The 141073-nt window shown below is 51.2% G+C and overlaps 3 protein-coding genes and 1 pseudogene across 8 annotated transcripts; all 4 read left to right on the top strand.

Annotated features, from left to right (window-relative positions):
• The first annotated feature begins 48026 nt into the window (after positions 1–48026).
• Positions 48027–73769, top strand: LEMD1 (LEM domain containing 1). The gene is made up of 5 exons (XM_036342221.1): positions 48027–48108; positions 49159–49278; positions 51609–51679; positions 72617–72693; positions 73571–73769. The coding sequence occupies exons 1-5, from the start codon at positions 48027–48029 to the stop codon at positions 73767–73769; spliced, it is 549 nt and encodes a 182-aa protein (XP_036198114.1).
• LOC118673173 lies at positions 60376–65494 on the top strand (annotated as a pseudogene).
• Positions 73770–104269: 30500 nt separating the features above from the next.
• Positions 104270–111850, top strand: KLHDC8A (kelch domain containing 8A). Of its 2 annotated transcripts, XM_036344956.1 has the most exons (7): positions 104270–104386; positions 104498–104611; positions 105014–105634; positions 108708–108872; positions 109101–109316; positions 109875–109976; positions 110839–111850. In XM_036344956.1, the coding sequence occupies exons 3-7, from the start codon at positions 105259–105261 to the stop codon at positions 111030–111032; spliced, it is 1053 nt and encodes a 350-aa protein (XP_036200849.1). In that variant the 5' UTR covers positions 104270–104386; positions 104498–104611; positions 105014–105258; the 3' UTR covers positions 111033–111850. The 2 variants fall into 2 exon arrangements, with proteins under 2 accessions (XP_036200849.1, XP_036200850.1); XM_036344957.1 differs by lacking the exon at positions 104270–104386 and having other exon boundaries at positions 104402–104611.
• Positions 111851–122131: 10281 nt separating this feature from the next.
• NUAK2 (NUAK family kinase 2) lies at positions 122132–139770 on the top strand. Of its 5 annotated transcripts, none has more exons than XM_036343261.1 (8): positions 122342–122477; positions 129715–130205; positions 131168–131288; positions 133798–133949; positions 134296–134361; positions 136333–136452; positions 136910–137042; positions 137689–139770. In XM_036343261.1, exons 2-8 carry the CDS (start codon positions 130203–130205, stop codon positions 138738–138740), a joined length of 1647 nt encoding a protein of 548 aa, XP_036199154.1. In that variant the 5' UTR covers positions 122342–122477; positions 129715–130202; the 3' UTR covers positions 138741–139770. The 5 variants fall into 5 exon arrangements, with proteins under 5 accessions (XP_036199152.1, XP_036199154.1, XP_036199153.1 ...); XM_036343262.1 differs by lacking the exon at positions 122342–122477 and adding an exon at positions 130984–131076 and having other exon boundaries at positions 122521–130205; XM_036343259.1 differs by lacking the exon at positions 129715–130205 and having other exon boundaries at positions 122132–122477.
• Positions 139771–141073: the final 1303 nt, after the last annotated feature.

The following is a 141073-nucleotide window of genomic DNA, read 5'->3' as shown; positions in this document are numbered from 1 at the left end:
GCTCCTTAGTGAAACAGCAATTTTAGGGGAATTATAGGCAGGTTTAGGGAATTTTTCGAATTGGGGTCCATGGAAAAACACAGGGCTACAGACTGGGAGAAGGTATATCTCCATCACACAAGGAAGCCTGGTGCAGTTACATTTCCATAAGACAGGGAGCAGCAACAGTTGCATTTACATAAGACAGGGGAGCTGGAAGTAGCCAAAAAGGTCTATATTTACAAAATAAAGAAGGAAGAAAGCCAGAAAGAAAATAACAATGAGGAAGAGGGATGGGGAGGGGGGACCTCAATGTGGGGCTCAACCTTTGAGCCCAGGAGATACTATAGTAACCAGTCTAAGGGAATAGTGACCAATCAGAGGGGATATCAAGGCCCCAGGATCTGCAGCCTTAATAAGCCATAGGGGAAAGGAACTCAGTGGGACCCTTTCCCCCTCTCCACGTGGGAGTCCATTCTGTGGGACTCTTTCCCTCTCCCCATGTGGGAGTCTGTACTTGTTCTTCAATAAATCTCCACCTTTGCTATACCACTTTCTGTGCATGGATTCATTCTTCGATTCTGGCGGGCAAACAATCTGGGTTCCAGTCCAAAAATTCCGTTTCATTAGCATGACCAAAAAAGACGACTATGGTTTGGCTTCTGCTTGCCAAGGCAGTGCAGTGTGTAATCAGAAGCATAGATGCTGGAGCCAACTTCCTGGGTTCCAATCCTGCCGGCTACTTTCTTGCTGTGTGACCAAGGGCAAATTACTGAACTTCTCTGTGCCACTATTTCCTCATCTGTGAAATCAGAATTTTAAAAGTTCCTGCCTCATAGACTCGTGTGGATTAAGTGAGTTTTCTGTGCAAAGCACTTAGAACTGCGATCGTTACTACTTCCTTCTCCTGCTTCCTCTCCTGCCCCTCCTTGCCTCACACATTTGCTTCAGCAGCTTGAGGCCTTTCCTGTGATCCACCCCCACGTCCCGCTGCCCACAAACTGTGCTATTTCTCACCTCTGTGTCTCACCTCCAAGAAGTAACTTTATCTCCTCAACTAGACTGAGAGTCCTTCGAGGGCAGGCCTGGGTCGTTGGTGCCAAAAACTCTGCATGGTACACAGCATGCCCTCCATGAATGTGCAGAATGAATAAAGAATTGCTTTATCATAATTAGCTCATTAATATTAATCATAGGAAGAGAGCAAAGGGAAGGCCAGACGTTATCAGCATGGTCATCTGGGCAGCTTCACCAGGAAGCTGCAACTTCATGCTCCCCAGGGAACCACCAGTCCATTCCCTGCAGATCCTGGCCTGGACTTTTATATGGAGCGGAAACCCTGGACACTGGTTTTGATTCTGGCCCTGCTGAAGACAAGATTGGGCTTCTTCCATGGCCAGACAGACAGAGATGAGCCCTTGGAGGGGAACCCCCTTAATATTACATCATCAATAAAGCTTCCCATGAAACCCCATCCTCCCATGGGGGCCGCAGGAAATTCTACTCCTCAAGGTGCCCCAAGAACTCCACTTCCACTGATAACAGAATGAGTAACTGAGAGTGTTGGGTTTGGGTCTTCACTGCAGTGGGGGTACTTATGTGGGAGGATTTGGGGTTGTCACTATGGTCCCAAGGATACATGTTAATATTCCTGTTCCTCCCAAGCACATGTACAATCCCATACAAGAAGCATCTGGAACACAATGATGGCCATGCCAGGGGAAGGGGTGATGGACATGCTCTTAGAGGGGAGGAGGCAAAGAGGAAGGAAAATGGGACTTGGGTCTGCTGTACCCCAAAGTCTGCTACCCCCTAACTTTCTTTGGGTCTTCATGATTCTTGTGTCCCTGGGGCCCTGCTCCTAGTGTGACCAACAAGGTTCCGTGGGCTGGAGTCGAAGCTCCCACAGCTGTGCCGTGGCGCTGCCCTGAGCCCGTAAGTGGGCACAGTAACACCTCTTCTCTCTTCCCAGGCTGGTTGTTGGGCTCCGCTTCTTCAATCACCAACCAATCACCCATTCATCCATTCACTCAACAACTGTAGTGTCTTCCAGGTCAGGTATGGTGCTGGTTGCAGGGGGCACAACCTTGGTTAAGACACAGGGGACCTGGAAACACAGACAGACAGACAATGAAACCATGAAGTGTGGTGAGTTATGACCAAGAAAGTATAGAGTATAATGGGAGTGAATGACATAAGGGGAGATGGGCCTCTTTGGGGCCCCAGGACTGCCCTTTTATGCAGTGGTACCAGGTGCCAAAGAAATGGTGTCTAGTGGTCTCTCCTGGCCACAGATTCTTGGCACCATGACCCTCCTTCCTCCCTGGCCCCCCCCCACCCCCCGCCCCATGCCAAGGACCCACATTGTTGTCCTTCAGTGCACGAAAGGGCTTTGACACGAAAGACTTAATCTTGTGAGGCTCGAAGGCCCCTTCCAATCCCTTGCATTAGAGTGGAGTTGAAGGTAGTTCACAGTGTCTGGGAAGAGAAAGTGGATGGTCCAACAACCCCCACTATCCCTCCAGGCAGCTGAGTGCCCTGGCCCCTGCATTTCCCTCTCCTGTACTCCTCCGGAAGCAATCTAGAATTCTTCTTCACTCCCTTTACCAGCTGGGTGACCTTGCACACATTACCTAACCTCTCTGAGCCTCAGCTTCTATATCTGTAACATCCATGCTACGGGGTTACATGGCTTCACAGCGGTAAGGTGCTTAAGACAGTAATTCACACAACCAAGCAAACACACAGAGATTGACACGGTGAGCTCTCTGTGTTTTATAAGCACTGTCCTTGCTTTTATTACCATGTGTTATGTGCTACTTGTCTCAGGTCCTTGAGGGCATTCATCATGGTCTCCCCAGGGCACGGTGCCAGGCCCTCGCCCAGAGCAGACAGGCCAAAAGTATTTGTTCAGTGACAACTGACTAAATGGTCAGTGGGAGCACTGGGATGGGCTACGGCGAACGCTCAGAGACAGGGCTCTCTGCGGGGGAGGGGGCCGAGAGAGGATGCAGGGCCGCAGCAGGCACTGTCAGGGGTGCCCGGTTTGGGTGCCATGCTTCTTCTTTTCCTGCTTGTGGCTGTGATCGTCTGCTGGGGGTGGGAAGGGCCGGTGCCCCGGGAGGGAGGTGGAGTCCGGAGCCAGCCGAGAGGACTTCGTCTTCTGCCCCTGAGCTCCTGGCCTGGGAACAGCAAGAGCGAGAGTCCTCATGGTCCTGCAGAGTGGATGGGGCAGCTGGCCAGGTTTCCCTGAAACTGCCGGGTGTGAGGAAGGAGGGGCGGTCCTAGTGGCCCACAAGGTGGAGGGCTACAGGCTGTCTCATGTCAGAGTGGAATGTGACGACACTAAGAAAACAGGGGTGGGGGGTGGGGAGGACGTGTCTCCCAGGGGTCAGTGTAGGGCAGTGATGGCGAACCTTTTGAGCTCGGCGTGTCAGCATTTTGAAAAACCCTAACTTAACTCTGGTGCCGTGTCACATATAGAAATTTTTTTATATTTGCAACCATAGTAAAACAAAGACTTATATTTTTGATATTTATTTTATATATTTACTTGCCATTTAACAAAGAAAAATCAACCAAAAAAAATGAGTTTGCGTGTCACCTCTGACACGCGTGTCATAGGTTCGCCATCACTGGTGTAGGGCCAGGCCTCACATTGGTCACCAGCGTGTTTCCCACCTTTGCACAGCCTCACAGGAGGCGTGTGGCAGCTTGGATCCCAGTCATTGAAGCTCAGCAGAGGCAGGTAGGCGGGCAGGGCCCCTGCAGCCTCACTCAGTGAGTGGAATGATGAGTCAAGATCATTGAAGCACATTTTCACAAGAATTGTGTGAAAATCGATCAAGAACTGGTTTCATTGCTAGTGGGCAAGAAAAGCTCTGGAATGTTGGGTTATGATTGGGTTTAGGTCTCTCTGCTCTCTAAATCTGCTGGGAGCTCGCCTCCTTTTTCTCCTCTCAGCCGCCTAGGCCTGTAGAAGCAACCAGCCAAGCAATGAACAGCCGGGAGTGTTGGTCAAGGGGCCGCAGGTGGGAACATCTCGCGGAAGTGACAGTGATCTGTTGTCGGACCCCAACAGTCAGGGACTTCAATAGCAGGGGCTTCCTGGGCCAAAGGGCAACACAAAGGGGCTGGGTGGGTGCTGGGTGCTCTGTCTTGGGAGGTGGTCTGTAGCCAGGAGACCACCAACGATTCTGTTGCTAGATTCCTGTGGACTCTGTACCACCACACATGCATGCATGTGCACACACACACACACACACACACACACACACACACCCCACACCATGCAAACTCACACACATTCTCAGGCACAAATGCCCCACTCTCACACACAAATACATACATGCTCACATGCACGCATAAACACACGCACACACACTCACCATCTCCTTGCCACACATACACACGCCACTCTGCTCCCTTCACACACAAAGACAATTCCAAACAGATGTGCCTGTGAGATTTTCGTTTGTTTCCAGTGGAGAATGAGGCAATGGCTGAGGACGAGCGTGGGGGAGGGGTAGTTAGTTGTAGTTCTTTCTGAAGTTGTCTGTGTGACTACCATGAAGCCTGCGTTCGCAGTTACTTGCCATTCATTTAGCCATTCCACATGCACTTCCATTTATACCCAACACCTACCATGTGCTCGGCAGTTATAGGCTCTGAAGGTCTTAGTCTGTGTTCCCCAAGAAGCGGACCCTGCGATTAGGGCTTTAAAAAAATCAAAAGGCTTTATTGAGATATCATTCACAATTAACTGCTACTGGGCGTGGGTTTCTTCATGGGGTGATGAAAATGTTCCAAAATCGGTCGCAGTGATGCGAAAAATCACCAAATTATACTCTCTGAATGGGTGAATTGTGTGGTCTGTGAATGGTATCTCAATAAAGCCTTTTGTCGACCACACACGTAGCATATTAGGCTTTTATCATATAGGATATCCTGGTTACCTACCGCTCACTGGCTCTGTTGTAGGTGCTGGGGATGAAGCAGTGACACAGACAGATTAAACCCTCACCCTTATGATGTTTGTGGTCCAATAGAAGAATCGTAGTTGCAGAAATAAATACAGCAAATAAAACGATCTCAGGTAGCAATGAAGTTATGAATAGGAAAACACGGGAATGGGAGAGAATTCCCGTGGCGGTGGGGGGTTTTCTCAGGAGTTGATACATGAACATGAGAACAACGTTATTCACACCAAGATGGGGAAGGGTGTTCCAAGCAGAAGGAAGAGCAAATGCAAGGCCCAGAGGCAGGAGCAAGCTCAGAGCACTCCCGGAGGACAGAGAGAAGGCTTGTGCCACTGAAGATGAGGCGCATGTGGGAAATGAGAGAAGAGGGGTCGGATTGTATAAAGCCTCATAAGCCATGTTAAGAAGCTTGGGTTTTATTCTAATTCCAATAAGAAGTCTTTGGGAGGTTTTAAGCAGCGGGAGGGATGTGATCTGATTTATGCACTGAAACAATCACTCTGGCTTTTAGATGGAAAGTAGACTGTAGTCGTTAGGGTGAGTGGAAGCAGAGGCCAGTTAGGAGGCTGGTGCAGAGAGAGGGGAGATTACTAGACTCAAGTGGTAGCAGGGAAGATGGGAAGAGGGGTTGGATTTGGCAATGGGTCTTGCTGATAGATTCTATGTAGAGAGTGAGGAAAAGAGAGGAATCATGCATGCTCTCTAGGCTTTTGGATAGAGCCAATAGTGCTATTAACTAACAGGAAAAATAGGTTGGGGGTTAGTGGTATCAGATCAAGAATTCCATTATGGATGTGTTAAGTTTGAAATACCTAGTTGACATCGGTTATGGGTTGACTTGTGCTCCCCCCCCAAAAAGATACGTTGAAATCCTAATCCCCAATACCTATGAGTGTGACCTTATTTAGAATTAGGAGTTGTGCAAATATAATCAAGTTAAGATGAAGCCTTTAGGATGGCCCTAATCCAATATTACTAGTGTCCTTATGAGAAGCGGAAAACCTGGGACACACACACAGAGGAGAACACTGTGTAAAGACGCAGACACAGCCCAAACCAGTTTGGCTCAGTGGATAGAGCGTCGGCCAGTGGACTGAGGGGTCCCAGGTTCGGTTCCGGTCAAGGGCATGTACCTTGGTTGTGGGCATATCCCCGGTAGGAGATGTGCAGGAGGCGGCTGATCGATGTTTCTCTCTCATCGATGTTTCTATCTCTCTGTCTCTCTCCCTTCCTCTCTGTAAAAAATCAATAAAATAATAATTAAAAAAAGACACAGGCACAGAGGGAAGACGGCCATGTGAAGGTGGAGACAGAGATAGGTGTGGTGCTGCCACCACCAGCCAAGGAACATCTGGAAGTGCCAGACAGACGAGGAAGAGGCAAGGAAGGATCCTCCTCCCTGATGTTGTCACTGAGGACAGTGAGACTCAGAGGGAGTGTGGCTCTGCCAACACCACGATTTTGGACTTCCAGGCTCCGGAACTAGGAGACAATACATTCCTGTTGCTTCAAGCCACCCATGTTCCTGGTACTTTGTCACATCAGCCCTAGGAGACTGGTACAGCATCCAAGTGGAGAGGGCAAGTGGGCATTTGGATACACAGGCCCAGAGCTCAGGGGAGAGATGTTAGAGAGAGTTCAGAGGAGAAGAGAGCCCGTAGAGAGATGAGGGAAATGGCCAGTGAGGTGGGATGGGGAGGTGTTTCAAGGGAAGAGAGTGCTTCAGGGAGAAGAGGAGAGTAGTCATTGTGTCAAACACTGAGGAGAGTTCAAATCAGACTGGCTTTGTTTGGCTTTTGGATTTGGTAAGAGGGAGGCTGTTTAAAAAAAAAAAATGAAAAAAGAGGGAGGTTACTGAAGACCTGGACAAGAGAGATATCAGTAGGGGGTGGAGACAAATCAAACTAGAGTGAGCTGAGGAGAGACTGTAGGTAAGGAAGTGTAGAGTAATTACAGAGAATTGTGTTGAGTTTTGTTACAAACGGACAAAGAAATGGAGTCTTACCTAGAAAAAGATGTGGAGGTCAAGGCATAATTTTTATGTTGGTAGAGATGACATAAGGGAAGACCAATCATTCAGGAGTGAGTAGAGACTTGCAAGAAGCAAGGCCATGGGAGAAGCAAGAGTGGATGGAGTCCATGCACAGATGGAAGAACTGGCCCCCAGATAAGAACAGAGCCTCTTCATCTGTTATAAGTGCAGGGATGACAGAGCGTATGAGTAGAGAGCATGCAAATGGGTTGGTGGAAAGATCAAGTAGTTCTCATTTGTTTGCATTTCTTTGTATTTATGATATCAGTGAAGTGCGGGGCAGAGTCATATGGAGGGATGCTGCTAGAGCTTTGAATGAAGAGAGAGGAAGGTGAATACACCATGGAAATGTAGAAGGTTTGCTGGGTAGACGTGAGTACTCCTTTGAGATTTCAAGTCATAAGGTTAGAGTGAGACCAGTCAGTAAGGATGGTTGTGTGATTTCTTCAGCAATGTTTAGCTGCTTGGGTAGGTGACTAGCTGGTTTAAACAGGGTTGGGGTTTGGCCAGATAAGTACAACGGAAAAGAGAGACAAGAAGATGAGGGTGTTTGTAAGAGAAATATTACAGTAATAAAATCTGAAAATTAAGCTAGAAAAGGGGAGAAGTGGTCCTTTGTAGGACATGGTGGACAATAAAAATGTGTTCAGTCGATTAGGTCCCTCTGGAATCAAAGATTAGTTTGAATGGGGTCTGATAGAAAATTAATTGGAAGAGACAGAGGGCATTAGTGACTGAGATGTTTGAAAATGAAGTTATTGGGGATATAGATATTGGTAAGAACAAGATTTAGGGTGTGATCATGGGAATGGATGGAAAAGATAGCAAAAGGTAGCAAGCGGTGGGATCTAACCCCATTGATATGAAAGATGCTGCAGTTTTTGCAGAAGGAAGGAGAAGCAGTTTGGACGCCCTTTTATAGACCCCGAGATATGTGAGTCTTCATCCCTCATCCTTGCTTATCGTGAAGTCTGCTGGGGGCAGTCTTCAGGGGACAGCCAGGAGTCAATGAAGGGAACGCTGGGGGAGGGGTTTAAGGCTAGAAGGGCATTGGCTAGTCACAGACTGAGTTCCAAAGGATACAGTGCAAAGGTTCCGGATGGTAAGGAGAGGTGGGAGATAAAATTCAAGCAGTAGCTGGTTTGGGGATTGGGTCTGTGGGATTATAGATGATGTGGGCGACTAGATTTGTGATATGAGGCTTGATGGGGCATGTCCTGATTCTGTCATTGAGGAAGGTGGATGGTCAGTTAAAGCTACAATACAGTCCAGAGTACTTAGTTAGCAAGTGTGAGGTCTCTACTGAATAAAAGGATGAATGAAATGAACCCTGGCTGTATCCCTGAGATGTGTAGTGCTGTGCCGGCCACATGGCATAATCATTGGTTAAAACCACGTGTATCTGATGCTCTCTCTGATAACTGTGATAGGAGCAGGCCAACCCCCAGCGCACTGCGTACAACAGGGTCTCAGAATGTGTGAGTGGGTGATGATCATCTCTTAGTACCTTTGATTCCTTAATATGGAAATCGTTGGCACTTTGTCCCTTCTGATGAAGGTCATTTCCGTGTTCAAGACTAACTAGGGACTGGATTGTAGTTGCATTCTGCCTTAATGAGGAAGAGTGGACAGTAGGCAAAGTGGGGGGGGGGGGGGGGGGGACGGTCAGGAAGGTGATATGTCCAAGGCTGGAGTTACAGAACGTCCTGTGCCCCAGCCCCCAAGCCAGACTAAAACCCTCACCATGCCCTTCTCCAGAAATTCAGAGCAGGAAAAGGAGCAGCCACATCCTCCCCTTAGACTGAAAGGTGGCCATTCCAGCCCTGGCACTTGACGTTTCTTCCTTCCCTCCCTTAGCTGTTGCTCCTCTCCATCAATGATTCCCATTTCTTCTGATTCTTCCTTTTCTAGCCTTTCTGACCCTGCTTGCCCTACCTTTTGTTTCACTGAGGCTGGGGCCACTCTCTCTCTTTTCCTCCCCAGAATCTCCCAGAAAATGCTTCCTTCCTGTCTCACCCCCGCCCCCCCGCCCCTGCCCCACTCAATGCCACTAGATGTAAGAGTGCAAAGCTTTCTTTTAAGAGGCTCTAAAGTTCCCACTGAGGTTATGCCCCAGTATCTGCGGTGACCTGGCCTGGTCTCTGTGTGGCTGAGAGAGTGTCTCTTTGTGCTGGTGATGAATGGCTGCCCTGTCCTGGCCGGGACCTCAATACCTGGAGGGTAACAGGAGAAAGCCCACTCCCCTCCTTCGGCTCCACACCTGCTGCTCTCAGCTTTCCTGAGGGGCCACAGCGAGCCAGGGTGGATAGCTCGCTTGCTAAGCTCCAGAAGCGCTAACGAAGGAAGCAGGTCCAGGAATCCTTCCTGCCCTACCTTCTCTGGACAGAATGGGGCCCGTGGAAGGGCTGCCCAGACCCCTGGCCTTTCGTTGCTCTCGCCTCTGCTCCATCCCCATCCATCTCATGTTACTCCCAGGAATGTGGTCTCTCAGAAGGACAATGGGCCGACTGGGATGCTATTTCCCTCTGCGACAGAGGGTTTGAACTGGAGAACTTCTGGACTGGAAATATCTCACCTGGCTGACATCTTCACCTTTGCCTGTGGCGAGGGTGCAAGCCTTCAGGCCAGGTCACTTCTGACGGACACACTATGCTTTTCTTTAATAAGCCATCCTGCTATTTCAAACTGCAAGTCTCCACTCAGTTCAACAACTGTGTACGGAATGCCCACCTGGTGGTGGTTGTTCTGTTGCTTCACACATTATCTCATTAGAATATGTCACTATTCATTTTGGACAGGTAATACGTGCATCCGGTACATCACAGCCACGAGGGGAACCATGAAAACCGAGTTCCTCTTTTTGCTCCAGCGCCCCATTCACTCAGCAGTAATTGCTGTTACCAGCGTCTTTTGTATGTTTCCCCTAGATATTCCACACACCCATCATTTCACTTAATCTTGCCGCACCTTCTCAGGTGGGTACTGCGAATTCCACTTGAACGATGAGGGACCTCTGCCTCAGAAAGGCTGGTAAAGTGCACAGTGTGCGTCAGTAACAGGGTCAGTGCCGGTGGAGGTGTGTGCAAGTCCGAAGCCCATGCGGTTTCTGCTGTTTAATCATTTCCTTACCTCCCACACAGCCACTCTCAGCACGGTTGGCTTGAGAGCCTGGGTGTGCCGGGCCCTGTCCTAGGTGCTGAAGGAGATTCTAAGCCTGGGGATGGCTTAGTGGCTTAGCCCCCAGCCGTGGGCAAACTACGGCCCGCGGGCCGGCCCGTTTGAAATGAATAAAACTATTGAAAAAAAAGACCGTACCCTTTTATGTAAGGATGTTTACTTTGAATTTATATTAGTTCACACAAGCACTCCATCCATGCTTTTGTTCCGGCCCTCCGGTCCAGTTTAAGAACCCATTGTGGTCCTCGAGTCAAAAAGTTTGCCCACCCCTGCACCCTATGGGGCTCACCAGAGAGCTGGGAAGGGGCACATACCTGAGGTCTAGTGGGGAGAAGGTAGGGAGCCACAAACTGCTTGGTCAAGAAATTTGCATGTGACACTAGGTAGGCCAGACCCCCTTTCTGACTTTCATTTTCCCCATCTGTCCCACGGAGACAAACTTAATTCTCTGGGTTGTGTGAATCGGGGATGATAAACGTGGAAGTGCTTGGAAAGCATACGATCCCAGCGTGTGGACAGGAGTCTAGGCTGGTCCTAGGGACAGCTTCCCCGTGTGACCGCCAAGTGTCAGTGCCGAAGTAAACAGAGTGATACAAGAAGCCGGGAAGGGATAAGATGGAGCGGGAAAGTCATCACCTAGGTCATTTTTTTCAGGGTCCTCTTTAGCAGGCCCAGAGTTGGTCCAGTTGCCGCAGACAGTGACTAGAAGTAAAAAGGGGGTAGGGTGCGGGGTTAGCCTAGAATGAGAAATAACACACAAGTGAGCCTCTTCCAAAACCTTCAGCTGTCGGGCCTGGAAAAGTCTGCCCTGGGTTATACATGCAGCTATTACTCTGGGCAGTTCTGTTAGTTCCCCCGTAATAAGAGCACGGGCCTTCCCAGGCCCACCTCCCCCTCTGCAAGGTGGATGTTTGCTTGCCCTGGAAAGCCAGTTACCAGCAGCTCAGGGCCCTTTTACAAGTTTCTTCTGCTCAGAACGCTCCTCCCCTCCCCTACCCCTTCTCCAACCCATCTTCACCTAGCTATCTCTTATTTATCTTTAGGCCTTCACATAGATCTCATGTCCTCAGAGAAGCCCTTCTGGGCTTGCTACCTAGATTAAGAACTCCTGCTCGTCCCCATCACCCCTCCCCCTATGTCTACCGATTAGCTCATATCACACCAGTCAGTGCCCACCAGACTGTCCACTCCGGGGGGGAGGTGGACACCATGCCTACCAGTTCATCTATGTGTCTCCAATGCCCAGCACAGAGCCTGGCCCTTAAGACATGCTAAATCATTAGTTGAATGAATGGCTGAAAGGAGTCACCCCTATTTCTAAGTTCAAAACTTGCCTGTACCTTGGTGTAGCACCTCTCACACAGTTGTAATTTTATTTTATTTATTTATTTATTGCATGACTGCTGATCTGAATCTCTTCTCTCTGTACTTCCTGGTGCCTAGCCCACGTTCTGGCATAGGGGTGACCCTGCATATTACTTACTTGAGGAATGAATGAATGAATGAATTCTTGGCAGGGAGCTGCTTTGAACCAGAAGGTATTGCCTGTCTTCCAGGAGGGCATGGAAAGGCCCAGGAAATAGGGAACAAGATTGGGCTGGAGCTGATGGGGCTGAAGAAAGCCAGAGCCTTAGTGCCACCTCCTCTTTGTCACTGCTACTGTGTGGAGGGCAGGAGATGGCCCCAAGGGAGGGGCCTTGGTCACCACAGGGATCCTCTCCGCGGCCTCTCCAGGCCCCCTCTAACTGAGGCGGGCTTGGCTCAAGTGACCGACCCCAGCTGCCCCCCGTTTCTCCTTCTTGGAGGGGGTGGTGGGAGCAGAGGTTGGGGGAGGGAGTCTGAGATCTCCATCCTCTGGGCTTCTTTATCCCAGTCTTTTCGTCCCCAAGACACCAGCCAGAACTGAGAGGGGCGAAGGGTCAGGCGGAGCAGGGCGGCGGGGGAGGGGCGGCGAGCCAGCCGGCTGGTGTCCTCCGGTGTCTGGAGCCAAGGCCCCTGGCTCTTGGCCCCCGCGAAGGGAGGCGAGCCGGAGCTGTGCGGTGAATGCAAAGAGCCGGGCAGGCTCCCAGCCCGGCGCCGCCGACGGCGGCCTCAGCCGCAGCCCAATGAGAAGCGAGCAGATAATTTATTCTCTAATCCGCGATCGGGTGCCCGGCGCGGGCGAGTGGCTGGGCTGGGGGGTGGGTCTCCTCTCCCCTCTCCCGCTCCCGCCGCGCCCCTCCCCGCCCCTCCCCCCCCGCCCCCCCCCGGCTCCCGGCGCGCACACACATTTCCTGACAATTAGCGAGCACACCTTGGCCGCGGCCTCCGGCGGCGCCGCCGCTTTTGTCTCCCGCCCGCCGGGCTGCGAGGCGCGGGCGCCTGGGCGCGAAGTTGCCACTCGGACGCGCTGCTCCGGAATGCCGGCCGCCCGCCGACGTCGCGGGGCGCGGAGGGCGAGGGGTGGGGGTGGGGTGTAGGGCCGGGCAGGCCGGCGCGGGGCTCAGGGGCTGCCAAAGAGTGGAGAAGAGAAAGAAAAGTAAGGCAGCGCTGGCCCCTCTTCCTTTGTTACAACCCTGAGTGTGTGCGAGCGCGAGCGCGCGCGGGAGTGTCTGTGTGCAGATATGTACGCGCGCGTGTGCAAATGCGTTCACGTGTGTGTGTGCGCGCGCGTGCAAATGCGTGCATGTGTGTGTGCAGGTCGGGACCGGCGGGGGCGGCGGGACCCCCAGGCGCGGGGTGGCTTTGCCCGCAGGGGATCGTGTCCTGGGCCTTTCTCGCTCTGCCGGGAACTCCGGCGCGCGGGCAGGTCGCCGTCCCGCTCTCGCCACCTTCTCCCGGCGCCGAGCTCGGAGTTAGTTCCCTGACAGGCACCGTGCGGGGGCGCGGGGGCCCAGGCCCAGCCTGCGACGTGCGGGAAGTGGAAGCGCCCGCCCAGGGTCTGCCCCGACCGCAGGGGGCGCGCGAGGGAGGTCTTGGGGCACAGAGCAAGGTAAGGAGGCCCCCCCCGCGGCCCCCTGACACTCCGTAGGAGCTCGCGATGACCATGCGAGGCCGTGGAGGTGGCCTGTGGGGCTATGGGCGCGGGGGTGGGGGACAGAGACCGAAGTCTGTCCAAATGCCAAACCTGAAGTTCAGCGCATCGGTCGTCATTTCATACCTTAATGCATATTTATGCCGCGCCGAAATAGGCTTGGTAATTAACTCCCGGAGTCCTCCGCAGAGGTTAAAGGGACCCCGAAGATTTGTGCATTGATTGGGTACCCCGGCGGGGGTGTGTGCGCGCGCGCGCGTGTGTGCGTGCGCCCCGTGCGAACCCATTGAGAAGAATAATTATTTTTCTCCACTGGAAGCTACTGCGGAGTCTCAGACAAGGAGGGAAGAGAGAGAGAGGAAGAGAAAAAGAGACAAAGGAAGTGAGTGCGAGAGAGGAGCTGGCTCCGCAGCCGAACTGTGAGTACTGAGCGGAAACAAATAGGCAGAAAGTGCTGCGAGTGCGAGCCCTCGGCTGGGTGGAGAGCCGGGAACGGCCGGGGAGGGCTCGCCTCTTCGCGGGGCTTCGCCGGTCGGCGAGGGGTTCTTGAGGCTCGGGCGGACTCCCGATGCGGCTCCGGCACTCACCTGAAAGCCGGGCCCGCCGGCCGCGGCTGCGTGGACGCGCCCCAGGTCGGCCGCAGGGAGCCCCCACCCGGCCCCCGTTGCCTTTGTTCCCTTGAAAGGTTTTTGCAGTTGGTGGGATTCGGGGGGGGGGGGGGGAGTGTGAGAGGGAGCTAGGGCCCTGGCTCAGGAGGTCGCCCAGGCTCCCACTCCTGGCTGGAGAGACTAGCTTTGGGTGCCACCACCGTTTCCTTCACCCCAGGGTGCGGGTGGGATGGGGGAAGGGGATGTATGCGAGGCAGGAACCAGGACTTGGGGACACCTGTGCCTGTGGTTGGCACTAAGAAGGGAAAAGCAGGGGTGTCTGGTATCCCTGGGCAAAGGTCTCAGGAGCCCCCATCATGGGAGGGGAAGTGAAACCCTTAAGGCAGGACCCCCCACTCTGCGGCCTGGGCGCCCCCCCTCCCCCCAATTCCTCCTCAAACCCAGGGCCCTCACACACCTAAGAGGGGCCGGAGCTGGAGGCCAGCCTGGGAGCAGAGCCCAGCCAGGGTAGGCCGGGAAGCAGCCACAGACAGGAGACCTGCACCCTTTTCCTGAGACAGGGTCCTTGGCAGAGTGACCACAGAGAACCGGCTGGCCACCAGCCGCTGCCTCTTCCCAACTGGTCAGGAGAGGGCGCCGGGGGGCCCAAGGGAGAGCCCTCCCCTCCTGACTGACACCCCGCAGCCTTCCTTCCTTCGGAAGCACTAGAATCCTGCCTCCTCCCCGCAATTCTCATGAACAAATTCTTCCTCAGGTTTGATTTTACTTTCTTCTGGTGATTTTTTCTTTGTATCGTCATCAACCAGGGAACAACTTAGCCCAACTTGAGCCTGGAGGAGGGCTAACTTTGGAGGGCTATTGGGCTCACTTGAGGCTGGGATGGGAGCCCGGGGTCAGAGAGCTCTGAGTTAACTGTCCTCTAAGATGCCCGCTTGGTGGGGGCAGTTTTGGTGGCCTGAACACCCTGGTCACATCCTCTAAGCGGACACGGCCGAGGCTCAGGGCTGGGAACAGTGTCTCTCTCCGTCACTCAATTCCAGCTCCCCATTGCCCCATTGGGGCCTGTCACAGTCACACACACACACACACACACACAGTATCCACCTGAGGCCACTTGCCTAAAGGTGTGAAGAGGAAGGAGGGACCCTCAAATAGAGAGGGCCAAGCTCAGTGTAAGACACCCCTCCGCCTTTGGTGGTGTGAAGGCCCTGGGTGGTGGGGGAGACCTGGGCCAGGGTTGTAGGGCTGCTCTGAATGCAATCATTGCCTGTGGGCCTGTCTTCCTATCACTGCCTGTTGGTGGCTGAGCCTCACTGAGTGCTGTATCCCAGTGCCTAGCACTGCCCCTGTCTCGCTGTATGTGCTCAGTGCATGTTTGCTAAATGAGTGGCTGCCCCTGCAGACCCTCTCCCCACCCCCACCCCCACTTCCCTGCCTGCCGCGTTCTCTGAGACATACTCCAGGGGGGCTTGGGAGAGGGTGCATTCTGTAGGCTTGGCCTCCGTCGCCCACTGTGGGTTGAGGGAGGCCCAGGAGGAAAGGAGTGGGCTGGGAGGAGGAAACGGGGTCTGGGTAGGTCGTTGGAACATTTTGATATTCATGACTTGCTCAGGTTGAAATGCATGTAAGTTTGCCAATGACCCGTTATTGTATTTTTTCCTTTAACAGCTTGACTGCTCTGAGAGGCAACACTGTGGCCAGGTCCTGTGCTTGGGGAGGCTGGATTCTGGTGACCCAAGCACTTCCCTGTCTTCTCCCTCCCACAGCCCAGCCCTGGGAGCTTAGGGAAATCAGATGCAGGGGCCTAAAGTGTCAGGGCTGTAAAGACCCCCCTTTATCTCTCTGTCCCCTGGTCTCTCTCTGCCTTGAAGGTCTGAGGCTACCCCAGGGCACCCTTCCCTTCCTGTCCCTAAGCCCAGGGACCCTGCCAGGCTGGGAGCCCCCTCTGTTTGCCTGGGGAGGCAACGGAGGCTCGCAATGGAGGCTCGCAATGGAGGCTCAGAATGGAGGCTCCTGAGACAACTAGACAAAGCCCTCGGGGGGGAAAAAGAAAATTCATGCCTGACTTCTCTCTGCTTTCTTGCTCAATGGACAGCACCCTCCCCCTGGGGGGCTCTGAAGCCAGTGACTGAGAAGGAGCCTGAGCTGATCCTGCTTTGGAGTAGAAACAGCCAGGAAGCAGTGGCGGTTTGTGCCATGGAGAAGGCTGCCTAGGGGTCCGGACATCAGATGGGCACCCTGTTCTTGGGGGCGAGCACCCCTCTGGTCTGGTTCAGGGCTAGAGGACAGTGTGGAGGAGACTGCCAGATCCATCTGGAATTAGTCTTCTGAGTCAGTTATGGGCCAAGGGCTGCACCCACAGACCCATCCCAATGTCACCTCCAAATCTGGAGGCCTGTTTGGGCAGAAGCAGCAGAATCAAATCCCTGGCACTCCTCTGAAGTTTCTGCAGTCCCCCCCCACACCCCCCACCTACAAGGTGGGTGGAATCAGATGTCAGGAGGTGTGTTCCTACCCCTAACCCCGCCTGCTCCAGCACAGGGACTCTCCTCCCAGACAGTACAAACTTGAGGAGCTCCAGACACACACCAAACCTGAACTGTGGGAGAATCTAGATCTTTTGCTCTTGTTTCCAAGCTTCACCATTCATTTATTCATTCACTCATTCAACAGCTACATGCCTATATCGTTCAGCCAGCATCCTTAGAATAAGGTGGTATGCTTCCAGTTTAATCTCCATTGTAGGGTGTATGGGGTTGTGAGAGAGAGTGCCTCACCTTCTTAATTTAGTGTCTTCCTAATGTCCTGGTTTCCTGCCACCATGGGCAAAGAAAGAGGCAGGGCTGCTGGGCCCCAAGCCCCTCAAAAGGTACCTAAGTCTGTAGACTCATGAAATCTTGGAGGTGATGGGACCTCAGGTTTGCTATACCTTCCTTCCACGTGCAAGAATCCCTTCTACACTAGTATCCCACCTATTGAGCACCTGCTGTATGCCTGGCCATGGTTCTGAGAGGTGGTTGTGCACCCTGTGTTTGGCTCCTTTAGAAGCCACTCTCGTTCTTTAATCTTTTCCCAGGCTGAGCCTAGTCTGTGCCCCTGGCCCCTTCCATGGCTTTCTTTCCGGTGGAGGGTGAACAGCTCACGAGCCCCTCCCACTGTGCCTCCTGAGCTGCTTGCTTTCCATGGGGCCTCTTTCCTCATTGCCAGCATTCTTCCTTTGCAGGCTCTCCTTTCTCTCCAAGTTCCCCTGCCCCCTGTCCTAGGAGCGCCAGTGCCCACCCAGCTTCTGTAAGCCTCCGTTTTCTCATCTAGTTGAGAAGAAGAATACTAGTATTTGGTATGAAAGGCCTAGCGTACGCACGACATAGTTTTCACTTGATAAAATATTAGTTCCTTCCTCCCCTTCCCCTTTCTCCTCTATAATTTCTCTTACATTTCCATCTTCTTTCACAATTTCTCTGTGTCTCCCCCAGTTCCGTCTCCTCCCCTCTGTTTTGTCTCCCACCTCCTTTTACTTCCTCCCGATTGTCCCCTGCCTCCCTCCCCCAACTTCTGCCGCACACAGGCGAGGGCCCAGGCTGTGCTGACGGGAGCAGGGCGGGAAGGGCTGGTGGCGGTCTCGGCTTCTCATTAGAGGCCCAAGAATGTGTGGAGTCAGGAGGGACAAAGGGAGCCGGCCACAGGAAGAATGGGGCCTCTGTTGGGGCAGGAGAAGTTTCCCAAATCCTCCGCTCTGCTGAATAGCGTACCTGGGGGGCAGGGGAGGTGGAGGAGGCCACAGGTGGTGCATGGGGAGCTGGCAGGGCACTGGCAGACGACAATGGGAACTCTTAGCATCTGTTGGCATTTCTGGGGAGAGCTCAGCCCGCAGAGGTGACTGTCTCCCTCCCTGTAGTGGCCTGCCGTGGGAAACAGGGCTGGGAAGCCAGGAGTACTGCACTTCTCACCCCAGCAGGGCTGCAGGAGGCCTGGGGTGGCCACAGAGGAAGCAGGAATGGTGGCATGGGCCCCGCTTGAGGAGGGTGAATCCTTGGGGTTCTCACCCTGTGACAGCCTCTCACTAGAAGGCAGATTCTCAGGACTGCACGAAACAGGGTTTCCTCAGAAGAGGAGGTGAGACCTGGCTGATCTGCCTTTCCCTCCACCTTGCAAGGAGGTCTGGACAGGCCACTGCCTGAGACCTGAGAGCTGTTCCCCCCCTCACTCCCTAGTCCTTCTGGCCCCAGAAACACCCTGGAGAGAGGCTGCCCCTTGTGGAGCTCACTGGGGGCTTGTCAGGTGGGCTGGGCTGGCAGGCCGGCTAGGGCCAAGCCTGCCATGTGCCCAGGGCAGGGAATCCATGGTCCGAGGGAAGGACCAGGTGTGAGTGAGTGGAGGGGCCAGACCTGAGATAGTTTGAGGATCTTGGAGAGAGGAGGACAGACAGGTGCAGCAGCTGAGGGTGTGCAGGGACAGGGTCTGGGTGAGGAGAGGAGGTGGGGCTGAGAGGTGGGGAGGGCACTAAGGAGGAAGGGGCCTCTGGGCAGCTGCCTCAGGTCTCCTGCCAAAAATCAAAGCATAAAAAAGCTAGAGGGGAGCCGCAGGGGGAGGAAGGAGAGAGGAGATGGGGAGGGACCGAGGGGGGGCGGGGAACAGCCCCTCCACACCAATAGCCTGGCAGGGGGGTGTGAGTAATACATGGTGCACTCAGAGGGAGTGAGATCAAAAGCGAGCAGATACAAGAGGTTTGTGCTTCACCGACCAGACAGCCAGAGTCTCAATGAGACCTTTGTTACCCAGGCCCAAGTCAGGGTTGAAGGAATACCTGACCTCCCAGCTGCCCCGCCCCGCCCGCCCCCACACCCACCGGCCCCTGGGCTGGGGGAGGGGCGGGTCAGGTCTTCCCTAGTGAGTTGAGTTGTGCACAACTCAGACCAGGAGGCGGAGTGCTGACGGGGAAGGCCTGCCCCAGTTGCTGGGCGAGGAGCTCCTGGGGTAAGCAGAGGAGTGGGTGCCTGCAGGGAGGCAGGCAGTGGCTCTTGGGGAATTGTGAGCCCCGTGACCCCCAGCCCCTGGCCCAGTGTCCCTTGGGAGGGGACGGAGGGGATTCTTGGAGCCCACAGTGTTTGCAGGTCCTAAGTCTGGGATCTGGGGGCCCGTGGGAAAGGAAGGGGAGAACCAAAGGCTTTCGCTGTTGGGGCCGATGACCCAAAGTTCAGGTGGGAAGTTGGAGGGTGTCAGTTTGGCTCTTAAAATATGGCATGGTTGGCGTGCGCGCTCGCGCGCGCGTGTGTGTGTGTGTGTGTGTGTGTGTGTGTGTGTGTGTGTAACGTGGGAAGCAGCCAGGGTCCAGAGGCTGGGGATAGGGCTGAGGTGGGGGTTGCCCCTGCTACCTGGCAGAGACAGGGCCTGGCCTGTGCCCAAGGCCTCTCCCCATTCTGTTGGGGGTCCCTGAGGGAGGTCAAGGCCAGGCTTGGGGATTTGAATTCCCTGGAGCTCCCCTGAACTCCCATCCAAGGCTGATTCATGCCCACAACTGCCCCAGCACGGGAGAGGGAGGAGGAGACAGCCCTGTTTTTAGACACATCTTTTCCTGGGGCCCGAGACCTTGGTTTCCTTTGACTCAGCCCTTTGCCCTGGTGCTGGAGATGCCTGTGCCAGCCACCCTATCCTGACAATGCGGGAGGCAGGGCATCACGCACCATCCCTCAGCATCACCCGGGGGTAGCACCAAGGTTCACTCCTCAGCTGGTGGGGATGGTGGGGATTTCGAGCTCTGGCCCTTTTCCTGTCTAGGTCTGAAGACAGAGGCCCCCTCCCCTCTAAACTGCGCAGGAAGGGGAACAGTCTAGAAAGCTGGGCCACCCCCAACCTTGGGGGTGGGGTGCTCAGGAAATGCGTTCACCCCTCTAAAGCAAAGGCAGGCTCTTGTCTCTGCTCTCCTCCTCCCAGACCCTCTTGCCCTATCTGCTTCCTGTGGCCGGACGAGGAAGGGTTAAACTTAGGAGAGCGTCTGCTGGGGCTGGTCCTGGGCCCTGCAGCAGTGCATTGAAACGATCCGGCCTTATTCTCTAGGGGAGGGGCCTTATTCTCTAGGGGAGGGCGTAGTTAAGGCCCCTGGGCAGGGGGCTGGAGGCTAATTAAGGGGATTGGAGGAGGTCCTTTATGGCCTGGAAGCCACCCCTCATCCCCAGAGTGAGGCCCATTGTGTGGGGGCTTTTGTGGGACAAGGACTGGGAACTCATTACTGGGATGGCTTTAATGCTTCTGGGGCAGGCCTCAGGGGATTTTGAGAGAATGTAACCTGGGGGGCCCAGTACCTCAAGGGAGGCAGTCTGGGTGGGTGGGGTTGGTGGGAAGGGGCATGAGGGCACCCAAGTACTTTCAGCTCCCTGAGTCCTTTTTCGATTCCTGCTGTCGGACCCCCTCAGCTCTGCTGTGGCCTATGGCTTTTCATTCCTATGTGATTGCCGTTGGAACTCATGTAGGGCTAAAAGCCATGGGCTACAGTGAGGGGCCTGCTCCTTCTCCTGCAGCATCTGCGTCTCCCTCAGGACCAGGCTGGGAGACAGCCATGAAGGGCCACCAGATGGGGCTCGGCTTGGGGGCGGGGCATGCAGGGGGTCTGGGGCTATAGGCTGTGTGACCTTGGGCAAGTCACTTCCCCTCTCTGGTCCTGGTCCTTCACTCTGAAATGAAGAGGCTGGCCTGGTGATTCTAGAGAGAGAGTCCCTCAGAGGCTGGAAAGAGACGTGCAGGGGCGCGGAGGTCTCTGTCCGCTCCTGCCTCCTTGCCAAGTCACTGAGGCCTGGCCTGCGCTCTGGGATGTGGGGGCTGGAGTCAGGAATGTTGGGCCACTCGGCACTTGGACCTTGGCTCAGTACCTCCAGGACAGCCTCTGCTTCTCGGCCTCACTCACTCATCATGGTCAGCTTGAATCCTCAGCCTTTGTCGGGGGAAGAGAGACCCCAGGACCTCTCTGTGGCTGACATGGCCACAGGCTGCTAGTTGGAGCCCAGGACCCCAGCTCCTGGCCTGCTGCCCTGTCCAGGTACTTCCTCCTGGCTGGCTCCCATACCTAGTCCTCTCCACCACCTGCCTAACTCCACCCCAGCCGCCCTGGAGGACTCGGCAGAGGGAACTGAGACAGGTGGTCTGGCTGGAGTGGCAGAGGAAGCACCTTTGCCTCCCCTCTCCTTCTAGCCCCCAGTCTGTCTAAGACCAAATTTAGAGCCAGAGTACTATATTTGATATTGAGAATCAGAAGGCAAGTTACTGATAATGCCTCAGAGCCTTTCATTTCCCCAGCCAACATCCACCTCATGCCCGCTATGTATCAGCCCCAATTCTGTGTCCATCTTACCTGTACTAACTCATTTAATCCTGGAAACAACCCTTGAGGAAGGTACTATTATTATCCCACATCTGGAAAATCTGAGACGCAAAGGAGCTAGGAAACTGGCCCAAGTTCATATGGCTGGGAAGGGGGAGTGCTGGGATTTGAACCTGCGCTCTCGCCACATCATGCCGGAGGTTGGGAGCACCAACAAGCTAGTGTGTGTGCTGTTCCCACCTGAGGGGTTCTCCCCATGTCCCTCTTGGATGTCTGCCTATAAATTGGTCCTCAGGGCCCAACTCTAATCACTCTTTCAAGGTCCCTCACTGGTTTTCCTTTTCGGAGGGGTGGGGGCCAGGAATCAAACAAGAGGAGAAGCCAGAGAAAGCCCAAGCCAGCTGGGTTTTGCAGGGGCTGATCCAAGCCACTTAGACGGTGCAGAGAACAGAGAGGAGAATTTGCCAGGGTTTTCACTTGCCTCTGGTTCTCCCGCCCAGAGATCAGAGGTGGCTAGCAACTCACTCCCCCCTCCTTGTCCATCTGCCCTGGCTCAGAGTCAGCCTATCCTGTTCCCTGCCACGCTCTGGGGACTCCCAAGCACCGATCTGCCTCCCTTAGCTCGTGGTCTCCTAGGTGAGAAGTTGGGTTGGAGCAGCACCCCTCCTGCACCTGGACCCCTGTTACCCAGTTTGCAGGAAGCCCCAACACTGGGCTGGACCTGGGGCCACGGGGGCAGATGGCTACTCCAAAGACTGAAGCTCCAGCAAGGCTCAGTAGGGGCTTCTGGGTAAATGTTTGTCGAATGAATGGAATTGTGAACTGGAAGAAAAGGGACAGGGGGAGGGGGGGAGGTGAAAGTAGTCAGTTGTCACGAGCAGGGACAAAGAGCAAGCCCACAGCTCAGCAACCCACCTGGGCCAGTCCCACTTTGATGGGCCCTGGGCCGGGGAGCTTCTGGGATTAGAGTTGCAGCTCTTTCTATTCTGTCTCTTGGCCTCTTGCCCTCTCTCCTGGCACAACTTGCAGATCAGAGGACTGCATCTCCTGTTCCCTGCTTGCTGACAGCTGAAACCTAACATCCTTCGCAATCGAAGTCTCCAGTAGTCCTCAGAGACAGCCAGCAGACGGCTCCATGGGGAAAGTGCCTCTGTGTTTAACTATACGGAGGTCCAAGCGAATCTCTCTGGTTGTACTTGTCCTGTTTCTTAGTGGAAACGGAGTTTGACTGCAAATGCCACCCCTTTCTATTGAAAACAATCTGGTCCATCTTTAAAGGGGGTGGCACTCACCTGTGACCTCTGGGGGCCCTTCTGACAGGGACAGTTTGGACCACTGGGTCCTGAGCTGCTGTGGCAGGTCAGGCTGATGCCCCCAGTTATGCTCATGACCCCTCCAGCTCCCATGGCTGGGTCCCTCAGAACCAATGGTCAGTGTGTGGTTGCCCTTGTAGTCTTGACAGGTGGGGGGAGCTTCCGCTCTGCATAGGTGGGCACGCCATGAAGGGCAGAGAGGTCCTTGGCTGCAGATTCCAGAGTGCTCAGTCGGCCAGAGGCAGGGACTCGGCCTCAAGCAGGCCAAGAAGGAGTTAATCTCCAAGGAGAACTCCCAGGCTTCTTCCAGACTGGAGGCCTGTGCCCAGCTTTGCCGCTGCCAACTCCGGGAAGAAGTCCTGGGATGTGTAGTTTGTGCCACCACCCACCCCTGGCCTGCCTGTTTATCAACACAGTCCTGGAGACTACAGTTCCCAGAAACCTACAGAGGCCAGGCTTCGGGGGAAGGGGTGGGGTGTGAGGCTCAGAGGTGGCGGGAGAGGGAGGAGGTGGGGAGAGAAAACCCAATTCAGCCCCTTCCTTTCTAATTCTTCCTCCTGGTGTGTCTGCTCCAGCGCCCGAGTTAATCCCCCAAATCCGGTCTCCCAGGCCGCAGCTGCTTCCCTTCGCAGTGATGAATGGCTCGGGGAGGGAAGGTGAATTCATATTTTAATTACTGAGGCCCGGGGCTGAGGGGGTGGGGCGGGGCAGGGGGGTTCAGCATTGTTCTAGAGGCTGAGGGTGTCCCTCCTCCCTGGGTCACTTCTCTTTTTGTCCTTTACCTGGGGTAGGGGGTGGGGTGGGTGGAAGATGCGGGGAGCCTTGATGAAGCTACTCTGCTTCTGCTTTGGGAGGTGAGGCGGTGGGTGGTGGGAGTATCCCTTTCTTGTTTGTCAGAGAATTCCCAGCAGGTCCCAACACTTCTAATTCTCTTCCCACCCTCCCAGCCCCCACTGCCGCCCACTTTGAGAGGACATTGCCAAAACTGGAGACACCCAGGAGTTTGTGGTCTGCAAGCCTGGAGCCCTGGCTGTCTCCTCATCTTAGCGTCTAGCTATAGCCTGTTCAGAGTCCCTTCCTCCTCTTGCTTCCTCCCCCTGTTCAAGCGATCTCTGACCCACTGCCCCATTTTCCCTGGAGGTTCTAGGGTGGAGGACCCCGTGGGGGTGTTTGGCAAAGAGAGGAGATGTGGGAGTGAGGATCAAGGGAAAGGGTCAGCAGGGAGGCTGGGAACCTCCTGGTGGTTTGGGATGATGCTCTATAGGTTGGCAGCTCTTCCGCATGGCTCCCTCCCAGCTGGCCCGGCAGAGGGTCCTCCATGCCCCACACCGCAGGCCGTTTGGACCTGAGTGGGGAAAGGCCAGAGAGGAGGCTGGGGAAGAAGTTAGGAAATAACAGCTTGCAGTTCGATGCAACCTACTGTGGGATAGCAGGGGTTTGTCCAGCGGCCATCCCCCTTTCCTTTGCTGTTTTTCCATCTCTTAGCCTCTGAAAATCGAGGCTGGAGGGGAAAATTGGCGGGTAGGAGGGAAAGTTTTCATCGTGAGCACAGAGGAGCTGGGAGTGCACCCAGGCGCTGGTCCACTTGCTTCATCGAGACCCAGCACTCTGTCCATTTCAACATGCAGACTCCTTTCCCCTCCAGGAGACACAGCAAGAGAGGGTTGTTGGGACCTGACTTCCCCAGGGAGCCCTCCAGCTAATGCTGGAGCATTCTGCCAAGCGAAGGGACAAAGATGGGGGGCAAAGCAGACAGCAGCAGAGACCACAGCCCTGGCAAAGGGGCCCCCCCAGGCACCTGCTGGTGGGGCCGAGGGAGGAGGAGGGGGCCCATAGTGGGCGAACTAAAATGGAAAGGGGTTCTCTGCTCCATGTCTCCCCATTTCTGGGACTGGCCAGGGACCTGTGAGCCACAGACAGCCCAGGCTGCCTCCAGGACTTGGAGCACGCACCTTGCAGGGAAGACCCTGGCAGGCTGGTGGAGAGGTGAGAGGATGCCCAGAGCATTCTGAACCAAAGGCCTGAGCAGGGTAACCAGGCTCCTCTCTGTCCTTAGAAAGAAGGGCCCAGGAATCCCCATGAGGCAGTCAGCTCTGGACCACTCTGTGCGGCCGACTGCAGCCCCAGCACCTGAATGCACCTCCTTTCCTCCGGAGGCCCTGGCTCCTCCACTTCCCTCCAGTGAGCCGAATCCTCAGGGTTTTCTGACCTTCCCAAAGGAGCCAGTCGGACCCATCATGTCAGGGGACACAGTTTGCTGTTTTAAGAAAGCTGGCCTTGGAGGGGCGGGGGTGGGTGAAGAGAGGGGTTGGATCTTTGCACCCTGGGACCCTCTGGCCTGAGCTATTTGCCTGGCTTGTTTTCCTCATGAGTTCCTTCCCCACATCTGCTTTGTTGATTTTACCCCCGTAATTGTGGGAATGCTTTGTTGATAGTACCCTTGACACACATATCCCCAGCAAAGAAAATGTACAATTACTAATTACAAGGGGCCCCACTGTTCCCCCCCCCTCCCCCGGCCTGATGAAGCGAGGGTTCCCAGTGGTTTGGGGTCTAAGTGTTAAACCTTGATGAGCTTCCTGGTTCAATAAAACGAAATGAAAGCCCAGTGGAGTACAGCCGTTGCTCAGGGGGACACAGCATGCCAGTGTCAGAGCCAATAGAGCCCAGGCCACCTAAGCCCCAGTGTAGATACCTGTCTCTCTCTAGGTTTGTCACGGAGGGATCCAGAGACAGCTGCGGCAGAGAGATCTAGAAATCTAGTAGTTATGTCCCAGCTCTGGCTATATATACAGCGGGCAGATCGCGCCTGCTTTCTATATATACTCCAGGAGAGTGGGTGTCTGGACGGCTCTGGGAAGCGGGTGATTAAACCAGTCTACCTACCCGTGCTGACTCACGCTGGGCTTCCTGCCCACCCAGCTGGCCATGGCAAGTGCATTGCACCTATAAATTACAGTCAGTCACTGCATGAGCAGGACACTGAGGGGTGAGGGAGACGAGAATCTTGGCAGGACCTAGCTCCACTGTGGGCATTGTGCTTGGGGAGGGCTTGCCAGCTGGGCCCCCTGCTCTACCTGGAGAAACAGGAAGGAGCCCGTCCACCAGAGCAAGGTTGGCCAGACTTGCAGAGCTGTCCAGACGGCCACCACTTGGCACATGCCAAGCTCCTCAAACACGGTGGACACACTGCAGGGGTGCCCAGCATCTGGGGCCTGGGACATCCATGCAATCGCTTGCAAGAGGAGCTGGGACCCAGGGTGCTTGCTTTTCCACAGCCCCTGCCTCCTCCTTTCTCTGGGCAGTGGGCTGGGCTGCCTTCTGTGTTCTTAGAGGAGTGACTCAGACAGGCGTGGGGTGGATGCCGGCCTCAGGCCCACACAGGGGGCTTTCCTTTGGGCCCAGGTGCTCCGCAATTCCGAATGCGCTTCTGCCCCCTCAGGGTGGGGCAGGCAGGAAGGCAGAGAAGTGAGCTGGAGGAATGTGCCCTGCGGGTGGCGGCTGAGGCTGGGGTGGCCCATAGGAGTGTGGAGAAAGGGGTACGCTCACAGACTGAGTGGATCTCCTGAGGCCCCTCCCACCCCCAGCCAGACTGCCTCAGACACCATGGGGGGGCTCAAAGGTGGGGGACAACGTGCCCAGCTGGGGCAAGTCCAGCCTCAGCCTCAACCTCAGACTTATTGTGTGCCAGGGAAGAAACTATACTTTGACCCTGATGTCCTTACCTCCCAAGCCCTTTGCCCAGCATAGGGGCTCAATAAAATAGCCTTTTGGCTAAAAGAACACTGCTTGTTAAAAAAATATATAGATGGTTTGATTGATTTCAAAGAGGAAGGGAGAGAGAGATAGAAACGTCAATGAGAGAATCATCGATTGGCTGCCTCCTGCACGCTCCCTACTGGGGATTGGGCCCCAAACTCAGGCATGTGCCTTGACTGGGAATGGAACCGTGACCTGGTTCATGGGTGGACGCTCAGCCCCTGAGCCACACCGCCGGGCTGCTTTCTGTTCTCTGCATGAGGACAGATGTGTGTTCCCCTGAGCGGTCAAAGCAAGTGCATTGTGTCCCCTATAGACTTCCCTAAGGGCATCAGACACACGGGGGCTGCCAGGCAAGGGAGGAAGCCGGGACTCAGTGCCAGGTGTCAAGGTCAAGGCTGTGCTGGACGAGGGGCCTTCTTCCAGGTCCACACAGTCCTGCATTGGCATCATCAGACCCTGTGCCCTGAAGGAGTGAGTGGACTGCTCGCTCCCAACCTGTGTACAGGCCCGGGCAGAGCTTGCTTTGAGTCAGCCTGCTTCCTGTCTCCAACCACAGGTGTGGTGAGGAGGTTAGGCAGAGGGGCTGGGGGGGCGGGGGGAGCAGTGCGGCCAGCTGGCAATTTCTCTTCCCTGCCCGGGACTCAGCCGCTGCACTCAAGGAATGCCATCAGCTCCACACAGGCCAGGAAGCGGGTTTCCAAGCTGCTGTTGGGTGTCACGGCCCTTCCCCGTCCCCGGGCAGGTCTGAGAGGTCTAGCGGGGCCCGGGCAGCCCCAGGGAGTGGCAGTGACTGGCCAGACCTGGAGGGCTCTGGGGACATTAACCCCAGCTTGCTTCTCTCTCCTGTCTCTCTCCCGCCCCCCCTGCCCCCCTTTCTCTGCAGACCTCAGGTGAGCGCCTCGGCTGGCCTAGGGCATGCCCGAGTTCACCTTCGCCTGCTTCTGCGGCTTCCACGGCTTCTGCAAGATGAAGAGGAAGAAGGAGAACGTGCGCAGGGAGCGGGAAACAGCGGTGTGAGCTGGCGCCAGGCCTCGGGCACCTCTGGCTGAGGCTGGCAACAGAATCGGGCCCTTCTCAAGCTTGGCCGGACTGCATCTAACCCGAGGGCATCAGCCGCCTGTGCTTCCAGTCCCGGAAGACCTCCCAGGAGAGGCCCCAGTCACTCCCAGGGAAGCCCAGGACCTGACCAGAGCCCTGAGAGGCCCCTGGAGAGACTTCTTTCCTGCCCTGAGGCTCCAGGCTCTGCTCAGGGCACTGCCTCCCCCGAGAGACCGCAGCCTTACTGTTGCTAACGAGGAAACTGGCAACTGGCCGCTCGCCAGAGAAGCTCCCAGCAGCGCTGACTCCTCAGGGGGCCACAGCTCGGCTGGGCCCGTTGGACACAGGGACGAGGCCATCCAAGCCCAGGGTGGGCTCTCTCCTAGGACCACTGTGGCTGTGGGAGATGAGTCCTTTCCCATCCTTCCCAGCATCCCCTGGGCCAGGCGGAGCCAGGCCTGAGGGGCAGGCTGGTTGAGTAGGGTGGCCAGGTGTGGACAGTGAGAGGCCAGCTGTGTCTCCCTCTGCCCCACTGTCCCCACACTCCACGGAGCAACCTCCCCTTCAGCCCTGGCCTCTGTCCACTCCCTTCCTTCCGGCCCTGGCTGCAGCACAGGTGGGGGAGCTGCTCCCTAGGCCCTGACTCCCCTCGGGGACTGTCTTCCGGGGCCAGACTGAGGGGCCCTTTCCCGGACTGAGCCGTGGGCTCCCTTACTCCTGTCTCCTGGTCTCCCCCACCTGCTGCTTCTCCTCTCAGAAGCCACGGAGGGGAAATGCTTGCATGTGATGCCTTTAGGGGAAACTCTGGGGGGAGGGGGCCCTCTAGGACTTTCCTTGACTTTCCCCTTAATCCCCTCCCCCGTTCACCTCGGGGGTCCATCTCTGCCCCCATTCCCAGCCTATTTCCAGGAAGTAGGAAGCAAACAAAAAGCCATTTCCTTCCTCCCTCCCTCCCCCGGTTTTGATGTAACTTAGCCTGTCGTTGTGCCTGGACCTAGCGGTGCTGGAGGGCCACGCAGACAGTAGAGCCAGCGCTGACACTAGCAGCTTCTGTAGCCGGAGCCAGCCTGCCCTCTGCTTTATCACAGCAGCAGTCAGCTCAGCCGCCCTCTGCTCAGGGACAGAACAGCCTTTCCCACATAGCAGGTGCCTGGGCAGGGGAGATCGGGGCCCGGGGCAGAAAGAAGGGATGCGGGCCTCTCTGGGCCTATGCAAGGGCAGGAGACCTCTTCTGCTGGTTTCCCCAGAACCTGGGAGGAGCAAGGGCTCATTCCACCCGGGCAGCCTTTGCCCGGCCAGCTCATGCTCAGAGCAGTTCCCAGGCTTCTGGCAGCTCTGGTGGGACCCAGGGCATCTTCGTGAAGCCAGAGCACGATTTACGATTTGTCTCCCCCCATCCTTGGCCCTGGCCCCTCTCCCCCATCACAGCCTTCCAAGATCTGAATTCCCTTTTATATCCAAAGAATTCTGCGCAGAAGTCCTTCTCTCAAGGAAACAGCAATAAAGGCCCGTGGGGTCACAAGAGACAAGAAAACTCCTTGGTTGTTGGACAGCAGAGGCCTTGGAAGAGGCAACGAGATGGGCAGACAAGCTTTCAAGGGTAGAGGCAGGAGGGCCCGCCCCCAGGGCACCAGTGTCCTAGCAGCTCCTGCAGGCTAAAGCCCAGAGAAGGCACTGCTGTGGTGGAGGATGAAATTGTATCCGCGGACTCAGAGGTGTTGAGTGTTCTGTCCTGACCACACGGGCTCACCCCGAGGAAAGGTCAGGAGAGTGGAGAACATACGCGGGAGGGGTGGGGAGCAAGCACTTCCCCCAGCGGCCTCTCAGGCCTTGGCAGGGATGTGAGCTGCAGGGGGTTGGCCTTGAGCCTGTCCAGAGAGCTTCCCCCCGCACCCCCCCCCCCCCTCCAGCACTCCCTTGGCTCTGGAGGAACATGGATCTACCGAGCCCCTGCTATAGAGGGGAGGTCCCAAGGTCAAGGTATATCTGAGTGGAAGCCCAGCTGTGCCTGTAGACAGACAGCTGCCCTTGGTCTCCAAGCTAGTGGTCCTGTCTGTGTCCAAGGCTAAGGTTGAGGCCAGCCCTGCAGCTGGAAGATCTGAGTAGCAGGCAGTAGCAGCGTCTGGCTCAGCGGTTCTCAACCTGTGGGTCGCAACCCCTTTGGGGGTCGAACGACCCTTTCACAGGGGTTGCCTAAGACCATCGGAAAACACATACATAATTACATACTGTTTTTGTGATTCATCACTATGCTTTAATTAAGTTCAATTTGTAACAATGAAATCGGGGGTCACCGCAACATGAGGAACTGTATGAAAGGGTTGTGGCATTAGGAAGGTTGAGAACCACTGGTCTAGCCAGACACCCCACCTACTGTCCCCGTTCCTTCTCAGCCTCGAGGGGGGCCGTCTGGAGACCTGTTCCCACCTCTCACCTCTGGGCTCCCCAGGGGCGAGGTTTCATCGGGAAAGGCAGGTGCGGCCCAGAGCCTCTGACTGCCCCGGGCTTTTCTTCCCCTGGTTCTTTTGAGGAGAGGGCGGGCCTGGGCCCTGGTTCCTGCCCTGCCTCCAGCCTCACTCCTCCCCAGTGGTTTAATTGGATGGTCTTGCCCTGCTGTTTCTGAGCTCCCTCCCTTCCACGAATGCCTCCCAGACTCCACCAGGGAGGTGGGAACTCCTGAAGTGAGGAGATGATTCTGAGGATGGTCTGGCCTTTTGTTTGTGGGCCATGGCCCTGAGTCTTTGGGAAGAGGTGGAACCGTAGCCTCCTGGGCCTCCCCTCTCCCATCTCTAAAGGGAGAACGCCCCACGCCATTGCCCTTCTTGTGCTGCGGCTGTTGAGTGGGGGATAAAGATGTGAAGGGTACTTAAGGCTCTTGTGACTTGAATGGTCAGGGACCCCGGCCTGAGACCCCGAGGGGCTTCTTGTCTCAGGTTGAAGTCTTTTTTTCTTCTTTTTTTTTTAATACTTAGAATGTCATTTCCTTCTCCATTCCTGTGGGGGTGGGGGCTTTGAATGTAGCATATGGGTCATCAGAAATATATAGGGAGGTTATTTGGGGGAGAAGGAAAAGCAATAATTTAATTAATTGAAATATGCATGAGGTAGCACAGTGGGATGCAAAGAACCAAGGCTGGGTTCCAGCCCTGCGTGGACACTGATGACGGTGTGACCTTAGGCTAGTCGTGTCCTACTTCTGCAACTCAGGTTCCTCATCTATAAAGAGGGGGTTGCATTCATGTTCTCTAGGTTCCCCCTTCCCAGGGCTCTGGGTCTGGGAAGCTGAGTGTCCATGGGGTTCAGGGCTGTGAGGCCAGGGGAGTGCAGGGGTCCCGTGCCCCCGCTGGTGAGCTCTGTGCATGCAGCAAATGGGGGTGATATGGTAGATCCAAGAAATGGGGGGGGGGTAGTAAGAGGGAAAGCCAAAGCACCCAGAGCTTCTGCTGCAGTCCTCCCCCCACATTCCCTGCCCAGGGAGCCAGTACCTCTGCCTCTAGTTTTTCCTATACCCAGGCCCAAAGGGAGTAAGTGTCAGCCTGGACTCCAACTCCAGGCCCTGTCTAGACCATCACAAGTGCCACTTCTCTCTCTCTCTCTCTCTCACACACACACACACACACACACCACTCCTTGCAAATGAGGTCTCAAGGACCCACTCCCTGCCCCACTTAAGGAACCCATAGCTTCCCTTTGCATAGCTGCTGGTGAGCCCCTCTCCAAGCCCCTCTCCAAGCGGACCCACCCCACCTCGTCACCTGGCCATCTGCAAGGGGAAGTGCCTCAGGCTGCAATCTGACCCGTCTGCAGACTGAAGATGCATTCCGCCCAGTGGCTTGGGGTGTGCTGGTGGGTAAAGAGCTGCTGGGCCCCCCATTTCCCAGTGCTCCTCCATGGCCGACTCCTGGCCTTGCAAATTGCTTCCTCTCTCCCAGCCTCTGTAAAAAGGTGGTGACCAGACCCATCCCCTCCCCACCTCACTGGGAGGCGTGCATTGCAAGGGCACATTGTACCTGATGTGGCTTGAATTTTTGGAGACAGACACTTGGTCATAACCACGAAGATGGGCTCTCACCAGGGGAGGAAATCTCTGGCTCCTGCGTTTGGTGAGCTCTTTGCAGGCTGGTCCAGAAAACCTGGTTCACCCTGAAGGAGGTTGCTGTGCTCCAACAGGTGCTGGAGTGACAACACCGCCAGAACCAAGAACTAGAATCTGTTCCCAAAGAGTGAACACCCCTCCCTCTGACTCAGGAACAAGACAGCCCGCCCCAGCATCACCCTGTCTGCAATGCAAGCAGTTCCCTCAGGCTGTGTTGCTAAACAGCCTAGGAGCAGAGAGTATGGCTTTTCAGACTAAACCCACTGCCCAGGCCAGTGCCAACTGTGTGGGGCTTCTGGCCAGTCCTTCCCAGGCTCCCTTCTCAGAACCACGGACCATGAAGAAGAAACAGAACCTTGGCTGTTCGCAGGGGAACCCAGGGCGCCAGGACCACCCTCAAGGAGGGTGAGGCGTGGGCTCAGCGTCTCCTGGAGAAACTCATTATGCTGAGGAAGAAATTCCAAAAGCCAGGAGCCCCCACCTTCACCCCCTCCCCGGAACTGGGCAGCCTAGGGTCTGGAGTTCTGGGGTTTCCTTGGGCAGCCTTCCCTCCACTCAGCTCATTTCTGTTCTATCCGAGAAGCAAGAAGCAGAGGCAAGCTGGAGGGGGAGATGGCAGGACCCAGACCAGATCCTCAGGACTCTCCCAGCCTTCGTTGCCATGGCGATGCTGCTATTTTTATCTCGTTGTTCATGATGCTCAAAGCCCTCACTTTCTCTGTTCCAGAGAGGCCAGGCGGGCTCTGCCCTCACCCTTCAATGCAGCACCGTCTCCCCGAGGAAAAGGAGTGATGGAAGGAAGGGGCACCCCCTGGGTCACCCCTCCACCAGGGGACTGTTTAGGGTGGTTGGCCCTGCACCTGGGAACCTTTTGGTTTCCAGCTTCAGCGCCCAGCTTTATATTTTCAGGATCTAACTCCCCTCGTCTCCCTGAGACGCTGCTCCAGAGCGAAAAGGAGAGGCTGCTCCAGACGCGGTTTCCACGTGCGGAGACACCGGCGCTGCCCTGGGAAAACCAGACGTGGTTCTGAAGAGAGGCCTGTTAGCACAACCACTGTCCCCTTGACGGGGGATGGAGGGCCAGGTTTGCGTTAACAATCAATACACGAACATCACGGGGGATCTAAACCAGCACTTCCCTTTCCTCTGCCCTCCACCAAAGGACGGGGCAATGGGGCTTCCTGTCTATGTCCAGTCTTCATGCCCAAAGCAAGTTAGCATCATTTCTCAGGCCACAAAGTTAGCATCAGGCCGCAAAGCGGACTCCCGGGTCCCTCGCCTTCCCTCCCTCTCTCCCCTCCAGCCATGTTTCCCTTCAGGGCCTTGAGGGGAAGGCAGGATTTAGTGAAAGGATTTCTTAGAGCTGTTCCGTTTCTGTCCCAGCCTCTGGTCCTCTCCCTATACCCCCACTGCACCCCAATAACAAGGTGCCCCTGAGAGTCACTGGTACTAACATTCCCCACCTAGAAGCTCAGTGAACTATGAACCCAGCGGCTGCGGTGGTGGGGCTGGGAGTTGCATTTCATGTGCGATTTCCAGATCATGACCCTGGAGACAGGTCCAGGTCTAACCCAGTCCAGTAGCACTCATTGTGCTGGACTCCTGCATCGAAGTTCTACCTCAGCTGAACTGCTGGACGGCTGTTTTCTGGGGCGGCCGGGACCCATTTACTAAGCCTCCACTTGGGTTCATTTTGGCTCAAGTTGCACGGTTTCCCGGATCTGTGCACCTGGAGTAAGCACTTTTCTGGTTGCCTCTGGAAAGCATGCCGGCAGACGCCGCTCTGTTAATTGCGGTAATAAACAGACTTTATTATATCCGTTTGCAGTAAATGAATTATGTTGTCAGGGTGGCTGGGGCATCCGTGTTTATTTCGCACTGGGATACACTGCGGCAGCACAAGCTAAATAAACATTTCCATCAACTGCTAAGGAGAGGAGGGGGAAAGACTGGGAGGAAGTCAGAGCATGAACAAGGGAGGTGGTGGGGCCTAGGAGGAGGCTCCGGAGACACCCAGCCCTGGAGCCCTGAGCCTCACTTGTGCTCTCCGTAAGTTGAGGGAAGGCAGGCCTCCTGCCTCCTAGCATCACAGAGAAATCGTGGGGTAAAGCTGGCTGGAGGAGGTGGGGTGGTGAGTAGGGAAGGTGGTTTGGGACTACAATATGATCACATAGACTTAAAGGTGCCTTTATTTTTTTAAAATATGTTTTTATTGATTTTAGAGAGAGGAAAGATGGAGAGAAAGAGAAAGATAGAAACATCAATGATGAGAGAGAATCATTGATCAACTGCCCCCTGCACGCCCCACCCTGGGGATCAAGCCCGCAACCGGGGCATGTGCCCTGACCAGGAATAGAACCAAGACCACCTAGTTCATGGGTCGATGTTCAACCACTGAACCACACAGGGTGGGTAAGGTACCTTTATTTTTTACAGAAAGAAAAAAAGACCTTTGGTTGGGCTTCTCAACACTATTGACAGAACAAATGGGAATTTACAGACTTACAAGGAGAGAAAGATGCTATGAGATGGCATAATATTATGAACAAGATTTATTTTATCATGGTATGTGACTCATCAATAAAACTCTTCTCAAAAAGAATTCTTCTATAATTCCACTTTGATCGGAGGGACAGAGATTTCAGATTGTCACCGAAGGGCCAGAGGGCTGGGGCCATCAGGCCCAGCTCCAGAGCCAACTGCTCCTGAGAGGGGCGGCTGCCTCTTCTCCCAGGCGGCCACCGTGGTGCCCAGCACATAAGCACTCCAGGAGTGCCTTAGCCATCTGGGACAGATTGGCGCCCACACCTTTCCGTCTTGTTGTTGGTCAGATAGGCACATGACTCTGTCTTTCTGGACCTCAGTTTCCCTCCTCTTCAGGAGTGAGCTGGGATGCCTTCTCCTAGCCCTTCTGCTGTCAGCACCCCCAGTCCTCACCCCTGTGTGTGCTGTGTACTGTTGTCAACTCAATCCATTCGATCGATATTGAGTCCCGACTGTGCAAAGCCCTGTGGGAGAAGCAGGAAAACCAGACATTGATTTCCCCTTGAGGAACTCACAATTTAATAAAAAGCAGCATGCCAAGGCTCAAAGGACGCAAGATGCCTCTGGGGACAAGCAAAGTGCGTGGAGGCTGCAGTGGCCTGAGGGCACAGCTGTTTAGAGAGGGGAGGTATCATGGAAGGCTTCATAGAGGAGGTGACGTTTGATTTGAGCCCTGAAGAATGGAGAGGAGAGTGTTCAGAGCACAGACCCTGGGGACTTCTCCATGCCAATACCTACAGACAGATGCCAGACAGAACTGTGCCAGCAGGTGCTAGATGCAACCTCTCCTGTCACAGGTGGGCCCTCTGGCTCCCAAATGTTTCTCCTCTCCTGGAGTGTGGCCCCTGAAATTTCATTAGTGCTTCTTCTCTTTTACTTTAGGCTTCGATCCTCTGGGGCTTATACTGTGGGAGAGAGGCAAACACTGGGTGGTTATCAAGCATTTGTCCACAGCATCAGTGAGTGCATCAGCTTCCCTCCCTCGAGAAGTCTTCATTAGGATGGAGGGAAACATCATGAGCGCATCGGTGGGCATCTGGCTGGGGGAAGGGGCACCTCGGAGGGACAGAGGGCAAAGAGCGGTGTAGCTGGGAGCTCTGACAACGAACCTCCCCTCGCTCACAGCTCTGCCTGGCCAGCACTGTGCCTACTTATGCTCCTTCACTTTCCAGACCCCTCCTTCCTTTTCTCTTTCTCTTCTGTTCCCCAACTACCCTTCCCCTCCCCTCCCCTTCTTCCAAAGAGACCATCAGGAAACCTCAAAGACGTCATATGATGTCCCATCATGAAGATCAGGGACAGCGGCACGGGCTGGCCGTCCTAAAGCTGCTGTGTTTTGGTCCTGGCTCTGCCCCAGCTAAGGTACTTCTTGGTGGCCAGATAGGCACGTGACTTTGTCTGTCTGGGCCTCAGTTTCCCTCCTTGTAGGATGAGTGCCTCTCTGCGTCTGCCTCCCTTCCTCCCCATTAGCTATGGCGGTCGGGGGAGCACCAGATTTGGGTTCTGATCTCAGTTCTCTTCAGGAGCGGTGGCAGCCTAGAGAACCAACTCATCTCCCCAAACCCCTGTCTTCCAAATGCAAACTGCAGTCATACCCACCCTGCAAGTGTGTGTGAGGGTCAAATAATATATGCTGAAGGGTGTACTTCGCTCACGCCTGGCACAAAGCTGGAGTTCAATACAAGTTCCTTGAGAGGGTTGGTTGAAAGAATTACAAATGGCAAGAGCTTCTGCATGTCTCACATATTGCATTGCTTCTAGCACAGTGTTGGGTAGAGGACAGAGACTCAGAAAACAAGTCACACTGTATTGAAGACAGCTATGGAGACAGGGATTATTAAATGAGCTCACCTGTGTCCTGGGTAACTTCTCCTTTCCCAGGTAGGAGACAAGAAATAGTGAGGGTTGCCCCTGTGGTGGTGCGGTGACATTGAGCTGGGGTTCCTCTAACTTCTGATTCTCCTAGCCCTCTTCCCCACACCCTGCCCTCCACCTGGCTGAACACTAGACCAAGCATGTTAAACTCGCGGCCCACAGGCCACATGCAGCCCACAATGAATATTTTTGCGGCCCAGCCAATATAACGGTATGTAAGAAACGTTTTAATAAAAATTTCATAACTGAATTTTTACAATATCCCGTTGTACATAATTATTAATAATGAACTACAACGTTTGCTAATGACTGATTACTATAATCGTGTTGCCTTCATTTCCCTTACGTGCCTTACTTGCAGGCGCACCATTTCTCTCCACTAATATTAGCAGCGAATATTTTAGCAGCCGACTGCCATGTCCTTAGTCTTGGACTGACTTGTTTGGTGTGTGCAACAGGAAATATTTTGCTTTCGGAGAACAAGAAAAATAGGTTTATTTGCCTTACGCTTATTAATTTGTGCAGTTTTTCAGTGTCTGGTAAGTTAATGTTCAAAAAAAATATTAATTTTTGTTAAAATGTTCTATTATTTTATGTTAACGATGACTCACTTACTTCAGCCCTTTGTACTCAGCATGTCTCTATCGAAATAAACCTACGCTTCTATGAAAATGGAAGCGTTCGTGTTTTTGCGGCCACGTACACTTAAACCTTGTTTATTTGGCCCGCGTTCGCCTTTGAGTTTGACATGCTTGCTTTCTAGACGGGTCACTTTCCTCTGCTACAGTTTGGGGAGGCTCCTGCAGGCGGCGCTCTCCCATCGTCTCAGCCTCAGCAGAGGAGGGGCTGGAGTAGGGATGAGGGGAGGAGGGCGCGTGTGAAGGAAAACCAGGCCCACGCGTCGCTCACATATTTACATAGGAACTGTCAAAATAGTTATTTTTAAGTCAAGTTCTGTCTGCTGCGAGTTTACAATCGGCAGCGCGGGGGCGGGGCGCCCTGCTGCGGGGTGCAGGCTGCGTGGGGACTGTGGGTGCAGCGGCTGTACCCGGCTGTGTGCGCGCTCGGGGACCACTGCCTCTTCCTGTGGCCCCTTTGGTCCTGACTTTGGGAGCTGCGCAAACTTGGCGCCAGCCTGCCTGCGGTTCCTGGGGTTCCTGGCCGTCCTGGTCTCCAGGGCAACGGGCACCCCACCCTAGCTAAGGTGGGGATTCGCCCTGTGCGCACCGCCTGCCTGCCGGAAAGGAGATTCCACGCCTGGTCCGTCCCTGATGACCCTCCGTCTGGAAGTTCTCCGTAGCCTAACCCCACCCCTCCCAGCTGCGACCCGGGCCCATTCCATCTCTAACGCAAGATTTCCTGGGCTCCAGCTGCAGATGTGATTTTGAGGACCAGCTCCCCACCCCCCTCACAGCCATCCACACCATCAGCCTTTCCGGGAGGGCAGGAGCTGGCCAACGTTCAGTGGGCCGAAGCTGAGGACCCTTGGTCCACACGCCGTGGAGAGAATGACTTAGCTCTAAACATCAGGAATGTTGAGAATTAACATCCCCCCACCCCCACCCAATGAGGGGCCTGCGGGTCTGACAGTCATGACGCTTCTTTCTAGCTTCTTTCTAGCTCTCGCTGGCTCTCTCGGGGGCAGTGGGATTTGAGACAGACGCTGGCTGGCCCTGCTGTCATCAATATGTGTCCCAGCCCTGTCCAATGTCTGCTCTGTAATGAGTAGTGTTTCGGAATGTCACCTCTGCTAATGGGGAAGCGGCACCTGTGCACAGCCGGAACCACCTCTCTGTCTTCATTAGGCAGTCCGCAGCCGGCTGCCGCTGCCCTCGCTGCGTGACAGATGACAGGGCTGCGGAAGCAGAGCCAGCAGCCTCCTGCTGTCCAGGATTCAATCCCAGACAATGACCCCGAATGCCCGTCCCTGTCCCCTGCTCCCTCCCTCCCCACAAAGGCACCGCTGGGGGGAAATGCTCTTGTGGAGCAGGATGCTGCAAGGACAGATCACAGCTAAGAACCAGCAAAGGAGATGGAGGAGCCAGTCCCAGAAACAATGCCTGTCCTGGCCATGGTGGTCTCCTGTCCAGGTTGTATTTGGGAGCATCTTCCTTCTCCCCACAGGCCACCTTTTGTGTCCCTTCTAATAAATCTGCACCAGGCAGCAGTCACAGGCTGCGGGCCCAGGAGCGCTCTAATTCCAGACCCTCCCTCCCCCCCTGGCCTGCATATTGTCCTTCAGCAAAATCCTGCTCCTTTCAAATCTCAGTCCTCCTCGCAGCCACGTGAGATGGGGGCGTTGAGATGAGCCAAGCCCCCAAATGGCATGAGACACTGACATGGCTTCCGAGGACCCCTGCTATCATGATGAAAACATCACTGTGAATACCAAATTCCTCTGATTCAGCTCAATGATTGCACCCCGCCCCCCCCCCAGGCTGTTTTTGTTTGTTTTAAAAATATATTTTATTGATTTTTTACAGAGAGGAAGGGAGAGGGATAGAGAGAAAAATCGATGAGAGAGAAACATCAATTCAGCTGCCTCCTGCACACCCCCTATTGGGTATGTGCCCTCAACCAAGGTACATGCCCTTGACTGGAATTGAACCTGGGACCTTTCAGTCCGCAGGCTGATGCTCTATCCACTGAGCCAAACCGGTTAGGGCCCACGACTGTTTTAAATAGTGGGGCATCTCCTTTATCTCCTCCACTGCCCAGCTGGACCCACAGTGGCCCTCCGTACTAGCTCCATGGCTGGAGGTGGCTGTGGTGTCAGCTTTGGAGAGCCAGGGGCATGGTGATGATCACATGGCATTGCCCTCGGCAACTGTCTGATCTGGAAGCTGCATAGACAGTTGGTTTCTGGACTGGGGCTGGTAGGTGAATTGGCTTCACTTTGCCAGGCCTTCACTTTGAAAGGCTGTGAGGGGCCACCTGGGAGTTTGGGCTTTTCCCATGACCCCTCTTTCCTGTCTCAGTGAAGAGCTCTCTGTCCACCTAAGTAATCATCCTTTGATTCAGGCCAGAGAATCATCCTGGACACCCCCAACTCTCTACTCCTCATTTGATGGATCACTAAATCCTGTGGGTTCTCCCTCCCAAATCTCCCTCAAATCTACTGCTCTCCATCCCCACCGCCACCACCACCGTAGGCCAGGCCATCCTCCTTTCTCACCTGGCCTCTCCCTTCTCATCTCTACTATGCTCTCGCTCCTGCTGCTCCAGCCATCCTGACCTTCTGGATTCAGGAACACAAACAAGCATGACCACCCAATCTAAATTAGACCTCTGCCTCCCAACTTCTTCTCTGTCACATGATCACACTCTGAAACGTTCTCTCTCATTCACTTAATTTGCTTGTTTGCCTGCTTTTCTCTCCAAAGATGTAAGCTCTAGGAGGCCAGGAACCCCATTTACTTTTAAAAATATATATATTTTATTGTTTTTTCACAGAGAGGAAGGGAGAGGGATAGAGAGCTAGAAATATTGATGAGAGAGAAACATCTATCAGCTGCCTGCTGCACACCCCCTACTGGGGATGTGCCCGCAACCAAGGCACATGCCCTTGACCGGAATCGAACCTGGGACCCTTCAATCCACAGGCTGATGCTCTGAGCCAAACCAGCTAGGGCCCCATCTGCTTTGTTTATTCTTAATTCAGGACTAAGAACAGTGTCAGGAAATATTTGTTGAATGAATAAATGAATGAGTTAATGAATGAATGGTTTGCTACAACCTAGTGATATTCTTGTGCCCAGTCCTGTGCACTCCTATTATTCTTCCCATAGCATCTTTTTCAAATACAAATGTCATCATATCACCCCCCCATGCTCAAAGCCCTTTGGTCACAGGCAACTGCTGACAATTGTTGAGACAGAGTGAGGGTAGGTATGGGTTTCATTATACTTCCGTTTCACTTGATAATTCACTTCAGCCTGAAATTGTTTAAAATAAATTGAGTTTAAAGATTATGAAAACCAAAAACACCATAAACCTTCAATGGCTCCCACCGTCCTCAGGATAAAGCCGGAGGGCTCCTTCTCATGCTTCCGGCCCTTCACCAACTGGCCCCTGTCCCTTGCCAGTCACCCCATTGCTTTGCATACTCAGGGGATCTCCAAGAAACATCCATGCTTCAAGTATCAGGAATGGTTAGATTCTCTAGAGCAGCGGTTCTCAACCTTCTGGCCCTTTAAATACAGTTCCTCATGTTGTGACCCAACCATAAAATTATTTTCGTTGCTACTTCATTACTGTAATGTTGCTACTGTGATGAACCGTCATGTAAATATCTGATATGCAGGATGGTCTTAGGCGACCCCTGTTAGAGGGTCATTCGACCGCCAAAGGGGTCGCGACCCACAGGTTGAGAGCCGCTGCTCTGTAGCCTAACTTTGTTTTGCTTTCATTTTACGAGTATGGAATGGTAGATTTTTTTGTGTGGCTGCTAAAAAGCTGGGTCACATTGGAGATCCCCCTCCATGTACAATAAAGGTCTACTAGTATATAGTTCTTTAGGGATTCCAGCTCTTGTCACTTCATTCTTGGCTTCATTTAATGCCCCCACTTTTTTTCTTTTGCTTCCACTCTGGTCATGGTACAGCGTCTCCTTTAAGCCGTGGAATTCACCGATCCTGGGTTAAGGACAGGAATGGATGTCCCACGCGCTCTCCACCTTGTTTTATCCAGCCTCTCATTAAATTTAGTTGCTCCTTACACTGAACAATACTCCCACTCCCTCCAGTACCCTTTCTCTCTTCCACATGCTCCTTAGAGGAAAAGCAGATCCCTGACCAGTCTTTGTAGGAGGACAAGCTACTCTCAGTTCCCCCGAGTTCACAGGGAAAGGTGGGCCATGGTACTAAATGAGGTGAGGACACCTGTGTCCCCTCCCCACCAAGAACTCTGGGTTAGGACGCTACGGCCACGATTTTGAAATGAGGCTTATCACAGCTCACACCTGAAAGCAGTTACCATGGGCAGGCACTTACTGAAGACAGTGTTTTAAACACTTGAGATGCATGAACTCAGTTCTCAACAATTCCAGGAAGAATGCAGTATTATTATACTAGAGGCCCTGCACATGAAATTCATGCGTGGGTACCGTCCCTAGGCCTGGCCTGTGATCAGGGCCATCTTCCCCGACTGCTGGCAGCCAGCCCCTTCCCTCCCCCCTCCCCCCACCCCCAGTTCCCCCATTTGCCATTGGGTGATCGGAGCCTGCTGGCTAGGGGGAGGAACCAAGAGGTTAGCTACTCCACCCACTCACTGGCCCTGCCCCCACTGTGGGTTGCCCTCTGTGTGTGTGGGGACAGGCAGGACAGGGCCCTTGACCTGGCGCCATCCGCATCCCCCCCCCCGCCCCCCCAGTTCCCCGTTCACCACTGGGTAATGGAGCCTGCCAGCCGGGGAAAGGGACCGAGAGGTGGTCAGTGCGCTCCATAGTGACTGGTTGAGCAGTCGTTCTGGTCGTTCCACCATTAGGGCCAATTTGCATATTACCCTTTCGTTATATAGAATTCCCCTTCTACAGATGTGGAAGCCGGGCCCAAGGAACAGAGCTTACAGTCAGCGACAGGTCCGGGATGCAAATGGAGCAGTCTGGTCCTGGAGTCTGTGCTGCTAACCACTCTGGTCTGGCCTCTCAAGGTTCTTCTGGTTGAACCATCCTGCATTCTCTCTGCTGCATTCACTATCATCTCACAGGGAGACAAAGGAAGGACCCACCTATCTCCCTCACTGCCTCCCTGCTGGCACCCCCACCCCCGTAATGCATCTTGCCCTGCAGGTCAGATTAGTCCTTTTTTTTTTTTTTCAGATTAGTCTTCCTGCTATTATCCAGGAGCACCTTCTGTCAGAGGCCTGGTTGTTGTTGTTGTTGGGGGGGCAGGGTACGCACAAGCCATCATTGGCATCAGAGGGCCCCAGAATGGGAGGCTTCTGGAGGTAGAAGGGACCTAGGAAATCCTGGGTCTCCTGGCTCAACCATATCCATCCACTTATCTAAAGTAAACCCATTGCAGAAGCCTAGTCTGGTCCCAATTCCTCCCTCTCCAAGCCTTTGTTCACGATGCGTCTTTGCCTAGAAGGCCCATGCTCCTCCTTCCGGCTTCCTGCCTATCAGACCCTACCTGCTCTTTGGGTCTGCCCCCTACTTGCCCCCACCGGGAATTGAGTCTGAAAGTTGGGCATGTGCCCTGACCAGAAATTGAACTGGCAACCTTTCTTTGCACAGGTTAATACCCAACCAACTGAGCCACACCAGCCAGGTTCTCTCTCTCTCTCTCTCTCTCTCTCTCTCTCTCTCTTTCAAAAAATATTTTTTATTGATTTGAGAGAGATAAACATTGATCATTTGCCTCCACACGCACCCTGACCAGGGGCCATGCCCAGACTGGGAATTGAACAGCAACCTTTGGTGCGGGGACTACACTTAACAAACTGAGCCACCCTGGCCAGGGCCATGCCTTAGTCTCATAAGGAGAAGCTTCTGCCAGAACCCTCACTGCCTTTGATTAAATGATCTTCTCACTCATCCGTTGTCCACATTATATGGGTGGCTCCTTGAGAGCAGACACTCTGCTTTATTTATCTTCTGTTCAGTCTGAGCAGGGCGCTTGGTATGCGGCAGGTGCTCAGTCACGAAGCTCCCAAGGGATCTGAGTTTCTAGTTCTACAGCCACCTCTCCATGGGCCAGACCCAGCTCCATCGTGGCCTCCATGGACGATCCACACTGAACTGTAATGTGGAGTGGCTTTACCCTCCCCTCCCCTGCTTCCTCCTTCCCCTGCCCAGCTGTCATGGGCTCAGAGAATATTAGTTAATTTTAATATTAGCCTAAGAAAGATTAATTAAGAAGGCAAATTTGCTCTAAAAGGTGTAATTAATTCCAGAGCCAAATAGAAGAGTGCTGTGGATTAGCTGCGTCGCTGCTGCCTTCAAATGGTGTGCACAATCGAGGGCTGACTAGAGGAGGGCGGAATAATTTCTTAAGGGTCAGTGCTGTGTAGACCAAACTCCATATGGTTCCTGGTGTAAGCAGGCTCGTGGCTAAGACAAAAGATGTAGATTGAGGTGGGGCCTGTGCAAGTGAAGTGAAGAGGAACCATGTAATCAGGCATCCTGGCCTGGCGATTCCAGCTCCTAAATCGACTAGGAGCCCGCATATATTTAATCTCAGACATATATTTAATCATGTCAGGTCCCGCTTATAATGTGCCTGGAGGATCCTTAGCAGGATCCTTCCCAAATTGGCCCCAACCTACTCACCTGGCCTGTTTCCTCTCTTGCTCACCACACTCCTAGAATGGCTGTCCCAAGGCCCCTGTTATAGGGCAAATTATTGCCCATTCTGGAAGTCTCGGCTTAAATGAAACCTTCAAACCCTGGGGGCTTCCAAGTCTGGGGTCCCGTTAACAGCTTATTTTCTTGTAATTATTTGTTTTCTTTTCTCTTTAAGGAGACAATGAGCTCCTTGAAAGGACTATAGCTTTCTCCCTAATTTAGGCCAAGTATAATGTCTGCTCCACAGGAGATGGTCAATCGATATTTCCTGTTTAAAAAATATGTTTTTATTGATTTTATTTTTATTTTTAAAATATGTTTCTTATTGATTTCAGAGAGAGAAGGGCGAGAGAGAGAGAGAGAGAGAGAGAGATCAATGATGAGAGAGAATCACTGATTTAGTGCTTCCTGCACACCCTCTACTGGGATGGAGCCAGCAACCCAGGCATATGCCCTGACCGGGAATCGAACCTTGACCTCCTGGTTCCTGGATTGGTGCTCAACCACTGAGCCACACCAGCCAGGCAGTCAATATTTCTTGAAAGAAATTGGTCAGTTAATGATTTCAACAAGGATGCCAAGCAGATTAGCTCATTGAAACCCCAACTTTCTCTTTTCTCCCCCAGTCAACAGTCAATGCTCCTTGAACTATCTGGGAAGATGCCAGAGTTCCCCACTTCCTTCTGCTTGCCTGGCTGAGGCTGGGAGGCAGGTGGCTTCAGGAGGAAAGTCACAGGAGAATGGCAAGTGATGGGACTTCAGCCTGGCAGCTGCTGATCTTTGCTCTAGCTGATTTTCCCCCTTTGCAAATGGTTCTTTGGCAATTGAAACTGCAAATCTACTATCTGCTCCCCTATGTAAATTGCATTTACATTTAAATTGTGCATTCTTCCAGAGGATGGGGTGAGTAAATAACGCAGATTGAACTTGAGGAGAGGAAATTGTGCCCCACGTCAAACCTGAGACTGAAGTGACATCTGGCTTTGACTATTTCTGTTATTTCAGTTTAATAACAGCATGTGGCATTAAGGGAAAAGAAATTGGATCCACATTTTAATGAAAGGAGGAAGCTCTCAGGGTTTAGATACCTTATCATGTTGAATACCTAGTCGATTGGCAATTAAAACTTCCCTCAAGAACTGGAATAAAATGTCTTTGCAGCCCGGGAGGAAATAAAAAGCAAGCTAATGCCCAAGACTTCACAGGTAAAACCAAGGGAAATGGGGGCTGTAAACATCAAAACCGAATATTTCAGCATCCTGCAGAATACAGGAGTCCTTCTTTAAAAAAAAATATTTTTATTGATTTCAGAGAGGAAGGGAGAGGGAGTGAGAGAGAAACATCAATGAGAGAGAATCATTAATCGGCTGCCTCCTGCACGCGCCACACTGGGGATCGAGCCCGCATCAGGGCATGTGCCCAGACCAGAAACCGAACCTTGACTTCCTGGTTCATAAGTCAACACTCAACCACTGAGCCATGCCAGTCAGGCAGAGTACAGGAATTCTTAAACAGAATAGTGCTGAGAGTAGAGCCAGGGATACGCTGGTGGGGGATCTTTAAGAGAATTACCTCAGACAGAGTAGTTTGCACATAATAGAGGGCTCTGCCCAAAGAGAGCATCTGATTGAATCCTTTGTCAAACTCGCTTGTTAAAATCCCCAGAGGTCTGACCAAAAATTATTTTAGAAACGCCTGTTTCATTCCAATAGTTTAACTGCTTAAATGGAAGGGGTTCCACCTGCTGTCTGCTTTTTTTGTGTAAAGCAATTCTGGGAAATGTAAACAAAATGCTTGCGCATCCGAATAACCCAAGCCTATCATGTATTTGCTTTGATGGAAACAAATGTGTCAACTTTCAAAGTCTTTGCCTGGTGCATCCCATGTTTGGGTGTTGGCAAACGCGTGTATTACATGTTTGTTTGGAAACTGAGCCATGGCTCTTGGAACTGTTGGCAGCGAAATGGCGCCAGGTGTTAGACCGGTGGAGTCAGACCGGACCTCGGTTCAGCAACCTTAGTACTTGAGTTCTGGCTAAGAAAGAATTCTGAGGCAAGGCTCAAACTATAAGAGAAAGTTTATTTAGAAAGCCACAGAGCTAGAAGTGAGTGGTCGAAGACATGGGCTCAGGAAACAAGTTACAGAGGCAAAAGAAGGGACCCTTAGAGCTCAGGAGGGTGGGGAGGAAGAGGAGGAGGTCGAGAAAGGTGAGGGTATGCTCTTGAGAGAGAGAGAGAGAGCACTCTGGGTCCTTCGACTTGAGAGTGTTTATCTGGAGCTCTCAGAATATCCAGCAGCTTCCCAGGTGTGTCCTTTCAGGATGGGGGGTCTTGTTTTCCAAGTTTTGCCCATTGCTAGGCACCAGGGGCTTCCACCCTGGTGACCTTCTGCACCTGGCCCATCGTCCTTGCTCTGCTCATGTCTGTCTAACGGCCTACCACAGAGCCTCAGCTTGGATCACTCAAGGAGCCTCCCTGACCATGCACCCAAAAGTGCTCAGTCCTTTCCCAGCATCAGGAAAGTATAGAAACGATAGGGTCCCACGGGTAAGTGTAAATAGAGGCTGGATGTGGAATCTCTCTGAGGCTAGGGCACAGGAATAATCAGTGCTTGCTGCGTGGTAGAACTCATTACATGCATGTAGCAGCCCTGGGAGGTGGGTACCCTTGTCATCCCCATTGCAGATGAAGCCAAGGGGACAATGAGTTTAGTAACTTCCCCTGCTTGGCATCCGTCACCCAGCTGGAAAGAGACAGGCTGGGATTTGGCTCCTGTCAGGCTGGCTTCACTGTCTCCCTAACCCCTTTCAGGTGGCTCCTTTCGATCCCTGGTATTTAATTAAGGCATGTGTTTTCCCAAAGTTACATTTTGTCTTGCAATACTTGTTTTAGCCTAATTTGTCTTGCACGATTGCCTCAGCAAACTCAAGCTAATAGTCCAAGGGATCTTTCCTTAAAGAAACTAAAGCAACAACAAGAACTGGCCTCCTGCAATGTCGATGCTGTCTGTCCTGGGTTGTCACAGGAGTGTGCTGAGGATGAAACGAGATAGGAGTTTAGATGGCCAAGACCATCAAAATTCTGCAACGTATTATTTATCTGCATTCTATCCGGATCCTTATTTTTAAATGAGCAATTCCTTAACAAGTTAATGTAGGTTTCTTTCATTTTCTCATTTTCCCTAGAGGCTATGGCCAAACTCCCCATCTGCTACTGTGGGTCTTAGGATGGCCTATGGTTGACATTTGATTTCTCCTTTATCTTCCCAGCTTCTTGGCAGCATTTGGTGTGGTGGCAGCTCCTTCTCCTCACTTCCTGTGCATGCTGATCACTGCCCCTGCACCCCTGGACATTTTACCATGGCAGTCAGCCTATGAAGTCAACCAGCGCCACCTCTGTTTGAACCTGGGTTAAATGAATCCTCAGACTTTCACATCAGCCTGTTGCTAGGGAGGCTATTGATGTCACACTGTCAGTATTATGATTATCGTATATCCAACAGGCAAAAAGGGGTTGGTTGCTAGTGGGAACCCTTGGGTGAAACTCACCCACCTTCAGTAACCAACCCAACTGCACAGACTTTAGACAACCATGTAAAGGGGTAAGTGGATTCATCATCCAGTTGGATCCCATTTGAATATTTCTCTTCCATATGTGGGTTCCCTCTAGGCAATTGTCTAGTGTCACTTGAAATTGATGAGGGCTCTTTTGTAGGTTATTTTTGGGAAGGTGGCGAAACAACAGACAGCTGTTCTCTGGAGGAAATGTCACAGGATCTGCCTAAGCTAGCTTCCAGTAAAAAAATAAAAATAAATTAAAAATGGAAGCGCGTTGTCCTTTTCCTTCCTAACATTAGGATGTTTACTAGTGACCTAAACGTGTTAATTCAGCTTCTCAAACAGACAGAAAAGAGGGGAACACCTTTATGAAACACCTGTGTGACCCTGGTCCGAGTATAGCTTTAAAAGTGGAGACCTGTTAAGCTAAGAGTTCTCAAACAACCTTGGTATGCATGACAATTCACAGCTTTTTCTAGCTTGCGTACAATGTTCTTCCTAATTGGACATTGACTGATCACCAATAAAGGCAAAGTCATTACTTAAAATTGGTCCGGATCCTCCAATGCTGAGTAATTGTCTTGAAGTCCTTTTCACTGTGATATTAAAAAGCCTGGAAACATGATAGAAACGAGGTACAATAAATAAACCCCTAAATTAAAAATCTCTGTTAAAAGGTTTGACAAATGGGTCTGTCTGTTGGGATTTTGTTAAATGGGTGGAGGGGCCATTTTGGGGGGATAGAGGGATCAACTGGATAACACTGGTTGATCGTGAGGCTGTGCAGGTTAGGGGAGCCATATTGAGACTTGCGTAAATCTATATAAATCAATTCATGTGCCAGCAAATGAACAGCTGACTTTTTCAAATGCCAATTCAGCAATTACAGAGTCTGCTGGCGGTTAATTAAAAACGACCCTCTTGTTACATTCAGAGTTAAATTACAAGTGTGGAAACTACTACTGTTTGCAATATCTGAATGCTCTGTACTCTCATCAAAAGGCGAGCAGGGATAAATAACTTCTATTTAACTCACTAAAACATCGCTCTCAGCTCTTTCATATTTAATTAACTTCTTATCTTCTCAGAACTTGAGTCTTTCTCAGTTCCTACGCAGTAATAGGAAGATGTGTTCATTCGTTCAGTTTGGGCAGAAGATTTTCCTCACATTAGTTGAGTAGAAAAGTTAGAAAGAATTGAACCCCAACATGGAGGAAAGTGACACCCACCCAAAGCGTGGCATCGAGGCAAACAAATCTGGAATAGATTTGTGGCAGAAAATGGTGATATTTTTTTCTTTATTGCCTTTGCACCTCCAAGATTGGGGAGCTCAGTTTGGACACACTTGAGCGGACTAGTGACATTTTAGTTCTTCCTTGGAAGACTGTCTTAATGAACTTAATGTTTTACTCTTTCAGAGATCTCGCTATCAGAAAAGAGACCAAACTTCCATCACCATGGTGGATGTGAAATGTCTGAGTGACTATGAATTACAGAATGAACTTAATAAGCTTGGATTTTCACCTGGCCCAATTCTATGTATGTATGCAGCAAATATTAGAGACTAGTCATCTATGGCTCATAGACTACCTCCCAGATTTAAATTTATTTATAGTGGAAGAAACATATGCAATAAAAATCATTAAACTAGAAATAGGAAAATTAAAAACAAAACAAAACAGAAAAACCCTAAAGAAGGGAAGAGGTGATAAATACACTCAGATACTTCATACAGATTAGTAAGTGTGGTGTCAGACAGAAAAATAATCTCTTTCCCCCAGTTGTTCTTGATTATATCGCCCTGGGTTCTTTTTCATTCCTCGTATGTGCACTGTGCTAACTACGCATGTATGTATTGTCCATAGTCCCCATAGATAGAATTACAACTTTGTCAGTCTTCTCAGATGTAGCCAATGCCTGACTCTATGGCTAACGCATAGAGGCCTCACCTGAAGTGTCTGTGGAAGGGACAGAGTGAGTTGAGTAGCTGTAGGGTCCACCTCATGGTAAAAAACATAGTTAATAATGCAAGTATAAGACTAAGAAGCTGCCCTAACCGGTTTGGCTCAGTGGATAGAGCGTCAGCCTGCAGATTCAAGGGTCCCAGGTTCGATTCTGGTCAAGGGCATGTACCTTGGCTGTGGGCACATCCCCAGTAGGGGGCGTGCAGGAGGCAGCTGATCAATGTTTCTCTCTCATCGGTGTTTCTAACTCTCTATCCCTCTCCCTTCCTCTCTGTAAAAAATCAATAAAATATATTTTAAAAAAAGAGTAAGAAGCTGAGCCTGGCTGGCATGGCTCAGGGGTTGAGCCTCAACATAGGAACCAGGAGGTCATGGTTCTATTCACGGTCAGGGCACATGCCTGGGTTGCAGGCTCAATCCCCAGTGTGGGGCGTGCAGGAGGCAGCCGATCAATGATTCTCATCATTGATGTTTCTATTTCTCTCTCCCTCTTCCTTCCTCTCTGAAATCAATAAAAACATATTAAATAAAAAGAATAAGGATCTGAGTTGTGAAATACCTTGAACCCAGTAAGATCCCAAATACAAGCAGAACAACTTAATCTACTCTCCACATTCTTCCTCAGCTTCCACCAGAAAACTGTATGAAAACAAGTTAATGCAATTGTTGGTCTCATCTCCCTGTGCACTTATGATGAATGGACCGGGAAAGCAGCACAGAACTCAAGACTATGAAGACAGGAAAGGTACCTTTAGAGGCTATACTGCTCGATAGCAACTTTGCACTTATTATTTTTAATATATTTTTGTTGATTTCAGAGAGGAAGGGAGAGGGAGAGAAAGATAGAAACATCAATCATGAGGGAGAATCATTGGCTGCCTCCTGCACACTCCCCACTGAGGATCAAGCCCACAACCTGGGCATGTGCCCTTGGCTGGAATCGAGCCTGGGATCATTTGGTCCGCAGGCCAACACTCTATCCACTGAGCCAAGGCCAAACCGGCTAGGGCAACTTTGCACTTATTAACACCTTGTCCAGCATGACTCATGCAACTTTTAATGGCATGAATGAAATAGCCACATGGCCTGTTTGCACACAAAGCCTGGACATAGGCCCCTGGGCTGCAAAGGAAATGCTTAACTCCATGTACTAGTATATATTCACGCCAGTGACTCAGTTGAGTGGCAAACCAGAAGTTCCTACAGATAATTTCCAGGATATGTTTGTTGAATGAAAGTGATATAGAAGTGAGACTTGAACCCAGGTCTGGCTCTCATAAGTGTGCTCTTTCTACCACATACCCTCTACTTTTCTCACAATGTCTATTGTGAGAATAAACACATTACATTTTTTTACCATGTTTGATTGACACCCCCCAAAATGGCAATTTCATGTAGTTCAAATTCATAGTTCAACAAACAGTATAAGTGCCCGAGGCCCTCTACACATGCCCTGCAATATTAAAGGTAGCACGGGTGCTGAGCGGTCCCCAGGAGTCTGGAATGGCTGGCTTGGTGTAGAGAGGGCAGCAGGACAGTTGGCCTGGGGGTGCCTCAGGGCACGTGGCTGCCCCAGCCCCTTTCTGGATGTGGGATGTGTTCACAGTCCTGTCCCCGCCCTGGGGCTGCCTCTGTTTCCTGCCTGGGAAGGAGCTGAAGGGCCGAGACCAGCCCTCAGAGGACAAGCAGTGCCAGGCTCAAAGATTCCAGGGAGGAGAGCGTGTGCACTCACTGCTTGTGACGCTGAGGGCGGCAGGGCAACGCTGCCGTATCTCAGTCCAAGCTGCCTTGGGTCCCAGCACGCAGGCCTCCACACAGCCCCCACAAAGGGGGCATCTAGTTTAGGCTCTCAGTGACTCAGTTGAGTGGCAAACCAGAAGTTCCTACAGATAATTTCCAGGTCTCCTTTGAGGTCTCAGCCTCTGCTTTGCCTCAGTCAATAAATCTGATAGTTATTTTCTTCGGATTAAATGATTTCACATACATTAAGAAAGATGAACCAGACTCTATTCCTGGCCAGGGCACATGCCTGGGTTCTTCCAGGTATGCTAGAGTCCTTCGGTTTAAACTTTGCATTGCTTTACACTGTGTCCACCTGATGCTAGCCCTCCATGGGCAATCAAGCCAGAGGTGGGAGTTCTGCCTCAGTCCTAGCTTTGTCATGCAGCGCAGGATGCCACTGGCCAGTGGTGGGTACAAGTCAAAAACCTGCTTCTTAGAAACCGGCCTGGATCAGACATTTGAACTTGCTCATTGGAGCGGCCTCAAAGACCTGGTGCCATTAGAATGGAGGGGTTGGCATGGAACTAAGGGGGTCCCGTGGAGATTCAGCCTTGAGCACTTCACAGAAGTACCTAGTCCTGGGGTACGAGGGAGGGGCAGCAGTTTTAGGGCATCCAGACAATGGGTGGATTCCATTCTTCCCATTTTCATTCATTGTTTTGGCACCGGGTGGGCACAGCTTTCTGATCTGCCCTTCTTTCAACCTTCCCAATTATTCGAACTTGGGAGCTCATTTAAAACCCCCTCCATGAAAAGCTCGCTGATATTCAAGAGCAGTGATTGCTCCAAGCTTATCAAACAGCTTCCTCACGGCCCGAGGCGAGGGCTGATCTACAACCACCTTTCTGCCCTGGGGTTCCCCGCCCTGGAAGCTGAGCACAGGTCTGGCCTTCCCTTCTCTGGATATAGAAGAAGACATTCTCCTGCCCTATGTGGACATTCAGAGATACGCCAGGCTGACCGCTGGCTCCAAGGGGCAATGACTGGACAGCAAGCAACTGCCCAGTAGAGCACCCTGCTTGGGCTCAGCATGCATTGCTCTCGGAGGCTCCCCAACACCACAGCTTCCCTGACAGGGGCCCCCAGGTCCCCGGGGGAAGGTCTAGGTGAGTTCCACAAGGGCCACTGCACAAATGCTCGCTCCCTCAGAAGGACAGAGCGAATCCTCTTCCCCTCCCAGGTATGTTCTGCCCCGTGATGAACAGAATTCACCACTCTGCTGCGTGGTGCTGATTTTCGTGGCTAGCTCCTATGTCCTCATGGCCTATTTTCCTTGTGTTTCCCATGATCCAGAGCTGAGGGGCATTATCGTTTTGAAAGGAAATATCATACTCTCATCAGAAAAAAAGAAGGGACCCCAAAAAGTATGTACCATTCGAATGCATGGATACTTGTACGCGTAGTAAATATAAGCAATAGCATGTTTCACGTGTAAGGAAATAGCAAGTCACTACATTCCGTTGCGGCGGGGAAATCTAGTTTCAAGAAGCTCGTTTGAATGCAGGTTTCTGTTTTGTGAAACGATTACCAGGTTCTAGCACGAGACCCAGAGTAACAGCCCCTCTGAATAGCAGCCCCCCCCCCCCCCCCCCGCCGTTTTCCTCCCCGGCTGCTGCGCCCTCTCTGCATTCACCACCTGTGTCTACATTCATAGAGCATCCACCACAGTCCCAGACCCACAGGGAGCACAGAACACGTGCGCGTTCCTGTCCCCTTCTCTTGCCCAGATGCTGAGATCTGGCTCCTACCCTCGCTGCCCTATTGGAGCTCTTGGCCAAATGTGTGAGACGAACAGGTTTCGGGGTGCCCTTCCACCAGCCAGCTGTGTGGCTCTGGGGAGGTCGCTGAATGGACCTGAACCTCCTCTCACCGTTTAGTTACCACCAAGGGTCCCCAAGGGTGAGTGTGAGGGAAAGGCAGGTGAAGCTCTTAGCATAGAACACGGCACATCATGCTTTCACCCAATCCCTAAACTCCAAGATAGCCACGCTAGTGACTTGTGCTGGGCCCCTCTTTATTTAGAGACACCTGCCTCCTTCCATGTTGGCAGCTCTGCTCTCTCTAGGTTCTGGCCTCTGCCCCCTGCCTGTGGCCATCCTCACTCTGGCTTCTGGGCCCTGACTGGATGTTGCTCCTGAGGTCTCTGTCTTCAGCCCCTTCTCTTCCTGCTCCGCGTCGCTCCCCGGGGTCGTCTCATTCACTGAGCACCTCTGTGTCGTGACTCCACATATACCCCTCCACGCAGGCCCTCTCTCCTCCTGGAAAGCTCCTTCCCTCCTTCCTGCACTCACTCAGCAGATAGTTATTTATTTACTTACTTATTTTCACCCTCACCCAGGGCATGTTTTTATTGGTTTATAGAGAGAGGAAGGGAGAAGGGGGGTGGGAAGAGAGAGAGAGAGAGAAACATTGATGGGTTGCCTCTGGTACGTGCCCCAACTGGGGATTGAGCCCACAACCTGGGCATGTGCCCTGACCAGGAATCGAACCCGTGACCCTTTGGTGCACAGGACAACGCTCCAACCAACCGAGCCACACAAACGCTCACTTGTAATTAAGGACATTTCCTGGGGTTATAGATTGTTTATACTTCTCCTGTGGTTACCCCAGCACCTCACTCCAGCACCACCTGCATTTGCAGCCTCCGTTTATCTTGATGGTTCCACCACCTTCCCACCCTCCAGGCTCGAAATCACAACGCTCCCTTGGAAGGCCCACTCCCCCTAGCTCCTCACATACAAGCAGTTGCCACGTCCTATGGATTTGAATTATAATTTTCAAAAATCGACCCCTCCTTTCTCTCCCCCCTGCTGCTTTCCCAGCTTGCACCCGTATTATTTTGGGGTTTGTTTGTTTTTTAATCCGCACACTAGCAATACCCTCCTAATTGGCCTTTGCCTCCAACCTTTACCAATGCCATTTCAGATCTACAAGCAGCGACTGCATCATGTCTTTCATTTGCCTGGAAACTTTCAAAACAAGGTGCAAACTTACTGTCCAGCAGGAAGAGACACCAGGATCTCCTGAACACTTATCTCCCTCACCATCCAACCAATGCACACTTACCTGTTTCTCCACCTCTCACACCTCTCCCCACGCACCTTTGCCTCAACCATTGTTTATGCCTAGAATTCCTTTTATGCTTTCACCCACCCCATCTCTCTTCCTGTTAAAATCCTGTGATCACTTCAGCAATGTCTCAAAGTCCAGTCCCCTGAAAATTGCATGTTATCCCATTCAGTAGCTGTCACAGGGCTTTGCACATGCCAGGAGCCCAAAGACCACTTTGCCAAGTCTACCAAACAGCCCTAGTGGCACATAGGTTAGCTTGAAAATATGGTCTAGTGCAGCCGTGGGCAAACTACGGCCCGCGGGCCGAATCCGGCCCGTTTGAAATGAATAAAACTAAAAAAAAAAAAAGATCATACCCTTTTATGTAATGATGTTTACTGTGAATTTATATTAGTTCACACAAACACTCCATCCATGCTTTTGTTCCGGCCCTCCGGTCCAGTTTAAGGACCCATTGTGGCCCTCGAGTCAAAAAGTTTGCCCACCCCTGGTCTAGTGTTTAAAATACTTGTTGAGTTTAAATGAATGAAAGAAGCCCCAGGTAAACATTCCTGTAGTAAGCTGTTACTTTAGCTTTCCATCTGAACCTAATTCATGTTTGATGAAGTATTCTGATAGCAAACTTTCTAAAAGATATTTCTTAAATCTTTCACATGGACCTTGTTTCTGCAGAAAACCCTTTTGTCTAGTTCCTGCCAAGACATTTACAGGAGAAAAAAGCAACCTGAGTATTGAAAATGCAGCAGGTGGGGGCCAATGCCCTCCAGGCGTTGCTTTACGTAAACCTGAAATAAAACCACATCAATATTTTGAATTGGCAATAGAATTAAATGGAAAGTTTGTGATGGCATAAAGTGTTTTGATCTGAAGGATTATATAAGCCATTTTGATTCTCAGAAGAGCCGCGAGACATCTGTTCAATTTTAAATCCGAAAGTAAATGTAAATAAGCACTTAAATTTCCATGTTAAAAGGTAGTAGAACGTGTGTTTATTGAGACACTTGTCTGGCACCATAGACTTTAATTACTTAAGAGCATTGGTCCGTACCTAACAGTTCTCTAAGTACCCGGAAAGGTGTATTATACATTTCCTTGAAACATCAATGAACACATATTTTCCTCTCAGTTCAGTAGGTTTCTAGTGAAATACAAATCACCTTGAGATTTGGATTATGCCAATTTCTGGGTACTTTTTTTTTTTTTTAACACTGTACGTGTGTTTTATTTGTTTTTAAAAGATTTTTTATTGATTTTTCAAGAGAGAGAAAGGGAGAGGGAAAGGGAGAGAAACATCGATGTGAGAGAGAAACATTGAATGGCAGCCTCCTGCCCGCCCCCTACTGGGCATCAAGCCCGCAACTGGGGCATGTGCCTGACTGGGAATCCAACCGACAGCCTTTTGGTGTACAGGACGACGCCCAACCGAGTGACACTAGCTAGGTATACCTGTATATTTTATTAAATTACGTATGCAGCCTATTTGATTTGGTGATTAAGGCCACTTAGAAAGCTAAGTCATTGTATTTTTAATTGGGGATCTTCTCATCAGATAGATTCGAGACACAGCTTAAGCTTCCATTGATAGAGTAGGGAGTGAAGCCAATGTGTGTCAGTCAGGTTCCTAAGACCTCCAAAGAGGAGAGAGGGGATTCAGGAGTGGCAGGGAGGCAGAAGGATCTACTATGTCAGGCTGCACAAAGTGGGGTTTGCTCGGGTGACCATGCCATTTATCACTACAAACAGGATGCTTTTGAAAGTGAATGGGGACACTAACCAGAAGGGGTGCTGGGATAACAGGAATAAAGCAGAACTGTCCTGGCAAACCAGAGCATCTAGTCACCCGGGTTTGGGCTGGGCGTGGTCCCAAGAGCTGAAGTGTTTGCACGTGCATACCCGTCTGCTGGGGGCTGCTGCATGCAGAGGGCGGCTGGCCCTGGAGGGGTGCCCCTGAGCACCCCGGGCCCCTTCCGGGTGTTTCCTTACTCATCCCCAGACAAGACATGCTCTTTCCTGCTAGAATCAATGTTCATTCTGTTCTCCCAGCCTGGGATACTCTCTCCTCATCTGGCCACCTATCATACATATTCTCCTAGGATTTTCTCAAAATGTGTTCTGTGGGTCTGGCCCTAGGAACCTGCTTTTTCCATCAGCCCCTATTCCCACCCCCTGTCCAAGAGCTTTTGCTCTAGGTTGTAAATGTTGATGGTAAGCCTATGTTTTTGAACCCTCTCCATTTAATTCAAAGCCAGGCGTGTGTGTGTGTGTGTGTGTGTGTGTGTGTGTGTGTGTGTGTGTGTGAGAGAGAGAGAGAGAGAGAGAGAGAGAGAGAGAGAGAGAGAAAGAGAGAGAGAGAGAGAGAGGTTACTTAGTCCCTGTTGGATGAACTGAAAGGAACTTTTGTCCTATGTTGATGTTGATGATCTTCCTTTTTCTGGTTTCCTATTCTGTACCATCTCTTTTGTCTTTGGGACATGCCTTAATGTATTCTCTTGAGAGACAATGCTTAGGTCACAGTGAATTGATGACCATCCAGGGAAGGGTGGCAACAGAGCTTCCAGCCTGTGAGTTAACAGCTATTTATGAAATAAAGGGCATTGTGCTAGACCTTCTTGTTCCTGTCCTGAAGAAACTTAAAAATGAGCTCTTGAAACACAGAATATGTGTATTAAAGATATGGACTCTAGCCTAGCCGGTGTGGCTCAGTGGTTGAGCACCAATCTATGAATTAGGAGGTCAGGGTTTGATTCCTGGTCAGGGCATAGGCCTGGGTTGCGGGTTCAATCCCCATTGTGGGGTGTGTAGGAGGCAGCCAATCAGTGATTCTCTCTCATCATTGATGTTTCTCTCTCGTGCTTCCTCTCTGAAATCAATAAAAATATAATTTTTTAAAAATGGGGCTCTAGCCAAAACCGGTTTGGCTCAGTGGATAGAGCGTCGGCCTGCGGACTGAAAGGTCCCAGGTTCGATTCCGGTCAAGGGCATGTACCAGGGTTGCGGGCACATCCCCAGTAGGAGGTGTGCAGGAGGCAGCTAATCCATGTTTCTCTCTCATCGATGTTTCTAACTCTCTATCTCTCTCCCTTCCTCTCTGTAAAAAATCAATAAAAAAAATATTTAAAAAAAAAAAAATGGGGCTCTAGAGACAGGCTGCTTAGGTTCAAATTCCAGCTCTGCCACTAACTTGGACAAGACACTTGACCTTTCTATCTCTTAGCTCCTCATCTATAGACAAAGATAACAATAGTTTCTGCTTCATAATGTGTTATGAGGATTAAGTTAAAGTATGTAAAATAGAGTAGTGATGGCACATAGTAAGAGCTGTCAAAGTACAAATAAGAACTATTAGTACCATTAATATTCCTATTATACAAAAAGGATGGTATTTAGTCATCTGCAATACAAAGCAAAAAATAATATAATGGAAGCTAAATTTTTAGTATTGTCTTTAAGCGGAAAATAATATAATGGAAGCTAAATTTGTAGTATTGAACTCTACAGACTGTGGCTTATCAGAGTGCCTGCAGATATACTTACATAATTAAATATACAGATGCAATTAAAAATTATTCTCAGGAAGTGCTGTGCAGTTAGTGAAGCAGACCAAGCTTTTAAAAAAGTCATATGTGCCCTCCTGGTATAGAGGACTCCTTTCTTAGTCTGATACTTCAGTTCTTCTTTCCGTTGCCTCTTTAAACATTTTAAAAAACAATTTCACGCTTAGAAAAAGTTGCAAGTAATAGTACAAAGAATTCCTATATTCTTTTTACCCAGATTAATTGTTACCTTTTACCACATTTGCTGTGTGTGTGTGTGTGTGTGTGTGTGTGTGTGTGTGTGTGTACTGTGTCTTTCTGAATGATTTGAGAGCAAGCTGTAGACATGAAGCCCCTCAGTTCTCTGGCATGCGTTCTGCCTAACTCCCAAGGACACTTTCCTACATGTACACGGAATAACACTCCAAATAAGGAAATTCACATTGATTCAGTGCTAGCATCCAATATTCAGATCCCATTCAAATATCACCGACTATCCCATAATGTCTTTGCTTTCTCGTCCATGACTAGTCTAGGAGCACATGTTGTCTTTGGTTGTCAGGGCTCTTCAGTCTCCTTCAATTTCAAACAATAGTGCCTCCATCTTCCATCTTTCCCTGGCATTCATGCCCTTGACCATTAAAAAAATTTTTTTAAAAAAATTTATTTCAGAGAGGAAGGGAGAGGAGAGAGAGAGAGATAGAAATATCAATGATGAGAGGGAATCATTGATCAGCTGCCTCCTGCACGCCCCCTACTGGGGATCAAGTCCACAACCCGGGGAATGTGCCCTTGACCCAATCGAACCCAGGACCCTTCAGTTGGCAGGCTGACGCTCTATTCACTGAGCCAAACCAGCTAGGGCACCCTGGACCATTTTAAAGAGTACACGCCTTTCATCCTGTAGGGCGACTTTTCTGTCTGATTTTCCTTTTGACTGTTCATAGAGGCCATGTCCTCTGGGCAGGAAATCCTCAGAACGATGCTGTGCTCTTCCCAGGGCATCACACCAGGCAGCAATGCCACCCTGTTCCACCGCTGGCAACATTAACCTTCATCACCTGGAGAAGTTGGTGTCTGTCAGGTTTCTCCATAAAACCATCATTTTTCTTCCATTTGTAATCAAACAGTATTCTGCGGGGAAATATTCTGAAATGACACTAACATAGTGCTCCTATTCAAACCTCATCCATTAGCCCTAGCTCCCCTAGACGACTGCTGAATCAGCTTCCATTGTGATGATGGCCCATTGAGACTTTCTATTCCTATTTTTCCCTCCGCATTTATTAGATGGTAGTCAACAGAAGGAAGACCTTCCCTTCGCCCCCATTTTATTCATTTATTTGTTCTTTGTTTCATTTGTTCTTTCATTCAGTTATATTAGTATGGACTCATTGATTCTTTTTAATCAAACGGACTGTATCTTGATATCTTTATATATTTTAATGCTCAAATTGTCCCAGATTTGGCCAGTGGGAGCCTTTTCAATATGGGTACTGTGTCCTTTTGATATGTCCTCCTCATTCCTTGAGCATGTCCTGAATTTCTGGCACAAAAAGATGTTTCAGATCCAGCTGGTGCTTTTTCTGCCCCAGGAGCCTTGGATGGTGTCTACTGCAGGAGTGTTTACTTTTGCGGTAGGATGGCATTTAAAAACCAGGATCTAGCTCTGGTCGGTGTGGCTCAGTTGGTTGAGCATTGTCACATGCACTGAAAGGTTGCCAGTTCGATTCCCAGTCGAAGCACATGCCCAGATTGCATGTTCAGTCCCCAGTTAGCCAGGGTGCATTCAGGAGGCAACTGATCAATGTTTCTCTCTCATATTATTGTTTCTCTCTCTCTCTCTCTTTCTCTCCTGTCCTCTCTCTAAAATCAATAAAAAAACATATTTAAAAAAAGATCTAGGTCTTCAGTGAGCTCATTGCTACTGGGAGTCATTGCTTCTAGGTCCTCTCGGTGGGTAGAGCTAGAAAATAAAGGTGTGTGTATATGTACACATGCACATATGCATCACAACTATTTTTGTATCTCTCTCTATACAAATTTAAAATTCATAAGTGCATATTGATCTTCAATTACAATTCAACATTTCAGTGTTCTTTCTAATCGGTCTTTCCCCTTTCTGTTTGTAAGTCACTTCTGTGACAGTGAGAAACCTGGCTCCCATTACCCTCCATAGATTTGCGTTTTGCTCCACTTTCTAATTTCCTCAGGGTAACCAAGCTCCCAGTCATAATAGCCACCTCCGTCTCTGCATAACCCTCCCATCACCATCTCTCTTCCTTGGATGCAGGGCACACTGAAGCCTGCATGCTGTCCCCTTCCCTCCCGCCGCCATTCTTCAGCCACCAGGAACCCCATATACACAGCCCCTCCTCCTTCATTTCTTTGGCCTCCAGGTATTCTGACTCCTCATTCATGTCGCCTCTGCCCCACTACTTGTGCAGGACACATGACATCCCAGGGAAGGACACGGAAGGGAAGGAAAGCTTCATGTTTCTTTTTTGCTTCCAATTCTGAAGTCTGTTTCAATGTCTTTGTGCCAAAACTTCAGTAGGATTTTTACTCTTGTGTCTCAATCACTATTGTTGTTGGTAAGATACTTTGTAGGCCTATAATGTGCATGTGCAGGGCCTATCCTAATTGCTACCATCGGAAGACACAGTGTACCAAGGGAATATATATTAAAGGACTACCATTAAGTGTGTGGTTTGAGTTGCATGTAAAGGTTTTAGGCGACCTGATGTTAAACTTCTCTGTAATAGTTTCTTAATTAATTGAAAAGCATCCTTATTCCCAATAGTTGTTGTATATTCCAGTTGGGTCAAAGTGAAGAGTAAATTACATATTTTGTGACTACTTAATAAACCCTTCTGTTCTTACCTTTGACACGTACTAATGGGAGCTAAATAGCATATTTATAAGGAATGCGACGCTCTTCCTGTAAAACTATTGACCTCCTAGTATGTCTGCTTAAATACGCTAATAATCCATGTCTTTATCTTATTGATCACATGCTGATTCTTTCTGTGTAATAGACCCCAGTCTTTGAAATGCAAGAGCCTCAGGAAGAGTTAGTGAAACCAAACTCTGATTACAATGGTTCTAAGATGATAAGAAAGGTAAACTTATTTTCATAAAGCTGAATTATGAGCAGTGGTGTTCTCTTTCTATAGGAAAAATATGCATTTGTTTTTAAAAAAAAACCACCCAGCTTTGCTTTCGTTTTCATCTAAGAATATTTAACCAAACTCACTATAGCTAGTTTATCATTGGCATGATGGGTATAGCTATATGTATCCATTTTAAGGAAAGGAGTTTCCTGTTTACCTCCACGCTGAGCATCCCTGAGTTATTTTGATCTCTTGGGATTTATTAGGGCTTCCTTAGTACCAGGCACTATTCATCGCGATGCATGAGTCCAGGCGTGATTTATTATGATGATCGATCGTGGAATGTCCTCTCTGAAAGGCTTGTTGGAGGAGGCTATGTGGTTCATCGTACGGGCGCAGAAAGAAGCAGAGAGGGGTATGACTTGCCTAAGACCACACGGTGTTAGCAGAAAAATTGGAAATGGCATTCCAGTCTTCTAATTTCCATGTCATAGCCTTTCCCATTATATCCAGCTGCCAAAGGAAGAGGAGACACAACCAGGCACCTGAGTGGTGAAACAGCTCCCCCCAGTGTCTCTTTTCATGGTCTCCCAGGACGCAGGGCTTCTCGTCCCCTATGACAGCGAAGGCTTTCCTTCTGGGGTGGTTTTGCTAGGAGAGTGCATCTGAGGCATTTTCCACTGGCCCTTCTGTCCTCCCATTAAAGCCATGGTACAGAAATCAGCACAGCTAAAATGGACTGACTGATATGCACATGGGTACCTGGAATTTGCCCAAGTAGACAGAAGAAAATTCAAACCTGAAAACCTTTTTTATTTGATTTTTAAAATATATTTTATTGATTTTTCACAGAGAGTAAGGGAGAGGGATAAAGAGTTAGAAACATCCATGAGAGAGAAACATCAATCAGCTGCCTCCTGCACACCCCCTACTGGAGATGTGCCTGCAACCAAGGTACATGCCCTTGACCGAAATCGAACCTGGGACCCTTCAGTCCGCAGGCCAATGCTCTATCCACTGAGCTAAACCAGTTAGGGCTGAAAATCTTTTTTAAAAGAAATATGTTTTTATTGATTTTAGAGAGAGGGAGGGCAAGAAACATCCATGATGAGAGAGAATCATTGATCGGCTGCCTTCTACACACCCCCTACTGGGGGCCAAGCCCGCAAACCAGGCATGTGTCTTGATCAGGGATGGAACCGAACTGTGACCTACTGGTTCATAGGTCGACGGTCAACCACTGAGCCACACCAGCCGGGCCAAAAACCTTTTTTGATATTTTATTATAACATATGCATCTAAAAAGGTATAAAAATTATGTAATAAGCAGTTTGATTCTCACCCTAGAGATTAAAAATTACTATAAATCATTGCTAATTTTGTTGAAGACCCCAATGATCATATTCCCCTTCCTTCATTTTCCCCAAGGTAACCACTACCCTGAATTTTCTACTTATTATTCTTTTCCTTTTCTTTACAGTATCCACAAACTTTAGTTTCTCATGATTTTGGATTTTATTTAAATGATATCATAGTGTAAGTATTCTTTGGTAACTTCCCTTTACCATTCACCATTATGTGATGAGCGTCACCCAATACTTGTAGCTCTCACTCATTAATTGTCACTGCGATATGATTATCGTAAAAATATATTTATCCATTCCTTATTTACGGGACATTTGACTTGGTTGCCAAGTTTGCCTAACACAAACAATGCTGATACAAACAATTGTGGTACATAATTCATTGTATACATGTGCAAGAATTTTTTTCTGATTGAATGAATATACCCAGAAGGGGAACTGCTGACTTGAAGGATATATACTGATCTTCAGCTGAAGAGATCATGCTAAGCCGCCCTACAGTGGCCACATCACTTTATACTCCTACCACCAACATATTAAAAGCTCCATTATTCTAAATCTTCTTCAAATTTCAGTCTTGCCAGATTTCACTTTTGTCAATGTAGTGGATATAAGGTGGTATTTTATTATGATTGTAATTTGTATTACTCTTATGCTAAGAAGGTGGAGCATCTTCTCACGTGTTTGTTGGTTATTTATGTGTTGTTGTCTGTAAAATGTCTGTTCGTATTTTTTGCCAATTTTTCTATTTGGTTGTTTATCTTTTTTCTCATTAATTTATAGGAGCTCTTTTTTTAAAAAAAATAAATATATTTTATTGATTTTTTTACAGAGAGGAAAGGAGAGGGATAGAGAGTTAGAAACATCCATGAGAGAGAAACATCGATCAGCCACCTCCTGCACACCTCCCACTGGGGATGTGCCCGCAACCAAGGTACATGCCCTTGACCGGAATCGAACCCGGGACCTTTCAATCCACAGGCTGACGCTCTATCCACTGAGCCAAACCGGTTAGGGCAATAGGAGCTCTTATATATTTTGGATACTAACCCTTTGTCAGTCATAAGTGTAACACAGATCTCTTAGTAGTTTGGGGTTGTCTAAACATTTTTTGTTTGTTTTTTTAGCAGTTCGCATCATAACTGAGAGTAAGATACAGAGATTCTCATATAACCTCTGCCCCCCACCACATGCACAGCCTCCTCCATTATTAACACCTCCCACAGTGGGCTTGTCTTTTCACATTTTCCACTAGCCTTTTTAAAGAAGTCCTCACCTGAGGGTATGCTTTCATTGATTTTGAGAGAGAGAGTGAAAAAGTAAGAGAGAGAAAGAGAGACAGAGACAGAGGAGAGAGAGAGAGAAACATTGATGTGAGAAACATCAGTTGGTTGCCTCCCAAACTGGCCCTGACCAGGAATCAAACCTGCAACCTTTTGGTGAATGGGGTGATGCTCCAACCAACTGAGCCACCAGTCTGGGGCTCTACTTGCCTTTTAAAAATGTAATTTAAAACAATTTTCAAACTTAAAGCAAGTTTTCAACAAAGAATTCCTATATGGCCTTCACCCAGATTTACCAATTGTTAACATTTTACCACATTTGTTTTATAATTTTATCTATTTATTATTTTTTCTTGAACTAATTTATGACATCATAATCTTTTACTTTCTCCCCAAAACGTCGTTATATATGTCTTTAGTCTAAAAACATAAGAAGGATATCCACATCACAATGATGAGAATCACAAATTTTCATATCTATACAGTATATACTATAAATATGTTTTTATTTAAGTTTTGATTGCTTTCAGAGAGAGGAAGGGAGAGGGAGAGATAGAAATGTCGATGGGCTGCCTCCTGCACGCCCCCTGCTGGGGATTGAGCCTGAAACCCGGGCATGTTCTCTGTCAGGGAATTGAACCAATGACCTTTTCTGATACATGAGATGATGCTCAACCAACTGTGCCACACCGGCTGGGCAGAAATTTTTGTTAAGGTTAAATTCACATAACATAAAATTTACTATTTTAAAGTGCAAAATTCAATGGCATATAGTACAGTATATTCATAATGCTGCCTCACTCTAGATTCAAAACATGTTCATTCACCCCAAAATAAAGCTCAGTACCCATGGCACAGTTACTCCACAACCCCCTCCTGACAAGTACTAATCTGCTTTCTGTTTCAATGGATTTTTTTTCTTCTGTATGTTTCATATAAATGGAATCATCCAATATGTGATGTTTTGTGACCTTTTAAATTTACCATAAGGTTTTCAAGTTTATCCATGTTGTACTGTGTGTCTGTATCCACACATCATCTCTTTTTATGACTGAATAATAATGTTATGGACATTTGGATTGTTTCTACCTCTTGGCTACTGCAAATGTTGGTACTGTGAAGGTTCATTCATATATAAGTATTTGTTTTCAATCCTTTTGGATATACCAGTATACCTCCAAGTGGAATTTTTGAGCCATGTGGTAATTCTGTGTTTAACTTTTTAGTAACGGCAAAACTGTTTTCCACAGTGGGTGATCATCTTACATTCCCACCACCAATGTATGCAGGTTCCAATTTCTCCATATCCTCGCCAACCCAACATTAAAAAAAAATTTTTTTTATTGATTTTTAGAGAGCGAGAAAGGGAGAGAGAGAATGCCCTCTACTGGGGGACCCAGCCCACAACCCGAGCCAAGCACGTGCCCTGACTGGATATTGAACTGGCAACCTCTGGGTCACGATGCTCAACCCATTGAGCCACAGCAGCTCGGACTCCACCCCAACTTTTTAAAAATGGCCGTCCTCGTACGTATGAAGTGTTAGCTCACTGTGGTCTTGATTTCCCTGATGACTAATGATGTTGAGACTCTTTTCATTTGCTTATTGAATATTTGTACATATTCTTTGGAGAAATGTTTATTCAAATCACTTGTCCATATTTTAATTGGGTTGTTTGTCTTTAGCTTGTTAAGTTGTAAGAATGTTTATATACCGTATTCTGAATACTAGTCTGTTATCAAATATATGATTTGCAAATATTTTTCCCATTCTGTGAAAGAGATTGCCTTTTTTCTTTCTTCATAATGTCATTTGATGCACAGAAGTTTGCTTATGATATTTCTTGACGTGAATTTCTTTGGGTTTATCGTTTGGAATTCACTCAGCTTTTTGACATCTGTAGATTTGTATCTTTTGCCAAATTTGGGACATTTTCAGCTCTTATTTCTTCAAATACCTTTTTCATCCCCACCTTACTCTTCTCTACTTCAGGGACTCTGATAACACAAACATTAGATCTTTTTTTTGTTTTGTGTTATTTTTTTGGAAGAGCTTACACGGTTAAGAGACCATAGATAATAATTCTGTGAGTTCTCCACTCCAGTCTCTTCAGCAGCGACCATGGTGCATTCACTGGTCTCTGTCTTCTTCAATCACCCCAAAGGGTGTGATAACATTATTGATCTCTTCCTTTACCAGTCACAGTATCTTAATGTAGTTCAGATGATGTGTCCACATATTCTTCGCTACTTGACTACAGCAGTCATAACAAACAAATATGTTGGAAAACGCCCCTGGGTGCTGAAAGATCTAGGCAAAGTTATTCAATGGGATTCTTACACATGCAAAGACCCAATTACCGTTTGTTGAATGCTTAGATATTCACTTTTACTTTGATGGGGCTCAGAAAAAGCAGAGGGAATGTGAACCTGTGCTCATAAATGACTTCCTGGTGGCTTGTCTCGAGGGTTTCGCTGAAAATTCCCATCTTTTCATATTTGAGACTTCTAGTTGCATCCACCATGTATCAGCATTAACATGTTGGCAGATAAACAGAGCGTGACTCCAGATGCAGCTGAAAGGTGGATTGTAAATTTGGTTAGAACTGCAAGACTAGACGCCAAGATCAATTCTAAATTAGGTCACGTGGTTATGGGTAACAGTGCAATCTTAACCCATCAGCCAGTAATTGAAAACACCAAAAGCCTTTCATTTAGAAGCCAGATGTTGACTTTTAATATTTAGAGGTAACTTAATCAGAATAGTAGGTTAGAGGCTCCTAACAGGGCAACTGAAGACTCTGCCTTTTACTAAAGAATTGTAAAGGAAAACAACAAAACTATAAAGGAAAGGTGAAATAATGAAACTATTGTATAAAGGGTGACATACATTTTAGAAACAACATATTGAGTATAACTTTTAGAGAATTTGAATATAATGGGATGTTTCATGAAGATACAGAGTTCATTGATTCTTTCCTCTGTCTTCTCCATTCTCTGTCAAGCCGTCTTGCCAGTGTTTTACTTCATTTGCATTCTTTTAAATTCTAAAATTTACACTGGGTTCTTCTTTATATATTCTACTGATCTGCAGAGAGATAATTTTTTAAAATTGTTTCATACATGTTTAGGTGGTCTTTGAAACATTTTATGACGGCTGCTCTAAAATCTTGGTCAGCTAATTCAACATTATGCCATCTCAGTGCTGGCATGGGTTATCATCTTTTCTCCTCAAATTATGAGAGACTTTGGGTTGTATTGGAGTATTCTGTTTTAGCTTCCTCCTCAGACTTTATACGCTGGCGGGGGAAGAGGGACCCCAGCTCTTCACTGCAGGGCAAGTGGTAGAAGTCCACATCCCCCACTGGGCCTCCATTGACACCCTGTTTGTTGGTTCATTATTGCTGGGCTGCTGGGGAGGCGGGGGAGTGGAGAGGGAGGGCAGTGGTCCACGATACTAGCCCAGTAGGAACGAGGTGGAAGTCCAGGCTTCCCAAGCACCTTGGCTAGTGGGCTGTTTGGTAAAATTTTTGGTCTTGTGAGGCTGCCCCTTCCTCCTTTCCTGCTCTTTGGCTTTCCAGAGGCTTTTTGTTTGCACTCTTTGGTGTTTCCAGGTTGCCAGCAAACAGGCTGGGGTACGTGAGGTAAAAAGAAAACCCAGGGCATTCACTCAAGTCATTCCTCGGGTCCTGAGGCCCCTAGCCCATCTGCTTTTCTCCACCTTTCAGAATCTTCTTCTGTTTGCTTTACATATAGTGTCCAGGTGTTGCCAATGCAAATGGGGTTCGTCCACGGAGTCGCAAGAAAAGCATTTCAGGGACCCCCACATGGGAGGATGAGGCACAGTGGTAAGACTTACTAGAACTGGAGCAAATGCAAGGGACTGTCCCCCAGGTGCCAGTGTCTCATCCACCACCAGGTGGCTTAGCTTCGTCCGGCTGTGGGAGAAGCCCAGCCTTGTCTTCACCAAGCCCAGAAGAGCCAGAGTCCAGAGATCGTGTGCCATTGCTCATTACCGGCAGGGCACCCAAGGCTGCCACCGTTCACTTTAGTCCATGCCAAACCTTAGTCCAGTGCAGCCTCAGTTCCCAGCTGTGCTCCTGCAGCCGCTGCCCTGCTGCACCCAGGCCAGCACGTGGAGCCTGTGCTTGGGTACGCAGCTGCTACGGAGAGAGAATGTGCCCAACAGGTGAACAAATAGGGAACATGTGCTACCGAGAGAGGCCGTTAGTAGGCTTTGATTGTATTCCCTCAGGCTTGGGAAGGGGTAAGCTTTCTTTCAAACGAACCAATCTCTTTCCTGGCTCTTTGCAGGCTTGTGTTGGGTCTTCCCCAGATCCAATCCCTTTCCTAGATCTTCTGGGGTTTCATGCGTGCGTCCAATCCAATCCTTTTCCCAGGCTAGACACCTCCCCTCTGTGGTCACCATCTTGGCTCCTACTGCGAATGCCTCAAAGTAGAAGGATCTCCCTCTGTACCATCTTGGTTTCTACTGCACAAGTGCCTAGCAAAGGAATTCCCCTTTATTGTGTATTCCTCCCCCACATAGTACCAGCGAGTGGACCCCTTGTACCTGGGGGAGATTGGAAAGCAGGTCCTTCCTCCCTACACAGGGGGATGGAGAGGTGTTAATCCCCTTGCTGGGGTGTGTGTGTGGGGCGGGGGGAGACAGCTATCCTCTATTCTCTGGGGTATCAGCTATCCCCTGGGGTGTCTGAAGCTGTAGCTTCCAGACTTAAGCCTGATTAAGTGTAACTTTCAGACTCAATCAGGCCCAGCCAGTGTAGCTCCCGTCTCTTTTGTTAACTCCTAGCTGCCTGTGCTAACACAGGGATTTTGGCTATATTGAGCAGAAGAATTTTGGAGAAGTATACCGGTATCTATCTCATCTTGTTCCCAATACCATTTTGAATAGTCTGTCCTTTCTCATCTGGTTGGCAATGTTAGCTCTTGTCATTCATCAAATTTCCACAGGAGTTTTAAAATGCACCAAGGATTTGTTTTAATCAGGTACAGTAAGGGGACAGGCAGGGAGATAACTGCCTTCCAAAGAAGTGTATTACCTACAATACCCCAGAGGGTTGATTGCATCATGCCAATGGGCCACCTGGGGAAGGAGCAGGGCCAGGCAGGAGGCAGGAGGGAGAGGAAGGCATGGGCACAAGGCTTTGTTGTGGCCTTTGCAGGGAGGGGTGAGTGAGGCAAGGTAAGCATTTTAGGATTGGCTAGTTGGACTAATTTCAGCAGTTCTGGGCTTTAGGGGTGGACCCTAGTTGGCCAATAGCTGGCCCTGGGCTGATGTCGGACAGGGAAAGTATTGGCTTGGTAAGAGAACGTTAGATAAAGGAAGTTGGAGGGTTTGGTTGGCTTGTACATGGAAGGCGCGGTCACAGGGAGTCTTTACTATCCCTAGGAGTGGGCCAGCTTCGGAGAGGCAGTCTCTCCAGGGTCAGCGAGGCCCCAGGATGCCAAAGCCTCATAAAATACAGACAATAAAAACGGTGATTAATAGTACAATGGGGTCTCTATTCTGATCAATGTGTCCAGCTTGCGCTCATAGAAGAATGTCTTCATTACCAGAGCAACCCCTCTCACCTTGTTGGTTTAAACTGGTCGGTGGATTTTACTTGTCCCTTAGTTCTTGCAAATAAATTTTAGAATAAACTTATCAAGTTCCATGAAAAATTCAGAATGTGATTTAGATAGAAATTTTGCTAACTTTATAAATTAACCTGGAAAAAGCTGAATCTTTACTCTGTTGAGTCTTCCTGCTCATGAACATGTTACATCTTTCCATTTATTGAAATTTTCTTTAATGTCCTTCAGTAAGATTTTTATTGTTTTCTCAATAAAGGTCATGCTCATCTTTTGTCAGCTTTATTACTAGGTAGGCTTTTAATTTTTGTTGCCAAATTTTGTTGGAAATAAGAATTCTTTTGTTGGGAACAGTATCTTTGAAAAAATATGCTTTAAATGGTTTGTTGCTGGTATGTGGAATTGCAGTTGACTTTTGTCAGAACCTTTTGTCTTATAACAATGAACTCTTAGCATTATAATAATTTTCCTGCAGATTCTTTTTAGTTTAATTTGTATACTTTTAATTTCTTTTTGTTTACCTGTGCCTCTACGACCTTTTTATTATAATATTATGTAAGTGATAATAGTAGGAATACTTTCCTTAGTTCTGATTTAAAGAAAATGCTTTTAACATTTTACCTCTTTTTAAAAATATTTTTAATTGATTTTAGAGAGGAAGGGAGAAGGAGAGAGAGAGAGATAGAAACATCAGTGATGAGAGAGACTCATTGATCGGCTGCCTCCTGCATGCCCCCACACTGGGGATCAAGCCTGCAACCCAGGCAGGTGCCCTGACCAGGAATCAAATCCTAACCTTCTGGTTTATAGACCAATGCTCAACCACTGAGCCACGCCAGCCAGGCTTAATATTTTACCTTTGAGTGTAATTTTTGGTGTAGGTGTTGGGAGATACCTTGTATCTAGTTAAGAAAGTTCCCATTCCGCCGAAAATGGTTTGGCTCAGTGGATAGAGCGTCGGCCTGTGGACTGAAGGGTCCCAGGTTCGATTCTAGTCAGGGGCATGTACCTTGGTTGCGGGCACATCCCTAGTGGGAGATGTGCAGGAGGCAGCTGATTGATGTTTCTCTCTCATCGATGTTTCTGACTCTCTATCTCTCTCCCTTCCTCTCTGTGAAAAATCAATAAAATATATTTAAAAAGAAAAAGAAAAAGAAAGAAAGAAAAAAAAAAGAAAGTTCCCATTCCATTCCTGGTTTGCAAGAAGATATTTTAAAGCAGGAATGCAGATGATCACAAAGTTTTTAACCTTTCTTTTGTTAATGTAGTGCAGATTATTTTAAAAGGCTTTTAATTAATTCAAAATCATTATTTAGGTTAAAAGAACACAATGTTTTAAATTAGAGCTTTATTAAATCAAGGTTGAGGTAAAAACAATAGAGTGAAATTATTGCAAGATCTTTATTAACTTAATCAGTTTTAGTCAATAAAGGGATTTGGGGTTTACTCAATATTAAAGAGCTCTAAATTGAGTTTTTTCCCCCCACTTGTAAGAAGGTCATAACTGCCAGTTTGCCAAGTCATTTGTAAAAATGTCTGGTTCTACGTACAGGCCTTTCTTCAACAATTGCATTAGTGAGGGAGAGTGATTGAAAAACGTAACACATTTCAGCTTGAAGACAATTTCATCCCCACCTCCCGGGAGCATCACTGCCTCCTGGCTCCCTAAGCTCCAACAGTAAGAAGTCCTGGGAGAATAAGAGGAAGGAGGGGTGGGGACTCAGCACTCAGCACCCCTTCTTTCATTGCCCATAATTGAAGGTGCCAGCCTATGACATTTCAGGCCAGGTTTGGGTCCACACTGGAAAATACACATCTTGCATAATGCAAGCAAACTTGTATTTGTTTATGGGTAAATATTAATCACTTTAGTCAGAGTAGGTCCTTTTTCAAAAACCAGACACAGCCCTAGCCGGTTTGGCTCAGTGGATAGAGCGTCGGCCTGTGGAGTCCAGGGTCCCGGGTTCGATTCCGGTCAAGGGCATGTACCTTGGTTGTGGGCACATCCCCAGTGTGGGGCGTGCAGGAGGCGGCTGATCGATGTTTCTCTCTCATCGATGTTTCTGACTCTCTATCCCTCTCCCTTCCTCTCTGTAAAAAATCAATAAAATATATTTAAAAAACAAATAAGAAAAAAACCAGATACATTTTTCATGAGTAGTGATTTCGTGAGAATACTGGGGAATGCTCCAGTCCCCAACTTCCTTGTCCATGGCCTACTGTTGTGTGAGGCCTCTGGCAGCATGGGAGGTGTCAGAGGCCCCTCTCATGTTCAGGGGGGCTGGGTTCCCGGGAAGGGGGATAAACACCAACTTACCAATGCCCCGACATGGTAGATATCATGCCTTGATTAAAGACAACATGTGCATTAGGGCTGAGGAAATATAGACTAGACAACTGATCTGAGTGAATGAGAATAATAAAGAAGACTTCTTGCAGGAGGGAAATTATTTTTAGGAATTGAAGGATAATACTGTGTGACCCTAGGCTAGTTACTTAAGCTTTCTGTGCCTCAAGACTCATCATCTCCCATATGGAGCAATGACAGTGCCTACCAGATGAGGGGAGGGTGGTCCAGGAGGCCTCGGTGAGTTCGTGGGTTAACGGGGCCTGGCACCTGGTAAATGGTGGTTAGCAACATCATCTGACACCACAGCTTCACATTCTTGGACATTGCAGACACTTGAGGATGATAAGGCCTGAATATCCTACACAATAAAGAGCTAATATGCTGATTAGATTGAACAGCAGAACAACCATCCAGACAAAGTTGAGGAAAAATGGAACATGAAATTAACAATAATTATCATTAGCACTAAGTGCTTTCATTAAGTGCTTACTATATATCAGGAAATGTTTTAATCATTTTGCATAGATGAAGTCACTTAATCTTTACAATTTTATTTCACAGAGAGGAAACAAAAGCATAGAGAACTATGCATTTTTACTTTATTGAAAAAATGACAACATGAAAGAAATTTTTGGAAAAGGAAAAGAAAACATGACTGTCCTTACTTCTATCCCTCATACAGAACAGTTCATTTTCCTAAACTATTTTCTAGTCCTTGTTCATAGCCAACTTTAAAAGAATAGTTTCATTCTTTGTATAAAAATGCTGCATGCTCATTAAATAGGCTCCGAGCACCTGGTCGGTGTGATTCTGGTTGAGCGTTGACCCGTGCACCAGGAGGTCACCAGTTCGATTCCTGGTCAGGGCACATGCTGGGGTTGTGGGCTCGATCCCCAGTGGGGGGCTGCGCAGGAGGCAGCTGATTAATGTTTCTCAGAATGTTTCTATCTCTCTATCCCTCCCCCTTCTTCTCTCTCTAAAATAAATAAAAACGTATTTTTAAAAAAAGCTCCAAGCAATAAAAGTACAAATAAAAGTGCAAAATAGAAAGATGATATTTAAGAACAGAATGTTTCTTGTGTCAAGTGACCCTTGACACTGGTGTGTCTATTGTTCATGTGTGAGTCACTGATGTAAAATATTATTTCATGAGCCCTCACTTGCATGTCTCAGTTGGTTGGGTGTCATTCCGTGCACCAAAAGGTTGCCACGTCAGCTCCCAGTCAGGGCACATAACCAGGCTTGCGCGCTCCATTCCCAGTCGGGGGGGTGTGCAGGAGGCAGCCTACCAACCTTTCTCTCTTGTCGGTGTTTCTCTGTCTCCCCCTCTCCTTTCAAAATATTTTATATTATGAAGTACTAAACTATCTGATGTACCAAGAACTTTATCAGTCCCTAGATCAGTGATGGCGAACCTATGACACGCGTGTCAGAGGGGACACGCGAACTCATTTTTTTGGTTGATTTTTCTTTGTTAAATGGCATTTAAATATACAAAATAAATATCAAAAATATAAGTCTTTGTTTTACTCTGGTTGCAAATATCAAAAAATTTCTATATGTGACACGGCACCAGAGTTAAGTTAGGGTTTTTCAAAATGCTGACATGCCGAGCTCAAAAGGCTTGCCATCACTGCCCTAGATTATACAATTTTTTAAAAAGATACTAACTTTTTAAAATCCTTGCCTGAGGATATGTTTTATTGATTTTAGAGAGAGTGAAAAATAACAACGTGAGAGAGAAACATTGATTGGTTGCCTCCTATAAGCACCCCAAGCAGGGATGGAATCTGAAACCTGGTATGTGCCCTGATCCGGGATCAAACCCACAACCTTTTGATGGACCGGATGATGCTCCGATACGATTATTTTCTAGAACAAAAAATAAGGCCCTTTGTACAAGACATTGGAAACTGTGAGGGCTCTTCTTGATAATTTGTATTATCTTTCTGATAAATAAGTTCTTCTTGATATTTTCTTTCTGTTCATTAGGGACCCAAGGCTTTCACCTCTACACCAAAAGCCCCACATATCTACTGTCCGCATCATAAGCACGCTGAGAAAATAAGGTAATACTTTTCTTAGTACCTGAGGAGATATTACTGACGTATGTAACTTCTGAAAAAAAATGTTATTCAGACTTTTGGGAAGGGTTTGAGTCTGAAAAAGAATCTGTTTCGAGAGAAGAAAAATTCATAATATCTCATTTCAAAGCTCAAGGGGCCTTACATAGTCTCTAGCTCAGCACTTAGGTTTAGAGGCCAAAGGGGCTGAGGGGGGTGCACAAAGGCACAATGCACCGAGACCAGAACCTGAGGTTCTGGATTGGTAGACATTTTTTCTTTGTGTCTTAGAAAATGGGGAAAGAAAACAAAAAAAGAGAGAGAGAGAGAGAGCAGGTAGTTGAAATAAAAGCTCAAGATTGGCCATTTTATTAGTCAGAAAGTAAAGCTTTCTGGAAAGTTCCCTGACTTCTGAATAAACTTCAGCCAATTTCCAGATTAAACCAGTGAAAACATAAGACTCTCTGAAAGGTTTCAGAAAGCACGCTCTTGCTCTTTGAAATGCAAAATAAGCACATTTCAAAAGCACTTCCCCTCTGCACCTGAAAGGCTGAGTTTAGACTGGGAAGAAAGGACTGTGGACTGGTGTCCCCCATTCGGCTTTTGCGGCTCCCCAGTAGGGACCAGGGGATCTGTAAGTCCCTGGGCCAGGCCTCACGCCGGCATTGACAGACATAAAGAAATGCTTGTGCGGCATTTGAGACCTCACATCCCCATGATACCCTGTTAACATCGGCTTGTTAACATTAGCCTAGGTTTTTCATGATAGAGGCCTGCTCCCTCAAGCCCCACAGGGTTGCTCCTTTGAGCCTCCAGGCCACACACGTTTGGGGGTGCTGGTTCGTCCTGTACTCAACCCTAAGAACCACTAATGTTTTCCCAGGTGGGCCTCAGGAGCGCCATACCTCAGATTCAGAGAATGGAATAGCGCCAAAGAGAAGGCCTACTGCACAGCGAACGGAAGTGCTGGGAGCAGGAACCTAGAACGGTTTCCAGCGGGCTTGACGCTTGCAGTGTTTGGCATCTTCATCATTGTGGTATTTGTCTACATAACCGTGGAAAAGAAGCCGCTCTTTGGTTAAGTGCTTTCGGAGCAGAGCAATGATTGCCTCACGCCCTCCTGCTTCAAGGAAGAACGGGACTGCTCTGAAGGGGGAGGCCAGCCCTGTAGCCAGGTAGTCTTCCCGCGCACTGTGCACAATCACCGTTCTGTACCCAGGCTCAGCCAGGTGGAAGGAACAAGGGGAAGAAGGAGAACCGAATCAGAGGGACTTCTATGAGGCATGCCGGCCATCATTAAAGGTGCTTCTACACTGAAGTGCACTTCCCAAAAGGAAGCTGAGCCTGCATCTTTCTTTTTAATGAGGGTAACCAGCCATTGATTACATGTTATTCACTCTATTTACTCTTCAAATTGTATAGTCCACCACAGGAAAGGCCGCAACAGGCAATGAACAAAAAAAGAGTGCATCTGATGTGGCAAACACAAGGAAATATCCAACGTCACCCCAAAACAACTTAGAAAATGACAGCATTTTCACCATTGAAACCTAGCAAGGATTAAACACATGAAGGCCTGATGAGGGAGTGATCATGGCCTCTGGGACCAGACAGAGCTGGGAAGGTCCCTGGCTCCTCTGTATATTGACGCTGTGAACTTGGATGAGTTGGTTGTCTTCTCTGAGCTTCAGTTTCAACTTCTGAAACTAGAGGTAGCATAGACCTCTTAGGGTGATGAAGAATTTGAAGAAATAATGCATATAAGAGTACTTAGTGTGGTCCATACCTAACTGGTAGTAAACCTCCAATATAGGCTCGATAAATGCTTAAATAGAGTTATACTCTGGCACAATATTTTTACTTCTGGGAGGAACTAATTCTAGATAAAGAGAACCCTTAAGCACAGAGAATTTGACTAGAAATTTTATGATAGTCAAAATGTAGAACCAACCCAAATATTGAACAACAGGAGAATAGTTTAATAAATTGGAGTAAAGCCTCTTGATAGATGATTATGCATTAATTAAAAATGTTAACATTGAATTCATCATAAAAGATATGCTTATTTAAAATTTTTTATAACAACTTCATTGGGATATAATTCGCATGTCATATAATTCACCTAGTTAGGACGTATAATCCAACGATTTTTAGTATGTTCATAGAGTTGTACAACAATCACCAAAATCCATCTTAGAATATTTCTATCACCCCCAAAATGATTTTTAAAAATGCTAAACAATAAAAGGAAACAAATTTGTTACTACTGTGGTATCACAACTATTCAAACAACATGGGAAGAAAATATGTCAAAATGTTACCAGTATTTCAGTGATGGGACTCTGATTTCCTTTTCCTTATTTCTACTATTCTATATTAAGATTTCTATAAGCAGGGTGTGTTAATTTGCTAATGAGAGAAAATAAATTTTAATTTTTAGAAATTGTGTACTGTATTTCAGTTTGGCTGCAAGGAACATAAAACTCCAGTATGACCAGCTCAAACAAATAAGAATTTATTTTTAATCTCATAAAAGGTCATTTGGAGCTTAATGTATATAATATTGTTAAAAAATAGCCAAACGTGATATGAATCTGATTCAAATAAAGCAATAAAAATGATCAAGAAAATTAGAGGCTGACTGGATAATTGGTGATATGAAGAGATGCTGGAACATATTGGGCAGCAGCAGCTATTCTGTGACCATGAGGTAAAAAGCATGAGAGAAAGGCTGAGGGGCTCACAGAGGCCTTGGCCTGCTGCCTTTGAACTGCTGAAACGAGTTCTGCAGCTCAGGCCATGGCATTGATATTTAAGGCACAACTTGAGGGGAGATGGAGAGGTCAACAGACATTACAGGGTTCATGATTGATGGTAGGACAGGGTGCCCTGGGAGCACAATTTTCTCAGGCGTCGGGAGTGGACCTGGGTAGCTTCCCGGAGAAAGTAGTGCCATGGCTGAATCCAGCACGATGAGTAGGATTCCGGAAAGTGAGTGAAGCTTAGGGAATGGTCTCCAGGCTGAGCTAATAGTACGTACACAGGCTTCTATTAACAAGAGCAGGCAAGTGTGGGGGCCACAGGAAAACTAAAGGGGGTGGTGAGAGATGGGGATGGACAAGAAGGTGGGATTCAGGTCATGTCATAGATAATTTGGGGAGCCTGTATTAAGGAGTTAAACTTTCATCTTGAGGCCAGTGCCTGAGAAGAGGAACTCTTCTAAGAACTCACAACCCCTGCCTCTCTAATTGCAGCCACAGGGGCAGTTTCCATGTCAGTTTCCACAGCTCCCCTGGCTTCCCCTGAGCACTCGGGAGGGAGGGTTTCTAAAGAGTCAGCAAACCAAAGGAGCTGTTTGCCGAAGCCCCTGAGGGACACGGGGAGCAGGGGTCAGTTCTCTGTGTGCTGGGTGCTGGCAGCAGCAGCAGTGGGCAGCTCAGCATTTGTGGGGGGCAGCGCACTTTGACACATACTTCAGCAGCGTGCCCTTGACGAGGACAGAGGAGCAATGCTGGGAGCGAGGGCAGCAAAGGAGAAATCAGGAGATGCTACAGGTGGGGTGGCTCGGACAACTGTGCTGGTGAGCAGACAGGGGTACTTTTATGGGACTCCCAGGGAGAGAAGGAGTATTTGTGATGTGACCCAAGTATTTCATGACCTTCTCTTCAAGCCTCACCTTCTCCCAGGTAACCTGGGGAAAGTGTGTATGGGGTACGGGACTGACTCCCGTACTTGGGCCACTGTCCTTCGTCAATATGAAAGTGCTGCCACCAAGCTGACTTCTGCAGAGGGCTGATACAGGGAAGGCCCTGTCCCTAAAGTCTCCACGATTCGATCACACGAATGAGGTATGTAACAGACTTTTCTGAAATTTGAGACATAAGGTAGAAGCTAAACTGTGGGGAGGAAAGAACTGGGCCTTCCCCAGTGTCGTTCCCAACAGTCATCTGTCCACCCCCACCCCGCCATCCGCTACACGACCCAGCAGAAGCCATGACACTGACATGTTCTTGACCTTGGGCCACATCGAATTCCCAGGCAGGGCTCTCTCCCCCACTAGGCTTGGTAGCAGAAGGGAAATCGGTAGAGAGATTTAGTCTCCTCTTGGGAGAGCAAACTCCCAGCCATCAGGGTGTTCATTTTTCTAGTTCTAACGACTCATCTGCCTCCTCTACAAACCTTGGAGCCCCTTGGGTTGGGGGCTGCACCTCAATCGTCTTTGGATCTCTTCTCAAAGTGAAGTCTTCACGAGCCCACTTCCTTTTCAAGCCATTTACAACCCAGACATTTGAAACCACAAAACCAACACCCCAGATTTCACCTCCTATGTATTCCTGGGAGGAGTTCCTAAAGTGAGCAAAGTGCTGTTGAAAGGCCTTCCCAATCAACCTCCTCTGCAGGGTTCATCCAGTTAACGGGCTGTCATTCCCAGGGCTGGTACTGCTCCTTCCTGTATATGTCACCACTGACCCCAGGGTCAGACCTGCCACCCAGCAGGGAGTTCTCCCTCTGGCTACCAACCAGGTAAGTGGAGCCGGGCTGCATTCGGCCAGCTGCACGCCACACGGGGGCGGCGGGTTTCACGGGCTTGTGTTCTACATACGGGCCAGGAGGCCGATTCCAACACGTGTGCTGTGGAAATCTCTGCCCAGCCAACATCCAGTCTGGCAGATGGAAGAAATTCTTAAAGGCTCTATTTCTGGGTTTTGACATTCAAAGAAACACTGTGCTACCACCTCTTAAAAATAACTGGCTGCGTGCCAAGTTATTTTCATTGCCACAGCGATAAATAAAGCAGTGCTAGACCACATTGTTCATATCTATAGTGGTTGGTGATAACTCCCACATGCAAAAAAAAAAAAAGAGTATTGATATTTGGGAGGTTGTCTTGCTTTTTTCCCTTCCTTCTCTCCCCAGACCCCACCCCCGCCACCCAGCCAGGAAAAGTCTTGCTGATTTGAGTAACGTGAAGGGCTGGTCTTTGAAGTAAAATAAACCTTTACTCTTTCCTGGAGCAAGAAATGTCTCAGGACTAAAATAAGAAAGTGCCTGACCCACTTAGCATTTGATTCAGGGGAAGAGTTCCCCTAGAAACTTGGGCGGCAGAAAAGGAAAGGGAAGCTCATTAGCGTACCAAGCCGCGCTGGCTTTTAACAAGCTTGCTCAGAAGAAATGAGCTGAACCCATTAAGAGGGTCCGCGAAGGGGCGTGTGACTGTCACCCAGGACCGCCCGGCCACCTTAGTGCACATCCTGGGCGGCTTCCTTCCCATTCCCTTTGGCAGCGCAGGTGAGTGAGGAGCAGAGACGATCCACGCGGGGGTGTGACAGCTGAGCGCTGGTCAGCAGGTGCACGAGCTCCCGCATCAGGGACCACGGGCCTGAGAAACCAGGGCTCCTGCACGTGTTCGCATCCGTGGGTGGAACTGAACACACGCTGCTGAGTGAAGCAATCTCTTTGAGCAGAAGGGGGCTGTTCTAGGAACGCTGCAGCCGTGAGAGAACAATGTGAGAACTGGTTTCTAGAGAGCCACGGTTCAAAGCCTCTGTGGAGTGCAAGGACCAGCTAGCAATATATGGAGGGGACAGAATGAGTTTGCCTTTTTTGTTTTTTCTCTCCCCTTCGGAGGAGAAGGGGTAATTGATGTTCATTTCTGACTAAAGGGTAGTTTTTTCCCCTTTGATGTTGGGCAACCCATCAGATGGGCAAACAGGAGAAGGGCACGTTCGAAATCTGCGTGAATAAGGATCACTCTGCCGCTATGAAGAGCATGTCTTTCCTACTTACACGACTGGGAAGTTGAAACCCAGGCTCAGAAGGGGGCAAGGAGCGGGAAAGTGCCCTGAGCAGGGAATCAGGGGTCCAGGTTCCAATCCCAAGTCTGTCCCTGTTTGCATGTGGGACTGAGGGCTTTTCTGGGGCCTCAGTTTCCCCATCTGTAAAATGAGCACCCGTATTCTGAGTCAGAACCTACGCAACGATGAGCCTTTAAGACATTGTGCTCAGTGAAGTAAGCCAGTCACAAAAGCACAAACACTGTATGACTCCACTTTAGTGGGAGACCTAGAGTAGTCAGATTCGTGGAGACAGAGTGGACGCCAGGGGCTGGCGGAGCGGGGAATGGAGAGCTGTTGTCTGATGGTGTAGGTAGGGTTTCAGTTTGGGGAGGATGAGCAATGTCCTGGAGATGGTGGTGAGGCTGCCCAGCAGGGTGACTGTGCTTAGTATCGCTGAACTGTACAGTCAGAATGGTGAATTTTGTTATGTATATGTTACCACAACTGTAAAAAAGGAAAGATGAAAATAAGCAATTACAGCATTCGCTCATGATGCCAGGGGTCTCACAGCCACGGGGGCCAGGCGAGTTGTGTACATGAATGTGTGAGCCCAGGGACTTGCAGAATGACGGTACACCCCCATAACACCGGAGGGGCAGCGGCTCCCCAGCCCAGCCAAGACTTGCCATGCAGGAATGTGGGTAGGTTTTTCAAGAAAAGTGAAAATTCTGGATATTTAGCTGAAATTTCTGAATTCTCCAAGTTGGCAACTAATATCAAATCTTTAAAAAAACACATACACCAACAAACAACTGTGGGCCACAGTACATGTACAATTTAGATTCTGCTTCCAGGCCTCTGGCCTTTCCCTCTGTAGACAGCCGATCTGTGTCATCTGGCTCCCTTTTCTTCTTCCTTTGTCAGAATCACACCCCACACTTCTCCCTCAGCCACAGGCATGGCCAAATCAAACTGTACTTGGACAAGTCCCCTGACTTTCCACACTGTGTGCCCAGGGGAGCCCACAGAACATGCCAGAGCAGGCAGGGTATAGATACAATGTGCCCCAAAATAATGTATACACACACTCTGAATAGTTTTAAAGGCAGTGTTTGTTAAAAAGCCATTTCAGCCCTGGCCGGCTTGGCTCAGTGGATAGAGTGTCAGCCTGCGGATTGAAGGGTCCCAGGTTTGATTCCGGCCAAGGGCACATGCCTGGATTGCGGGCTTGATCCCCAGTGGGGGGCGTGCAGGAGGCAGCCAGTCAATGCTTCTCCCTCATCATTGATGTTTCTATCTCTCTCTCCTTCTCCCTTCCTCTCTAAAATCAATAAAGAAATATATATATATATATATGCCATTTCATTTTCAAAATTGAGCTAAGAGTTGTTACAGTGTGTATACATTTGGCGGGTGGCACCCCGTATAATCCACTGTAGCAGGTACCCTGGCATCAACACAGTGGTGGTTCTAGCAGAGCCCACCAGAGATGTTGGGGGCCTAATGTGCTTTTTCTAGCCCCAAACTCCACTATTTCTTATCACTATCTTTTTTTTTTGTATTCTTAATGGCAACCTAGTGAAATAGTCCTTAACTCTCGCATCATACTTGATGCCATCCAGCTCTTGAATTCTCTTTTAAAACCAATCAACTTCCTCACTCTCTCTGATGTCCATTCTTATCACCATACTCAGAAGTCAAGCAATATCATGCATCTTTCTTGATTTTTGACAAATGTGGAAAACATAACCCAGTCGTTGAGATCTCGGGATATAGAGGCTGTATTTTGTCAGGGCACCAACAGCCATGCAGACTCTAGGGAGCACCTACCCCAGTGATGGTGAACCTATGACACGCGTGTCAGAGGTGACACGCGAACTCATTTTTTTTTGGTTGATTTTTCTTTGTTCAATGGCATTTAAATATATAAAATAAATATCAAAAATATAAATCTTTGTTTTACTATGGTTGCAAATATATAAAAAAATTTCTATATGTGACACGGCACCAGAGTTAAGTTAGGGTTTTTCAAAATGCTGTCACGCCGAGCTCAAAAGGTTCGCCATCACTGGCTTACACTGTGTTTCCCTTATAAGTCCAGTACTGCAACTCAGCAAAAGAGCAATAGGCAGCGTTCTGCGCTCGCTAACAGCTTCACTTAAAGGAAGGACGGTGCTTGCAAAAAGTAGGCCATGTGGGGAGGTGTAGGGAACATGTCACTAATCACCTGCCAGGCTGCTTCTTGCTTATACCAAATCTGGTAGCAAAAAGAGAGATATTTGGGCATATCCTTAGGCTAGGCTTTCTACGATTAATTCTCAGTGACAGCACAGATGTCTCCTGCTCGCGAGAAACCATCAAAAGCTCCTTTTTTGATCTAATATGCTCTTCCAAAGTGAGGAAGCAAAAGGATTGCTTGAGAGGAACAGATCTGCACTCTCAGCAAACCCTGGTGGCGATGGGAAGGCTGTGGCCCTGCACTCAGTGAGTCTTCCTGTCTCCTCCTGCGGCCCAGCGCAGCCTTCTGCCCGGCGATGCTGCATCCAGCTGGCAGTCTTTTCCAGGTAGCTACAGTTTGCCTCTTTGTGAGCATGACCATTTCCCTCCCAGCTATGCATCATTCTGCTGACATTTCTGAAGGGCCTACTATGTGCTAGGAGCTGGGATATAATGAAGTTCACCATCTCATGGGGAAGCAGAGGCATAAACAGAGTGTGTGCGTGAATACTGTTGATGCTCCGCCCGGTCCCCTTCCCTGGCCCAGGGTTCCCACCGCTGCTATGCGGTTGTTGGCTCACAGTTATGGGTGCCCTACTCCTGAGAGTTGCCCTCATTCAATGGGGGCTGCTTCCCCTGGTCAGTTATATCCACCCTGGGCAGCCACAGCCAAAGACTTACTGATATGGAAAAACAATCTGCAATGTCATTTATGTTCCCGAGAACCCCACCCTCCCCCCCATGCGGCATGAACCAGGCCAGGGCTAAACTTTACCGGGAACCACAGTTTTTGGTGGCTCTTTCCCCTTAGTCTGCTCCAGGTCCTCACAGGTCTGTCTGAAGAGCACTTCTGTAATATGCCCCAAGTGCCTACCTCAGGCTCTGCTTCTAAGGAACCCAACCTGTGCCATTGTTATGGAGATGATATTTGATAGAAATCTTCCTGAAATGTTAGACTGTCCTTTGCCTTTTAAAGCAAAGAATTCTAAATAGAATTTTGTAGGAGAAAATATTTGCAAATCATATATCTGATAAGGGGTTAATATCCAAAATATATAAAGAACTCATACAACCAATAACAACAAAATGTGAATAAAATAATGGGTGGAGGATTTGAATGACATATTTTCAAAGAAGACATACAGAGGGCAACAGGTACATGAAAAGATGCTCAATATCACTCATCAGGAAAATGCAAATCAAAACCACAATGAGATATTACCTCACACCTGTTAGAATGGCTACTATATATATAAATAGCACATGCAGGTGAGGATGCAGAGAAAAGAGAACCCTTGTGCACCATCGTTGGGATTGTGAATTGGTGCAGCCACTATGGAAAACAGTATGGAGATTCCTCAAAAATTAAAAAAAAGAACTACCATATGGTCCAGCAATTCCACTTCTAGGTAGCTGTCCAAAGGAGAAAAAAACACATTAATTCAAAAAGATATATGTTCCCCTATGGTCATTGAAGCACTACTTACAACAGTCAAGATATGGAAACAACCTAAGTGTCCATCAATGGATGAATGGATAAAGAAGATGTACATATATACAATGGAATACTATTCAGCCATAAAAAAGAATGAAACCTTGACATTTGTGGCAACCTGGACAGACCTTGATGGTTTTATGCTGAGTGAAATAAGTCAGAGAGAGAAAGACAAATTCTGTATGACCTCACTTATATGTCAAATTTGAAACAAAACAGAAAAACCAAATTCATAGATACAGAGAACAGATTGTTTTTGTAAGGTGTCAGATGTTAACTAGACTTATTGTGGTGATCATTTCACAGTCCACACAAACACCAAATCATTACGTTGTACACCTGAAACTAATACAATGGTATATGTCAATTATACCTTAATAAATAAATATAGATAAATATAACTTTGAATATTTTGGAACGACTTCGCTTTTATTTCCTCCTCAGTAAAATGAGGACATTGAATGAGACGATCTCTCTGCCAGCTCTTGTGTCTTGGACTTTATAACCGTGAGCACCTCTTTGGGGATGGAGTGGCAGGAGAGGCAGCCCTGGGTTCAGATCCTGGCCCCCCACCTGACAGCCCAGGGTCCCTGGCAAGCTGCTGGCCTTGCTGAGCAGCAGTTCCTTCCCCCGAGTGGGGAAGTGATGTCAGTCTCAGGGTTGTTGTCAGAACTAAGTGAAGCCATCCGCAGGTGCGGCCCCAGCAATAAAGCCAACTGTTACTGGTACCTGTGTGGTGTCATTACCACCTTAAAACAGGGACATCTGAAGAGGCTGGTGTCATTACCACCTTAAAACAGGGACATCTGAGGAGGCCTGGAGGACAGCTTGCCCTATACCCAGTGCTCACAGACCCCTGTGCTCTGTGAGTTGGTGGTGGTGTTTGGTGTTTCCTCTGCTTTCAGGCTGTCCACTGTCTCCAGAAATTGAATTTTCTAACTCTAATCTGCTGTAGGTTGGAAAACCATCTAACCAGACTTATTAGAATGATTGGGTATCATCATCATCATCATCATCATCATAATCATCTCTTGGCCCAATCTAACTTGTTACATGATGTAAGTTGTAGATGCGTCACTTTTGACTAGATTGTGGCCTCTTAGAGCACACAGACAATGTCTTAATCATCCATTGATCTCTAACGTCTAGCCAGTGCTAGCAGATAGCAGGGATCCAATAAATGCTAGTTGGAACACAGTTTTAATAAGAATTAGAAATACGATGTAAGTAAAGAGGCTCAGAAAGAAGACATAAACCTCTGCTGCGTAAGTGAAGTCAATAAGTTTTCTTTCTGGATGATTGAGGCTTCTGGGGAAATGATTTTGAAATAGGTATTAACAATATGTATGCGGATATGAAAGGGGGAAAGGGAGTATGGATTTTAATTTTCAGTTTATGGTATTATGAGGGCTAAACCTCAGAAGATTAAAATTCTGCTTTTCTTTTCCACATTCCCCATGATGGGCAGCGTGTCTTAATATTATGAGTTTTGCAAACAATGGAGAGAAACCCAAGGGAAAGCCATGTGGGTGTTTGTCTCCTGTAGCTCCTCGTCCCCCTGCTGTCATTCTCCTTTGATGTCTTTCTTGTGTTTCCTGAAATGACACAGATTCTCCGGCTGTTTTGGGGCCCAGTCCCTGGCTCTCGGAAGGTGGGCAGAAGCCAGCTGAGAGATGAGAGAGAGCTAGGTTGCTTAACCAGCTGTCCTTATTGTCCAGGCCACTAGGCAGGATGGAAGGAGAGCTGGTCCCTCTGAGCTCAAATTCCATAAACTGCTGCAGTGGTGCCTTCTGTTCACACAGCAATTAAACCGGTTAAACAACTGCCTGACCCCGGATTGCTGGCTGGGAGCCCAGTTTGGTCTTATCTGTCTAACAGGAACCCACAATGCAAGTCTTTGCTGGGCTGCCACCAGGCTTAGCATGGGAGCATTTTCCTTCTTTATCTTAAAGGCCCAGCAGCTTCAGGGAAAATCTGATCTGGCCAAAGCGAACTTGGACATGGGAGCATCGCCTCTGAGTCCTTTAGGGTACAGGTTTGGATTGAAGACTCAGAATCATAACCCCCTAACCCAGTGGGCCTGAACCTGGCTGCCACCTGGGGGCCTGTTACCTGCTCGCTGACCCAGGCTGTAGCCAAGACCCATTACAGCAGAATCTCGGGGGCACAGACACAGCCAAGGTTGGAAATGAATTGGATGAAGACCAATTCATAGAGAAGGTTTGGAGATTTCAGAGTGAGCTCAGAGAAGAGGAGCGAGTATGAAGTTCGTATTCATCTTCACTAGAGAACCGGGCCAAGAATTAGCCAGGCCCCGTGATGCAGTAGAACCGTCTACATATATGGTATTAGACTCGCGGGGCTCAGGTCCCAGTGCCGCTACCTATTACCTCATGATCTTGGGAAACTAACTCTGGGCTTCTATTTTCTCATCTATAAAAATGTACGTTACCATCTCTCCCCTGCGTAGGTTTTGTGCGGTAGGTAATACGTAGCTTGCATATAGCAGGTATTCAGCAAGTAGTAGCTGCTATTGCAGTGTTATGCGAAGTGCCCAAGTCCCAGAAAACCTCAGCGTATTGCCTGCTGATTCCAAAGAAATAAGCCAGAGGCCAGGCTGTGAACGACATGGGTTTATAAGGACTTACGTGCGTACCGGGGGTGGCCGGCTGGCAAAGTTGACCGCAACCCAGGATTTCCCAGCACAGGTTTTGAGAGAGCAGAAAACAAAGCAAAACAGGGCATGCAGGGGCCGGTGTGTGTGTGTGTGTGTGTGTGTGTGTGTGTGTGTGTGTGCTCGCCAGCGAGCTGTGTGAGATCAAAACACTAGCTGCTTCTCTGCAGCTGTTTACAGTCTGGGCTCACATCGAGGAGTTTTCGCTCCCAAGGCTCGTCGTCTGCTTACTGATGGCCTTCACTATGTCCTCCCCCTCGACCCGGGCGGGGCGGGGGAGCTGGGTCTGGGAGGGGGCCGTGTTCTCACACCCCATGCTGGGTGTTACATGCAGGCAGTTAATAGCTAAGACGATCGGGACGTCTTTGGTTGGGTTTCTTCTCTACTCTTGTGAGCCTTTCCCGCGTAAGTTGGAGAGGAGGATTAGAAGAAATGTAAACTGTTCAAGTTGCTACCCCAGATGATTTCTTTTATTGCTATATACTTGTTTATATTATTTTCAAATCAAACTAGTTGTGCAGATCTTTTCACATGTTCATGGGCAATTATGCGTTCCCGGCATAGCTTGCATGTCTCAACACAAGCGTTTCATTTTCACAGTTCACACGGAAATGACAGAAAATAAACATGTGGATGGAGGCTACAGACATGGTGGTGAACTTCTCCTTGCTGTCACGCGCACCACAGAATTCCCCTCAAAGGACAAACGGGTTTGCTGTGAAACCTTTAACCACCGTTTAGTTGAACTGTGGGTGCCTTCTGGTTTTGCTTTTAAATTCGGAGGCTTGTGTTTTGACAATTGAGAGGTACAGTTCCTAATTCTGAAGTACTATTTGAAATACAGGTGTACCTTCCTTAAATGTACAGGAGTTTATGTGGCAACCCCTGTGGTCAGTCTCAGCCACACCCCCGTCTGCAAACATGGATCTCCTTGGTCCCTGCTGGAGTGCCCTTTACCCTACTTTGCCAAAATCTGACACCCCTTTGAAGGTCCGGCTCAAAGACCTTCTCCCCCCAGGTCTTCTCCAGCAGCCTCGGAAGTGAGGGTTTCTTCCTTCTCTCCACTCCCACAGGGCAAAGCGCAGACCGTTCAGGCGTCACTAACCACATGCTTCCTTTCGCCCTGGAGATGTATGTCCTGTGCCCCCTGTGCCTGGAGCTCAGGAGCTCCTGCGCATACAGACCATGCCTGAGATGCCACTCAGGGGCGGCCCATTGGCAATTTGTCAAATGAAACTCAATTTTCCTAAATCAGAGCTTCTTCTTCTTTCTTTTTTGTTTTTTTGGTTAATCCTTATTGGAGGATTTTTCCCCCCATAGATTTTAGAGGGACTGGAAGGGAAGAGGGAGAGGGAGAGAGAGAGAGAGAAAGAGAGAGAGATCGATGTGAGAGAGCCACATCTATTGGCTGCCTCCCTGCATGCGCCCTGAGGTGGGGAACCTGCAACCCAGGTACGTGCCCTTGACCAGAATTGAACCTGTGGCCCTACTGTTTGCAGACTGGTGCTCTAACCACCGAGCATGCCAGCCAGGGCAGAACTACTTTCTATTTTCATTTTCAGAGTGGATTTTTCCCCCTAAATCCTGGAATTGGTGGCACATTGGGCATCACTGACATATGCGGCTTTTCAGAGACTTAACCTAAACTCTTCCAATTTAAGAGGAAAGGGAGAAACGTTCATCTTTTTCTTCTCTGGACAAGGAAATGAGTTCATGAAAAAAGAGAGAGAGAGAAGATTCTGTAGTGGCAGCCTCTGGTTACAGAATAAAATAATTAGTGTTGGGTTACATGAAAACGCCTCCATGCGAACACAGTTCTCTTCTCGAGAGCACAAGCAGGTATGTATTCCGGCATCTGTTTGAGGAGGTTTGTACTGGAAAGCGGAGAAATGAAACCTCCCGGATACTGTTTGCCGAGGGATTTGCTCCCCTCCTGCGTCTGAGCGGCTGAGAGCTGCTCATTTTGTCTCTGGGTTCAGGCAGAAGGGAGAAATCTTTTCCAAAACAGCCCGGGAAATGGCTGGGCTCCCTGAGACAGGATCTGGGAGAGGACAAAGGAATCATGTGGGCGTTTTATAAGGGGGTCTGCATTGGGGCGGGGGGAGCTGTCATTTGGATGGTTCCTGCCATTTGCACATCTTAGGGTAATCCTCTATCCGCCACAGGCCACAGCCTGGAGCTCCTTCCTGCCCACTTAGCCTGTCCCTCCCGCAGGGCCCTCTGATGTCAGGCCCCCCCCTTTCTCTGCTCTAATTCAGTGGCTTACTAATTGGATGCTCTGCCTGGCTAATGGCTTCTACCCAACGGCAGGGCTGACATTTACTTACTTGATTTCCACCCCTCCCTGTGCTCCTGGCCTCCTTTGTGAGCAGAGCTTAAATCAGGCAGGATTTCAGCACCAGTGCCTTTTATATTTCAACTTGGGCTTTTTTTGGGGGGGGGGGTGGGGCAAGACAAGGAGGGGGATTGCTGAGTAGATAAGAGCCTTAGAAATAGACCCTGGGCTGATCGATCCTGATAACTGCAGGTAAACCCAGACTCGTCTATATCCCAAACCCAGCTGACCCAGGGCTGCCGTGGGAGCACGGGGCCTCGGGTGCCGGGCACGTGAGAAGTCGCAGGCATATACAGGAGAGACTTTATTGGAGACCAAGGAGCCATTGCTACTATAGGAGCCATCAGACAAGGTGGTGCTTCAAAGTAGCCCCACAAAACCAGGTGCACAAAGTGGCCGTGCAAAGCAACCCAGCCCACCTGGCTGGTCAGTAGCAACTTATATACACGCTCAAACAGAAGCGGCCACGTGCCAATCAGTGATACACGCAGGCAGAGGAGGCCTCGTGCCAATCAGTGATACACACAGAGGCGGCCACGTGCCAATCAGTGATACACACAGAGGCGGCCACGTGCCAATCAGTGATACATGCAAACAGAAGAGGACACGTGCCAATTCGTGATACACGCAAACAGAAGAGGCCACATGCCAATCAGTGATATACGCAGGCAGAGGAGGCCACGTGCCAATCAGTGATACACGAAGAGGAGGCCACGTGCCAATCAGTGATACACGTAGGCAGAGGAGGCCACGTGCCAATCAGTGATACACGCAGACAGAGGAGGCCACGTGCCAATCAGTGATACACGCAGGCAGAGGAGGCCTCGTGCCAAACAGTGATACACGCAGGCAGAGGAGGACACGTGCCAATTCGTGATACACGCAGGCAGAGGAGGACACGTGCCAATTCGTGATACACGCAGGCAGAGGAGGCCTCGTGCCAATCAGTGATACACGCAGGCAGAGGAGGCCACGTGCCAATCAGTGATACACGCAGGCAGAGGAGGCCTCGTGCCAATCAGTGATACACGAAGAGGAGGCCACGTGCCAATCAGTGATACACGCAGACAGAGGAGGCCTCGTGCCAATCAGTGATACACGCAGGCAGAGGAGGCCACGTGCCAAACAGTGATACACGCAGGCAGAGGAGGCCACGTGCCAATCAGTGATACACGCAGGCAGAGGAGGCCACGTGCCAATCAGTGATACACGCAGGCAGAGGAGGCCTCGTGCCAATCAGTGATACACGCAGGCAGAGGAGGACACGTGCCAATTCGTGACCTCCTGCTACGTTAACATAGACAGGCTACATCCTCGCCTACACACATGCACATTGGCCTTGGTCACCCGGCGCTCCCTGATGAGGGTTCCCACACTGCCTCCCTTCCTTTGCCTTTTAACCTGGACTCCAGCCTTCTCATTTCAACTGGAATGCGCTTGCTGATTTTCGCCTAATTGCAGACACGGCCACACCGGCTGGTGCTCCTTCTCACCAGCGGGAAGGTTCCGAGCTGGAAAGTGACCTTCTCCTCGCCAGGACTTCACATTCAGAACTGTAACTCGGGGCTTCATCTTCCCGGCTGTTCTAGTTGTTGCCATCGCGACTCACCCTCGTTCCTTCCCTGTCTTTAAAGAGATGAGGGAAGTCATCCTGAAAGATCCTTACACTTGGAGCATCTTCACCCCACCACTGCCTTTCCATGGGTCTCAGCCTGTTACCCGAGCAAAACCAAAAAAGGAAGAGTCAGCCCCCAAAACGTTTGCTTAGAATGAATGGTCACAGGTTGAGTTCAAAATTGTTCTCAGGCCCTGACCAGTTTGGCTCAGTGGATAGAGCGTCGGCCTGCGGACTGAGGGGTCCCAGGTCCGGTTCTGGTCAAGGGCATGTAGCTTGGTTGCGGGCACATCCCCAATAGGGGGTGTGTAGGAGGCAGCTGATCGATGTTTCTCTCTCATCGATGTTTCTAGCTCTCTATCCCTCTCCTTTCCTCTCTGTAAAAAAGCAATAAAATATATTTTAAAAAATTGTTCTCAGCTTCTGGATTACGGAATGCATGTCTTTGCAGTCACCACCCCGTAGGACACGCAGGGACAAGCAGGCTTCCCTCCGGTTTGGAGCCTTTGGGCAGCATGGCTCTAATCGCCAGCAATCACGTAGGCAAGCAGTTTGCTTGCGGTCTCTAATCAGTTCCAGGCATCAGGTTTACTTGATTCTTAATTATAGTCTACTTTCCACCCCCTCCAGTCCCTCCGCGCGCGCAGGCAATTCCTCTCTAATTGGGGAGCAGCTCTCAGGCGTTTCTGATGCGGCATAACCGTTCATTCTTGGGCTGTGCTGGTGGACGGCCGTCTCCCCGGGCCACTTCGTTGGTTGTGACGGCCTGCAGACAGTGGTCACCATGCTACCCAGTTCAGGGGCCCAAATGCAGCTCGGAGCTGGGGGGGGGGGGGTCTGGGAGACAAACAGCTACGGCAGAGAGGCGGTACTAACGGAATGGCTCTCGGAACACATGCAGGGTGAAGTGGAGTGCCGTTCCCTTCTACCAGGTTGTGCAATCAGGAGCTGGGCCAATAAGGCAGCTCAGTTACCCAGGCGTTGCCTCTGCAGCTGACAGGTGGATGTTCAAGCCTCAGGAGACATGAGAATGTCTGAGTCTCCATAGGGGGCCCGTCACCTACAAAACCCATATGGTCTGGGTGCAGACACTTCCTCTCCATGCCACCCACCTCTTTCACCTCTAGCCCTCACTCTCTCTTTCCTCTCTTCCCAGGGAGAGGGCCAGGGGATAAGAAGGGCATGAAGAGTTTCTATGTCCCATACACCCATGAGTGATATGACTAATTATATAAATGTATCCAAAAATCAGGGATAACTTATATACAATAAAACCCATAATCTGATGGGTTTTGACAAATGTATACCCCCTTATAACCATTACCCCATCAAATGTAGCCTCATAATTAATCCTCACACTGAATCCTTATGAGATAAATTGGCCCAATTTTATAGCTGAGGAAAAGAAGGACCAGACAGATGAATAATCATAGCAATAATAACGGCACACACTAAGGGCTGGGCGCTGTTCTAAATACTTTACACATATTATCTCATTTAATCCTCTCCACAACCTGAATCGTCCCCTTTTACAGATGAAGAAACTTGCCCTGGGTTTCACAGCTGAACAGTTGGATAGGATTTCTGGTGTTCAGTTTACATTTTTACCCCAAGAGTACCTTCTCAGAGAATAAAATACTTCCCCCCAGTTAGCTTCTCTTTTACTTGAGAGAGACAATCCGCACCCCTCCCCCAAACAGAACTCACAGTCAGAAAGGAGCCAAAAGGCACCTAATCTCTATGAGCCCCACCTGCTCCCCACCCCCTCCCCCCAAGCTCTGGACAGGCTGCTCTGCCTCACAGACAGAAGAGGTTGAGCTTAACCCTTTGTACAACATAAGCATCTATAGACGTGAGGGTGGTTTCCGTTTTAGACGCGTGGCAGTTAACTGGTTAAAAAGCAGCCTTGTTTTATGACCCCTTGAAACACTGGGCTTTTCACTCCTTCGAGCCATCTCCTCAAGCACAGGGATCCAAGTTGTCCTGGAAAGTTCAGCTTGACGTGCTAGAACGTGTCTAGCTTTGCCAGCAGTGCTGAGCGCCTTCGAGGGATCTGCTTGCCCTCTCTGAACAGTGATGCCCTAACTGTGTCCTAGCAAAAAGGCAAAGGTATGGGGTGGCTATCGGGGACCCTAATACCAAAAGTTCAGCCCACCCCCCTGCTTTTTTTACCCACAGCCCCACTCACCATCCACAAGGGGGAAACCCGCAGTGATTGGATTAGGGCTGAACTGAACCTCTGCCCTTTGCATGAATGCACTGGCAGCATCTCAAAGGACAACCCTTTTTCTCCCCCTTCATTCTGCCCATCTGGCAGAGTCTGCTCCCTAAATCTCCTTTTTGTTGGTAGTTATTGTCTGTGTGTGAGCAGCCCGCCTCCTCACACCGGCCCCCGCCCCCCCTTACTGAGCAGGCCCTCTCAGCTGAAGCATCAAAGATGCTGGGGCTCTGGTGAGCTGGCTGAGGGCCTCCTGGCGGGAGTCAGGCCTCCTGGAGCTCAGGGGCCCTACTGCTTCCAGGCGCTCTGGGCGGGGCCCTCTGCACAGGGCCTGGCTCTGTCCTGGCCCATCTGCCAGAGGCAGCAGCAGTGAGCTCTCAATCCAGGAGGAAGCCCTGGGACCCCGGGGACAGTGCCAACACCACCCAGCCTGCTCCTAGGAGGAGCCTCCAGCCAACCCCTGCCTGACCCTCTCCAGCACCCCTTCCTGGTTTTTGGCACCTGACGTCCTTTTTGCCTGGTCAGGTAAGTTTTTTCAGTCCTCGGTGCAGAGTGTCACCTTGGCATTCCTAGTGCCTGCTGGGTTATGAGAGCTGGACTGCTCAGTCCAGACAGGCTGGCCTGGGGTCGAAGGCATGCGGGTCTCCAAGTGCCCTTCTTCCTCAGCTGGGCCTCTTTGGTTTCGCAGGCAAAGGTTCCTTTCCAGCTGGTTTGAACCCAGATCATTAACTTCAAAGGTCACTGGCTGAGGCACAGACTGACCAACACACAGAACTTTTGGTTTCTGGTCTGAACTTGTTGAATATCAACTATGTACAAGTAGCTGTGCTTGGTTCTGAGGGGGTTGCAAGAATGACACACAACACAGTTCCTGCCTTCAAAATGCGTAAGGAAGATAGAACATCTGCACAGATGGGTATGCAGACCCTACGGTCAGGCAAGCTGGACTTCACTGCATATTCTGGCTGTGCGACCCGGGGCAGATCACTTGACCTCTCTAAGCCTCAGTTTCCTCAACTGCAAAATGGGGATAATAATAGTGCCTACATTATAGGTGAAATTATACACACACACACACACACACCCGCACACACTCAGACCAGTTCAATAATCAACATATACTTCTTAACTATTATTATTAAGTTCATATGAAATTGAAATTATGTAAAACATGTAAAGAATTTGGCCTAGTGCTCTAAATATCTGTGGTGATTATCATCCTGCAAGGCAGTGCTAAGTGCTAACACGGATACAGATTAAGTTTTTTAGAAACAGGGAGAGATCACTGTCACTGCAGGGAGAGTGGGCGGCTCCTGGAGGACCCTGAGGCTGACGCTGAAGAATGAATGAAATGAATGGATCTCAGCCGGCTGGGAGGAGTGCTTGCCCCAGAGAGCACAAGCCGAGGTGTGGGGGCCTCCTGGGCACCCGCCGAGGGGCTGGGCTGAACTTTGGTCTTCTGCTCTTCTGGGCTCCCAGTTTGGGGTGTGACACCGTGAATACTGGAGTACCCAGCCCGACACTGGGGGTGTGGGGGCGGGTGGCACTTGAATGAGACTCAGGCTGGGAACCCTGAGACCAGGGTCCAGGTCCTGCCTGAGCCTCCCATTGAACCAGGTGATTTTGGGCTAATCTCTTCACCTGCGCTGGGTTTTTTTCTCACCTGTAAAGTGGGAATAATAAAATCTGGTTTACCTCACACTTTTACTATCATTATTTATTGCACAGGGAGGTGAAATTATAAACCAGCCCTGGCCTGTGTGGCTCTGTTGGTTGGGCATTTGATTCCAGTCAGGGCACTTCCCCAGTAGCAGGTTGTGGGCTCGATCCCCAGTAGGGGGCGTGCAGGAGGCAGACGATGGATGTTTCTCTCCCTCTCCCTTCCTCTCTCCCTAAAAATCTTTTTAAAAAAATTATAAATCAGTATGTAAAATGCAAAGTGCTATTCTTTGAGATAAAGAAGAATTAGTCTATCATCTGCACGGCTCTGGGGGAAATGTGGAGAAATAAATCATTTGACAAGGAGACAAGAAAATCTAGTACAACACCTGACTCATAGTAGTTTTTGAATGAATGATCTCTCCCATAATTGATTAATTGGCTGACTCATCCATCATTCGGCAAATATTTCTGGAGCCCCCACTGCATGCCGGGCATTAGGCTTGGCGATGAGAGTGATGAACTAGCCCCCTGAAAACGGACCTGTGCTTCTATCCTGCTGGCTGTCTTCCAACTTCTTTCAAAGATTATTATTGTTGCACGTTTATTTTTAGTTGATTTTAGGCTCCCAAGACCTCCTCCCCGCACCCTGCACCCCTCCTACCACCCTGCCCCTGGGTCTTGCAAACACTCCTCTCTGCCCTCTGCTGGTGGGGAGTTATAAAAGCCTTGCGGTAAACAGCTCAATATTCATTACTCATAAATACCAAGCATTCCTGCTGCTTCCCATCACCCCTGAGATGAACTGCAGTGCCTTAATATTTAAAGAGGAATGAATTTGTAATTAGTGCCTTAACGTTATATCAGAGCCGTTGCAGAGATATCCTATTTAAATGCAAATTGAATCTTCCCGAAGGAAAGCTAATAAGTGATAAAAAGAGATAGCAAGCCACGAGGAAGCAGGCAGGAGTGGGGGGAGTGGTGGTGATGTGATGCTGTCAGAGCTGTCACTGTTGTCATGTGGGTGACTCCTGCCTGTGGCCCACACTCCCCTCACCCAAAGACTAGGCTCTGAGGCTGAGGGAGCCCAGTTCCCCTGTCGTTCACGGGGACGCCCAAACCCATGGCCATTTGGGCGGGTCGTGGCTGGGCTGCCGGAGCTCATCTTAGAAGCATGGTGGCCTGGAGAGGATGTGGGCTTTGGCATCAGACCTGGGTTTGAGTTCAGGATCCTCTTGAGGAGCTGTGAGAGTTTGGTGAGTTTTCTAATTTCTCTGAGTCTCTGTCTTCATAGGGTAAACAGCTGTGAATGCTTGTTCCTGTCAAGATTGCTATAAAGATTATGTGATAAACAGAAAACAATAGGTGCCCAACAACTGTTCCTCTCCTTCCATTGTCCCAAGCTGTTGCTATAAGTGAGAAGCAGGTTGTTGAGAAAAAGAGTGTCAGCCTGATGACTGAAGGGTCAGGTTCAATTCCGGTCAAGGGCATGTACCTTGGTTGTGAGCACATCCCCATTTGGGGGTGTGCAGGAGGCAGCTGATGTTTCTCTCTCATTGATGTTTCTAACTCTCTATCCCTCTCCCTTCTTCTCTGTAAAAAAATCAATAAAAAGAAAATTTTTTTTTAAAAAAAGGTGGTCCTTTCCCTTAAAAAAAAGCCTAAGGTGGGGGAGGGTGAACATTTTCTGCAAAGGGCCAGATAGTGAATATTTTACACTTTGAGGGCCATACACTTTGTTGCAACTGCTCCACTCCGCCACTGTAACGGGAAAGCAGCCACAGACGTGAATGCATGAGCATGGCCGTGTTTCAATATTTATAGACACTGAAATGTGAAATTTACATCATTTTCACACGTCATAAAATATTTTCCTTTGGGTTCTCCCTGCCCCCAACCATTTAAAAATGTAAAAACTGTTCTTAGATCACAGGCTGCCCAAAAGCATCACAGGCTGGCCTTGGCCTCACGTCACCCTTTGCAAACCCCTGACCCAGGCTGTTACCAGAGGCTTTCACTTGTGATTTGGGGGTGTCTGTACCAAGGAACCTCTCAGAACATAACTCCTGGGACCTCAGGGAGGGGTGTCATCCAAGGAAGCAAACGGCACTTTTGGGGCCAGGACTGACGAGGACAAAAGGACAGACAGGATCCCTGGTGGAGGTCCCTGCAGGGGTGCCAGCCACTAGGTCAGGGCGTGACTAGATGTCTGATTCTACTTCCTGCCTGGTGATGTCCTGGGAAGGACTGATAGCTGCTGGGCACTAAGCAGGCAGCCACATTCTCCTGGCGACAGGCTAGAGGAACGTACCCTGCCGCTCTCTCAATTGGGAAGAGAGTGCAGGTCCCTCCCGGTGCGCACCCGCCTGAGGTGCAGGTCCCTCCCGGTGCGCACCCGCCTGAGGTACAGGTCCCCCCCCCTCCCCCGTGCGCACCCGCCTGAGGTACAGGTCCCCCCCCTCCCGGTGCGCACCCGCCTGAGGTGCAGGTCCCCCCCACCCCCCCTTGCGCACCCGCCTGAGGTGCAGGTCCCCTCCGGGTGCACACCCGCCTGAGGTGCAGGTCCCCTCCGGGTGTGCACCCGCCTGAGGTGCAGGTCCCCTCCGGGTGTGCACCCGCCTGAAGTGCAGGTCCCCTCCGGGTGTGCACCCGCCTGAGGTGCAGATCCCCTCCCAATGTACACCCGCCTGAGGTATAGATCCCCTCCGGGTGCGCACCCGCCTGAGGTGCTGGTCCCCTCCGGGTACACACCCGCCTGAGGTATAGATCACCTCCCGGTACACACCCACCTGAGGTATAGATCACCTCCCGGTACACACCCGCCTGAGGTATAGATCACCTCCCGGTACACACCCACCTGAGGTATAGATCACCTCCCGGTACACACCCGCCTGAGGTATAGATCACCTCCTGGTGCACACCTGCCTGAGGTGCAGGTCCCTCCCGGTGCACACCCGCCTTAGCTGCAGGTCCCTCTTGGTGTGCACCCACCTTAGGTGCAGGTCCCTTCTGGGTGCACACCTGCCTGACGTGCAGGTCCCCTCCCAGGGCACACCCGCCTTAGGTGCATGTTCCTCCCGGTGCACACCCGCCTGAGGTATAGATCGCCTCCGGGTGCGTACCCGCCTGAGGAGCAGGTCCTCTCTGGGTGCACACCCGCCTGAGGTATAGATCGCTTCCGGGTGCACACCCGCCTGAGGTGCAGGTCCCTTCTGGTGTACACCCCCCCACCCCCGAGGTGCAGGACCCTTCCGGTGCACACCTGCCTGAGGTGCAGGTCCCCTCCCGGTGTGCACCCACCTGAGGTGCTGGTCCCCTCCCGGTGCGAACCTGCCTGAGGTATAGATCGCCTCCGGGTGCACACCCGCCTGAGGTATAGATCCCCTCCGGGTGCACACCCGCCTGAGGTGCAGGTCCCCTCCGGGTGCACACCCGCCTGAGGTGCAGGTCCCCTCCCAGGGCACACCCGCCTGAGGTGCAGGTCCCCTCCGGTGCACACCTGCCTGAGGTGCAGGTTCCTCCTGGTGCATACCGCCTGAGGTGCAGGTCCCCTCCCGGTGCACACCCACCTGAGGTATAGATCACCTCCTGGTGCACACCTGCCTGACATGCAGGTCCCCTCCGGTTGTGCACCCGCCTGAGGTGCAGGTCCCCTCCTGGTGTGCACCCACCTGAGGTGCTGGTCCCCTCCTGGTGTGCACCCACCTGAGGTGCTGGTCCCCTCCCGGTGCGCACCTGCCTGAGGTATAGATCGCCTCCGGGTGCACACCCGCCTGAGGTATAGATCCCCTCCGGGTGCACACCCGCCTGAGGTGCAGGTCCCCTCCGGGTGCACACCCGCCTGAGGTGCAGGTCCCCTCCCAGGGCACACCCGCCTGAGGTGCAGGTCCCCTCCGGTGCACACCTGCCTGAGGTATAGATCGCCTCCTGGTGCATACCGCCTGAGGTGCAGGTCCCCTCCCGGTGCACACCCACCTGAGGTATAGATCACCTCCTGGTGCACACCTGCCTGACGTGCAGGTCCCCTCCCGTTGTGCACCTGCCACTCCGGGAGCCTGCTCATGAAGACACAGGCCCTTGGTTTCACCGAAGGTGTGGCCTGTTCTCCCCTTCCCTGGGATCTCTTACATCTATTCTTAACAGACACGCAGCCCCTTGCAGCCAGCCCATCATACCTCCCCCCTGCTCTGTCTCTAGCACAGAGAACACAGGCCACCACACCAGACAGCACCCTTGCTGCTGAGGCAGATCACGGCCCCCTGGGGGAGGGGAGGGTGAAAGCAGGGCACTGGGTGCTGCTGCTCTGCAGTCCCACCCCTCCCTTCAATGTGCCTCTGTCTGGTCCCTTGTGTGCGCGTGTGTCTGTGTGTGCTCATGCACGTGTGAGTGATGCGAAGCACCAGAGGAGAAGGGGACGAGGGGAGACAGTGCCAGTGAAAGCCACTCCATATGGCAGCCGAGGTCCTGCCCACGGTGGACAGGCACCTCTTTCAGGCTGGAGGGTCAGCGGGACCTGCCTCTCTGGCACCCGAGGAGGACACTGGGCTCTGGGGGTGAAGAACAAGGCTGCTTCCTGAGACACTGCCCCGGCCTGGGGAGAAGGGAGAGGCGGAGGAGGGCTGGGACCTCTAAGGGCATCTGCCCTCACTTCCTGTTCCATACAGGCCTGGGCTGAGGGTCATCTCACACCAGTCAAACTTGTGGGCCCCCAGACCCCTTCCCCGTCCTGTAAAAAGGCCAGAGCCTTGGATCCCACCGACATCGGGTTCAGACAAGACTGTGCACAGCAGGGGGCCCAGAAGGAGAGTCGGCCATGAGAAACTCCCCCTACAGTAAACAAGGGATCAACAGAAGCCCAGTGAGTGTTATTTATCAGGTGAGCTACATCCCGGGAAATGAGGGGAGCCTGTGGGGAGGGGCCCCTTTCTCTCCAGGGCGAGATGAGACAGCCTCACAGCAGGAGCTTCTGGCCCCCCGATGAGCCAGTATTGCTGGGATGAGGGACCTCAGCAGGAGTAAGCAGGGAGCCTCTTGTTCAGGCTTTGGTGGGAGGGAGGCCTTACCACTGGGCCTGAAGAGCTCTGTGGGCCCAGTGCCTCCCTCCAGGGCTCCCCTTATTCTGAGTCTGCCGTCAGGAGAGCTGGCCCCCCTTTATCTCCCCTCCCCCAGCTCAGGCACACGCCATCCTTGACGGGCAGGCTGGCCCATCTGCCAATCAATCTTCGTTGCTGATCTCCCAGCTGCAGCAGCCGGCCAGTGTGTAAATCATTCAGGGCCTCTCTCAGCTCTGCCAGGACGTGAGCTCTTTTTAATTAAGAAGAATGGAGGATGCTGCTGACTCGGGAAGCGGCGATATTAACTTACTAATGGGCACTTAAAAAGCCATGTTTGCCTGGTCAGCTGCTGCCTTCCCTGGCCTGTGGCCTCTGCTTCTCTGCAGAGCTGCCCCCGCCCCCACCCCAGGCTTTGCTATCCCTTCCATTAGAAGGGGTGGAGGATCGCCCCAGCCTGGTGACCTGGGACACATGGACACATTTTTGCTTTTGGAGGAAGGGCCAAAATGGGGACAACTTGAGCCCTGGGGTCCTCTGCCTCCTGTTCTGTGGGAAGGCAACACGCACCCAGAGATGCCAGGACCCAGTAGAAAGTGTGATTAGGTTTCCAGGTGGGCGCCCAAGGTCTGCATGGTGCCAGCCAGGGGCACCACCTGCAGCTGTCACAGGGCCCCTGCCCTGGCTGACTGGGGGGAAATGCAGGTGGTGGCAGCCACTGGGGCAGGCGAAGGCCCCCAGGGAAGTGCCTTCTGGTCACTGGACCTTGGGTCGCCGGCAGTGCCTACGCCAGCAGGTGGGGTCAGACCTCTATGCGTTTGTACCACCCGGAAAAATGTGAGGACGCCCATTCTGGAATCTGCTGCTTTGTTACAATGGCTAAAGGGTTCTTTCTCTAGGGTGTCCTGCCCTGTATGCCCCTGGGAGGAAGAATACGCCAGCTGGGAGAGACCTCAGCCGGCTGTCTTCTTTGTCTTCTAATGTTGCAGACATAAGAATGGATGCGACTCGCCCAGAGGTGCAGAGGCCAGGTAGGATGAAGCGTGGACTGGAACAGAGGTCTCCTGGCTCGGTCCTGTGCCTTCCCTATTCCCAGGATCTCCCAAGGGAGATGGCCCCATGGCCTCTCACCTCACCTCCTGCTGGTGTTTCAATTTCCTGATGCTCCTGGGCAGGAAATTCTTCCTTGTTTATAACCCAGATCCTCAGGCTTTATTCTAAGTCCCATTTCCTTTTACAGCTTCCTCAATAAACACAGGGAAGTCCTAGCCAAGGCCATTTAGAGGACACGCCCCTTCCTGCTGGCATGACCATCTCCTACACTCAAGAGCAGAGGGGTTGTTTACATCCCGTGGCGGCTCCTTCCCCCTCGTCAGAAACACTAACCGACCCTCTGAACTCTTTCTTCCCTAAATCATGCAACTCCTGAATCCGACAACCAAGATGGCCTTGCCCCCCACCCCACCATCCCATACCCAGAGATCCACTTTCCAGTGTCCCAGTTCTACCAAAGTAGGCAGGAAGTTGCTCGCAAGCGGACATCTGTCTGATACCCTTAAGTCTCTGCTGGCATAAAACTAGGCCGAGGAGGAGGGAGCAGGCAGGTAGTTGAAGACACGTGGCCAACTCAACTCTCCTCCAGGCTATGTGGTCTGCAGGGGGAGCCCCAATGTCTGAGGCCATTTCAAAGGACCCCACGTGAATAGCTCAACCCAGTGTCATGTGAACAATTGCAGATTATGGTTCTGACCGCTGGCACCTGCGCCACGCCATCTCCAATCAAGTCTCCTGGATCCCTAAATCCTTCTTCTGGGCTGAGGTTGGGATGGGGCCGGGGGAGGCTTGAAGGGGCTCTCCCAGGTTGGGGGGAATTTCCCCTCCCTTTGATACTGAGTCCCACTGGGTGAGTCATCTCACTTCCCACCCCCGGAACCCAGCCGAGCTTCTGGCGGGGAGTAGGAGGCGATTATCTAAGGAAGGGCACCAGCCGCTCTCCAGATTAGAATGTCGTCAAGCTGCAGCGGAAAAGATTTTTCTTTAGGAGGAAAAAATATTCTGTCCAACTCAGAGGCTCCAGAAATGCCTGCCACGGGGAGGGGGTGGGCCCTGGTGAGGTGCCTGCCTTGTGACATTGGCACCTGCTGTTTGGGCACACGGGCCTGAATACTGATAGCCAGCAGTTCGAAGGAAAGAAAACCTGGGCAGAGTACCTGGTGTCTGCCCAGGAACTGTGCTCGGAGTCTCATTCCTCCCACAACTCCAGAAAGTAGGTTTCCTTCTTCCTTGTCCACAGACGAGGAGCTGAGATGCAGGGGATAGTGACTTATTCACGGTCACACAGTTAGGGGGTGGCCGGGCCAGGAGTCAAGCCCAGTCTCTCTGATTCCGGAGTCCACACAACTTCCCCATTCCACTGGGATCTGTGGGGCACTGCAGAGAGGGAATGACGGAGAGGAGGGGACCCCAGCGTTGGGAGCTCTAGGTGGGTTCTGCCAGGCAGCGTGGTACCCCACAGGGGTATTCTGGTGGTGCCCACTGACAGGATGGTAGGTCAGTGTTTCTCTAGGAGGCAGAAGGAGCTGTGCAGGAGCCAAATAACTCCTTTCCCCACCCCATCCCCACTGTGCCTACATTGGGGACTTCACCAGTCCCTTCAAGCCCTGCACATAGAGAGTAACTCCAGCCATGGTTTGCCATGGGAATCTGCCTGGTTTACGGCGAAGAAACTGCCCTCCCTCTTCCCTCCACCCTCAGCTTCCCCCAAACCTACCAGAGGTCAGGGAAGTCAGGCCTCTGCTGAATATAATACTCAATGAGCCAAAGTATGCATTTTATTGCATGTTAAACCTGATTAAACCCCAGATGTGGCCAGCCGGTGTGGCTGGATGGTTGGGCATCGACCTATGAACCAAGAGATCACAGTTCAATTCAGGTCAGGGCACATGCTCAGGTTGGGGGCTCCATCCCCAGTAGGGGGAATGCAGGAGGCAGCCGATCAATGGTTCTCACTCAGCATTGATGTTTCTATCATTCCCTCCCCTTCCTCTCTGAAATCAATAAAAATATATTTAAAAAAACAAACAAAAACAACCCAGATGTGACTTTTTCTGAGGCTGAGCACCCCTCAACAAGATTTTTCAAATTGATTTTTTAGTGAGAGAGGAATGGAGAGAGAAAAATAAATTTGTTGTTCCACTCATTTATGCATTCATTGGTTAATTCCCGATTGGGCCCTGATGGGCTCAAACATGCAACCTACCAGGCCACACTCAGCAAGTTTGATTCATTAGCATCACAACAATAAAGACTCCAAGGTACCAAAGGCTTTATCTCTAGAGACTCACAAACACTCCTTCCCCACTTCCCTCCCCTCCCAGTGTAACCAAGGCAAAAAGTCAAACACTCTTTAAGAGAAGAGAGAAACCCAGGCCCAATGCAACGCAAGGTCTCAGAGCAGAAAGGATGTGGGTTTACATGAGGAAGAAACTCCTCACAGGAAAAGCGGTTACACCCTAGAATGGGGTGGTGGGTCACTGGATCCCCGCCTCTGCTTGGCACTACTTACAGCCCCAGTTTGCTGCAAGCAGCCGAGGCATGGAGACCAGGTGATGCAGGGAATCTTAAGTGATGGTTGCTAGGTTACAGGCTTCCTCAAAGTGCACTCAATGTAAAGACTAAAGGACGTCACCTGGCACCTGGCGGGAGGAAGAGCCATGGGGGAAGGTGTGGGGAAGGTGGAGAGAAGCCAGACTTCCAGAACAAGCAGTGATACCACAGCCTGGAAGGCGTCCTGTTCTTAATATTTCCCAAGGATCTGAGTCCCTAAATCCATGGTCGTCATAAAGCAGCGGTTCTCAACCTGTTGGCCGTGACCCCTTTGGTGGTCGAACGACCCTTTCACAGGATGCCTAAGACCATCCTGCATATCAGATATTTACATGACGATTCATAACAGAAGCAACATTACAGTTATGAAGTAGCCACGAAAATAATTTTATGGTTGGGTCACAACATGAGGAACTGTATTTAAAGGGCCAGAAGGTTGAGAACCACTGTCATAGAGGGTGGTGCTGTGGGACACAAGCATTGGATTTGAAAGGGGCCTATTATGGGGCCTAATCCATTCCTTTCCCGGCTGGGCTGCCCAGCATTAACAGTATGTCGATGGGAACACGTTGGGCTCCTTCCTTCACTGTAATTGGACAAAAAGCCAGGTGAGAGGGAGAAAGTGTGATGCCCTTAATCGTGTGCAATGCTTTCATTTGGGATTTAATTGTGATAAAGTGGAAGACCATTGGATATGGAAGTCACAAACTAGATGCACCCTGAACAGCTCACATGGTCATAAGTCAGTTATGTCATTTCACTAAGTCTCAGGTTCCTTGTCTGTAAAAAGTGGATACTGATACCTGCTCTGGCAACCTTTCCCAGGGTTGTTTTATGATGATGAGAAAATGGATGAGCAAGGGCTTAGTTTAATGCAATGAGCTATGCAAAATAAAGTAGTATGGCACTCCATGTAGCTGCTCAGGAAGCAGCCCTGCGGGGGAGGGACATGAAGCCTTGCCTCGCTGCTCTGAGAGGGGGCTCAGTGAGCAAAAGAGGCCAAAGAAGGATCGAAACCAGGTCTTTGAGGAAGGCCTATGACTTTCAATCTTCCTGATTTTGTGAACCCAGTTCAAGCTGAGGGCTGAGGCTTTGTTCTCTGTTCCTCTGGGCAGATGGTGATCCCTGGGAAAAAGAGAAATGTTAGGTGTTTCCTGTGAAACTTTATTAATTCACATTCTTTTGTAATTTATGAGTTTTTAAAAAATATTTGTATTGATTTGAGAGCAAAGGTAGAGGAAGAGAGGATAGAAACATCAATTATGAGAGAGAATCATTGATTGGCTGCCTCCTGCACGCCCCCTACTGGGGATCGAGCCCACAGCCCCGGCATGTGCCCTTGACCAGAATCGAACCTGGGACCATACAGTCTGTAGGCTGATGCTCTATCCACTGAGCCAAACCAGCTAGGGCTAATTTATGATTTCTTAATGAATAGAGAAAACAGAACACAACTTTCCTACATGGAGGTTCTAGAGATGCTTACGCTGTAAGTACAGAGAATGCAAACTAAAACACAGTGGAATTTCTAAGCCAAGGACTCAAGATGTTAAGGTGGGCCTGTTGGGAGTGTGACCTGTTTCTCCAGGAAGTCATTTCTAAGTAAGGGGCGGAGATGTTTGGGTTTGTCCTCAGGTTTCCTTTTATTGGTTCTGTTGAATGCAGTTGTAGAAATAATGATATTAATACAATGTACCAGGCCCTTGCTTTGTCTCAGAAGCTGAATGAACTGAACACTTTACCAATATTATCTCATTTAATCTTCACAAAACCCTACAAGGATGTATCCATACCATGGAATGCTACTCAGAAATAAAAAGGAATGAACTATTGGAACAGGCAACAGCTTGAATGAATCTCCATAGAATTCTGCTGGGGGAGGAAAAGCAAATCCAAAAAGGTTACATGCTGTACAATTCTATTTATATAACATTATTGAAATGACAAAATTATGGGAAATAGATTAGTGGTGGCCAGGGGATGGGAGAGAGGTAGGTGTGGCCATAAGAAGGCAACATGCAGAATCCCTGTGGTGATGGAAATGTCCTGGGTCTTCGCGGATCCATTTCCATACCCTGGCTGTGATGTTGCACAATAAGTTTTGCAAGATGTTACCATGGAGGGAAACTGAGTAAAGGGGTGTTATTTCTTACAGCTGCATGCGAATCTACAATTTATCTCAAAATAAAAAGGCGAATTAAAATAATAGAAGGATACTGAGGCTCAGAGTCATTAAATAATTTCAGAGCCAGAATTCAAACACGGGTCTGTCAGACTCCCAAGCCTCAGTGTTTCAAGACTTGGCTGCATTCAAGTCGGATGAGCACCCCATGGGCCCTGCAGTCCATCAGACCAGGTGGCCACTGTTGTCATGGGCAGCTTTGTTCCTGGGGACAACTGTCCTGAAAAAGCTATTAGAGAGTGGTTTCAAAGGAATATTTGGCAAGCCCTGTGGGTTGGTGCTGAGGGCGAAGATTGGATAACCGTGTTTCCCCTTCCCAAGGGGGTGGGGAGAGACAGCCTATGAGTGTATCTATGGCGGTGTCTCTAGTTGTGTCCACATATCCGTGCATGTCAGTTCCTCCGTGGGTATCTCTATTTGCAGGGGGCGGCGGGGGGTGGGGGGAGTTATGTGTAAGTTCTACATGGTGGATACGTTACTTGGATGCACCTGTGTCAGCTCTGCGTAGGTCACACCCACATCACTTGTTTCCATTAGGTTAAACCATTTGATAATAGCTCCCCCAAAGCAAAGCTGGCTCTGGAGCCAGCCTGTCGCGAATTGGGTCTGTGTACTGTAGATAAACGGGGTAATTGGACTCTCCGCCTCCTCATCCAAAACAAACACATACAAACCGCCCACCCCCGCCCTGGGGGGAGTCTGGGCCCCGTCATCTGGGCCCTCGGGTCTAGCGTCCCGCTATTCCCGATCCTGTAGACAAGACCAGCGTCTCCGCCGGGCCCCTTCCCTCCCCCGCGGCCGGCGCTGCCAGGGCTTATGTAAAGAGGTCACAGCTGCTCCGCCGCGGGGCGCACGCGGGTTCCCGCACAGGTGTGGCGGCGGCTGCGGGTGGGAGTGCGGGGAGCCGGCCGGCCTCCTCCCCCGCGGCGGCCCTTCTCCTTCCTGCTGTTCATTTATTCTCCTCCTCTGCCTGCCTGACAGCGGGGTGCGAACTCGGGAAGGACGGAGCGCCCGCCCCGGCTCCCAGCGCCGCCGGGCGGGGGCTCTCGGCTCTCGGTGATGCGCTGTTTGCGCCGCGCGGCTCCGCCAGGCTGGGTAAGTGGCGCGGGGGCGGGAGACGGCGGGGAGGGGGAGAAGGGTAGTGGTGGGGGCGTGAATACCGAAAGGTGTTAACCCTTTGCTTACGGGGAGGCAGCCAAGCACCCCGAACCCGAGAAAGCCCCGCCCCACCCCACCCCGCACGCCCCGCGTCCCCCGCGCTCTCCGCGCCCCTGCGCCCTCGCGACCCCGCAGGTTTCCAATCAGCCGGCACGGAGGGGTGGAGGACAAAGAGTTACAGGGCGTGATGCCGCCACGGGGTGGCGCTCTGGGCCGCGGCGACCTCCCTTTAAAGTTGGTGAATGGCTGGGAGCCCTCCCCGCGGCCCCGCCGTCGCCGGCAACCGGAGGCGAGGGCCCGTGGCACGACAGCCCTTGACTCGCCGCGTTCCTCCCCCAGGGCCCAGCGTGGACGCACGGGATGCTGAGTGTTGAGGGACGGTGAAGCGCTGGCCGGCGTCGGGGCCCTGGCGGGGGTCGGGCGGGAACCGGCGCAAGGGAGTGGGATGGAGGCGGGGAGAAGGGACGCGGAGTAGCCGGCGCCTTCGCCCCCCCCCCTTCCCTCCTAACCCCGGATTCGCACCTTCGTCCGGACCCTGGCGTTCCGCAGCTGGGGGTGCGGCGGGAGCGGCCCGCGGGGCTGCCATGGAGGTGCCCAACGTCAAGGACTTCCAGTGGAAGCGCCTGGCGCCGCTGCCCAGCCGCCGCGTCTACTGCTCCCTGCTGGAGACTGGGGGGCAGGTCTATGCCATCGGGGGCTGTGACGACAACGGCGTCCCCAGGGACTGCTTTGAGGTCTACTCCCCCGAGGCCGACCAGTGGACGGCCCTGCCCCCGCTGCCCACAGCCCGGGCCGGGATGGCCGTCATCGCCCTGGGGAAGAGGATCATGGTGATTGGGGGGGTGGGCACCAACCAGCTGCCCCTGAAGGTGGTGGAGATGTACCACATCGACGAGGGCAAGTGGAAGAAGAGGAGCGTGCTGCGTGAGGCCGCCATGGGCATTTCTGTCACGGCCAAAGGCAAGTGGGGCAGGGGCCGAGGGTGGGCGGAGAGAAGGGGTGGGGAGACCACAGGGAAGGAAAGGGGTGGGAGCAGCGCTGTCACATTCCTGATCCCGTGTGATCCTTACAGTAGGCACTAAAACTAGACACCCAGTGGCTGTATTTTACAGATGGCAAAACTGAGACTCGGTGAGTGGAGGGTCTAGTTATCCCACATGATGCCCCATCTCCACTCCACCTGGCTTCTCCCAAAGAACTGGCAGGCGGGCCGGAGGGGAGGGGAGGGGAGGGGAGGGGAGGGGAGGGGAGGGGAGGGGAGGGGAGGGGAGGGGAGGGGAGTAGTGCAATAGCTCTGCACACCCCTTCTCTCAGCCCCACGCTCCAGCCGACCATCCACAACACCATCCCCTGAAACTGCCTTGCACCTGCCACCACCTACAGGCACATATCTGAGGTCCTGGGGTGTTCACACCATCATTGCCCCAACACTAGGCTCCACTGGGGGGGGGGGGGCTTTGGGGCCTGATTGCAGGGCCCTCTCCCCACCCTCAGGCTCTCCCTCCGTCTCCTAGTCTCTGAGATACGGATAAGGGTCTTGCTCCTGCAGCATCTTTCCCACCTTGAGTTCTCGGGGCATGGGTGCGCTGACCATGTGGTTTTATGATTCTCATTTCATTTTCTCCAAGCCCCTACTTCCCTTCGCTTCTGGCTTGGAACAGCCCAGAACATAGAGGGAGCTCCAAGAGTTCCTCTTGTTAAAACATAAAGAGTTTCATGGGAAATGGCCCAATAGGAATTAGGATAGTCCAAATCCAGACAGATGTAATGGGATGCAAGCTTCCCTCCCTCTCTGGCAAAATCATCCAGCTGCCTGCGGGGTCCACTGTAGCGTAGGCACCAGTATCGCCCGAACACCCGCTCTGTCCCTGCCACAGGTCTAGGTCCCAGCGGGGAGAGAAAGATGCAGGTCTGGTCTCTGCCTTCAGGAACCCAGGTCTGACCAATGAAGGTGACCAGAGAGAAACTCTAGCCCAGAATCCTTCAGGGCAGAGTGGAGCCTCCACAAACTGCCAGCAAGAAGATGGAAGGCATAGAGGCCCATCCTTATCCCCAAGCCTCAATATATGGTGCTAAAAGATTAAGAACTAACATTTATCGAATCTTTACCATAGGTGTTTTATATATATTAACATCTTTGATCCTCTGATCAGTCTGATGAGGTCAGTGCGATTATTATCCTCATTTTAGAGAGAAGCAATGGGAGGCCCAGAGAGGTTAAAAAACTTGTCAAGGTTGCACAGTAAGTGATGATGGAGTCTATGCTCTTAACTGTGGCACTGAATGGGTTCATCAGTTAATTTAGTAAGCATTTATATGCCTGCATGCCAGGCATTGTACCTGATGCTGGGGTCACAGATTAACGAATTCTCAAGGACCTACAATCTATTGGAAGAAATAGACAAAGATTACTTCAGTAACGCGCGGTGCCTAGAGCGATGCAGGTGTCATGCAAGCACTGAGCAGGTGCTCTCAGACCATCCTGGGTGTTCAGGGACCCCAGGTGAGTGTGAGGGAATGAGTGGAGGGGACTGGAGGATTCTCAACTGCAGGTGTGTTTCGGGCAGCACAGGGCTGGGGAAGGTGGAGTTTATATAAGGTAAATTCATTAGCAGGCTCCAGCTCCTAGCCCAGCGGTTCTCAACCTGTGGGTTATGACCCCTTTGGGGGTCGAACGACCCTTTCACAGGGGTCGCCTAAGACCATCGGAAAACACATATATAATTACATATTGTTTTTGTGATTAATCACTATGCTTTCATTATGTTCAATTTGTAACAATGAAAATACATCCTGCATATCAGATATTTACATGACGATTCATAACAGTAGCAACATTACAGTTATGAAGTAGCAACGAAAATAATGTTATGGCTGGGGGTCACCACAACACGAGGAGCTGTATGAAAGGGTCGCGGCATTAGGAAGGTTGAGAACCGCTGTCCTAGCCTCAGGCTCGGGTTGGGGTTTTTGTTTGGTTCGGTGGTTTCCCCCCAGTAAGATTAGAAAGTAGAAGGAAATAGTACTCATCCCTGAAGTGCTCTCGAAGAACAAAGGCCTCTGAGAGCCAGCGGTGGTGAGGACCGACTACGGAGAGGTGGGGTGGGCTCCAGGGAAATAGCCCTGTGGGGGGACTGTGCCCTGACAGGCTGCAGGAGGTACTGGGGCGAGGCCCAGGACACATGGATGCCTTGCCCATCCTCTCCGGTACAATGGCAGAGAAGCGCCTGGAAAAGGCACCTGCAGCCCAGAGCAGTAGAGCATGAGGGAGAGCGTTCAGCTCACTGCCCGGCAGCTTCTTGAAGGGGCTAGGTTTCTCTCCTCTGAGCCTCGCCCTCATATACCCCTAGCCCCAGCCCATTCCGTGCAGTGCCTCCTGGAGCCCACTAGCTTCCCAGTTCATGAAGGAGGATAGTGGGGAGGGGAGGGGGTAGTACAATGGCTCTGCAGACCCCATGGGAGTGGCAGAAAATGAGAGAACCAGCGGCAGTCCACTGTCCCACAAGGCCAATGGCAGCAGGGCTGACCTCGTTTCCAAAGGCTCCTGCTAGGTGCAGAGAGTTCCAGTCTCAGAGCGCCTGGGCCAGGCCACTTCTGGGGAGTATCAGGGCCACGTCCCTCCTCTTCCCAGCCCCTCTGGCTGCCCAGGAAGGAGAATGGAGGGGACCAGACCTGCAGAGGATTGTCCAGGTCTAGACTCCACTGCAGGCTGCTCCTACGTGAGGCCTGGTGTTCCAGGCTTAGCTAATGGCTGGACACAAGGTAGCTAAGGCATGCAGGCCTGACATGGCTTCAAGACCCAGGCTCAACTACAGCAGGACCTTTTCAGTGTTGCCTCAACCTACTGTGTGTGTGTGTGTGTGTGTGTGTGTGTGTGTGTGTGTCTCATTCTGCCAGAGCAGTGGTGGGAACCGGGGCCTGGCTTCATTGCTGGTGTTCAGGGAGTTACCAGAGCCTGACTGTAATAGGCGACGAGCACAGCTCATGGTGCCTGTGAGCTGAGCCAGGGGTTGCATGTGGCCTTTCTCCTTAGATTACCGAGTGTACGCGGCAGGCGGGATGGGCCTGGACCTTCGTCCACACAACCACCTTCAACACTATGACATGCTCAAGGACATGTGGGTGTCTCTAGCACCCATGCCCACCCCGCGATACGCGGCCACCTCCTTCCTTAGAGGCTCCAAGATCTATGTGCTGGGTAAGGACGGGCTGTCTGTCCCACATCAGTCCTCCCTTCCCTCCCTCCGGTCAGTTCCCACGGGAAGCAGTGCTGTGTGTTGAGCATCTCCTTGTCCCTAGGGGGAAAGCATGCTGCCCCGTCCCTCAGGGAGCTCCTCTCTAGGTAACAGGCAGAAAGGGAAGCCCAGGCCAGTCCTCAGGGACTTACTCCTCTGCCCGCCCCCCGCCCCCCCGCTCTGGTCTCCAGGAGGACGACAGTCCAAGTATGCAGTCAACGCCTTCGAGGTCTTTGACATTGAGACTCGCTCCTGGACCAAGTTCCCCAACATTCCCTGTAAACGGGCCTTCTCCAGCTTCGTGACCCTGGACGACCGCTTGTACAGCCTGGGAGGCCTGCGGCAGGGCCGGCTCTACCGGCAGCCCAAGTTCCTCCGGACAATGGACATGTTTGACATGGAACAGGGTGAGCTGGGTGCCATCTGCCTCTGGCTGACCCCCCCACCCCCCACCATACCTCTCTCCCACCCGCACTCCCAGGGCCACTTACCCAGCTGGGTGAGCCTTTCAGACGTCTTAACATCCCTTTCCATTCAGGGATTCTCTTAGACCAAATTCTTTCATGTGTACCGAGCTCCCTTTGGTGGGTTCGTTTTGTTTTTATCAAAGCCTTTTCCACCCATTGTCTCTTCTTACAACATCCAGGCAGGGCCACGGGAATCATCATAGAGAATCAGAAGGATCCTGACCCCTATGCTCACTGCCTCTCCTTAGCTTTTTTCCCAGCTTAGAGCCTGTTGAGATCAGAGGTAGAACAGGTAGTTTGTTGTAGGCGATCATAGTTCCTAGCACCGCAGCAGACTTGGGAGAGGGTGTTAGCCACGGAGAGTGTCATTCAAACAGCTGGAGGCCTTGTGTAGGTGGAGTGGAGACACTGCCTAGGGTGAGAGCTGTTTGGGACTCAGTGTGCATTCGGGGTGCTGGGTTGCATCTAATTCTCTCTGTGTTCTCCCATGGCCTGCAGGGGGATGGCTGAAGATGGAACGCTCCTTCTCCCTCAAGAAGCGCCGAGCAGACTTTGTGGCTGGCTCTCTGAGTGGGCGGGTCATAGTGGCCGGAGGACTTGGTAAGGATGGGGCATCAGGCTGGTACTGTGGTTCCGGTGCTTGGTGGATCGTTGGCACTCTGCGGGAGCAGGAGGAGCTGGCTCCTTGCACTCCGCCCGCCTCTGCTTTGTTCCTAAGAATTCACAACACTCCTTTCTCCTAGCCTGGACTGCACGTGTCCGCATGTGGGCCCCGATGTAGTCTTTCTGTCCCCTTACACAAGGAACCCGGAGGCCAGAGAGCATCAGCAACATACTGATGACCATGTAACACGGGTGCTCAGCACAGACCCCTGGGGGCCCTGGCCAGGAATGACAGAGGCAGGAGTGTGGCGGGGATTGGCCTTGGTCCTCTCTGACCACATCGTCTCCCTGGATTCCCAGCTCCGTCAGGGAATAGGAAGCAATTTGATCACACATGTTAGTGCGATGAATTCAGGACGTGCTGTATTACCCTCCCTCCCAGAGGCAGAACCCCAGCAGCAGCAGGGGAGAGAGAAACATGGGCAGCGGGCTTCACTCAGCAGGCAGCCAGCGTTCACTCATCGTGGACAGACTCCAGTTCACTGCCTCATAAAAGGAGCACAGTGAGAGCTAGACCACGTGGGCTGCTTTGCGTACAAGGCAGGGAGGTAACAGCATCTAGAAACTTCTGGTAAAAGCGGGAGATCGGGGAGAGAAAGCTTACTCATGAAGACATGAAAAGATGGCAACTAGGGAGGGCAAAGTGGCTATTTGACCAAAGCTACTAGCCCGGGGTAGGGAGGGGCAGTTTAGGAAGTTGAGGCTGCTTGGCTTCTACTAGTGGGAACGAGGGAGGTGGGGTGACTGCGAGGCATGGATGGGTGGCTGGACTCCCTTGTAAGTTCTGGTTCCCTTTCAGGGAACCAACCCACTGTCCTGGAGACGGCAGAGGCGTTCCACCCAGGGAAGAACAAGTGGGAGGTGCTCCCAGCCATGCCCACGCCCCGCTGTGCCTGCTCCAGCATCGTCGTCAAGAACTGCCTCCTGGCTGTGGGGGGCGTCAACCAGGGTCTGAGTGACGCGGTCGAAGCCCTGTGTGTCTCTGACTCCTAGCTGTCCTGGGCCCGGCGCCTTTGCCCTGGACCGGATCACCTGACTCTTGACAAGAGGAGTGGTCTTGTCAAAGCAGTTTGGGCTACTTCCCTGTTGCCAGTGGGGCCAGGCTCTGGGGCTTAAACGACCTCCCTCCACCTCCTAATCCTACCACATCCTAGGAAACTCTAGGAAGTCCCAATGACCTCCAGCCCCTGGTTGGAGCTCAGCGGACCTCGGGGGAGAGTCCTCATTTACTGCTCAGGCAGAGAAATGTACAGCAGTATCCGCTACCTGCCCCTCTCTGAGTCCCACTCTCCCCATCTCCAGAGGATGAGCTGCTGCCGCTGTCCTTCCCCAGCTCTCAATGAGTTTGAGGGGCTCTTAGGATGGAAAATGGAGAAGGGTTGGGGACACCCAAATGCCTCTTCTCTCCCTTGGCCTACATCCCTTCCCCATGTGGTGGTCAACTGTGAGCCTGCCCTGGACCTCATCTCTGCAGCAAGAATTGGCCTCAGAGGCAGCTGAGTTGGAAGGGAAGTCATGGACTGATCCCTGTCGGCAGCCTTGGCCAGGAAGGACCCGGGCCTCTCCAGGGCCCTCGATGGGAATGTGATGCTGGGGAAGGAGCCGACTCCACCCAGCCTCTGCTCCCCGCTCCTCTCCTCACTGTTTCTCCTTCTGCCACCCCTCCCCACCAAGGCCTGGCCCTTCTGTCACCAATAGCCCCAGAGTGTTTCCGTGTGAAACCTCATTTACACTGTGGCACCAAAATCCACAAAGGATGGATTCATTGCACTCCGGTTATCTGCAGCAGCACAATGATTAAAATCTATATTCCTACCTTCCCTGGCATCTTGGTACCCGGGTGGGGTGGACTGGTGTCTTGATGGTTAGAGGGGGTGCCCGTGAAACAGTCCCTCTGACCTTCTCAGGCTAAAGAGGGTCCCAAGGGGCCACCTATTCCTGGCTGTGCCCTCTGAAGAGGTTCTGCTGTCAAGCCAGCACTCCCCCACCTGGGCACCTCACCTCCAGTAAAACAGCCTAGCTTCCTTTTCAAAAGAATGGAGACTCCGCGGATGGGTTGAGAAAAGGTTGCGTTCAGTGACTGACGGCTTCAGGCTGCTCCTCACATCCAGCTCCCATGCATTTAGCTTCAGCTCATTTCTGTCTGGCCCCAGAACTTGAAGAACATGCCTCCTTTTAGCTGGTAGAGCACCTCTCTCTGATTCCCAGGGATTTTTAAAAGCTGTGCTAGCACCAGGGATACAGACAGGAAAAAAGACCTGCTCCTGTGTGGCTGCGGGGGAGCCAGAGAACACGCGATGTTCCGATGTTCGCTCGTTTCTCATGAGGCAGGAACAGAGGGCCAACGCCTGCCTGTCTGCCTGGATCTGGGGCAGGGACTCTGGGGGTCACCTCCCAGAGGCGGGGACGCTGCTGAGCTGCACAAGTGGAACCGGGGACTTTCAGAGCTGGGCCTTTTCTCCTCTGGCACCTGGCCTTTGTCCTTACATGGTCCCTAGAAGGGTACTGCCACCTGCTGGCCCTGCCTTGCCTTCCCGCCCAGCTAGAGGCATCCTGTAGCCACGGGTGCCCCCTGGTGAGCCGACTGCAGAGAGGCCTTTTCTATTGATTCTGGACACCCCTATTTCAGCTCAGCCCCCTGAAATAACTGTTAGAAAATGGGGCTGAGGAGCCGCAGGTACTGAGGGTGGAAGAGCGCATTAAGGGAAGCCCTGGTTTGGTCTCCCCATTCCACTTCCATTTCTGCACTGTCCTCGCCACCTTCTCCAAAAAAGGGGTTCCCCACACTCTTTCCTAGAGGAAGCCAAGCCTAGCATGTGTGTAGGTGGGGTGTATGGGGCTTTCCATGTGCACAAAATGGTGCCAGATCCGTGGATGGGACTGAGGTGTGTTAAGATGGTCGAAACCTTAGGGATACAGCCAACCCTAAAAGGTTCTTTCCATTATGAGAATGGGGGATTAGCCACTGTGAGGGCCACCCAGGGCCAACGCTGGTATCTTCTGAGGACTCACCTCGTGGAGGTCCATTCTGGGAAGATTTTGGGGGTGCCAGGGAAGTAGGAAACATGCAGTGGCAAACCTCATGGCCATACCTCATGGTGCCATGGAGGCAGCTCAGGATCTAGGGTTGGATGGTATGGCTCCAGGCCTGACTCCTCTCCCCACCTCAACAGGCTTTCCTGTCACCATCTACTCTGGGAAGTTCCCACTCCTTTCTTATCTTCATGTCCCAATCTACAAAACGAGAGCCACTGTGATGCCATCGCACAAGGTAGCAGAGCCCTGCTTCCTCCTCAGATCCACTCTGTGAGGCAGGTAGGATCATCCCATCTTGTGGATCAGAAAACTAAGGCTCAGAGAGGTTATGTACCTTGTCCAAGGTCACAAGCTGGTAAGTGACTGAACAAGGTCTGATTCTAAAACTTATGACCACATTGCAATCCCTCCAATGAAATAGCACCCAGGAAAATCGAGAAAATCAACTGCGCTATCGTAGCTTCAGGTCCCAAATGTCAAACCTCGAAGGACAAAGACTTTCTATCCCAAGGAATTCAGATGAGGATTGACAAGGAAAGACTGGGAAGGGGTAACATGAACTGAGCATAGAACAGTCCTGCGCTAATGTTCAAGGAAAGTTCCCTTCTAGCTGTTCCATTCCATTGGCTCGTCCACTGCTTTGTTTAAACCTGGACGCCTATCCTGTGCCTGGCTCGGTACCGGTTCCAGGTTCCTGCCGCCCAGCAGTTGCAGCCTGGAGAGGCAGATGGGACTAAATCTGCAGTCACTGTTTAATGAGATGAGATCGCTGTCAGCCTTTGCTAGCACAGCCCAGAAGCGACTCACCCGTGGTGGCTACAGAGAGCCCAGCCAAACTGTGGATGTCAGGGCAGAGTTCCAGAAAACAGATCTCAAAGTGCACTCTGAAAGAAGAGGAAGACCAGCCAGGCAGAGGAGGAGGGCCCCAGGCTTTGAAGCAAGAGGGATGGGTTGAATCATGTCTGTCTTGTGCTAATTGATCTTGGGATGTTGTTAACCTCTCTGAGTCCCAGTTTCCTTATTTGTCAACTGGGCAAAAGAAGGCCTCGCTATGAGGTTACGAGCCCCCTACTTCACATAAAATAATTCACTTACATTGGGTGGGTAGCTCCACTGTTATTTCTGTTATTGAAGGAGAGGTAAAGGGGTTTACAAACCCACTGGGGGAAAGGGTTTGATTTACTGGGGGGACAGCACCACTTGGAGAGTCTAAGGAGACGGGGTTGGCAGTGCAGGCAGGCACATCAACCTGGGCCTTAAGGAGTCTAGACTTCATCCACATGGGACATTGGAAGATGAACCTCCAGGCTCATCTACAGCCTGTGGCTGGTACAGGATCGGGCCCAGGAATCAGCGGTATTTCAAACCTCCTGCCTAGGGATGGGCTGCCCTCTCTCTTTGCTGCCAGCTCTGGGTCTCTGACAGGAGTGTCATAGGTCAAGATTGGGCTTTTTATACACTGTGGTGGGGGTAGGGGGCAACCAGCCCTATTCATCCAGGCTACAGCCCCCAGCACCCATCTGTGATCAGGGCCAAGTGAAATGCTGCCTCCCGCCTTCTTCCCTTAACACGGCTAGGAGCTGGGGACCTGGCTGAGGAATGTGCTTTGCTTGGGATTTCCAGGCCAGGACCAGCGTGGGAGGCCAAGGGCTCAGATTGCCAGTGGGAGCCAGGCACGGGGCAGGGAGGCGGCACTGGACAGACCTCCCTCGCTCCCTCCTGGGCACACAGCCCATGCCCTGCCCTGCCTTGTCCTCTCTGGCCGCTGTGGAGGCAGAGCCCGGAGGAAGAAGATACTCAGCCCCTTCAAGGGAGTATGGAGTCCTGAGCCCTGAGCCCAGTACCCACCACCATAACCCCCGGGTTGCTGGGAGGGAGCCTTTAACAGTTTACAGAGAGCCCCCCGTGCAGGGTCCCCTTTGATCACTGAGGACCTAAGGACCAGGGAGACAGAGACATCTACCCCCATCATGTGGCCAGCAAGGGGCAGACTAGATGTAGAACCCCGTCCTCTGACTTCTACTCTGAGACTCATGTACCCACTGCCTCAGCCATATCAACAGATCCTGTATCGCAGGATCTGACCCAAGGCCCCACTTCATAGAGTTAGTGGAGGATCAATAAAATAGTGGATGTGAAAGTGTTGACCCCCCATAAAGATGAAGGATTGTCTTTATTTATATTTATTTATACCCCATCTCAGTCCATCAAGGATCCCAGATGACTTCCAACAAGCGTACAGCAGGGTTAGTCAGTGGAAAGTACATGGCGACTCCTGGTGCCCAGTGGATGAGCCATGAAACCTTCCCTGTCGTGAGCAAGGTCCCTCCACTTCCCTCCCCACAGCACGAGGTCCACACCTCAGAGGCCAGGACTGGACACGGGAGTGCGGGCCAGAAAAAGACAAAGACCTTTTGGTTTTGCCGTTAACAATGAGATGAGGAGATCCTTTCAAAACCACTGACCCGAAGCCCTAGACTAAATCTGCACAAATATCCACCCACCCCGCCTCCCATCTCTCAGAATCCCCTTGTCTGGCGTTTAAAAAACATCTCTGATAGCAGTTTAAAGGCCCTTTTTCCTCTCTGCCAAGTCAGGCTGCTCCCTCCTCCCACACACAGCACTCCAGCCGTGGCCAGTTTTCATGGTCACTTCCTAGCTCTGAGCTTATCTTAACTGTCCTCCGTCCCCAGTCATAGCAGCTGTAGCTTAAGGAGCCTGATAAGCCCCTTGTTGTCATAGACACCCCCCTGATCCCCGCCAACACACACACACTGGGTCTCTGCCAGGATTGGGGGAGGAGATTTGAGGGGACAAGAGCCCTGAAGAGACCCCAAGCAGACTATGGGAAACCATCAATCTGACGTGATGGGGGCAGGCTTCACATCTCCTTTCATCCCACAGCAAGCCCAGGAGGCGGTCATGAACCACATTGCGGGGTGAGTAAACTGGGACATCAAAAAGCGTGGTCTAGCCCCAGCCAGTTTTGCTCAGTGGATAGAGCACTGGCCTGTGGACTGAAGGGTCCCCGGTTCGATTCCAGTCAAGGGCACATGCCTGGGTTGCGGGCTCGATCCCCAGTAGGGGGCTACAGGAGGCAGCCAATCCATGATCCTCTTTCATCATTGATGTTTCTATCTCTCCTCTCTCTCCCTCTCCCTTCCTCTCTGAAATCAATAAAAATGTGCAAAAAAGAAGCACAGTCTATGTGAGCCTTGGGCAAACCAGGAAGCCGCTCTAAGCCACAGCATGATGGCTGAGAGCACTGTTTCCAGGGCCAGGTGGCCAGGGCTTCGATCTGGCTCCCCCACTTGCCAGCTTCGTGAGCCCCCAGAGGCAGTTATTCAGTTGCTCAGGGTCTCCATGCTCTCAGCTGTGCGATGAAGACAATCACCGGCTTCTTAGAGTTGCAGTGAGGATTGCACTCATTCGCAGTGGCTAGCACGCCGTGTGTTCGCTGTATGCGAGGACCATTCTCCTCTACAGAGTTGCCGAGGGAAGACAGTCATAGCCAATTAGCGGCAGAGCAGAGCACCCGCAACATGCAAGTCTGGGGGTGGGAGAGGGAATGGGCTCCTGAATCTACTAGTGAAGGGGTCAGTTACCAGGTGAACAAAAGAGCTGAGTGACTGAGATTTCTAATCTGTTCCTACTTAGATATTGCAGGGAAGTTACAGCAGAGTGGAAATGGAACGCGGAGTTGATTTATCCAAATGATTTTTAAATATATATTGATTTCGGGGGGGGAAGGGAGAGGGAAAGAGAGATAGAAACATCAATGATGAGAGAGAATCATTGATTGACTGCCTCCTGCATGCCCCCTAACTGGGGATCGAGCCCGCAACCTGGGCATGTGCCCTTGACCGGAATCAAACCTGGAACCCTTCAGTTCACAGGCTGACGCTCTATCCATTGAGCCAAACAGGCCAGGGCCAAATACCTTTTTATAGATGAGGAAACTGCCCCCAAGAGTGAAAGTCCTTGGTCATGACTCTAGTGTGGGTTGGTGGTTTAAAAAAAAAGGACTGGAACCCAGGACTCCTGACTTCTGTCCGTCTGTGTGTGCTCTCCCTGCCACTTCAGTCAGGGAGACAGGGAACTCTCTGGCTTGGGGAGAAGAGCTAGCTTCTTCGTGGGTCACATCCCTCCTAGGCCTGGACAGCGAATAACATGAAGTTCCCATTGCAGTCAAGAGCTTGGGGACGGTTTTTGGTATTTGCAGCACAAAATCCCCCTAAATTCCTGGTGAGCCTTACCAGGATTTAGATTGTGAGCAGCTCACTAGTTCCATCTTCTATTTCTCGGGCCCAGTTGGCATCACAAGACAATGCAACCCTTAGGAACAAGCTGTGACATTGGACTGGCAGGGTTTGCCTCCCGCTCCGTTACTCCCAGCTGGGGGCGGGTGGTGTGGGGCATGACTCTGGATCCAAAATGCTCACTCAGAACCTGGCTGGCTCAGTAAAGGTTAGATTTATCATTATGCCTGTTATTGTAGTTGCTCAGTACATATTTTCTGAATGAATGAATGAGTGAGTGAATGAACCAATGATTGAATCCTTGAAGGAACAAATGGCCTAAGGGACCCCAAGTTGTGCTACAGCTTTGGGCATCCCATAAAACTTGCTAGACTTATTTTGGTCAGAAGAGGGCAGCATTGAGTCAGCAATCCCAATTTGTTCCAGGATCTACAACCCTCTCTTTTGACTCCTACCTCTTCTAGCGGGCAGGTTCCTATCTAGGCAGTTCCGCCAGGCCCTGGGAGGGGAAGGTCAGCACCTGAAAGGCTGTACAGTTCACCACCCGGGGTGACTGTCACCCTCAGAGTTCTGGGGAAAGGGAATTTAATGGTTGAGGTCTCAAATTGAAAGTTGATGGTAAGCTGAGCCTCCAGCCTGCAGCAGCCCTTTTTCCAGAGAAAAGGGAAGAGGGGCTCGGACAGCTATAAGAAGGCAAATTCCAAGGGAGGCGTTAGCTCATCAGATACAGAGAGCAGTCAGCTGACCCTTCTCTACTCTCTCTTCTATCCCCACCACTCTCAGCATCTCCTCCCCACGCTCCCACTCCTCACCCCCACTCCACCCCAGCCCTGAAGGCTTTTTCCTCAGTTTACCAAATCCCACCCTCCCTCCAAGAGGGCACCCCTCCAATGCCCAATCTGCCTCCCGTGAGGCCTCCCTCAAAGCCCTTGAAGACCCATCCTTTAAGCCCCATATGGCACGCTGTACCGATCTTGAGAGTCTTCCCACTTTCTGCCTTGAGTTATACAGTAAATTGTGTGTTCATCTTATTCCCCTTACTAAACGGTAAACTTCCTGAGAGTGGGGAGCTAGTTCTTAGGCACCCCTCAAGACTCCAGAGAATTTCTTTTTCATGCAACCTGTCTGACTCCCCACTCCCACCTCACCCCCTCCTGCAAGCACCCTGCACTCCACATATCACCGCAGTCCTTACTCTGAACCGAATGTTAACACTCCCCTCAGGAGTCCAGATCCACAGACACACACAAATGGCCCCACGTGTAAGGACTGGGACAGACACTTGTTCCTAATAGTTTTCCCCGTGGGGCACCTAGTAGGCCCAATGAATGGTTATCCCCAGATACGATCTGCTTGTTTATTTCTCACTAGACTGAGCCCTTCTGACTTGGATCAGTGATTAAATGTCAGCGTGGGGGGTGGGGGTAGGCTTCCTCCTCCGAGGACTGGACAGCGGGACAGGCAGGATCAAAACAGCTCAGCCCAGATTCCCCGCATTTCGGAGCACATGGCCCAGGAATTCCCCAGGATCTGCTGGCAGCTGAGTCACCTGATGTAATCAGCTTCCCTATCAGGCATTCAGGTCTCCCTCTAAGGAATTTGAGAGTTGAGTTTCAGCAGGGAAGATCATTTCCGAGTCGCCTGTCTGCCTCCCTTGCCTGTTTGCTGCGGACAGACACCAGCCAGATACACGGGCCGTCCTGTAGCCCCCACAGGAGCCGTCAGGCTGCTCCTCGGCTGGGACAGGGGAGATTGCTTTTCTCTGAGGTGTCTGGTCATCCACAGTTTGCCCCTAAATGGAGATTCACATTCTGGTCAGAGGAAGCTGAAGTGGGGGTGGGGAAGAGGCCGCAGGGATGGGAGACCTACCCCCCAACTGCCATCACAGTTTCCCGGATAATGGAGGGAAGGAAATCGCTCATCTGTAGTTGCTTTCACTTTAGCCTGTCCATTCCATTGCATTCCTGTGGTTCATAGCGTCCATTGAGTGTCCTTTGGTGTTGGGGACACCTGGAAGCATTCATGGGAGTCTGAGCATGAAAGAGAATCTGAGGCTCATGTGTATTATTCTTTTTTTAAAAAATATATATATTTTATTGAATTTTTTACAGAGAGGAAGGGAAAGGATAGAGAGTTAGAAGCATCGATGAGAGAGAAACATCGATCAGCTGCCTCCTGCACACTCCCCACTGGGGATGTGCCCGCAACCAAGGTACATGCCCTTGACCGGGATCGAGCCTGGGACCCTTCAGTCCACAGGCCGACGCTCTCTCCGCTGAGCCACACTGGCCAGGGCTGTATAATTCTTTCATCTTTCTTATGAGGAAATGTTGGTTCGCTTCTCACACCCTGCTGGTCTCAGCTTGAAAGACCGTGTATGCAGGAAGCTGCCCCGACCAACCTCCTCTGTGTAAAGTTGTTTATTTTTGTTTGTTCGTTCCCCTCACGTCCCGCGTGGCTCAGGGTTCAGGATCTGGAAGAGGTCCGCACGCAAATGAAAGAGACAAGACAAGAAATAATAATTTGGAAATATTGGGGGGCCAGGCGGGCAAGTCCAACTCAAGGGGAAGGACTTCCACTGGTGCTCAGGCCTCGCCAACCTTTTATTGGTTTGGGATCCACCCATGGCCCTTAGGCAGGCAATTTCCAGTAACAGGCAGAGTAGCCCATCAGCAAGGATTGACAATAGTAAATGGGGAAGTTGCTTCAGCTACCATTGTCTGGACTAACAGTGGGTGCACAGCCCTGACCATTGCCAGAGCTCAAGGGTCGCCAGCCTTCCGGGATCCTTGTCCACACCTCTCTGCTAGTGAAGACAATGGATGACTTCCCGCACTCCTCCTGCCTGGTCTAAGGGCTCCATCCTGTCACACCCCCCAAGGAGATTCTGTTTCCCCCATTCTGGGCACATCTTCCTCTAAGATCGGCTTGTTTATTTCTCACTAGACTGAGAATTTTCTGAGGACAGAGACCATGTCTATCTTGTCACCATCCTATCCATAGGCCCAGCACCCAGTATCTGTAGAATGAATAAGTGGTTGATAAAAGGCCACAGAACCGGTTGGGATGTCAGGACTAGAACTGAGGTCTCCCAACACTGTGCCCTGTGCTTGCTCTTATATTACCCATACTTCCACCTGAGAGCCCTTATCCATCTGGATGATCCCAGCTAGCTGAGCCCCTAGGGATGGATGCAGATCTCAAGGGAGAAAGGAAACAGAAGGTCAGGGGAACTGTCACCTGGGGCGCAATCTATTTTCGAAGACAACCCAGAGCAAGAGGGGGCCAGTAGAGGGAAGAGCCCCAAACTGCCCCCCCCCCCTCCTATAGCCCTTCAGATTTGGGGAAGGGGGTTGATTTACTGCATAAGTGGATCTTCTCCAGCCACAAGGGGGCAAAGGGCCCCATTCTCCATCCTTAACTCCCACTAGAGCAGATCAGAGCATCAGTGGAAGTAAGAAAGTAGGCAGACACTAAATACAAAACTCAGTCACTGGGCATGTAGTCGCTCTTGATCCTCAGCATGCCCTGAAGACACAGCTGAAGGCACCACCCTCCTGGGAATCTGCCCCCAGTTTCTTATCCGTTGTGAGGCCTTGGGCAGAATGATACTCACTTCACAGGATTGGGTTGTCATGGAGACAAGGGGAAATGTTAGGGCAGGAGGAGAACCTGTGGCTATTCTGATTTCACTCTAAATGACACTCCGCATGGCCCTGGTGCTCATGACCTACCACCAGCCCTCCTGACTCCAAAATCAGAGAGGAAAACCTTGGAGGAACAATTTATGAATTTAGAGACACAAGTTAAGTAATGGGAGTGTAATTTTTTTTTTTTTTAATGAATGAATGTTTCCCTTTGCTTCTTCCCACCTTCTTCCAACACTTTATAAATCCCACCACATCTTGAAGGCCCATTCAATGCTAGAAGCCTTCTTTGATGGAGAGGTAAGAACTTGCTAGAACCGCATGTCTGAGATCCAATCAAGGTTGATCTAACTGAAGACAGATGAACTCAGAAGCCTGGAACAGCTAGCCCTCCCACCTAGCTGGAGCCTACCTCTATCCCATCCCACCCTCCTTTTCCCTATAGTATTAAAGAAGTGGTGACTTTATAGATTTTGGCTTGAGAGATGCAAATTACCAGGATGGAGAAATACTTGGGTGACTTCTAGTCCTGTCAGATTGCCCCTTGCTCACTGAGAACACAGCACAATAGAAGGACAACAGCCCTAGCTGGTTTGGCTCAGTGGATAAAGCGTCGGCCTGTGGACTGAAGGGTCCCAGGTTCTAGGTCAAGGGCATAAGCCTGGTTGCGGGCTCGATCCCCAATGAGGGCGTGCAGGAGGCAGCCAACCAATGATTCTCTGTCATCATTGATCTCTCTCTCTCTCTCTCTCTCTCTCTCTCTCTCTCTCTCTCTATATATATATATATATATATATATATATAGACAACAGGTGACCCTAATCAGGACCAAGCGCCACTCAGAAGCAAGAGCAGTTCCAGGGCCCCTCAAAGTTTCCAGGCAACGCCCCCAGCAGCCTCCACCGTTGTCCTCTAGCCCAGCGGTCGCCAGCCGGTGGTCCGCGGCCACTGGTGGTCAGTGAGGTCCGAAAGGTTGGCGGGGGTGGGCGGGGCCCCATTGACACCTTTCCGTGCAGCGCGGCGGAGAGGAGGCGGGGCCGGGGGCCTGGGCGACCAATGAGCACGGCCCCGGTCACACAAAGCCGGCGAGCGAGCCAATGGACGCGGTGGGGTGTGGCCAGGGCGTCGGGCTCCGAGCATTTATAACAACTTGGAATGCGGTGCCTGGACGCGCGCTCCGAGGCGGCTGTGGGCTCCCGTGCGGGGTGCGGGACGTGTGCCCTAGATCTACCCCCGCAGTCGGCCCCCACTCCGCCCTCTCCCAGCTCCTGCTGGTCATGGAGTCGCTGGCTCTCCCTCGGCGGCCCGGCCCGGCTCCTCCGGCGGCCGCCGCCCTGGCCGACGGGCTCCAGTCGCCCAAGCCGGTGATGAAGAAGCAGGCGGTGAAGCGGCACCACCACAAGCACAACCTGCGGCACCGCTACGAGTTCCTGGAGACCCTGGGCAAGGGCACCTACGGCAAAGTGAAGAAGGCGCGGGAGGGCTCGGGGCGCCTGGTGAGTGCGGCTCCCTCTCGCGGTGCCGGCCGGCGGGCGGCTCGGGCTGGGCCGGGGGCTCGCGCCGTGCTCCGGGGAGTGGCCCCTCCACGCGGTCCTCACCAAGCTGAGATCGCGGGGCTGGGGGCGGTGGGGGTGTGTATTGCAGATGTGTCTGTCCATGGTTGCACGGACAATGGTCGTGGACCTGAGAACCCCAACAACACCGGGCAGCGTGTGATGATGGCCAGTGAGTGAGGCGGACAGCTGGTGCAGGGTGCCTAGAAGTCTAATAGCGTCCTTAGAGATGAGAAGTCTCCCTATAGAAGATGGAACTTGAGTTGGATTTTGCTTGGCACAGACTCCCAATAGAGTGGAATGGGGAGAGGAAGTAGAAGGCACCTGATCCTAGCAGGGGGTTAGTACTGGTAAACGTGTGTGTTTGAATGAATGAGTGAGGCCTCCAGTTCTCAACTCAGTTCTGCGAGTCTGGCAGCCCAGCACACTACGGAGGTCTGCACAGGGGTGGGGTGGGGGTAGGTTCGACACCGAAGTCCTTTCTAAATCTAAGAGTGAGCCGAAGTTTCTGTATGATGAGGTTTTTTTTTAAAATATATTTTTATTGATTTTAGAGAAATGAGAGGGAGAGAGAGATAGAAACATCAAGGATGAAAGAGAATCATTGATAGGCTACCTCCTGTACACCCCCTGCTAGGGATCGAAACCAAAACCCGGGCATGTGCCCTGACTGGGATCCAACTCTGACCTCCTGGTTCATAGGTCATCACTCAACCACTAAGCAACACCAGCAATATGATGAGTTTTTTATTCTGAGAAATGTGAAACCAGGCTCTGGTGCAAGGTCCAGGGTGCCCCAAGATACCTTTGGATCCAAGGCCTTTTCAGGAAGGTCTCCTGTTAATTTGGTGTGTGTGTGTGTGTGTGTGTGTGTGTGTGTGTGTGTGTACATGTTGTAGTAATAGTAGTAATCTGTGGGACCTTGAGCAATTAAGTTATCTCTGTACTCTCAGTTTCCCCTTCTGCAAATACGGAGAAACCTCAGCCTCCCTCACAAGCTGCTCTGAGGATTAAATGAGAAGCAAGTGCGAGTGTAAATTGTTCTGACATGAAGAAACCACAGTGAGAACTGATGCTTATATCTGAAAGAGTGGCAGGCTTGCCGAACGTTAGTGAACAGTGGTTTTCAAACTGGAGTTTAATATGCATAGGAGTCAACGGGGATGCTTGTTTGAAATCCTTATTCTCTGGTTCCACACCCACAGGGTTTTATCCTGAAGGTCTTGGATGGGACCAAATAATCTGTATTTTAGCAAGCCTTTTAGGTCAGGTGCTCTAGGGATTGTTTTGCCAAATCCAGTTGGGTGCTGGTTATGAGAGGTGTGGACGCACAGGGGTGTGTGTGTGTGTGTGTGTGTGTGTGTGTGTGTGTGTAGCCATGGTTTGCCCTATCGGCTATGGCTGCAGTCGCCTCCCCAGATTGTTTGCTTTAGCAGCCAGTAGCTGGTTTGAAATTCAAGAGGTCATTTCATTGGTGAAGGAGAGTGGATGCTGGCAAAAGGGGATGGATTTATGGCCCCGTCAATAAGACCGGGTATGTTTTTTCTGCTAATGCCTGGCATGGTCCCCTGTTGCCTGCTGCCAGGTTACAGCTATTGGGCAATCATGTACTTCCTGACTTTCCTTTTCTTTCTCTTTCTATAAAGTGTGAGGGCCTGGTGAGGCTTCAGGCTTCAGGCTCCTGGGCTCAGGCTTTGTCAGGGGCTTAGCTGGGAAATAGCTCGTTGTGGGGGGCAGGTTGGATTAGGAGGTCTGGAGGGCCCCAAAACTGGGAAACTGAAATTTAAGTTTATAGATCACATCAGGCTTTTGACCTAGGTCACCGCATATACTAGTAGGAGAGAGAGGGAGGAAGGCAGGAGGTGGGGTGTGGAGCAATAGAGAGATCTTATTGATTCTGGAATGAGATAAACCCACTTTCAGTTTTCAAATCACAGTGTCTGTAGGCAGGGAGTCCAGCTCTTGTTATATCAGAGCACTGACTCCAGAAGGTACTCCCCGCCCCATGCAGGGAGCTGAGATCTGTAGGAATGGGACCTGTTCTGAACCTCCCTGGTCCATTGACGTCCTGTGCTTCTGCTGGGCACTTGCTCAGGGTCTCTTCTCCTTGTGGAGCAGCTGCCTGCTGCACTAATGGTTCCTCAGTTCTGGAGAGGAGTCCTCTCCCCCCCGCCCCCATTCCTGCCTCTTCACTGTCCCCCCTGAAGAGAGACCAACCTCCGGATCTTCAATGGGAGAGAGAGACGTGGGAGCCGCCCAAGATACCCCCTCAAAATGAACTGAGATTATTGGTAGAGGCTAAATTCGGAGGAAGACCTGCTGGGTGACTCGCATCCCACTTTTCTCTCCACTTTTCCAGGCCTTTTCCCATCCCCAGCCTGCCTAGATGAGCTTGTCAGGGGCTGGATGGGACTGTCCGGAGAGAGGGGCAGGTGGGCAGGACTAATGGCTACTCCAGGAGGGCATCAAAGGAAAAACAAATATTTGCTCAGGATCTTCTAGTCTCCAAGTACATTCCTGGTGTCCCGATGACATTTCCTCCTGTGACCGTCCCAGCCCCCTCACTCCACCTCCCCCTAAAGAGAAAAACACCCGCTGGTAGGGTTGACCAGAGCCTTTGGGATGATCTGCACGGAAGTCTTAACCTCCAAGGGCTTCCATGAGGAACATGAGGGGGGTCCAAATGGCTAATGATCTGGGGCAGAGGTGCTTCTGTCTGACATATTAAATGGCTTGTTGGGATTTGAATATGACTGAGATGGTCCTATTCCTTCACTGGCAGATGGGGAAACTGAGGCCCAGAGAGGAGAGGAGACTTGTTCAGTGGCTGGTTAGTGGCATGCCTGCGACATAGGCCCCTGATCTGACCACCCCCAGTCCTGGGTCACCACTACTGAGTCTTGGTCTGAGAGTCGGCCTTCAGTTGGGCCCTGCCTATCTCAGTGTGTTTTGTCATTCCAACAGTCATCTCCAGTCACCTTCGCAGAGCTTCAGGCAGTTGGAGGATCACTGAGAACCGACTCCCACACACACTGCCTAGGAAGGATCCTGGTTGTGGGTGAACTACACTACATTCCTGGTTTTTACCTTGTCAGGAAGGCTGCTTAACTCAGAGTCAGGCTGCAAAGTTCAAAATCCTGCCTCTATTGCTCACTAGTTCTGTGACCTCTCTGTACCTCAGTTTCCTCATCTGTAAAGTGGGGTGATAGTAACTCCTACTGCATGGTCTTCTCACAGGCTTAAATAAGATAATATATTGTCAAGTGCTGAGCACAGTAGCTGATACAGTGTCATCCCAGCGAGGCTGCTTTGACTAGACCCTCCCCTCTCCGGGAGGCGTCCATCCTGGGTCTGTCTGCCCTGAGCAAGAGACTGGGCCGTGCTCAGTTTCCTTACGTCTAACCACTTTGCTCTCTGCTTTGTTCAAAGTCCTAGTCTCTCCTTCAGCCCCTACTCCAGAGAAGGGCTCCCACCTGGCCAGCTGCCCTCCCAGTGCCTCCTGCACCTGCCTGCTCAGCAGCAGGGAGGAGGCTCCGGCTGCGGGCGACTCTTGTCCTTGGGCTCTGGCCAAACCACACAAGAGAGCTGGGCAGGGAAGTGCCTTGCCCAGCAACCTGGCAGAGTGGGCAGGAGGGTGGCAAGGAGGGGTGGGCACAACATGTGGTTTAGGGGAAGCAGCTCAGGCTCCCCTCATTCCTGGAGCCCATTCCTCTCCCTGGCTGGTTCTCTGGCAGGCTTGGTGGGGTGGTGAGCACCCACACTCTAGGCTCATCCCCACTCTGCCCAGCCCAGGCCAGCCCAGCTCAGCCTCTCCTCCATTATCTAAGTGGGTCATCCTCCATCTCCTTGCCCCACCTCCCAGATGGCAGCTGCTTCACGAAAGGTCAGAGAGGAGCCAAGGACCTTGAGATGCCCAGTTTGCACCCACTTTCCTGGGACCTGGGACCAGCACCTTTAGGTCTTGTTTTTCTAAGACCTTTCTGCCATCCTCTCCTGAGTCCAGATCATTCCTGATCTGAGTTGGGGGGTGGGTAGGGGCAGTGTTTAACCAATTGAGCCCCAGCACCCATCTCCCCAGTGTTTGTATAAGTGGGATGGGGGTGGCTGGTGGTAGTGTACAGCTTGGCCCAGGGCAGGGTGTGGGGCATTCCCTGCTCCAGGGGCGGGAGGTAGGGAGCTGGAGGCAGGGCAGGGCATCTGCAAGGATCTTTTGTCTTTTGAGATGGCAGCTTCTCCAGGGAACACCTCTCCCTCTTGGATCCTGACTCTGCCTTGATGTAGATCAGGGAACCTTCGAAGAGTCGGTGCACCTCTTCTGCAGTGTTTGCCATTTGCGACATGGGGTAGGGCCACTGGAACGAGAAAATCCCTGGGCTGGTACCAGTAGGAGCTGGGCTCCGGCAGGTTAACAGAGACATAGCATAGGGCCTTGGAACAAGCTCTTTATAACAATCCTGGGCCCGCACCTTCCTGGCGTAGTAGCGGCTGACCCATTTCTGAAGACACTCAGCAGACAAAGCTGGCGTTTGGAGGGGAGCTTAGAGATCCTGGTGTGCAAATTTGTGAATGGCCCCTTTCTTTCTGGCCTTTGCTCAGACATTTCTCTCTGCCTGGGATGCCCCTGCTGCCCCTCCCCAGCCTACCCTCCTTGGCTGGGCACACCCCACTCATCTATCAAGATCTGAAACCCTTTTCTCCCTGCTCCTCCGGGCAGAGGAAGCTCTCTCCAGCGCTCCTGGAGCCCCTGGCAGGCAGGGGCCTCCGTTTTCACACCCATCACACTCGACTGGAGTTGATTTGCATTGCCAGTCCTACCGCTGGACTGAAGATCTTGGTAGAGGGACTGTCCAGTTTTTGTCTAAATCCGCAACTCCTAACATAGCACCAGGCACATAGTAGGTGTCCAGCAAGTGTTTGGAGAATAAATTACCTTTCATTTTCCAGATGAGGACAATCAAACCAGCCAGACCAGTTGACCAGATTATTTAAGTGACTCGTCTTGAGTTGCAGAGTTAAGCAGTGGCAACGAAAGATTGCCACTCTTGACACCCACTCCACAGACCTAGTGTTCTCATGTCCATTAATATAATTGTTGTGTCTGGGTTCCCTGTTCCCTCTCAGTAGAGTGGCCCCATACTGTATTATCTAAACCTGGGTACTTTGGAGAAGAAGGGGTCCCTATCAGTAATATTACTGGGATGAACCAGGATTGTCTCCAGGCATGTGATCTCTCTACCTCTGGGTGATCCATTCAGCTCTGGTCAGTATGTTTTTATTCTAGTCAGCGGTTCTCAACCTCTGGGTCGCGACCCCTTTGGGGGTCGAACGACCCTTTCACAGGGGTTGCCTAAGACCATCGGAAAACACATGCATAATTACATGTTGTTTTTGTGATTAATCACTATGCTTTCATTATGTTCAATTTGTAACAATGAAATTGGGGGGTCACCACAACATGAGGAACTGGATTAAAGGGTCGCGGCATTAGGAAGGTTGAGAACCACTGTTCTAGAGAATGGTTGTTCAACTACCTTGCAGATGGAGAACAAAGGTCCCTCCGAATTAGCGCTTGTATCAGAGGTTGCCTCTCCACCCATGCCCAAGAAGAAAGGCAGAAAATCTTATCTGGCACTGGCCCCATCGGTCAGGGACCAGCCCGATGACGTCCCCAATATATCTAGGTTGCGATTCGTGTTCACCAGTAAACAATTGTTGAGGACTTTCGATTGCGGAGCTGTGTCTAGGCCTGAGCTTTGGATGCATCTAATTTACTTTGCCAGGCTAGCCAGCAGGTAGCTAAGGGCCCTTCTCATGGGATAGGTTGAGGAACAGCGGCCCAGCCCCACCAGGGCACTGACACCTTGCTCTTCTGGTCTGTCACCTGCTTAGGGACTGGTGGAGGCCTGCTCACATTACTTGTTTCTTTCCTGGGAAGTGCCAGCCACACTGTGCTCTCCTAAGACCTAATGTAGATGATTGGGGTCCTTGGCCTCCCCCCTGAGGCCAGAGCATAAGCTTACAGGAGGATGGGACTGTCCATGGAGGTTAACAATTCTGATGTAGAATCATAGGCTTCCAAATTTGAGAGAAATGGATCTCAAGGTTTGACTTATACCCTCTATCTATCCACCAGAGTGCTGTTTCTAGCACGGCTCAGACCCCTTTATTCAAGGCGGGGGGTGGTGAGGACACCTCCTTTCTTTTAGGTCTTGTCTTTTTGAGACCTCTGCCTCCTAAGCCTAGGGTCGTTTCTCTCATTGTTGTATTTGTGTGTACACAACTGTACATCCAAGATGTGCGTAGCCTTTGCATATGTGTGCATCTTAAGCTCTCAAATAGTTCTGTCTCATTATCAAGGTATGTGATTCATGTATTATGTTTTACTATCTGTTAATAGGTCTTTATAGCCCTTTATCTGAAGAGTACATAGTACTTTATCCATTGTCTGATTATTAAAATGCAGACATTTAGAGAGAAAAGAATTAGTCCATAAAATCGTGTCTTCCGGGAGGGGAGAGGGGTCTGGGGAGAGTGGTGTGCAGGAGCCGCGCTCCAGGCTGAAACCTCAGAGCTGATGGAGGATTCCAGCCCCTTTGTCCCCATCCCCACCCCCTGTCCAATTCTAAACCAGGGATTTTGCAGCACAGCTCGTGGGGGTGGTTTGGAGCAGAAGGGGTGGGGGCGTGCAGCGAGCACCTGCAGCTGCAGCGTGGGCCTCCAGAGCATCTTGGCGGGAGGCTCCATGGTGACAGACCCTCCCGCTGCCATTGTCCTCCTTGTCCTGCTCAGGGACGCAGGGAGCTGGGCCTCGCTCTTTCAGGGAGGCAGCTCCCGGGGAGGAGGGCGCGCCGATGGCCCGTTGCCGGGGTGACGGCCCTGGGCACTGTCCGCAGCTCCTCTTACGGGATTACGCTGGGCTGTTCCGCATTCCTGTCGCTGTCCCTGTGAGCAGGAAGCCATTGTCTGCCTCCCGAGCCTGTGAAAGGGGGGATTAGAGGCCCCTCCCTTCCAGCAGTGGTTTCCTTTTCTGTCTCCTTTTGAACCTCGAGGGGATGCCAACCCTCCTGGGAAACTGAATGAGGAGCTGTTTACCTCAGTCTGTGCCTTCGAGTTTCTCATAACTTGCTGTGTCCCGTGAAGGGGAAGTCTTGTGTTTACCATTTGTATGTCCCTGCACCAGCCTTGACAGGAAGTGGCCAGCCCTGTGACACCCCGCCCCTGCCTAGCACCCGATGCCAGCGAGGAAAGCCTCTCAGGCTGTGGCATTTGGTGACATTTGCGTGGCTCATCTCACAGTCAAAGCGGGAAAGCACCGCACAGGTCCGTTCAGCCTGTTTGTTTCACTGAAAAGAAAACGGAGGCTCGGAGAAGGGGTGGGACTGCCCATGGGGACAGGGACAGAGCCTGGAGGACGAACCCGGTCTCCTGGCTCCCCAGGCCACGTCTTCTGCACACACACACACACACACACACACACACACACACACACACTGCACAGCTGTGTTTCTCCCCTTTCTGTCACCTTGGCCTGCGTGGGATGGAGGCAGAGACCCCTCAGCCTCCAGAGCTCTCCCGAAAGGGCATCTGGCAGCTCTTTCTTCATTCTCCCTCGCCGCCCTCCACCCTTGCTGACCTGCCACGAAAACCATCTGGAGCATTCGTCCTTTTATGGTATGTTCACCTTTACAGACAAGATAGCAAAGCCCGGAGGACGCGGTTGCTGGGAGAGGGACATTCCTTCCCTGGACCGAAGAGATCTGTGTGGGGTTTTTTCTTTCCATAAATTTTTTTGTGGTAAAATATAGATAACATAAAATTTACCATTTTAAGCATTTCAGTGTCCAATTCAGTGGCATGCAGTACAGTTACAATGTTGTGCAACCATCACCACCATGCATTCCTCACATCGTTTCATCACTCCGGACAGAAACCCTCTGTAGCCACTAAACCCTCACTGCTCATCCCACCACCAGTCCCTTCCCCTGGTCACCTCTGTTCCGCTTCCTGTCACCTCATAAAGATAGGCTCGTACAGCATTTGGCCTTGTGCGTCTGGCTCACTTCACTTAATATAATGCTGTCCAGGTTCATCCCAGTCGGTGCCAGTTAGTGACAGTATGACTTGGAGCAGGTCACTTGACCCCTCTGGGTACCAGTCTCCTTGCCTATAAATGGGGATGAAGATACTTTCTGTGCCTACCTCCCAGGGCTGTGGGGAGGGCCGGTTAATTTACTAGCACAACAAATGGTTGCGCAGTGCCTGCTGTGTGCCTGGCACTATGCTTGGCATCAGGGATCCAGTGGTGAGCAAATCCTTGTCCTCATGGTGTAGTAGGGTAAATTTGCTATGTACGTAAATCACAAAGCATCAGCCTTCCGAATGGTTGTTACCTTCCTTGCTCATCACTGGTCCTTACTCCTTCCTGCTGCATGGACCACACCTAGAGAAGGTACTCTTCAGCCTCTCTGCCATCTTCCCCTGTGGAGGTCGGAGTGGCATCCCTGGGTGCATCCTGTGGCCTTGGCCGTAGCAGCAGCAGCAGGTAAACCACAGTCAGGACTTGGAGAGTGTCCTCCGGGACACTGTTAGCTGCCAGACCTTTCTCTTCATTCTCCAACATTCTCTGTTCCCAGGTGGCCATCAAGTTGATCCGGAAAGACAAAATCAAAGATGAGCAAGATCTGATGCACATTCGGCGAGAGATTGAGATCATGTCGTCACTCAACCACCCCCACATCATTGCCATCCACGAAGGTACAGAGGCAGGGCGTTTGAACCTGGGAGTGCGTGTGTGTGTGTGTGTGTGTGTGTGTGTGTGTGTGTAGGAGCAGTCAGAACAGATGATACAAAGAAAGAAAAGAGACACAGGCTTTGGAGTTGGGCAAAAGCTGGATTTGAAATGCAGCGGTGTGGCTTGGGCAACTATTCAATTTAGTTTCAGGGTGGGCCCCAGTTCCTCATTTGTAAAACGGGATAATCCCACCTACGTCACGGGGTAGTTGCAAAGGCCAAATAAAATGTCACCGTGTGCTCAGCTCATGGGAGGAACTCTGTGTACTGTAGGCTTTTTGTGGTTATTGTTAGGGTTTCTGTACTTGAATGCTACCTCCCCAACCCAATGAGAGCCTCCGCGATACGGGGGAGGCTGAAACATAGAGGCCTGCACCTGTCTCGGGTGCATGGGTGCTAAGAGCCAGCCTCCTCGGGCTTACCCTGTGCTCGGAGTCATTCCCGCCACGGGGCTGGCTCCCACCTCTCCTTATCATCTTTCCCAGCCTCCTCTCGCTCTGACAACCGTGGTGGCTTTCCACTCCAGCTGCCCTGTTCCCTGTGACCCAGACAACAAAGTAAGCAAGGGGGGGGGGGACGAGGGAAAGAGGGGGAACACCTTCCCACACACATCTGTCTGCTTCCAGACTTTACATAATATCACTTAGATGGGACCAAGGGATAGCAGCAGAGGGAGGGAGACGATGGCTTTCCCTCTATCTGAATATTCCTGGTGGGAAATAGGAGAGAAGTCTTCTCTCTTGGGTTATATCATAGGAAAGCTAAGGGCAGAGCCACTCACATGGCCCTCTGGCCTGAGCCTGTCCCACAGGAGCCCAGGCAAGTAGCTGAGAAAGCCAATTGTGTCTCTGTATATTCCCCCAGGGAAGAGTGGGCATGGCGGAGTATTGGTTAAGCCCGGCTGAGCTTGGTGATCGCTGTGTGTGTGTGTGTGTGTGTGTGTGTGTGTGTGTGTGTATACACATATGGGTGCATGTCCCACACCCATATTCGCCAGCCAGGTCTGGGCACTGAGCTTTGAAGCTCAGGATGTGGCTTCCCCTTCACCTTCCAGTTCTGCAGATATAGGGCCACCATAGTTACTGTGTGTGTGGCAGGGCTCTCCCCATCTATCCCCATCCTGCCACAGCCTGCAGGAGGTATGAACTGGGTGGTGGGGGGACTGACCTAGCTGCTGTCCAGAATGTGCTGGCTCTTGACCTCCAATTTCATGGTACAAAGGCTGCAGAGATATGGAGAACCATAGGGGGAGAGGCTCAGCTAGACACATCCCAGGAGGCTGGGCCACCACCCATCAGGGCCACTCACTCATGTTCCCCTGGGAAAAAGCTCAGTCCTCCCGGCCATGTATCCAAGTGTCTGGGAGCTGGGGCTCCTCCTGGGAGAAGCCACCTCCCTCAGCTCCTTCTCACCTGCTAGACAGCAGCAGCCCGGGGCTGGCCCAGCAAGCCTAACTCCTAGGACCTGTTTGACACAAAGATGCAATGTCAGGGCCATGCGTGTTCTGACATAATCCAGCTGAAGGGCCAGTTTGGTGACCTACTCATTCCCTACCTTTCCAGGGGGCTCGAGCCAGGACAAGTCCTCAGGGGGCAAGAGGGGCCCTCCTACACGTGTTGATGAGCCAGATGGGGCAGGCTGACTGCCAGGAGCCCAGCCAGTCAATTAAGGCCTTGGAAGTACTCTGGGTGGGAAGTCAAAGGTGTTGGGGGAGATGAATACTCAGCTCTCCATTGTATGTACAAAGCACTTCCAAATACTTCTGTCCCTTTTCTGATCCTCAAGGCAGGCATTGTGTGGGCATTATTATACATATTACATCTAGGAGGACACTGCTAGTACATCTAACAGTAGGTGGCATGTATTGAGGGCTTGTTTATATCAGCCCCTCCACCAGCTCGCACAGCCAGCCCCCGGCTGTCACCGGCTTTTATCTAGCTCTCACCGCAGCCCTCAGCGGTTGCCATTATCATCCCCCTCTTCAAATGAGGAAGCTGAGGCACACCGGTTGAATAGCTTGCCAAGGTCACTCAGCTAGTAAGTGAGTGGGGCCAGAATGGGGCCAGGATTCAGACCCCAAACCGACATTCTTACTGTTGGGTCTAGAAGAGCTTTGCCCCACGTCCCAAAGCAAAAAGCATCGAATTCTGAATCCGACAGCCTTTCCATTCTCATCCAGCGATGGCTCTGCCCTTTGGGAACTTGCAAGGTGGTTTCAAGAACCCACAAAAGCCAGAACTTCCAAGGAGAGGGCGGGTGAGCCAGTTTCCTTGGCCCTAACGAGCTGCTACTGAAGATGTGGAGAGCTTCAGAGGCCCTTCTGCTCTTCCTTGCCACCCTCCTGCCCCATCAGACATCCCTGGAGGAAGGTCCTGGAGGGAGGTGTCTGGTCCAGGGCCAGGGAGAGGCCGGTGGACCCCAGGGGGAGCAGTGTGCTCAGGAGGGTCCTGATGTCCCATCTTGTTCTGCCCAGTGTTTGAGAACAGCAGCAAGATCGTGATCGTCATGGAGTACGCCAGCCGGGGCGACCTGTATGACTACATCAGTGAGCGGCAGCGGCTCAGCGAGCGCGAGGCCCGTCACTTCTTCCGGCAGATCGTCTCCGCTGTGCACTATTGCCACCAGGTGGGCCCTTACCCCCCCCCCCCCCCCAGCCCTGCTCCGAGGGATGGTCCCTGGGCTCCGGGGCTGCTTTGGGCCAGAGAGATTCCAGATTGACCCAGGATCACCCAGGGAGACGAAGCAGAGGCAAGACTCGGTTCCGGGCTCTCGGCCTAAGGGACGCAAGGCTTTGAGTCCCTTGGCCAGAGGTGGAAGGGCCTGTGATAACCATGGGTATTCCCAGCCTACTTGTGCCCCCCCCCCCCACACACACACACACTGCCTTGTGTTTGCCTCACTTTCCAGACCAGGCCCTCATGCACTGCCCTCCCTGCTGACCTCCCCCTGAACCCCCTCCTCCCTCTTTCAGAATGGGGTTGTCCACCGGGATCTCAAGCTGGAGAACATCCTCCTCGATGCCAATGGCAACATCAAGGTGAGCCCACTTCTTGTTTCCGGCAGCTCCCACTCCTCCCCAGCCTTTCTGCACGGTCCTCACCAAGTATCCCTGTGCCCTTAGGGGGGTTCCAGGAGGAGTCGAACAAGGTCCGACTTACATGTTCGTTTTATGGATGGAAAACGGAGGCCTCACACTAAGGGGTGACTTGCACAAGGTCCTATGGCTAACGAGAGGCTGAGCCTGGGCTAGAACCAAGGCCTTCTGACTCCCCAACCAGTGCTCTCGACATCACAAGACCGACAGGAGTCTAGGTTTAGGGGCAGTTTTTGGTCACTTGGGACGGGCAGGGAGCAGGCCTTAGTTCTCCCTGCTGTCATGCATGCACGCACATGCGCGCACACATGCCCACTTTAATCTGCTGCAGTTAGGTAGCCCTATGGCACTTTTCCCCAAAGGCCAGGCCTTCCGGCGCCAGCTTCCTGCAGCGTCTGGTTCCCTGAGTCTAAGCAGTTTAATTTAGGAATGAGAAGGGCACACTGATGAGATAAAACTCAGATCACAGCGCTGGAAGGGGCAGATGTCAGGCCGGCCCCTGCATGTACCTGGGAGGGCACTGACTCTGCACTCAGACTTCCTCAGAATCTTCCTGAGCTCAGGACATAGTCCCTTCTCCAGTAGCTCATGACCTGTGCTTTGAGGTGCCCTGGCGCTGACTTCATTCCCCTTCCCAGCCAATTCCCGGAGCAGGTGGAGCTTGCTTTGATGTGTGGGATGGGGGAGGGGAGCAGAGCCAATAAACCCTGCACTGGCACCAACTTTCTATCTGCACCAATCACCTGCCTCATATGGGCTTCACTGGAAACTGCTCGATAAGAGGCCAATAAAACCATAAATGAAGGAGCCAGAGTTTCATAAACAGGCCCTCTCCACCCTAGACACACATGGCCCTCTGCTGGGGGTGAAGGGGTCAGGAGCAGAAGGGCTCTGACCTCAGCCTCTGTCTGAGAGGGTGGGTGGGGAAAGGTCTTTCTGGGAAATGAGAGGTGGACTTGGGGCCTCTCAAAGCCTCAGTACCCGATGGCTCAGGGAGTCCTGTGAGAAGGTTCCCTCTCCTGGGCTATCACTCCAACCGTGATCTTTGTTCTGCCCTCACCGGTGCTTCTCAGCCATACCGGGCTGACCCCATGATCCAGGAATTGGCTGGGAAGGGAAATGAAGTCAGCGCCAGGGCACCTCAAAGCACAGGTCATGAGCTACTGGAGAAGGGACTATGTCCTGAGCTCAAGAAGATTCTGAGGAAGTCTGAGTGCAGAGTCAGTGCCCTCCCAGGTACATGCAGGGGCCGGCCTGACATCTGCCCCTGCCCAGGTGTGGACATAAACAAGCCCTTTGCTAGGAAGGGCCGCCCAGCCTTGCGTGTGTACTCAGAGCTGGGGTGGCATGCTGCTGAGGGCCGGACCCTGGCATGAGCTGTTGAGTCTCCCCCTCCATCTGGTCAACCTTCCCACTGAGACCCATTCATGGGTCACACCTGTGCTAGGAGCTGCAGGAGGGATGGAGACAGAGGAGGTCAGCACGGGGAGCATTGATGTGGCAACATGAGGAGACAGAACCGCTAGGCAACGGCTACAGCAGGCCGTTGGAAACTGTAGGGCTTCGTGGGAGAAGATCTCAGGGCAATGGAGGGCTTCCCAGGGGAGGTAGGCTTGCTGAATCCGGAGGATGCATATACCTGGGGGGTGGAATACAGCATGAGCAGAGGAGCCTGGGAACAGGGAGGGCCCTGAAACCCTCCCACACCTCTACCGAAGTGCTCATTGACACAGCTTCCGCGAGCTCTTTCTTCCAGGGCCTGAGCTGGGTTGACAGTACCCAGTGTGGGGTGGGAGTCATGGGCAGCCTTTCCTTCTGCTGGGGCCTGGGTTTCCCCAGCGTCTGGGAGAGGCATGAAAGCGGCAGACCAGCCCAGGCCTTGGCGTGACCCTGCGTGTTTGTCCCACCCTGCAGATTGCTGACTTTGGCCTCTCCAACCTCTACCACCAAGGCAAGTTCCTGCAGACATTCTGCGGGAGCCCCCTCTACGCCTCGCCCGAGATCGTCAACGGGAAGCCCTACACGGGCCCAGAGGTGGGTGTCTGCCCTCCGCCATTTCCTGTGACTTTAGCTCCTCAGAGCATACAATCCAACACTGTCTGTCCCCCAACCCACAAAGTAGTGACTTGCCAGGTCTCTAGCCAGCAGTGGCCAAACTGGAACGAGAACTTAAATCTCTTGACCCTCAGTCTAGTTCTGTGCTGCTCACCTTCCTGGTTTCCATCACCTTTCCCAACACCCAGCCAGCTACCCCTTCCTGTCCCGGAAGGATGGCCTCGCCACTGCTCTCGTGTTTGTGGCTGCCCCTGCCAAGGAGAGGTGATTGACAGCACCTCTCCCCTGAGCTTCAGTGCCTCCTGCAGCGTCACTCCTTTGCCCCTGGATACTAGAGAGAGGTGGCCCTCAGATGCACTGGCCTCTCTCTGGTGTGCAGGGGGGGCTGGAGGCCCTCCAGCATCCTTGCTGATCTCCCCTCTCCCCCTTCTCTCAGGTGGACAGCTGGTCCCTGGGTGTTCTCCTGTACATCTTGGTGCATGGCACCATGCCCTTTGACGGGCAGGACCATAAGACACTGGTGAAACAGATCAGCAACGGGGCCTACCGGGAGCCACCTAAACCCTCAGGTGAGTGGGAGGTATGGGTGTTCGCATCCAGGCCCTGGTGTCCTGAGCTAATTCCTGAGGCGGGAGTTAAACAGTGGCAGCAGAGTGAGGAGGACACCCCAATGCAGATGAGAGGACCCTCCACCACCACCTGCTGTTACCTCTCTGCCTCCAGTGTCTGTGACCTTCTTGCCCTGATGGACATGCTTTGTTGTATTTGGGGAGGCTTCCTAAGGTCTGACCTAGATCCCTTTTGCTATAGTTGTCTCGCTTTCCACTGCTTTTGCCCTCATCCTTTGAAATCTTTTTGTCCTTTCTACCTACATTGTAGGAACCTTGGTTTACCTTTCAGCACAGTCCGCCTCCTTGGAGGGTAGCATCTCTGGGGACACGAGGATGCACACTCACATACAACAAGGCTACTGAAGGGGCCCGAGCCCTGAGGGGCATGGCATGAGAAAGGAAATTGACAGAGTCCATCCAGGGGAGCCAGAGGCTGGGAGGTGGCGGAGCTGGGGCGTGTGTGTGGAGCCCTCGGTGGGAGTAAACATAACTTACCCAGGAGTGAGTGGTGTCTTAGCACAGATGGGGGTAAGCCAGTAAGAGGGGACGGTGGGTGCCCGTTCTCATGGCTGCCAATCTGAAGCCCCTTGTCTTTGTCTTCCAGACGCCTGTGGCCTGATCCGGTGGCTGTTAATGGTGAACCCCGCCCTCCGGGCCACCCTGGAGGATGTAACCAACCACTGGTGGGTCAACTGGGGCTATGCCACCCGTGTGGGGCAGCAGGAGGCTCTGCACGAGAGAGGGCACCCTGGCAGTGACTCTGGCCGGGCGTCCGTGGCCGACTGGCTCCGACGGTCCTCCCGCCCCCTCCTGGAGAACCGGGCCAAGGTGTGCAGCTTCTTCAAGCAGCACGCGCCGGGAGGGGGCAGCGTGGCCCCCAGCCTGGAGCGCCAGCATTCGCTCAAGAAGTCCCGCAAAGAGAACGACATGGCCCAGTCTCTCCAGGGGGACCCGGCTGACGACACCACCCCTCGCCCCAGCAAGGGCAACCTCAAACTCCCGAAGGGCATTCTCAAGAAGAAGGTCGCTGCCTCCTCGGAGTGTCGGGGGGAGGACTCTGAGCTCAGCCCGTCCCCCACGGGCCCAGAGCAGGCTGCCCCCCTGCTCCCCAAGAAGGGCATCCTCAAGAAGTCCCAGCAGCGGGAATCCGGGTACTACTCCTCCCCTGAACCCAGCGATTCCGGGGAGCTCTTGGATGCGGGGGACGTGTTCACGAGCAGGGACTCCGTGGAGCAGAAGCCGCCCCAGACCCCGGGGATGCTCCACCATCGCAAGGGCATCCTCAAACACAACGGCAAGTTCTCCCGCACCACCACCCCCGCCACCTTCGGCTCCCTGAATGAACTGGCCTCACCTCGCCCTCCGTCCAGGGCCAGCCGCCCCTCGGGAGCTGTGAGTGAGGACAGCATCCTGTCCTCCGAGTCCTTTGACCAGCTGGACCTGCCCGAGCGGCTCCCCGAGCCCCTGCTGCGGGGCTGTGTGTCTGTGGACAACCTCACCGGGCTGGAGGAGCCCCCCTCCGAGGGCCCAGGAAGCAGGGGCCTGAGGCGCTGGAGGCAAGACCCCCTGGGGGAAAGCTGCTTTTCCCTGAGGGACTGCCAGGAGGTGACGGAGGTCTACCGACAGGCCCTGGGCATCTGCTCAAAGCTCAGCTGAGGGAGAGGGGGCATTGCCCCAGCGGACAGGCTCTAAGATGCACCTGGCAACACCCTGAGGGGAGACGCCTTCTCCCCGGCCTCCTAGGCCCAGCATTCCAGCCCAGAAGGCTGAGATGGTTGGCAGTTTAGTCGTGGGGCGGACCGGATATGAGGAAAATGGGCACGTGAAAGGCATTGAGGGCTCAGTGTCCTCAGCCCTGTGGAACCAAGAAGCTATTGGAGGGGAAATGGGTAGAGAAGTAGAGGGAAGGCCCGTGGCCAAGTCCAGGTTCTCTGTCGGGTGTCTGCAGCCCCATGGAGGGAGCACTCTTTTCAGTACCCATGCCCTTAATTGCTGTGCGTGGTGCCTTCGCCAAGGTAGGGATGGAAACTCTTCACATCCCCGTCCCCACCTCCATCCCCACCCGGCACTGAAACTGGAATATGGAAACTGCTCATGTGCCTGGGACGTCCTGGGACAGTCTCCTGCAGGGTGCCCGTCCTTACTTCTCCAGCAGTAAGAGAGCATACAACCTGTTTCCTCAAAGGCTCTCTCGCCTTTCCTGTCCTCCAAGCCTGGCCCAGGCCTCCTGGAGTCGCTGCTATGAATCTGAAAGACTTGAAAAGGCTCAGGCTGCTACTGGACTTCATCTCAAGGGGCCCAGATGCCTCAGGACCCCACCTTGAACCTCAAAGGCTCTGTGACCTTCTCCGGCTTCTAAGCTGCTCTATTTATGTTTTCAAGCTCTGTGTTTTATGTTCTTAAAAAAGTGAATTTTGCTGTTTTTCTATACTGTGAATACTGTGTTCTGGAAAGTCCACTATACATGTAACTTTTGTGTACAGAGAAGTGTTTTTGCAGTGATTCCCTACTGATCGTGGGGGAGGGGGCCCTTTAAGAAATCCGCGTGTTCCGTTGCACTGTCCAGAGGAGGCCTCCTCTGGCTCCCTCATCCACGCCCTGATTCCGTCTACCTGATGGTCCCTCTTCCCTTCTCTGTGGCCAGGAAAAGAACCACTCCATTAAAAACCAGAACGGCGACTGGAAACAGCCTCTGTTGTTCTGTTTGAGGAGGTGGGGCGCAGATCTTTGAGCCTTTACACACTCCTGCTAAGACATAGAGAAGCTGCTTAATAAAAACAAGCCAACAACAAACACCCAGCTGTAGCTCCCAAAAGCTCCTTGATACACCTGCATTCGTGTTCTGCCCTGTTCAACACGCGGGTGCGGGGCCCTGGGCTGAGGGTCCCAATTTGTTCTTCCTGTCGTTGGTGCTAAAGGGAGAACTGGGCTCGGCTGATTGTCCAGCCCTGCTCCCAGCCTTTTCTGCCTCTTCTTTCACCCCTCCCCCACCCAGTTCTGTCCCCTGCTGCTTGAAGACACCCCCACTGCCTTTATTCTCTCTCCAAAGAAATCCCCTTGGCTCAGTGTTGGGCAGGCTCTCCACTCTGCCCCCACCGCCTGACCCCTAGTGAAATAAAGAATGCTTGGAATGCCCCCCCTTGAAGGCTGTCCTTCAACCCCCAGCAGAGCATTCCCAGCCCGCTCTGCTCCTTTGAGAAACTCCAGGGTTCCATGAGGACTGGGATGAAAGGGAGAATAAGGACAAAGTGCAGGCAAGCAGCCCGAAGGCTCTTGCTTCAAGCAGGCTCCCTCCCTATGCCCTACTCCCTACCCCCAACGCATCCCAGTCCCAGCCAGCTGCAGCTCCCTTTCCACAGCACACCTGCTCTTCTGGGGTGGAGCCTCGGGATCTTCCCTCCCCTTCTCTGCGAAGTTGCTGGGTTTGGGGAATAAATGAGGTGTCCAGGCAAGTATGGGGCAAGATGCTAGAGCAAACAAGAAATTGCTCAAACTACAACTGGAGTATTTCAGTCGATATCTTCAAAGTCCTACTGAGGACTGGAGCTCTGGGCTATAAACTCCGGTGAACACCGGGAAAATATAAGGGAGGGTTTTTTCACTCAAGAAGCATAGAGTTCAGCTGCAGAGTTGGCTGTCTCCTTTATTCATTCAGCTTAGGAATCAGCCCTATTCTCTACCAAGCTCTGTGGAGACAAAGGTTATTGCTGTATCTCTGGTGCAATGCGTAAGATCTTAGCCTCAAGGAGACTGCAGATTGGACAGCAAGGTGGCAAGTCTGGTCAAGATGGTGGTGTAAGTAAATATGACATTTGCCTCCTCCCACAACCACATCAAAATTACAACTAAACTACAGAACAACCATCTTTCAGAACTGTCTGAAATCTGGCTTATTCCAAATCTGACAACTAGGGAATTAAAGAAGAAACCACACTGAGACTGGGTAGGAGGGTGGAGAACAGAATGGGCTAGTCCCACACCCATGTGTG

Source organism: Myotis myotis, unplaced genomic scaffold (assembly GCF_014108235.1).
Source record: "Myotis myotis isolate mMyoMyo1 unplaced genomic scaffold, mMyoMyo1.p scaffold_m19_p_18, whole genome shotgun sequence".
Taxonomy (NCBI): Eukaryota; Metazoa; Chordata; class Mammalia; order Chiroptera; family Vespertilionidae; genus Myotis; species Myotis myotis.
Note: the sequence above shows the minus strand (reverse complement) of the source record. Positions and strands in the feature narration are given on the sequence as shown.

Bases quoted from the DNA above. Each gene is read 5' to 3' on its own strand.
- KLHDC8A (XM_036344956.1), top strand. From the start codon at position 105,259: ATGGAGGTGCCCAACGTCAAGGACTTCCAGTGGAAGCGCCTGGCGCCG. The intron at 108,873-109,100 runs GTAAGGACGGGC...TCTGGTCTCCAG, and splicing joins CTCCAAGATCTATGTGCTGG to GAGGACGACAGTCCAAGTAT. The intron at 109,317-109,874 runs GTGAGCTGGGTG...CATGGCCTGCAG, and splicing joins CATGTTTGACATGGAACAGG to GGGGATGGCTGAAGATGGAA.
- NUAK2 (XM_036343259.1), top strand. From the start codon at position 122,259: ATGGAGTCGCTGGCTCTCCCTCGGCGGCCCGGCCCGGCTCCTCCGGCG. The intron at 122,478-131,167 runs GTGAGTGCGGCT...CTCTGTTCCCAG, and splicing joins GGGAGGGCTCGGGGCGCCTG to GTGGCCATCAAGTTGATCCG. The intron at 134,362-136,332 runs GTGAGCCCACTT...CCCACCCTGCAG, and splicing joins ATGCCAATGGCAACATCAAG to ATTGCTGACTTTGGCCTCTC.
- LEMD1 (XM_036342221.1), top strand. From the start codon at position 48,027: ATGGTGGATGTGAAATGTCTGAGTGACTATGAATTACAGAATGAACTT. The intron at 49,279-51,608 runs GTACCTTTAGAG...CCCATGATCCAG, and splicing joins AGACTATGAAGACAGGAAAG to AGCTGAGGGGCATTATCGTT. The intron at 51,680-72,616 runs GTATGTACCATT...TCTGTTCATTAG, and splicing joins AAAAGAAGGGACCCCAAAAA to GGACCCAAGGCTTTCACCTC.